The 107795-nt window shown below is 37.0% G+C and overlaps 1 protein-coding gene across 3 annotated transcripts; it reads right to left on the minus strand.

Annotated features, from left to right (window-relative positions):
* Positions 1-3214: 3214 nt before the first annotated feature.
* On the minus strand, positions 3215-88852 carry LOC140153594 (serine/threonine-protein phosphatase 2A 56 kDa regulatory subunit gamma isoform-like). 3 transcript variants are annotated; one of them, XM_072176375.1, is made up of 17 exons: positions 88725-88852; positions 88428-88508; positions 83139-83301; positions 68621-68820; positions 61806-61916; positions 54509-54601; positions 32130-32260; positions 29478-29537; positions 20403-20511; positions 19698-19751; positions 17779-17829; positions 15284-15403; positions 14060-14187; positions 12662-12763; positions 9966-10038; positions 7929-8039; positions 3215-4345 (listed from the first exon to the last, which is right to left on the minus strand). In XM_072176375.1, the coding sequence occupies exons 1-17, from the start codon at positions 88749-88751 to the stop codon at positions 4199-4201; spliced, it is 1761 nt and encodes a 586-aa protein (XP_072032476.1). In that variant the 5' UTR covers positions 88752-88852; the 3' UTR covers positions 3215-4198. The 3 variants fall into 3 exon arrangements, with proteins under 3 accessions (XP_072032476.1, XP_072032477.1, XP_072032478.1); XM_072176376.1 differs by lacking the exon at positions 7929-8039; XM_072176377.1 differs by lacking the exons at positions 83139-83301; positions 88428-88508; positions 88725-88852 and adding an exon at positions 72309-72416.
* Positions 88853-107795: the final 18943 nt, after the last annotated feature.

The following is a 107795-nucleotide window of genomic DNA, read 5'->3' on the forward strand; positions in this document are numbered from 1 at the left end:
AACAGCATTTGAGTGATAGTTTCATTTAAAGCAAAAATTGGTCTTAACACAACTAAATAGTATACCTGTTGTGTAATATAGGTCTCATCACAGCAGCTAAAGGGAATATCCCATCATGCATCTGCTTGCTCCATAGCAAATGTATACAAAATATAAACAAGAGCCGCTTAGATATTTAGAGCTATGGATAGTTTCACAATACTTTAGAGATCATACTTTTTAAAACAAAAGTCTAAGCTTCCCTGAAATAAGTGAGTAATTGAAAATTGAAGTGAGAGATTTTGTATATACTTTCTATGGCATGTGCAGTTCTACTATGGTACAGCAGAGCATGATGGGATACACCTATCAGCTGCTGTGAGGTCTCATTATGTAAATTAAAAAAACTAATGAGGTAAAGATGAAAACCTGAAATACAATGATGATTTGTACATTGGGATATACCATCCAAAATCCACACTGCCCCTGCGGAAGACTTTGAAAATGTCTTTCACAGAGGGAGTACAATGGAATGAACACATTAGGCAGCTTCATTAGAATTTCATACACCCTCTGAGAAAGATTCAACATGAATCTTCCACACACAGAGGAAGCACTACAAATGGAGCTGCCAATGTGCTCATTCCATTTGAAATTCATACTCCCCCTGTGGCAGATACTTCCAAAATCTTCCACAGGGGTAGTGTGGATTTTAAATGGAATAGTCCATTCAATGATAACTGACAGAATCTGACAAGAATTACACTGTGTGCTTGTGGAATCAATTTAAAATGATTACGACCCTGTTGGAAGCGATACAGAGGGAACTGTTGCAGAGATACAAATAATATATAAATTAAGTTGTATATTCTAGTTCTAAATATTCATTTTTGTCAACCTTGCCAGCAGTCCTACATAACCAGAGGAGTCCAATTCTTCACAGACACGCATCAAATTCAAGCTGCTTAAAGGCATTACTCAAAATTTCCCATTTCCCGTGGAAATGTAACGTAACATGACTGGTTGTCAAGTTTCACCTTCGATCACATTCAATGTTAGAACTACTGGCAAAAAAAGGTCAACGATGATTTAATATCAAAACCATTTTAAAATCCTTATTCTGCAAAATTGATACATTATTAAATGAAAAGAGCTACTGCATTGCATGAAGTTCACCCAATACAGTTGCATCCAACTTATTTCACCAATACCAAATGTAAACATACAATGCACTACACTGGTTATTAACGAAATCATCCCTGTATTAGGTACAATACAATATGCTAGGAATCCATTCCTTATGTATATATAACAAACTATGTACCCTGAGGTACACGGCACTTATGAAGTCATAGTTAAGTACAGAAGCAATACACTGAATAATAGTACACAGGTAACTTGAGCAAAATGGGGGAAAACCATATCTATTCAAGACACAACCTTAATCTTCAACGCAAAGGGTGTAGATTTTAAATAGTCACCCATTCAGGTAACTTCATTTGAAATTCACACTCCCTGTGTGGAAGATTAAAGTCATAGTTTCCATAGGGGTGGATGGATTTAAACCGGAACAGCCCATTCATCAGAATTGTTGGACATCCCTTTGAAAGTTGCCTTACACTATGGACCACAAGAGCCTCATCCCAATGTCATAGTCCAATAACCTCAATTACATAATCATAGTGCAAAATTTGACCTCAAGTTGAAGAGTATGAGTTTTTGTACCCAAATCTTCAAAGGTCATTCAATGAATGTACAAATGTATTGGGGTTTAAGAACTGTTACCCTGATAGATGAACATGTTGTGGATCCTAGTGTTAATAACCAGGATTGCCAAAAAATTCGGAAATATAGACATTGTAAACATGTTTTTTTCATGTTTGGTTTGTGGTATTAATTGCAAGAGCTTTAAAATTAATAACACTGTCCTAATTATAATGAATTAAATTGCAATTAATATGCATACACCTGTAAATTAGTGTTTGGAATGGCTAGCTAGAATGAATGCCAATCAGCTCTATATAATGAATTCAATCATGAATATAAATGCATCCAAGCATAAGACAAGTCCTTTGCGACTCGCTATCATTTTATCATTTATCGTCTTTTACCCTGAAACTCATCAAAATGGAGTTGCAATTCCTGAGATAGGAGTATTTCCTCCTCTTTTCAAACCTTCTGTCAGTCAGTATTCATTTTTGTCTTCTTTTTCTGGAAGAAGCAAAATGACCCTCAAAATCGCCAAAATTTTGAATAAATTTTGGGGAAAAAATGCAATTTGTTTATCAAGTCAATCACCTTCAGCACGAAACAGCCGTTTTTAATTCCATACAGCTAAAAATAAATCTTCTAACGCAAAAATATTTGGGTGGTGGAACCCATACAACAAGGTTTTTTTTTCATCATTTAAGTAACAAAAGACTAGTCTTGTCTAATAGCATCATAAATGTTGCAGACAATAAGACATCTGTAATTAAATTAGTTTGATACACTTTTTTATTAAATCAATTTATCTAGTCTATTGGTTTTGAAAATCAGCTGACATACTTAAGTTTATATTCTGAGGAAGAATGTGTCAGCATTTGATGTAGTCATTTGTGCCAGTATTTACAACTGAATGTTTGCATAACATAAATTTGATCTATGTTCTTTTGCACCAGCATACATAATATAACTTCAGCATTTATTGGTCTATTTTTAATTACAACAAACATTCTTAAAGGGGCGTGACCAGATTGATGGCCTCATCCCCACACTGAATCCAATCAAAATGGAGATTTTGTGGAATGAAGAGAAAACTCATACTTTCTCATAATCTCAGTGACATTTTAGGCCTGAAATATGTTCTGTTTACATGTTATTAATAAAAAAGAGATAGCCTCATCCCGAATGGTGCGATACCACCCTACTGTTCTTTGGGCCGTTGTGAAACATGTTTTTACTTCTAATATCAAAACCACTAGTGCAATTTAACTCAAAACTTGGGAATCGGATTATCGTGGTGCAGGCCTCAATACGACGTACAAAACACAATGTGATTTTATTGTAATATTTGACATACATGATTCATCATAACTGATTTGGGCAGTAAAATAAAAATGTCAAAGACTGAAGCTTACATACACCACATTGCCCACTTGTGAATGATTACAGAACATGAATGATGCGACACATTTGATATATTGGCATGTTCCTTCACAACCCCTCTGTGGAAGATTTTGGCATTCTAACCACATTAAGCAGCTCCATTTGAAACTCACCCTCCCTCGGTGGAAGATTCAGGTTGAATCTTTCTCAGAGGGTATATGGAATTCAAATAGGATCTGCTTAATGTGTTCATTCCATTTGAAATTCATACTCCCCATATGGCAGATATTTCCAAAATCTTCCACAGGGGTAGTGTGGATTTTAAATGGAATAGCCCAATGTTACACTTCATCAAATCTTGACTAAATCCGACTCAAATAATGCCTATATATTAGACAAACAAAAAAGTTGGCTATACATCTCCACCGCACTGAAATATCATGCTCAATCATTGCGCTATTCCAGTTGAAATCCATTCATTCCCTATGGAAGACATGACCTTTAATCTCCCACACAGGGAGTGTGAATTTCAAATGGAGTCATCCATTCAGGTAACCCCATTTGAAATTCACAAACCCTAATATGATGAATGTCTTCCATAGGAGTGTATAGATTTTAACATGAATAGCCCATTACTGGAATGACAAGTTTCAATCGATTTCATTTCCCCCCATAGAAAAGATAAATAGGCCACCACGGACCATGTCCACAGTGTTTCTATTACAAATACTCTTGCACATTTGTACACAAATATCATCAATATTCATTCAAACATTCTACAAAATTCATTCATACATTCATTCAATCAATCAATCATTTAGTTCACAACCCCTGTCATACAATTACAATTTACGAGTGGATATTCATACGTAGTGTTAAAGAGTTACACTTCAACACTACACTATTTTTCTCACATTTGCTGAAGACGATAGTCGATCTAGCGAAAACGATCCGTGTGAGCGAAAAAATGGCGTAGTGTTGAGGTCAAACTTGACTCAAATTACAATTTTTGTTTTGCTGTTGTTGTACACTTTGGGAAGGAAGTAGGGTCGAGGGAAGGAGTATACTCTTGGACTTAACTGCCAGAGAAAAAGAAGTAATGTGAGAGAGGGTGGACAAGATGACACCGACCTCAACTATTCATCTCGTTTGATGAAGTTAAATAATCGTCTGCTCGCTTGTATGCGTCGTCAATGTCTTGATGGTCGCCTGCGTCGTGGGGAAGCTCAGATTTTCGCCTAATCAGGGGCTTGGCTGGCTTGCCAACTCCAGCAACCGCCTAGACAAGGGAGAAAAATAAAACCAAAAACATGCAATTAGGTGTTAATGGAGTATTCTTCAATTCCAATTTAAATCCACACTCCCCCTGTGGAAGATATTGGCAATATCTTTTACAGAGGGAGTATGAATTTCAAATGAAATAAACACATTAGGCAGTTCCGTTTGAATTCCATACACCCTCTGAGAAAGATTCAACCTAAATCTTCCATAGAGAGAGGGTGAGTTTCAAATGGAACTGCCTAATGTGTTCATTCCATTTGAAATTCATACTCCCCCTGTGTAAGATATTGCTAAAATCGTCCACAGGGGTAGTGTGGATTTTAAGTGGAATAGCCCAATATGCGACACAATCAAACAAATAATTTCAAACAAAATCATATTTTTCATATTAAATTCTTGGCCCATTTAAAAGCTGAAAATCCCGTTGAAATAGTCTTGTACTCCCAAGATGTGATCATTTTCATGTTATTGAAAACAACCAATTACAGAAGAAATTGAACACTGGATTTGATCTTAAATTTGGTTTGTTTTGTTTGGGTTTCACAACTATGGTTAACCCAAGATTAAAGTTTATTTTCTGTGGCAGGGATGGGAAAAGCCGGAGGTTAACACCCTACTCTTCTCAAAACTGACTACGAGCAACATGCAACAAGTATGGCTCTTCTGTACACTGGCTTAATGTCCCCTCCTGAGGACAGAATTCTCTCATGGATCATATACCCAACTTCTTCCACCATGGGAAGAGTTTAAGTCTGAATTTAAACTACAATATTTCCAATTAATTTCAGACTTCATTTATCCAGGCCAACGCCCCAGTAAGTTATCCCCCTGTCGGGAATCAAACCAGGAACCTCATGCATCAGAAGTGAGAATTCTAACCCCTTGAGCCAAGCTCTCCCAGCTCGATGGATGTATCCGCCATGCCCATCTTTCAAATGTGATGGTCAATAGAATATAAAGACTACACAACAAATTGACTGATAACAATGGGTTTCTTTAAGCACATTTTGATGCGCCATTCATCCAATGTTGTTCAATATTAGCAACACATTAGCGTTTTTCAAGAAAAATACTCAAATTATTGGGCTATTGGGCTATTCCATTTAAAATCCACACTACCCCCGTGGAAGATTTTGGAAATATCTTCCACAGGGGGAATATGAATTTCAAATGGAATGAGCACATTAGCAGCTCCATTTGAAACTCACCCTCCCTCAGTGGAAGATTCAGGTTGAATCTTTCTCAGAGGGTGTATGAAATTCAAATGGACCTGTGTAATGTGCTCATTCCATTTGAAATTCATACTCCCCATGTGGCAGATATTTCCAAAATCTTCCACAGGGGTAGTGTGGATTTTAAATGGAATAGCCCAATGTTTGCTTACAGCCATTAATCGCTGAAAAAGGCAACGTTCAAATGAGGTGTAAAAACAGTACTGTGTTGCCAATATTGTTGTGCAATGTAGCGTAGATAAAGCATCATTCTCTCTTTGTTAAATTATTGTGAATATGATTAATACTTTTGAAGCTTAAGGCGAGAGTAATGGAAGACACAGCTTTTACAAGCGTGAAAGACTTACCGTTTTAAAATATAAGGACGTTTTGTGCATAATTTTGAAATTTTTTTACTAAAACGTCGATTTCTCAGAGTTCACTTTTGACAATATTGCATGATTTTTGTGACAAGATAACTTGAAAAATATGCAAGCAAAAGCTAAACTTTTTGCACTATCGTTTAAAGTACATCAACGTCTAGGGAAGGTTTTCTCATTTTTTCAAAATATTTGTTTTAAATTAAAAAATATAAAAAAACCTTCCCTAAGTCATGTCTCTTCTTCATGAAAAGCTTACTGATTTTTTTTACTCCGCTATAGCTCCCTTATTCAGAAATGATAAAAAAATACAGCAAAAACTTAACCAGCTATGGCTCCCTTATTCAGAAATGATAAAAAAATACAGCAAAAACTTAAACCAGCTATGGCTCCCTTATTCAGAAATGATAAAAAAATAAATAGTACAAAACCAGCAAAGTGGGAGAAACAATAAAACAGGTAAAAGTGAAAAGAAAAAATTAAGGTTGATTGGTTACATGAAAAACAAAAACAAACAGACAAGACCAAACATTTAGACTACAGAACAAACATAGTCGTCTGCTTCACATAATGTTGTAACTCAAAAGGCTGCCTTGTGTGACTTTTTTTGTCATGTAATTGTGATGAGATAGAGTAAGATTAACATTGTATATCAATTTTGAGGTATTATCATAATATGACAGAAGCATGCTGAAATATAAAATATGAAATATAACGTTACTCTGATAATAAAAATCACACAAGGCAGCCTTTTTGAGATAGCGCAGTACGTGAGGAAGACGATGATATATGCAGTAAACCCAGAAACCAATGACTATAAATGATAATACACATTTGAATGTCAATGCAACAGTGTGATTTTGTTTGCCATTAGTCTAGTGTAGAATGTTTGAAAAATTAAGTCATTATGATCATGATGTAACTAACAGCCCTCGAATTAAGGATCTGAAGGGGCACTGCAACTTTTTTAGGGCAAGTTGACAATTGCCTTGGATTTTCACTGAAAAGGCAAGGCAGCACAGCAGTTTGTAATATTTCAAGAGGGCATCATGGCAACTGTTGAAAATTTGAGAAGGGCACCAAGGCAATTTCTCAAAAGTGAAGAAAACACACCCAAACATAGATAGATGATTTTATAATGAAGGGGCAGGGCTGGGGCACCGACGGCAACTTCATTAGAGGGCACGGCAAGTGACTGCCTTGGGTAAAGGACATATTTTGAGGGCATTACAGCAGTGGGGATGGGCACTGGGGTGGGTTAATTCGAGGGCTGGTAACTAAACAGTGAGACAGTGTTTTTGTGAGGCATAGAGACTGATCAAAGACAGAATGACACAGTTTTTTTTGTTTGTTTGTGATTAGTCCAGTGCAGGGTGTTTGAAAAATGAAGTCATGATCATTATGATTAGCCAAACATTTAGACGGTGTTTACGAGGTACAGAGCCTGATCCACAGATAGAATGACACAAGTTTGTGATTAGTCCTGTGCAGAGTGTTTGAAAATTAAGTCATTATGCTGCAACTTAACAGTGAGACAGTGTTTTTGTGAGGCATAGAGACTGATCCAAAGACAGAATGACACAGGTTTATTTGTTTGTTTGTGATTAGTCCAGTGCAGGGTGTTTGAAAAATGAAGTCATTATGATTAGCCAAACAGTGAGACAGTGTTTACGAGGTACAGAGCCTGATCCACAGATAGAATGACACAAGTTTGTGATTAGTCCTGTGCAGAGTGTTTGAAAATTAAGCCATTATGCTGCAACTTAACAGTGAGACAGTGTTTTTGTGAGGCATAGAGACTGATCCAAAGACAGAATGACACAGGTTTTTTTGTTTGTTTGTGATTAGTCCAGTGCAGGGTGTTTGAAAATTCAATCATTACGATTTTGACTGAACAGTGAGACAGTGTTTTTGTGAGGCACAGAGACTGATCCAAAGATAGAATGACTGACACGGGAATACCACATTGATCAGTGTATAGTCAACTTACTTCTGTGTTTACTTCTTTAGTTAATTCACTGCTGTCACGCATCTCTTCACCATCCTCTAAATCCATTGCGACACTGCTATCATTAAAGGACACTCGCTTCACCTCATTGAACTGGCAAGAATGACAAAAAAGTGAACCAAAATTAATTAAAATTTGATTTTCTTCACTCTCTCAGGCCAAAAAAAAAAAAAAAAAATTTGTTTGCCTGCCCTCCACCGACCAATCCAAACTTTGCCAAAATCAGGGTTGGCCCTTTAAAAAAAATTTTTTAATAGTTTTTACATAATTTCAATGGTTTTTTTATTACTTTTTCTGTGTCTAAATTTCATTTCAAAGCCTAATTTGGCCAACAACATTTTTCTTAAGAAAATCATGACTGTAAACTCCTTATAACATTTAAAATTCCTAAGCTTTCCTACATCAATATTTCCAATAAACTTGGCATCTTAAACTTGGTGCCTGTAAGTATGCAGTCGTTCTAATTGAATCCATTGCTATGGTGTATCTTGCGTATTGAAGATCTGAAGTGAAGTATTATTGATGCATCTTCTTTCCACATGACCAATGTTCATTGCCTACATTCATATACAGTATTGAGTCATTTCAAAAAACAAACAAAAAATGTAACCGAAAATCCCACTGGAGGAGGGCAAGCAAACAAAAAAATTTTGGCCTAATATTGCACCCCTTGTAAAAATATTTTGTTATCGAGAAGTTAACTATAAGTCACATCCTAAATTATCAATAAAATAGCTATCTGGCTTTTTGGAAGGTCCAGTTGGGGTCAATTAAAGGTCAAACCACCTCTACAAACACACAGGACGCATATCAAACTATCAGCTCCACGATTTACTTTATGCTGTTGTCCTTTCTATGAGGATAAAATGGCCCTTTTATCACCTTTGAAGCCCACTGACATCTTCTGCGGCAAACTGGTCAAGGTCAAGCCCTGAAGGATGACCACTGTCACATTGTTTATATCTCTTTGTGTGAACGAAGGCTGTTAAAGAGGAAGCCCCACCAGAGCAGTTCTTCTGAGGTGAACCAAACCTGTCTGGTTTTCAAATTAATCAGTGACAAGGTTATCTCTGAATTTGACAGGTGCTAATGCAATAACATTAAAACATCAATTAGCATTTACCTGTCAAATTCAGAGATAACCTTGTCACTGATCAATTTGATAACAAGGCAGGTTTGGTTCATCCCAGAACTGCTCTGGTGGGGCTTCCTCTTTAAGACTCTTACTGGGAGAGAAAACTCCCTCAAGAGTTGGGATAATCAACACCACAGACCTAGCCAGCCCAGAATTTGGCTGTTTTACCTACATTCAAACCAACAGCGATACATTCAACAAAGAAAACGACACTATCCAGGGCAAGGGGAAGCATTGGTTTGATAGGGGGCCTTGTGGGAGGGAGTGTGCAAAGCTATTTGGGAGAGAGTCATTCCTGAACAAAGACGATAAATTATGTTTCCAACAATCCAATGCATGGCCAATCAATGCCAAAGCCAAACTTTTTTGTCTAAGCTTTCTGTGCGCATAGGTTTTAAAAATTTTGCATTTTAGCACATTTCTTTTTTTTGTCCATGTTTTTGAGTTATTTTTATCGGGAAATATGTGCAAATTGCCTGCAGTGGCCAAAACAAAGTGAGTCAAAAATACAGTAAAAAAATAAATCTGTGTCCGCATAGCCTTTTTAGACTAAAGAAACAAACAAAATACAAAACAAAACCACATAGTACTTTTTGGTTTTGAGACAAATGAAGCCGAGACAAACTTTTTGTTTGGCCTTTTAAAGTTGATCAAATGAATGATGATGATGTTCCATGGTACTACTGGATGCAATGTTGTGTTACCAAATGTTTTTGACTTGCTTTCAACTCTGAATTTAAAAAAAGTTTTACCTGCACACCGAAATCCAAGTTGCATTTTACTGGTCACAGACTTATTAGTCATTAACGAAAGGGCATGCTACATAGAGTTGTTGAAGCCATAATTACAACCATGCTATGCTTCTCCCAGATACAACAACTTACCATAGGATTCTGTTTGGCTTTGCCTTCCACTCTTTCCCAGGCATCTTCTCGGCTTTTCACCTTCTCTTTCTCCCTGGGGTTAAATAAGAAATGTATAACAATCAATTATTCAATTCATAGAGGCCGTCAGCTTTTTCCAGGGGATCCGCCATCTTGTGGGTACTGCCGTTCTACATGTCATGCGTTAGACATTACGCCCCAGATTACGAGGAAGTCGCAGTGCGTGAGGCACCTCTTTAGTCAAGCATCAACAAGGTGATCTTTGCACCAAGGCATTCCATACCCACAAGATGGCGGCGTTGACGTCACAGTGACAACCTCTATTGTCTTGTATGATACACACATGTCATACACAGGGATGTAATTAGGCCTGAAGAGAAAAAACCCTAAAAATCTGGAAAAAAAACCGCATGAATTTGAGCTAAAAAGCCCCCAAACGGACTGAAAATAAATGGAAGTGCAGAAATTTGAACACAAAAAAAATCTGGAATTCCAGATGAATCCTGAAAACTTGCATCCCTGAATACAGACAATAGTTTCTTGTGTAATACAAAGAACACTGTATTGTTCCTAATGAAAGCCTCCACCTAATAAATGCCCCCTTGTAATTTTTTCAATGAAAAATTAATCGCAATGCAGAATTTCCACGCCATATCATGTCAGTAGGCTTAAAACTAGCATATGCTGGCCATCACAATCACTAAATTGCATGGACAAAAACTATAGACCTTTCCAAATCAAGATCGGAAAAGATCAGAAAACTGCAGTATTTATTCAGTAAGCTAGAGGGTTTAATTGGTGCAAAGTGGAATCACATACCCTTTTGAGTGAAAATACAACGTATTTAGCCAAAATCAACATGAGTCATCACAGAGAAATATTTTCTAAAGGTATTGAACTAACACATCCACTATTTGCCACTTCATAATGTGACAGTAAAAGAAAGTACATATGCAAATGTTTGTCATCTGCTGCACATTTGATTTGGTCTTTGTGTGGTCTTCGCAATATAAATATCGATCTCTTGCACAAGCCATACCCAACGCTTGACCGTGTCTTTCACACACAGATTTGTGTTCAGACGTAATAGTTGCGTTTGCATTAGCATTGATAACCCGGAATTGTAAACAGGGTCATCTATAACAAACTTCAATTTGAAAAGGTCTATTATCACTTCCATCCAGTTCATTGCTAAATGAACTTACAGATTTAATTTTGTGGTCCATCCAGTTCATTGCTAATTTCTTGCCAAAAATATGCACTTACAGATTTAATTTTGTGGTGTATTTACTGATAATATGCTTTTTGTGTGGGCACTGTGATCTTGAATTTTAACAAGGAAATGAACCAGACTTTGTGATTTCCGCCCTGATTTGCAACGTGTTTTTTTTTTCATTCAAAATGAACAATCTCGTTTTGAAAAATTCCAATCAATGGGTTATAAAATGTCTACATGCAGTACTTTAATAGGTCTGGCTTGCTATAAAATGTCAAGAAATGCATGTATAAATGAAGGCCGAATTAAAAAGACTAGTTTGTGTATGACATCCTGCCAACCAAACCAACAATGCCGTACTGCGCAGGTCATCAACCAATATCGCTGCGCTTTTGCCCTGATGTCAGATGCAAACTAGTCTTTTTTAATTTGGTCTAAATTTTATTCTAGCTTGATACAGGCCTACATGTTCAAGAAAATTGTGCCAATAGAGAAAGGGTTCATTAAAGATGTCAACTTCCCTATCAGTGATCTCTCGTTTCATTTTCGTAACCATGGACAAACATATTTCTTCTGTCCAAAGTGTTACACTGAACAGTGATGTTGTGGTGCATGTGAAATGGGCTATTCCATCTAAAATCCACACACCCCCTGTGAAAGATTTTGGAAATATCTTCTACAGGGGAGTATGAATTTCAAATGGAATGAACACATTAGCAGCTCCATTTCAATTTGAATTTCATACACCCCTGAGAAAGATTCAACCTGAATCTTCTATAGAGGGAAGGTGTGCTTCAAATAGAAAAAAAAATTGGTTAAAGTGAAATTCATACTCCCCCAGTGAAAAATCTTCCACAGGGGTAGTGTGGATTTTAATAGAATAGCCCAATGTATTCCGATTCTCTACCATGCAAGGTGGGCAAGCTTGAAACACAATTTTGTCATGAGTACGGCAGAGGACTTCATCGGTTTGAAGCATCAGATCAGGAATCATTGTAACCCTATCGGCCGATTATATAAACCATATCTCTCTGTGCACTCCGAGCCCTCCCCCCCGGTAGCCGATTACTGGATGCCTATGAACTATATCACTTTCAGTGCATAACATTCAGCTTTCATAGTGTACTTATTTGATTTAACTACATGAAGAAACAATATTTAATTAGATAGGACAGTCTTCAGTGAACGGCTCTTTTCAGAGCCACCAAAACCTTTTATATTAGCAGATAGGCGAGATCTGCTTGTTCTATGTAGACAAGGGACAGTCTCTGTAAACAAGGGGCAGTCTTCAGTGAACTGCTCTTTTCAGAGCCATCAGTAGGCAAGGGGCGGTCTACATGTCTCACTCTTAGGTACTTTTTGTCCTGAAGAAGTCAGAGCTACTCCTGACGAAAGCTTGACAGTTCTAAACTTGTCCGACGGTGAACCCGCTAAAAACCCACTAATAGATTAGGATAGTACAGTTACCACACATACTTACTTTTGTCTTTCTTCCTTGTACTGTTTAGAGCATTCATCAAATAGTTTTTGGTTCATTTCCATAAACAACTTGAGGGCATTGTATATGAGGCCATGTATAGTCCTGCATAAAATCAAACAAGCAGTTGAAGTTAAGTTAAAGACTACTATAGTTTTCAGCAAAGCACTTCGGCGGTCTACCAATTTGGTGCAGTTTATGGCGTACATGTATACAGAAGTGGCCAGGTTCTGATTGGCTAATTGAATCACGTCATCATCACATCGGCATCTCATTTGCTGGTCAAGCTAAGTAGCAATGTGTGACCTAGTTCTTTTTATGCGATAATCAGACAGAGCGCACAGACATCGCTTAAGTAATTTGCTGAATAGTATAAAGATGTTAAAACTATTACTCCACATATGTGCTGGTCAATTCATATCCATTGGCCTCATCCTACAGAACATAGTTTTTACAATAAATAGCCTCTCTTGTAGAGCTTTGAGATAAACTGGCTATTCCAGTTGAAATCCATCAATCCCCTATGGAAGACATGACCTTAATCTTCCACACAGGAGGTGTAGATTGAAATGGGGTTACCTGAATGGGTGACTACACCCCCGTGCTAGAGATTAAGGCCATGTCGTACCATAGGGGGCATATGGATTTCAACTGGAATTTCCCAATGCCATATAATAAATGGTTCACATTACAACTTCCCTGTATCTAATTTAGCATCAGGCAATCAATTCATCATCAAAATACTCAACATACTCTTCCCAATTAAAAAAATAAAACACAATTATTGTGAAGGAAAAACAATTGGATTGGATGAGTAATTCGCCTTTTAATGTATTTGGCTTAGTTACAATTATCAAAATGTTCTTAGATTTGATACTACATATAATTGTGGCATTACATATCGTCACTGGGCGGGGAAAACCTCATATGTACTTTTGGCCCTTGAACATGGATAAAGCCTTGTTGGTGTAGACTTTATATTGAATGGTTTGCTTCATCCATGTTCAAGGGCAAAAAGTACATATGAGTTTTTTTCCCGCCCAGTGACAATATTCATTGTTCCTCTATACATATTTACAGGGATGTAAGTAGCTGTTGAAAAAACAAACAAACCCTGAAACGGTACGAATAGCTAGCAAGCCGAACGCTTGATTAGAGCACTGTCTTTTTCGTAAATGCTAAGGATCAGGAATAGGTTATGAGGGTATCACAACCCTAAAAAAAATTTTGCTCTTTTTATGATGAAATATCATCATCAAATCTGGAAATGTTAAAAAAAATAAAATTATTAAAAAAACCACACACACAAAAACACGCAAATCGGTATAAAAACGGAAAACTTACATCCCTGTATTTAGCAAGATTGATCAGTGCTTTGTAGATGTGCATGCTAGTACTTACTTGTTCCAGTGAGCTTTGGAGTTCTTGTATAGAGCAGGGAACATAATAGGCAATATTGTGGCAGCATTGTCACTTATTAGACTCATGATGTATTCATTGTTCCAATAGTACAGGGCTCTTTCTGCCACCTAGATGGGGGGTAAATAGAAAAAAAGTGATTAATATCAACAAGTTAAAAAAGCCTGTAACTCAACTTAAAAACAAAAAATAAATGTAGTTATTTATATAGCGCTTTATGCCGTAAACAGCCTCAAAGCACTTTACATTTATTCCGCCATCATTAGAATATGTCGAAACCACGTTTGCAGCCTACAAGTGGCGCAGGGTTCATCAGTACAACGACTGGGACTACCCGTAACAGCTTCCCATTGCACCTGGGTGGGGTGAGGCAAGCGAGACAAAGCGCCTTGCCCAAGGGCGCAACACGGTGGTGGGACGGGGAATCGCACATCGAGCAAGCTCTCAAGTTACGAGTCCAAGGCCATTACCACTGAGCCACCGTGCCTTCACATGCAGACAGCATGAGCCAATCACTGTCTTTCCGTTGATCAACGATCAACACTCCCAAACCTGGACCAGACGTATAGGGTTATGTACACATCTGTAGGAAAATTGCTGAAAAATGGCTTGTGCCCCCCCAGCTACACCACTGGTGCACATGTGATTTGTTGCTTAGTCTTGACGAAGGTGTTGCAGCACTGCTGCTTTGAATCTACAACCTTGGCGGAAATTCGTTGCCACACCTGCACGTTCTGGTGTTAAAAGCACGCAATCGGAGCCAAATATGTGATAGTTCCGTATTATTTTGTATAATAGTTGCAAATGTACATTAAGCTTACACTCGCCCCTTCCCCACCCCCCATTTTTCAATGTTAGGAGACTGTAATGTAGAAATGATGACGATTTTGTCCAAATCAACATTGCAATAGGGGAGCGGGGCAGGATGTTGGCCAATTAACGCTCAGGTGTGGCAACATTTTTCGCCAAGGTTGTAGCTGGATCTTTGATTTGGATGATTGAATATTGTTTGGCACATAAAGGAAACAAATTCCTAATTGCCTTGTTCAATAGCTACTATTTTTGAGTTTGAAGATGCAATTTTCATTATTTAAAGCAGTGATCAGAATGGCCCAGTGCCTGCTTTCTCCTTTTATTTGGTAAACTTACATGTTTTGCAAATAACTTTGCCTCCCACTTCACCTTATGAATGATATTGCAACTTACCTGAAAGTGTGGACTTGAGACACATTTGGCCAGCTGTTGGAATAAGGGCACCATAACTTTTTGGAATTCACCAGGTTCAATCACATCAAGGATTTCTTCCAATTCATTCAAAAACATAACCTGGAAGAGAAAGGATAGAACTTGAAACCGAAATCATGAAAATACCCTTCAAAAGCATTCCAGCACTCCCACATAATATATTTCTCCTCTTATCGCTGCACATTTTCTTCCACACAAACAACCCTACTTCACCATCCAAACACTGATAGCATCCCACATGCTTTCCCTACATACACCTCCTACTACCCCCACACACCTCTGAGTGTTTGCCGCCAACCGAGGACAGTGTGCATTGCTATCTAACCGAGGATGTGTGTATCATGTTTACATCGCCTAACTGTGGACTGAAATGGCAGATTTTTTTGTGTATGATACGAAACAGAATTTTGTCCATCAACTGCTGACTGTCATTTTTACATGTATGGTCCGCGGTTTGGAGCAAATATCACTATAATGTATTTAGCATGCATTTGAGGTCTTTTGCAGCAGTTTGAGACTGAGGACTGTCCTCAGTTAGAGGTAGTCCACAGTTTAGGGTGAAAAATCTTGTGTGTGACCTTGTTTGCCGGCAAACACGTACGCACCCCACAAGAGGTCAAGGATTCTTCAAAATTAGCCTAGACATTTTGGACAACCAAATCTTTTTTCCTTAACAAACATGGGCAAAATTGTCACTTCCACACTTTGATTTCTAGATCAGGATTAGTCAGTTAATGGCTATATCTGTGACAACTGGACATGCAGGCTTACACAAGACATGATGACACATTGATAGCCCATGATGGAAAGCCTTTTTAGAATAAATCAATTCAATTGTTCAAGTTTTGAATTCTGTTATCTAACATAGCATTAACATGTGCGTGATAAGGTTATACCAATATTTACATCTGTCATGCTATATGCACTATCAGTGCTCGCATATCATTGAATAAACACTTCTACAGCACATGTCAGAACAGGGTTTCCTAGTTCAATTAAGAATAAACTACATTTGCATTCTCTGAGTTTCCACAAAACAAACAAAACTAGAGCGGTTCTCGGCTTTCGCGGTTCTCAGCATTCGCGGTTCTCGGTGGGTGTTTTCGACGCAAGGCGTCGAATGGGATGCCTCCACCATGGGGCGATTTAAGTGGTAAACAATGGGCAAAAATAAGAGTCACATAGTGTATACAGAATTATACGACAGTCTTTCCTAATTTGACTTCAGATGACCACTAGGTGACCCCAGCTGACCCAAAATGACCTTCCAAAAATTCAGCCCTCAATGTTGATGGTACCCACCAAGTTTCATGCCCATATGGCAGTTTTTACTAATTTGACCTCAGATGACCCCTGGGTGACCCCAGATGACCCTAAAATAACCTTCCAAAAATTTGGCTCCAAATGTTGAATATACCCACCAAGTGTCATGCCCATACGACAGTTTTTACTCATTTGACCTCAGATGACCCCTGGGTGACCCCAGATGACCCCAAAATAACCTTCCAAAAAATTGGCTCCAAATGTTGACTATACCCACCAAGTGTCATGCCCATACGACAGTGTTTACTAATTTGACCTTAGATGACCCCTGGGTGACCCCAGATGACCCCAAAATAACCTTCCAAAAATTTGGCTCCAAATGTTGACTATACCCACCAAGTGTCATGCCCATAGGATTTGAACTGTTCATATGAGACCAAATTTACAAGTTGACCTCAAATGACCTTTGACCTCAGTATATGACATTCAACCCCACCCAAAAAAAGTATCCAGGGTTTTTGACCATGACCCTCCTATCCTGTAAATGTGAAGTCAATCCGCCCATCCATGCCCGAGATACAGCATCCGGACGGACGGAAGGACGGAAGCACGGAAGCACGGAAGGACGGACAGTGCAAAAACAGTATGCCTCGCGGTGGAGGCATAAAAACACACATCTCATCAATGTCCTCGAAAAGATATGTAGAACACCCTGCCAAAGTCTTAAATATTTAGCAATGGATGAGCACAAGTCAGAAAAAACAATTTGTACATCTTCAACATGCAATGTCTCTATCATTTGTGCTGATGAAGGCAAATTGGCTTTGCAGACTGAATTTGTTTCGATATTTCCCATATCATGCTGCCGATGCAATTAAATTATCATTGTGTAAGTAGCTACGTCATGAAGTACTGCAGTTCACTTTTCAGTATCCTACAGTCAGGGTTGTAGCTAGCCTGATTTTAGTGGTGGGCTCTAAATTGCTAAAGTCCATGAATTGCTCGGGACACAATCATTTAAGTGCACGCGACTGATCGGGGAATAAGCTCCAAAAATTTTTTTTTAATGCTTTTTGTAATATATTTATTTTTTTGTGCCGGGCGGCCAGTGTCAGTGCGGCACCGCCCACCGTAGCTACAACCCTGCCTACAGGCCATCTACTTTTAATACTTGATATCCGACTAGTTCTTACCTCCTTAGGACTGTGTACTTTTGGCCAAAACTTGAGTAATAGTCTAAGAACCTGCAAGTAAACAAAATAACACACAACTGTAGATGAAGGATGTCCTTTACCACTTTCAACACATCTTGTGATCTTTTTACACTTTTCAATGGTGTACTTGAGCTGGTACACAGTTAACTCTCTTCGCGCTTGAGTCGACTGCAGACGACAAGTTTCATTTTTTTTTTAATTCAAAAATTTCAGAAATGTAAATTTTCATGACCATATTTGGAATCAGCATGAAAAACGCATTAAAATGAGTACTAACAAGCCTAGTATTGATTCAGTATTTTTTAAGATCGCTCTTGATATTTTGAGAAAATGTTTCAAAACTGCAACTTTTTCCGTTGAAGAGCATGGCTAGCACGCAGAGCATTAACGTTAGTAATCAGTGCCATGATCATAACACCATCATATCAGCACAAAGAAAGTAACAGGTGCCGGTGACAATGAACTTTTCAAGTTCAGCTTCAATCTGAACCTCATTGAAGAATACGTACTGAACCTGTAGTATCAGCATAACATACTGCTGGCATTCACTAGGATCCACAACATGCTCATCTATCAAGGCACAGTTCTTTAACCCCAATACATTTGCACATTCATTGAATGACCTTAGAAAATTTGTTACACAAACTCATACTCTGCAACTTGAGGTCAAATTTTGCACTATGAATGTTTAATTGAGGTTATTGAACTATGCCATTGTGACGAGGCCATTGTGGTCCATAGTGATTGTTATAACCTGTCAAATTACATACAGGTGATAACACACTCCATCATGATTATCTATTCTTACATTGCTATTTATTGCAATGCTATTTATTGCAATACTTATATTTACATTGACATTTCAACATTAATATCTTCCTGACATCATTGTGTTCATTTGATTTTTTCACCATCTTGTGTGCTTTTTGAAAAAAAACTATTGAGCTCTGAAACTTTACTAAACAAAAATTAAGCATCTGGTAAAAAATGTGACTATATATGCAACCAGATCTAAACCAATCAGGCTAAAGTCGGCAATAATGAAACTGAGATATATATGCAAAAAATGAGGAGAAAAAACAATAAAAAAAAAACATAAGAAACTGAACTTTGCAACCAAGTATTCAAGAGAAATTGTGATTCAACATCAGTAAAGTGTAGGTACTGAGCAAGTTAGTAATGGTAGTAACTCATTTTTCAACATTTCCAACTTTGGCCCGAGTGGATCTGATCGGGTCACATGTTCATTTAACAACACAAAGGGATCTTACAGTATTATGACATGTGTTCTTGACCCCTGTTTGAAACAACTTCCTGTTTCCTACATTATTGTACACAACTCATTTTAAGGTAGGAAAATCAGATAATAGGCCCATGCAGAAAAAATAGCCATTATATCAAATTAGAATTAGGTATCCATATCAAATATTTAATTAATTTAAGATAAGTTTTTACTCCACTTATCTTTAGAGTTTTGGGAAAATTGAATCATTTCTTATATTTTTCGAAAATTCCATAATTTTTTCTGCAAATAATTTTTGCTAGCCTCGAGGGAATGTGATATGGTTTCCATAGTTTGAGGGGTGGTTAATAAGCCTAATATCTAAATTTTCTCACCAGTGTTTATTTTTTGAGCAAAATAATTTATAATAAAAATGTTGGCAGTCAAAAACGCTTTTTTGGCAAAAATTAAAATTGGCAGGCAAGTTTTTCTCACCCATTTACACATCCTGTATCATTTAAACCAAATCTTTGCATGAAACTGTAGCCGATGTTTCTACCTTAACACTATTCTGTAACATCAAATAACCTTTTGTCTATATCATGTTATCTACACAGTAAATACTTTGATAACAAAAAAACAGGTTGAACACCTGTAGTAGCTAGCATTGGCTTACCTTTTCTGTTAATGAGGGATCTTTTTCTAGAAACTGTACTACACAATATGCTAACTGTAAAATGAAAAATACACAAAACAGAGTTTCATTAAAATTTGATTTTACAACATGTAACTCATCAGGTAGACACATTTATACCATATCAAAAGCTTGATCATAAAAAAAGTTTTAAAATCTAGAAACACCAAGAGCATTTCTATACTGTGTCTCATCTCAAGTTGAGAGTAACACCATGTGTGTATTTTGCAGTGACACTTTCGGATCATGCATGCTAACCTAATCGTACATGGCGTATACATACACAGAGTGGCAATTTGTCCACATGCTAGTGACGCAACCATGTACACCCACTGACAGTACTGTCAAATTGAGACAAGACGCCATATTACAATCTACTATGGCATATATCTAAGAGCAGGAGGTTATATAGGTCCAATTTCTCAAACCTTGGTTAGTGGTCAGGCTTCCTAAGCCAGCAAACTAGTCCTACCAATATGGATCCATTTTATTGATTTATCTGGCTAGGTGATGAAGGACCTATGATGTGAAATTGTAAGCACTGGTATACACACAACTAATTAAGTTTAAGCCTGATGGCTTACGATGCCTGACCACTAGTCATGCTTCAAGAAACTGGCCCATAGAGTCTAACTCTCCTGACCCAGCACCAACATTTGTATAGAAAATAATCAATTGAAGACTGACCTGGGGATGATATACACTAAGTGACTTGGCCTTGTGTAACGGCATCAACACTCGCAGTAAGAAATTCTTGTGTTCCTCCTTCAACGGTAATGCAAAACCATTGATGATACTGTCAAAAAGTAACAAAATATTACACAAACAAATCATATTAAAACAGCATGTTACTAGAATCAAACCCTTTCGTCCTACTAGTAGGGATGCCCACTCTCAATACAGTTTCCACTAGAACGATTTTTCATTTACTGTGTGCGTGCACTCACACACGTATTGTCTATGGAGAAACTGATCGATACAAGAAATCCCAGGCATGTTAAATGGCGTACATACTTGTTTTGATCCAAATGTAGGCCTATATCAGGGTGTTTCAAGAAATTCCTGATTCCACCAGAAAACATTCACCAAACTTTTTCCTGTTTGGTCAGTAAATAGAGAGGACCTTCCTGCATGAAGAGATCAACTTTTTTTAATGAAAAATTTAATGAGATGAGAACTACAACAGGTTGAAGTGACACCATTCCCTGCATCAGGTGTTCAAACGCAATTATCTCCGAATTTGGAGTGAATCAGACAAGCAAACTTACATACTCATAAAATTTAACTATTTATGAAGACAAAATGTGCAGGATGTTAAGAAACTTAAGAATGTTTAAGCCGCCCGCGGCTCATCTCAAGTCATGCACTTCCCCGTGCACTTCCCACTACCATGTCCATTTCATAGGGAGTATAAAAACCGGGGACCATCATGGCTTCCATGCACACAGTGTATTGCTCAATGTAGTAAAGATAACCTTTGAGTTGGAGCAAATTTCTCAAAATTGGTAGTGATTAATGTTACCAAACTTATGCCATGATGAAATATAATAATTTTTGAAGATAAAATGTGCTGACCTTAAAAGATTGAACAATGTTTAAGGTTTTACCGTCACACCGATTCGACTTGACTATTGCGCCTGTTTTCAACGCGTATATGCATCCGCGTCGTGTTCGGCGTTGCGTTGCAGACATCGCAGAGAACGATGCGTGTTGTGCGTGTCAAATCTATTTTTGCGCACATGCGATAACTAGGGCCACAAAATAAAGAAAACAATGTTTACTGAGCGCAAAAAAGTGGCCGCTTCTAATAATACGGAAATATTAATACAACATATACAAACCAAATCTCATTGCCAGCGTGCTTCCACTGATAACGGACCTGGACCCCTCCCCAAAGTAGGCCTACGACAGTAGGGTCCAATAGATGGTATGAAGTTATAGGCCTACCCAACAAACACAGAATCATGTTTTTTTACACATTAGGCCTAAACGAGTGTTGGTTAAATTGGTTAATTCTTTTAAATAATATTTTGGCCTAAATTAACCACTATATTATATGCCGTTAAAGGTTATGTTTGTAGAACGTTTCATAATGAAACGCACTACAATAACATTAAAAATATGTTGTGAAAATGTTATTGTAGACATATATTATTTTGGCAACATTGTTCCAACTTAGAATATGTTTTTGATTGTTCATGTTTTTGATTGTTATTTTGAATTTTTTTTAAAAGTTTATAATCCAACATTTAAATGTTTAAAGCATTTTGTGTTATTGGGTAAAGACCTAGGCTACTACGTGCACTGAATTCATAATGCATGCGATACAGACAACACCATCAAAACTATTTAGTTTAAAAAATGTGTCATACATTTACAAAAAAAATGATATCATCATTGGCTAAACGTTTTTCTACAGCTAGGAAACCCAATGTTTAACTTTGCTTTAATTGAACTGCAACAATTGATGATATGAATCCACCTCGAGATAATTACGTATAGGTTGTGTGGCCAAAAAAGTTTTCCTCTCGATAAACGGCACTAGGCATGCTAAGTAGAACTGCTTATAATAATCGTGAGGCCTATAGTCAAACACTTTCGCCAATGGTGTCAAACGCTTCGTTTTAACCATGCTTTAACATGTTTAAAGAGGAAGCCCCGCTTGGCCAGTTCTCCACAGAAGAACTGACTTACACCTGTTACTTTGATGACAGACAGAACAGAATTCACATGGACAAATTTTAACCTTGACTAATTCCCTAAGGAACTTGAACCAAAAGTGGGACTTCCACTTTAATAAATCCTCTTTTAGGTCATTCGAGTCAGGTGAACATAGTGAAAGCTGAAAAATTCCTCACTTTATGTAACTTGATAACTCTTTGGCCCAATATCTTTGCAGAATGGGAGTCTTTCTTACACCGTTTATGACCAAAATACACCAAATTAGAATTAGGCTAAGAATTGTAAGGCTTCATTAAGTCTTTTATAGTCGACATCATTATAATTGGACACTTCTTAGGTAACTTTTTTTTTCAGTGAAAACTTTCCTGCGTAAACAGATAATTCCTTTTTTGTGGCCATATGCGTACCTAACGCTGATCCGACATTAGATCGCTTTGTATGCCAGCGCCTTTGGTACGCACCAAAATATCCATGTACGCAATTGACTACGCATGGTGTCGCAGAAAAATGCATTTTGACCAATTTTGGTCAATTTCCGAAAACGAGGTCCGGGACCCCAATTTTTTTTTATGCGCGATTTTACAGAGCTTTTTCTTTTCATAACATATATAAAATTTAAAAATTTCGTCTCGACAATTTTTTTATACAACGCAAAAAAGGTGGTATATTTTGGGCAAATTGCTGATTTTGCCATTGAAGTGTACAGAGATTTTGGAAATGTACACCTCTTTTAAAACGGCTGTAGCTCAAAAGTGAGGTCCGGCACCCCTGTTTTTTTTCCTGATTTATTATCTACACATATTAACGTACAAAATATATCAATTTAAAAAAATTTGGTCGATAGGTTTAGTAACGACGGTAAAACCTTAAGACTACCGCTTTTCATTTGAAATAATGCACTTAATGAACATCTCCTCTATGGAGATATTTTCCATATGCGCCATCTATGATCATGCTCGAGGTTTCAACAAACAAACCATGGGTTTTGAGGTCTTATAGTTTTTGTTGTATGTCAACAAAATCGATTAAATTTTCAGGATGATCTTATTTTCATGTTGTTATAAGCAAATATAATGTTCCAGATAAGATAGTTAATAAATACATTAAGAAAAAGTACCTTAAAGTTGCACTTTCTGTTAGTATTCCTTTTGGACTTTAACTTTTTAACATGTTCTAGCAGCCCTATATAAAACCGTGACACTCGAAAGGCCATATCTCTGGAATGAAACGTCCGATTAAGATTATTTAAACGCCAAAATGTTTCTTTCATCAATTTCCATCCAATAAGTTAGGTCTGAATCAATTTAAAAGTACTTCAATTTTTAGTGGACATGCCTACTACTAGATAAGGAAAAAACATTTTGTGTGTGTCAAATGTTGTGATGCCACATTTCAAACACTTTAAGATGTTTGCCATAATTCTTTTTACATTCACCATGCATGCAACTTTTTGGTTTGGAGCAAGCACCAAAATATTGCAGTACAAAACTGAAATATTCAAGTGCATGCACAACACATAATATAGATGCATTTTAACTAGATTAGCAAAATCGGTGATAAGATATTCTTAATCCCTGAAAAAAAGTCATTCTGACCTTTTATGACCCCATTTATAGCACCAAGGTTAATGGTGAAAAAGTCACCCCTAATGGGCACCACTTCACCCAAAAAACTAAACTAAGATGATTACTAAAGCTCTCGTCACACGGTCAATCTTTGCCAACATACTTCCATAGGGAATGGCAATGATGAATTGTCTGCACCTGGTTCATAGCAGTTTGAAGACAAATTTGACCGTGTGACTGCCACTGTTTGGTCAATCTTTACACAATTTGGGGTTACAGGAATGTCAAAATAGTTTGCAAGAAAATACAACATGTTCTATTTTTCCTTCAAATTTTACATTACCTAGGGAATCATGAGCCAATTATAGAACAAGAATGTGGGTAGATTGAGGGATTTTCACAGAAAATTTTGACATAGTCAATATAATATCAGTATCACTTTATCAGTACAGAATTTTGTTTTGCTGCATGGTATGTTGCTCGATGTTTGTGCATAGAAACTAGCATCATCATATCTAGAGGTAAAACATTAAACACTACCTGTAACCTACTTGAGAGGTGGAGGTTCTTTGGAACATCAAAGTGAGGATTATATTAAGATAAAGATAGGCCTGCTTTCTATATAGCCAATCATTAGATGAGGCTTGCCTACCAGAACAATAAAATAAAAAGGCCTCCGCCTTAAACTCAGGCTATATGTCTATATGTTCAATTCATAGGCCTATATCACCTATAGGCCTATGGGTATTTACACTTATCTTTTGATAAAAAATAAAAAGATTCTCCTCAGGATCCACACATTGTTATTTTTAAAGTGTAGGCCTAATTTAATGATATAGCATTGTGCTAAGGGCTATGCGTAAACATCTGTATGAAAAACAATGTAAAGCCTAAAACTAATACATTGTATAGGCCCTTCTACTTTAATAGTTAGATTTTTAACAGAAAGGAAACTGTGTATTTTAATAGCATACAGTTTCAAAGCTCGTTAAATGTTTTATTTTAACATGTTTATTTTTTAATCTAATAGGCCTATAATATTAATTTAATTGTACAGAACAAGACATAAAGGCAAAATCAACTGTATGAGTATATAAAGATATAATACAACATGTGGACTATTAAGATTGTCCCTTTCTCTTAATACAGCAGCCCTGCTAATACCACAATATTTCAAAAACATTTGATGCAAATATTTGATAGTGTGACTGGGTTTGGTTAGGATCATCAAATATCTGTCAAAACGAAATTTGAAGCCAAGTTTGATGTAAAGATTGACCGTGTGACGAGAGCTTAAGAAGAAAACTAAGAAAAGGATTAAGCTTTAAATTGCCAAGAGATCTAAAAGATTTCTTCTGATTGGTTACTCAGATGGTTATGTCATGTAATTAACCAATCAAGGACAATGTAAGAAATGTGGTAGTGTCCATGGGACACAATTTTCAGCAGGTAGGTCTGGTGACATTGCACCTGTTTCACCTGGACAGCATATTCCATCCATGACACTTGATACATAGATTCATTTACTGTGACTTAACTTCTCATTGATTTAGCACTTAAGAAGCTATCAAGCTGACAGCATCTATTAAATTTGATTGGATAACAAATTTAGAAATCAATTGGTAACAGCTACGTAATTAAGTATTGAGTCTGTGAGCACCACCGTGCATAGATTATATACATTGGAAGAAGCAATGCAGCTATTATGTCTTTGGTTACTAAAATACAGCAAAAATTCACATACCGTATTTTTCCTAATAAGTGCCCATGGGCTGTAAGATTTCATGATGGGTGGGCGTTTATTAGGGATCAATATTTTGTGTACATTTTTACATTAAATGACCAAAATAACACCACCCATTCCAGTTTTAGATGCATCTGTTTGCAGGAGGAATAGCTTATCATCATGAGAAATGAATTTTCTATAATATCCAGTGAGACCTAGGAATGATCTAACGTTCTTTTCACATATATTTGCACTTAATAATGGTAAATTTATTTGCTTTTTCAATTTTCATTTTGTAAAATTTTGGGGGTGGGCGTTTAATAGAGACTGGGCGCTTATTAGGAACAACATAGTAGTTCATATTCTTAATAATATGACAGATTGAATGATTTTTTGTAGTTGTGAGTTTTCCTAGAAAGTTGCACATTTACAAAATTTGGTTTTAGGATTACGGTTCAGGCTAGACTGCGGAACTCGGTCTTCAATGATAGTCAAGTCATTTATCTATTGGTTGTTATATATGACCATCATTTGAAGAGCTCTTATGATACATCCTCCCTGGAGAAGTTTCAGGCACCTGCTTGGGATTATTAGGGCAGAGGTTATCTTTTGAATTAATTAAGCATAGTCAAAGACATTTGCATCATAAACACAAATGTTGTGTATTTCCGCTCCCCATAATATTGGTGTTACAGACAATGGCTGGTTCAGGCCAAGGTTAGCTCTAATGGAACATATACTTGTGACTTCCATTAAAACTACATGTAAAAAAAATCACTCACACAGAACAGACACATGTGAATTGGCATTCACGATGGTTCAGCCATGTGACCTAAATATTAAAATCCGCATCACTGCACAAACACCTGACTATTGAAACTACTATAGACCACAATGGCCTCATCCCAATGACATAGTTCAATAAGGGACGCACCATTAGATATTATCGGGGGGGCTAGGGAGTTTTTTGAAAAAAAGTTTTGCCTCACTGATGAGTAAAAAAAAAAAATTTTGCCTCACTGATGAGTAAAAAAAAAAAATTTTGCCTCATTGATGAGCAAAAAAAAAAATTTTCCCTACCCAGCTCTGTATAAAGGTATACATTAAAATTGAAAAATACAACTTTCGCCGCCAAAGGCGGCGAAAAAAAATTTTGCCTCCAAAGGCAGCGAAAAAAAAAAAAAAAAATTCGCCGCCTTTGGCGCCAAAAAAAAAAAATTCTGCCTGACCCAAACTCCCTAGCCCCCCCCGATAATATCTAATGGTGCGTCCCTAACCTCAATTAAACACTCATAGTGCAAAATTTGACCTCAAGTTGCAGGGTATGACTTTTTGTACCCAAATTTTCTAAGCTCATTCAATGAATGTACAAATGTATTGGGGTAAAAGAACTGTGCCCTGATAGATGAAGATGTTGTGGACCCTAGTGAACCTTCCGTCATAAATACTTTTTTTACAACCCAATCAATTTATAATCCTTCTTCAGGCAGTCAAAATCATTGGCATATTTTCAATAACATAGTTGGAAGTCATTTTTAAATCATGACTACATTCAAAGAGCAACATGGATTTAAAATTTATCAAATAACACTTTTTTGTCAAAAGTAAAGCCATATATGAAATGAGTAATTTTTACTTGTTAATAGAAATTATGTTGGGTTCATAGTCTGCAATAAAATTCTGTTTTACAACTTATTGTTGACACCTGACTGTCTACATTATGCATCGTATTATATTACAGCAAGGGACTTTTGCAGTTGAAATCCATACACCCCCATGGCAGACATGACCTATATCTCCCAGGGGGTGTAGATTTCAAATGGATCACCCATTTAGGTAACCCCATTTGAAATTCACACTCCCTATAAGGAAAATTAAGGTCATGTCGTCCATAGGGGGTTATAGATTTCAAGTGGAATAGCCCGAATAGCCCAATGAGGTCGTCAGCCTTTCTGCGGGATCCGCCATCTTGTGGGTATTGCCGTTCTGCATGTCATGCGTTAGACATTACGCCCCTGATTACGAAGTCGCAGCGCATGATGCACCTCTTCAGTCAAGCGTCAACGCGGTGATCTTAGCAACAAGTCACAATGACTACCTCTACACTTAAAAAATCAAACAAGAACTTAATCAATAGGCTACATTTTCACTTTTCCAGTTTAAGAAGAATTTCTACTAAAATCAATCGCATTAGACCTTGTTATATCTGACAGAGACGCGAGTCGCAAGCCATCAAAAATTTGTCACTAATTAGAATAACAGTATTTCTGAAGTTTTCTTACAGTGTTATTTTCTGAAACAAGAATCCATTTCCTGAAATTGGTGAATTTCCTGCCGATATCAGCTCATTATAAAGAATCCCAACAATTTCATTGCCACAACAACCTCAGCCAAAACATGACTTACTTTGACCTTTAATATTATGAAATGTATACATTAGCTCACACATTACTTTATAAAAGGCGTGTTCACATTGTCTGACGTACGCCAGGCGGAACTTGATCGGCGTAAGTTGCTAGGAGCAGTGGTAGGCGCTGCCAGGAGAAGGTGCAGTGTGAACGATGGTCAGCGTAAGTTCCGCCAGGCGTACGTCCGACGATTTACTCCTGACAAAAGTCAGGAGTAGCAAGCTGGGTGTAACCTCCGCCAGGCGTAAGTTGCAATGTGAACGCTGTTACTCCTGGCACCCGGTGTAAGTATGACCTTTTGTTAGTCGGAACTAAGAAATTACATATCGCACGGTTGATAAAGGTCACAGAAACACCGGAAGTGGTAGCCAATGTTTACGCCGACCAGAAGTGAATGCTTGGTGGAACTAATTGGTGTAGTGCTAGGAGTAGGCCAGGTGTAGACACGTGGTAGGAGTAGGGAAAATATTTGTGGAATTTTGATCAATGTTAGCGTAAGTTTACGCCGGGTGTAACTCAAAATGTGAACACAACTATACACACATACACTCTCCTGCCAGGGTCATTTCAAATATTCTTGTAAACCTAAAACCACTTTGAGGTTGTTTCAATTCATGCAATAAACAAGTAAAATGTCTTTTCATTATCCAGAGATGTAAATGCCGAAGGATGATGGTGGTGATGATGATCTATTTGGAATTCATACTCCCCTTGTGGAAGATATTTCTAACATCTACCACAGGGGTAGTGTGGATTTTAAATGGAATAGCCCAATGGGCAGAAAATAAATGAAAATGTGGATATATTGAGTATCAAAATGCCTGGAATCAGGCAAATGTTGAAAACTTACATCCCTGATCATTAAATGATCAACACTATGTTAACAGCTATTTAGCACCCATATCCTTACTGAGCTATAGACCTCTTGACATCGTTGTTTATCAATAAAGGCGAGGGATTGGTCTGTCGATATGCTCGAACAAACCGCTTCACTGGTCAATAGCTTTCTTGTACTATATGAAATGTGGTGGGAGATTTAAAATGCACGTGCCCTGAGCAAACTACGATGCGTACGCACACTGCAGGGCAAAGAACAATGGAAAGTGCCATAATTCACGCGCATACTGCCGGGCAATGACGTCACATGTCAAGTGGTCTATATGACATTTAGCTACCAACCAACAAACCTTCCCGGCTATAGCATTTACAACCTTGGCATGTCAAGCCCACTTGCCGTTGCTAGTGGTTTCGTCCACATACCTTCCAAGGATTTCTAGTAATTCTGCTATCCCATGATGGTGTTCAGTCTCATAAACAAACCTGAAAGAATTAAAATGAAATGAGATGTATGAAAGCAATTTGCCTCATTTGGTCTACATACCTGCCCAGAATTTCTAGTAATTCAGCGATTCCGTTGTGGTTTTCTTTCTCGTAAACAAATCTGAAAGAACAAAAGTCACTAACAATGTTAGTCACAATTTATCATACAATACAAATATTAATTTTAATTTTAGATTCAAGGAAACTTAATATGTTTAAGATGAAACAATAACTGCTCTCTTTTGATTTTTCTGTTCAAAATGAATAAAAGTACAAGCCCCGGCTGTGCCCAAGAACTGCATGTGTACTTGGTTTATTTCCTTCACCTAATGAAATTTGGGGAGCTGCACAGATAATTGGTGGATGTTACAATCTAAGTGCGGATTGGTTTGCGCCGGGTTCAGCTGCAAAACCTAGTTGATGCGAAGTGATTCTGCTGATTCACCAGCAGCGAAAAAATTACATCGCAATGAAACCTCTGGAAAAATGCCCTATATAAATCACAAAATTTATTTATTATTTATTTATTTATTTAAATGGAAGATCTTTAAAGATGATGGCAAATGATTCAAACAAGTACATGTAGTAACTCAAGTTGTCCCAAAAATTCCAGTCCAACCACACATTTTTTTTAAAATAAACATCATTTTTCACCAGGTCACTACTTTTTAACCTTTATCTGGTATGGCTTGTTTTTATAAATAGTTTATCAACATTTGGGCATCTTGCCAATTTCTTCTGGACGCATACTCCTCTGTATCACTCAGTTTCACTTCATGATATGATACATATGCGACTATCGGATTGACAATTTATTCTCACTTATCACAGTATTCTGGTTTAAGTGCTTCTATTTTGATCATGAATTGCTAATGACTGACCTATATGCTGTGTCTCGTCTCAAGTTGAGAGCTGTTGCGGGTGGCTCCGTGTGCCACCAGTGCATGATTGCGTCACTAGAGTATGGACAAATCGCCCGTCTACGCATGTGCATACGCTCCACAGGATAAGGTTAGAGCGTGCGATTCAAAATTACCACTGTAAAATCCAACATGGCGTTATTATCAACTTGAGACAAGACACACTATAGCTACTGTGTGTGAGACACCAACCATAGAGAATACTCATTAGGTTCCACTGCTCATCATAACCTCAATTAGTTTCTCTTCTCTGTTTCAATTTCGCCAAAACATTCATTATTTTTAATACAAATTAAGAGTTTTCGAAACAAAATGAAGAAACATATGCATCCAAAAATATGATTTCAACTGTGAATTTTGTTTGTTATGAAAAATTCCAACTAAAAACAAAGGTGATTTACTCTAAGTTTTAGTGGTGTTTCAACACTTCACTAGTGGTTTCAGACTGGTCCACTAGTCAGGGAGAACACTGATGCTTTATTAATTAATATATTTCTTGCATAAAACAATCAAATTGTTTTAAGATCTGTTCTTAGCTTAACCCCATTTCTAGATTACACAATGCTAGAGGATAGTGCAACAATGTAATTTCATATTATAATGAAGTTGCCTCATCCCTCACAAAACCTCACTGAATTAGCTTGGCCAAACGAGGCATCATTCATTCAGAATGTACATTAACACAGGTGTTCTACATGAGTCCTAAGCTACTCAATAGACAATTTCATATTATAATGAAGTTGCCTCATTCCTCACAAAACCTCACTGAATTAGCTTGGCCAAACGAGGCATCATTCATTCAGAATGTACATTAACACAGGTGTTCTACATGAGTCCTAAGCTACTCAATAGACATTATAACCCGATTGCTACAAGACCTTTGCCTTGTTTGTTTTGGAATCTTGGATCTGTTATGGGTTATCAGTAACAGACATAACATCACAGACAGACAAGTTCTAATTCTGTAAGGCATATGAGGTTATTGTATATGTTACAGCATCAAACTTTACAGGGAGTTAAAATATGCTCACTGTTGTGTGTTTAAAAGGGATCGGATAGCAACGTTTGCACGGTATCTTTGAGGGACACCGGAGTACATCAGACATAGCAAATTGCATTCTGAATACGAGGAATGTCCTTTTGATATCAAATAATTTTTATTTTTGAAATTTGTGACATAATTTTATGGCAAATTGATATTTTGGAAATGTAACAGTCCTCAAAGTAATCTTTATAAATCTAATGATATGTATTTAAAGTGTATGTAGCTAGGAGGAAAAGCCATCCATCATTTCGTATTGAAAATTACAATTTTTCCCCCAAAAAGACCTCAGACCTCCAGGTCACAGGTTGATGATTATAGATATTTTAATACCAAATAAGAATTTTATGCAGTGGTTTCAATCTTATGTTAAGATAAAATTGGCTAATAAAATGTAACATATAAAATCAATTTTGAGGGACAAATCTTGGAGGTGAGGTTAAGCTCTGGTCCAAAAATCAAGATTAGTGCAAAGTAGGAGGAGACTAACCAAATTTCAGCTGGATAAGAGGACCTAAGGCCTAGGCCCCAGTAGTGGCGCTACGGGGGGCAAGGGGCATTTTGCCCCCCCACTTTTGAGGCAAAACCCCCAAAATCACGTAAATTGCCACTTTTTATGCAATTTCCCCCCCTGAAATTCACTTTGCCACCCCCAAAAAAAAATCCTGGCGCCGCCACTGCTAGGCCCCCTTCTCCTGGATAGAACCCTGGATGACAGTAGGTGGAGATTTTGCGGTATGAAACATCTTACCTATAGAATATGTTATTAATCTGTTTGCGAATGTAGGCTCTGAGACCCAGGAATTTGCCATAGATTCTATGCAGTGTGGTCTTTAAGAAGTCCCTCTCTCTTGGATCTTCACTATCAAACAGGTCCAGTAACTAGAGAAAGAAAACAGAAAAATGAAAACAAAATTATACCTTACAGCTACAGTAACTTCAACATAAGCATAATAAACACACAATTATTTAAAACATCCATCCCATTATGTAACATTTGGGATTTGCTTCCTCACTCTGCCCTCCTCCCCCCTCCAAACCCACCAAAATTTCAGACAGCATTCATATACACAACAGAAGTGGTTCACTTTTGGCCATGTACATAATACTCTATTATCATCCCCAAGGTTAACCAATGACTGTTTTATGTTGAATTTAATTTAAAACAGCAAAATCAACATCAATCCATTATCATCACCACTGATTGAAACAAAATTGGCTTACAAGTCAAATATTTCATCATTATTTACAATTCGACTTTCTGATGAATTATTGCGTCTATCGTTAAGCAGCTGCTCAAATCGATTTTCTCCACCATCTCTGGATGTCTACGATGTGGGCTGCAATTTCCACAGGGGTAGTGTGGATTTTAACTGAAATAGTCCATTTTCAGCCATAATGAGTAGAAAAGATTTGGAAGATTTTGGAATTCTAAACAAAACTGTTAAATTTTAGGCATTATTTCACGTAAAATTAGCTAAAATTACCAGCTGGATTGAGCATACTGTGCAACTGGAATTGAGATGGCAGTAAAATCTGCCACAGGGAGTGTGGATTCTAAATGGAATTACCCAATAAATGCAAGTTGGTCAATGATCTCTTACAGGGTCTATGTAATAACTGAATGGTCCATCATGAAAAATACATTGTATCAAGAGATATATCTGGAGTGGAGCAACCTAAATCACTGGCGTGTCCAGGATCTTTTCCTGCGGGGGGCTCAAAGGGGCTTTCATTACTTATGCGGGGTGCTCAATGGCTAAAATCGCCAAAAAAACCTGATTTTACATGTTTTTAACAAAGTGCAGGGGGCTTCAGCACCCAAAGCCCTCCCCCTGGACACACCACTGTAAATGCACCAATAATAGCAAGCATTTTGAATGGCCCTAACTGAACTTGATGTATGAATTCCTCAGTATTTCATCAGCTACAATTGGGTATCATCTCAATGCATGTTGCCAGATATGCAATGAAATTCTGAATGACAATGCAGAGTCGCGTTGAAATTCTCTTCATGCAAAATGTACATGTCTACATAGTAAAAACACACGTAAGGGCATTCTCTTCTGATCAATTTTGAGATTCAATTTAAAAAGTCTAGTTTTCATGTCTCAAGTTCATCGCTACTTTTTCTATATCGTATACCACCAGCAAAATTTATCACGATAATCGATAATGGCGATAAAGAGGGAAGCTTAAAAACATTTTTATTTTACCGAGTTTCAGTTTCGAAAAAAGTATGGTTCATAGTGCAAGGCATGGCTTTCTGGTCTCAGTAGAAACAAACTTGTCAATGGATTCAATGGATGGACTAACTGGACTACCCGTCCAAAAAATAGTAGGTAAAAATATATTACTGTGCGCTCCGTTTCAACATGCTGATAGTTATTTAAATCTGTCCGCTATACTAATGAATGATTTCCATCTTCCACACAAAATGTACACATTAATATGATAATCCAGTCAATATTGTGATATTATAATCACGCAGTTGGCCCTCGCTAGTTATCTCATCAGGATCTTAACCAATTAAGTTTATTTATAGCCTTTTATTTGTTCTTGGTGACATTTTCTTAACAGTGAGCTGTCTTAAAATTTGTAATTTAACTCAGTGGTTTAATCCGCAGTATGTATAAATTGTGGCTAAAACCATGATGAAGGTGAAAACATAAATTGCTGACAAGATAAAGGAGAAGGACACCTCATACTATTCATTCTGCCTTTTGAGAAGAGTGAGAGCAATTACTCCTCTACAGCTCTTCTTAAGTAGCATTTGCAAGAGCGATATATAGCTCCTCTAGATGACTCGTTTAAATTCTTTATGCTTTAATGGCCTCAGGTGTAAACAGCTCTTCTAAAAGCTCTTCTTGAAGCATAAAGGCGCTGGAACTGACAATAGCGATATTAACACAGAATAGCAACACTGACTGCTAATATGCAATTATCAATGTGAGGCTTTGAAATTAGCGCAATTATGATAAGAATTTGTTGAAATTAGCGCAATTATCAACCATCTTTTGAAATTAGCGCAATTATGAATTAAACGTTGCAATTATGAAACTTTCAAAATGCTCCATGAAAATAGCGCAATTATGATAATAACTTTTCCAAATTAGCGCAATTATCAACCCCATTTTGAAATTAGCGCAATTTTGAACTAAACATTGCAATTATGAATCTTTCACAATGCTCAATGAAAATAGCGCAATTATGACAATAACTTGTGCGCAATTTTAAGCTAAATTGCGCAATTTTCAGATTTTCACTTTACCTCTTCATTGAAGTGATAATTGCGCTATTCCGCTATTTTCAAAAAATTGCGCAATTTTGCGCTAAATTGCGCAATTTTCAAATTTCAACATTTTCACTTTACCTCTTCATTCAAGTGATAATTGCGCTATTCCGCTATTTTCAAAAAATTGCGCAATTTTGCGCTAAACTGCGCAATTAAATTGCGCAATTTTCAGATTTTCACTTTACCTCTTCATTGAAGTGATAATTGCGCTATTCCGCTATTTTCAACAAAATTGCGCAATTTTGCGCTAAATGACACAATTTTCAAATTTTCACTTTACCTCTTCATTCAAGTGATAATTGCGCTATTCCGCAATATTCAAAAAAATTGCGCAATTTTGCGCTAAATTATAAATTAAATTGCGCAATTTTCAGATTTTCACTTTACCTCTTCATTGAAGTGATAATTGCGCTATTCCGCTATTTTCAACAAAATTGCGCAATTTTGCTAAATTGCTAATTTTCAAATTTCCAGATTTTCACTTTACCTCTTCATTCAAGTGATAATTGCGCTATTCCGCTATTTTCAAAAATTATGCAATTTTATGCTAAATTGCTAATTTTCAAATTTTCACTTTACCTCTTTATTGAAGTGATAATTGCGCTATTCCGCTATTTTCAAAAAAATTGCGCAATTTTGCGCTAAATGACACAATTTTCAGATTTTCACTTTACCTCCTCATTCAAGTGATAATTGCGCTATTCCGCTATTTCCACAAAATGGCGCAATTTTGCCCTACATTTTGCAATTTCCAGATTCTAATTTCCTTAATAACATACACCCAGCAGCCCAAACGTTTAGGGAACATGCTCCAAGTGGGACCAGAACGGAAGGGCCCCAGAGAGCAAGAAATAAACTGTGAACTGCTAATTTTTTCATAACATACACGCAGCAGCGCAAACGTTTCGAGAACGTGCTCCAAGTGGGACCAGAACGGAAGAGCCCCGCAGGGCAAGAAAGAAACTGTGAACTGCTAATTTTTTTAATAACATGCACGCAGCAGCCCAAACGTTTCGAGAACGTGCTCCAAGTGGGACCACAACGGAAGAGCCCCGCAGGGCAAGTAAGGAAGTGTGAACTGTTAGGTCTGATGTGTTAGGTCTTTCTTAAGAAATTGATGTTTATCCTTTCACATGCAGCTCCACGATGAGTAAACAAACAAAAACATACAAGAATGTAACGGAAGCCTAATGTATTCAAAGCAGGTAACTTCGTTTGTTTTCATTGACATTGCAGTTAATAACACACATTCCTTACTGTTACCCTTACAAGTGTCTATCACGCTAATCAAATTATATTATAATGCACTTTCAGTTTCCCACACGCTCGAATGGGAATTGCATTGCGAACTTTCCCAATGTTTGGTAACCGTATTTCCTGCAATAATGTGACAACTTAACGTGGAAAGTTCTATTCTATATTGTTTGGCAATATTGTATTTTGTCAATACAATAGTATGTTTAAACTTGTAACTTTGTGTTTTTGATCGGAAAGATCGGATATTTTATTGCCGATTCAAATTCTGGACCATCGCAAGGGTGCAGAACTGTTACGTCTAATGTTTACGCATTTCGATTCCGCTATGTGTTAGGTCAGACAGATACGCATTTTCGACTTTTGAAAATAGCGGAATAGTGCTATTATCACTTGAGTGGTGGGGTAAAGTGAAAATTGCATAATTGCGCAATTTTGTCTAAAGGCCATTTTTGAAAATAGCGAAAATAGCGCTATTATCACTTGAGTGGTGGGGTAAAGTGAAAATTGCATAATTGCGCAATTTTGTTTAAAGGCCATTTTGAAAATAGCGAAATAGCTATTATCACTTGAGTGGTGGGGTAAAGTGAAAATTGCAAAATTGCGCAATTTTGTGTAAAGGCCATTTTTGAAAATAGCGAAATAGCGCTATTATCACTTGAGTGGTGGGGTAAAGTGAAAATTGCATAATTGCGCAATTTTGTCTAAAGGCCATTTTTGAAAATAGCGAAATAGCTATTATCACTTGAGTGGTGGGTAAAGTGAAAATTGCATAATTGCGCAATTTTGTCTAAAGGCCATTTTTGAAAATAGCGAAATAGCGCTATTATCACTTGAGTGGTGGGGTAAAGTGAAAATTGCAAAATTGCGCAATTTTGTCTAAAGGCCATTTTTGAAAATAGCGAAATAGCTATTATCACTTGAGTGGTGGGGTAAAGTGAAAATTGCAAAATTGCGCAACGTTGTCTAAAGGCCATTTTTGAAAATAGCTTAAATAGCGCTATTATCACTTGAGTGGTGGGGTAAAGTGAAAATTGCAAAATTAAGCTAATTTTGTCTAAAGGCCATTTTTGAAAATAGCGGAGTGGTGGGGTAAAGTGAAAATTGCAAAATTGCAATTTTGTCTAAAGGCCATTTTTGAAAATATCTAAATAGCGCTATTATCACTTGATTGGTGGGGTAAAGTGAAAATTGCAAAATTGCGCAATTTTGTCTAAAGGCCATTTTTGAAAATAGCTAAATAGCGCTATTATCACTTGAGTGGTGGGTAAAGTGAAAATTGCATAATTGCTAATTTTGTCTAAAGGCCATTTTGAAAATAGCGAAATAGCGCTATTATCACTTGAGTGGTGGGGTAAAGTGAAAATTGCAAAATTGCGCAATTTTGTCTAAAGGCCATTTTTGAAAATAGCGAAATAGCGCTATTATCACTTGAGTGGTGGGTAAAGTGAAAATTGCATAATTGCTAATTTTGTCTAAAGGCCATTTTTGAAAATAGCGAAATAGCGCTATTATCACTTGAGTGGTGGGGTAAAGTGAAAATTGCAAAATTGCGCGATTTTGTCTAAAGGCCATTTTTGAAAATAGCGAAATAGCGCTATTATCACTTGAGTGGTGGGGTAAAGTGAAAATTGCATAATTGCGCAATTTTGTCTAAGAGCCATTTTCACCAAACTGATTTTCTTCTAAGTCTAAAAATACACTGATAATAGCTTAAATTAGCACTTTTTGATAATAGCAGTGCTATTATCGCAATTATGTGTAGAAACGAATGACAAAATAGCGCAATTGCGTCTAGTATAAAAAAGAGCGCTAATATCGCTATTATCAGTTATAGCGCCTTTCTCTCTTGAAGAGACCAGAATATCCGTCAGAAGAGCCTTCTATAGCTCTTTTCTCATTTTCAAAAGGCAGTCCTTCCATTAAGGAAGCCAGCTTATCAATATTACAGGGGTGTGATTCAAAGCTTGTGAAATATCCAGAAAGTAGTATAAAAATCCAGAAAAACAGTGTGATATTGGGCAAAAATACCCTAAAACGGGCTGAAAATCAATCAAATTGCGTAAATTTTGACCACAAAAAGTCCAGAAAATCTGGAAAAATCCAGACACATCTCATCCCTGTTATTCTTCCCATATACTCTACACAAAATAATTTATTTAGTATGATGAAATATGCATAATTATTTAATATACTAATTAAACAATTTGTGGAATAGGCTAATTTGCTCTGAACAACCATGATGAGTAATTAGCCTCTTAACTATGGAGTAGAAATTATGCGGCCTTAACCATTTTTCCCATCTCTGACTTGCCTCTTGGTTACTAACTGGTTATCTTATTCCTTTGGTTCACTGCACTGGGTAGCAGCCAAACTAGATTACTTATTAACCGACTGATCATTCCTTGAAATACATGTATTTCATGTATTTCATTACAATTATATGTGTACCCTCAACTGGTTATTGCAGACATTAGCAGGATTTATGAGTCCAATGCTATTATAGTCCAATGCTATTAATATAGTGATGTTTCCCAAGCCTTTACCAATCGCTCCCACTGGCAATGTAACACCTTGATAATCTTATAAATGTGACACATCTCCATGTCTAACCATCACCGTACCTGTACAGTAGGCAATGACTACATGTAGACGTGCAAAACTACACACACTGTTTTTGTTTAGGCAACAACTCATCCGAGTAGTTCCTCATATAAGGGATAGAATTAATTCTCTAGGTAATTTTGCACAGTGAGCCTGTCTTCCTTCCATCTCCTAATAGTTGTGTTCGCATTTTGAGTTACACTCGGAGTAAACTTACGCTAACATTGATATGTCCACATCCTGCATGTCCACACCTAGCCTACTCCTAGCACTACGCCGACCAGTTCCACCAAGCATTCACTTCTGGTCGGCATTAACTTTACCTACCACTTCCGGTGTTTCCATGACCTTTTTCCTAAATGGCATAACCACCATTACCCCTAAAATGGCAAAATTACTTTTTTTTTACATCATGTTGATAAAAAAGAATCTTTGTAATAAGTAGACCTCTCGGGCTCAGAGCTTGTGACGATTTTAAAATTATTGTTACTAATTTGAAGTGTACTTTCAGTTTCATACAATAGTAACCACAAAATTTAACCCTAAATGGCAATTTATGAGGTTCAAAAGGAGACCCCAATATAGCTGAAAATGGACCCTAACCGGCCATGTAGCGACACCTAAACATTGATACGCTGCATGCTCAAAACCAACCCTTTTACGCCATTTATGCTAACAAGTATATGCTCACTTTTATATTTGAGTGACCGCCCTAGGTTCATACTTTGTTACACCACACAGGGTTGTGATCAGGATTGGTGAGCTTGTTCTTCAAAACCTTGGGTGAATGAGAGAGAGTCCAGGATGGCGCTGAACTTTGGTTTACCAGCAGTTTGGTAGTAATGTATCTTGTGCATATTTCACCGGTCGCAGTATCAAATCACGCACTGAGTTAATCATACTGAATCATGTACAGTACACGTGCATGTCAAAGGCAGTTTGCCTGCACACTTGCAGGAGCTGTACGTCACTACCGGATTTGAAGTGAATCCGGCCAAATATGGGCTGATATTGCAGAAAACCCACAGACGTGTGCCCTGCAAGCTATCCTTGGGCACACAACTGTTACCATGGTTACTGTTCCGAGACATTCAAGCAAAACACCGTCATCTACCTTACTCAATGGTTACATTCACTTTAAGCACAGCGCTTTTAATATAGTCCTTCCAAAGACTTAAAATTGCAGCTTTTCTCAAAGATAAACAGAAAGGGAATGTGTACAACTTCCTCTCAATTCAAATTTAAAACACAAACTTCCTATTAATATTTGCAGTCAAGGTTGCTTGACAAGTAGTCTTTGATTTTTGGTAGAGTTAACATCTTTTAAATTGAAATGAAACCAAATTAGATTACAAAGTTTCAAATATATTCTGATGAATGTTATCCACACGTCTATAGGATTAGGAAGCATTTACATTGAACCATAAATAAACTTGAGTATACATACTCAAAATACTGTGCTTCCAAGTGAAGGAAAGAAAAGGGTCTCACTAAAAATATGGCATGATTGCACGTAAGCAAACACTTTATGGTCAAAATAGCTCCCATCATCAAAAATAAAAATTCCTTTAAAAAAGGAATGGGGCGCCCAATGTGAGCTTGGACGTGGTATGGTGAATTCCATGGCATGGTGTTTAGATTTGATATTATAATGATCTACTCAGGGAAGAGTAGAAGATGATCAAATGCAAATGTGTTTGATTGGGGAAGGTGTATCACAGGACCATTTTGGATGAAATAAATTGAATTGGAATGAAGCTGTCGTGTCAATTTGCGATTATGTGGGGTGGGGCCGCTCTGTTTTTTGGGGCATATTGTAGTAATGATATTGCTTCTACTTGCTAATACACTGAAAATCTAATAGAGATGAAGGATAAAAAACAATTGCAGAACATTTATTCTTCATAAAAGTAGCTAGATGGGTATACAATGTTTACAAGATAAGAATGTTGAAGTTTTGTACATGAACGTAATGTCTTTGATACATAGTTGTTAACACACTGAAAATCTGACTAGAGATTTACAATTTGATGATATCCAAAAGAATACTTAGCATTGAAGAATTTTTAAAAAATTACAGAACTTTCATTTTTAAAAGTATTTTGAGCCCTGATGCAAAGTGTTCAAAAGCAGGTGTAATCTACAGTGATCTATGATCTAACATAGATTTATTGTGTCAACAATGGCAAACTTAACCTTATATAACAAATTGTGTGTCAACTGTCAAGGTCACCGTTATCTGTAAAATAATTATTAGCTCTGTCATCGAGGTTAGCATATTTCACTAAAATCTGCCATTGATGATGATGATCATCATCATTATTATTTTAACTAATATTATTCAGCTCAATTCCACCCCAAACCAAACATGATTACTAGTAGCAATAACAATAGCTTGTATAATCAATTTCCTGATTTCCAATTGCTTTATATGGTAAGTGTCACAGCAGCTGATAGGTGTATCCCATCATGCTCTGCAGTACCATAGTAGAAATGTACATGCCATAGAAAGTGTACACAAAATCCCTCACTTCAACATTCAATTACTCGATTATATCAGAGAAGCTTAGACTTTTGTTTGAAAAAATATGATCTCTAAAGTATAGTGAAACTATCCATAACACTGGACCCTGCTTTTTGGGATCGGAAGTCAAAGAAGATCCGAAAAAGTCAAGGAGAAGAAGAATTTTTGACTTGGCACCCCCGGGATTCGAACCTTTGACCCCTCGCATGCCAAGCACACGATCACGGACCGGTAGCTACACGGGTTATTGCTGCCCGGCCATCAATTCCGCGCGCATATAACACTTAGGGTGATTGCGCCATCGCAGACCCTGGGACTCATGCATGCGCAGATTTTTTCATCGTAAGATTTTGTAAGATTTTTGGGTGTTAGGGTTAAGCAGCTCTTACTTATGTTTTGTATGCATTTGCTATGGAGCAAGCAGATAGACTGCAATGCATGATGGGATACTCCCTCCAGCTGCTGTGGGTAAGTGTATATACATGTAGTAGGCTGTGCGTTAATACAATGTAATTAATTATTGCATTTAGTCAGTCTTTATTATCTCCGTGGACATCCTTTGATTAATGAAGCCACAGTGTACTGATGCACAAATTACTACCGTCAAACAAGAGTGTAATCAGCCCAATCTTCATGACTAATTAATCAACTGCTTGTTACCACCATTCTTTTCTCTTTCGCAGGTTTATCTATGGCAATTATAGTCCACCTATGTCCGCAGTTCATTACTATCTACTGACAATGCAGAGTGGGTGATGTAATCGGATTGCTGCCATGAATACATATATTTCTTTGATTGGATGGATGGCAGCTTTAATTTAGGGAGAAGAAGTTAGTGACTCTTTACTATCAACAATAATACTGATTTCAAACAATAAAAAATACACTCTTGGACTTCTATAGTCTTTATCACTACCTCCAGTCAGCAGCACGAACTTTGAAGTTCAGCATGTGCTACGTTGGTTTAGCGTTGTTTCTTGCGTGTATATGCGCCACTTTGGTGCGTGTAAAATTATGAACATGCACCAAGTAATGCTAAGCTAACATAAAACACACCAAACTTCAAAGGTAGTGCTGCTGCCTGAAGGTAGTGAAATAGACTATTCCAAAGAAGATACCTTACACATCCCACAATGCATTTCTTCCATTTCAATTTTCTGTATTGATTTGCTATCTAGTGCAACATGGGTCAATAGGGACAATAAAAGTACCTTAAAATGAACAGAACACATCTAGATCGTGCAAAATATGTTTACTTCTTGACTACTGACCCATGTTTAGCCAGTCCCAACATGTAAACAAAAGGAACCTGTACGTGTACAATAGTAATTGGGAGTATCATTTGATGTAATGAGGAGATGCATCATGTTGCAAAGGAGTCTGGGAAGGGTAATATATCCTCTTTGGAGTTCTACACTCTGACAGTCTACATTATTTGTGGATGTGGATTGAAATCTTGGCAAGAAGACAGGTCTTCATCAGGAATCGTCAGATCGGGATATGACTCTTAATGAACAAATCATTTGAAAATTACAATTTTTCATAAATGCCACATTTAAATCGAAGCATGACAATTTCACTTCTCCAACAAGTTGAAACTTAATTACTTTGAATTCAGTTCTTATTTTTCAATACAGAAATTCTTGTTCACGCTCTGGGTTCATATATATCAGAATTCATAACGCAGCGCAGTCAACATAAATATATATGGATTATATTTCAGTACTGGTTTATATTATGATAAGAAACTTAAACCTCTCAATATCAAAATATGCAAATTATACAAGTATTGACTGTCAAGTAAACTACACTACACAGTCACCCAATTAATGCATCAATAGATATTTTTGCTACTGAAATTTTTCAGGATGTTTTACTTGCATGGCTTGAATACTGGCATGAACACTTTTAAAATCTCCTAATGCACGATTAAGACCCTACACTGGACCTAATCTCCCTTAAACCTTAACTTTAATCACAATTGGACTCTTCAGAAGAGTCAAATCCAAGCGTGAAAAATAATCTGTACTAAATTACGCAAGACCCGAGTGTATTATAGTGGCTGGCATTACAGTTGCTGGTCACGCTTCTAGTGGGTCATTATCGGAGCGCCAGTGAGCTGGCCTGAGTGCGATGCAAGATGATCATCCATCTGTTGGGACACGGTCAACAACTAGGATCAACACTTCGGACTCTTCATTTTCCTGGCACAGTTGGTCAGCTGCCTGCCGCCAACCACTTAGTACGTAATGTCAATGATTGTTGCCACTATTATGATGCCATAACAATTGGTTGTCAAAATTGACCAAAATCATTTTAAAATATCAATAACAAAAACATACAAATAAATAAATCACAAAAACAAAATGAAAAACAAACTTTGTTGTGATATTTCATCCCACATTCTTCTCTATTTTACATTTTTTTTCACTAAAACATCACTTCTGTGTATGGCAGACTTTTGTGTGGATTTTCTAATGCTCCAAAATAGAAAATTAGCATTATTTGGATGACGATTATATCTGACGTAAGACAGTTTGGATCAGATTAGATTACACATATTCCAGATACATGAGCTACATCTTGTCAAATCAGCATCACTGTAAATGTGTACATTTGTATATCATTTGAATGCATGTCCCTATCAGCACAATCTGACAGTACTGAAATAAGACAAATTATCAATGCCCAAACTTATGTAATTTGTAACAAATTATAAATTAATTATATCCTGAACTCATAATATTGTATTAAAATGAGTATAATATCATACATGATAAGTACTGGATTTATCAGAGTCCAGTGTTGTAGTCCTCGAGTACTGTCCTTGGCCTCGAGGACTCCTCGAGGACAGGTTTTGAAGTCCTTGGTCCTCGGACATGTAGTCCTTGGCCTCGGAAGTGTAGTCCTTGGCCTTGGCCTTGGCCTTGGACCTCAAAGTCCTTGGTCCTCGACAACAAGGACCCAACAAGGACAGGCAAAATCATCAAAAATGCCGGCAAATGTTTAAAGAGTGATACTGAGTTACACAATCTGCTGCTATCAATTAGAACTTTTTAGAGAAACATGACCAGGATAGCTTTTTATTGTACCTGATTGAAATACAAAAAACTGTGTCAATATTTTGGTGCACTCTTAACTACCATCTTTGCTTTTTGCAAAACATGCACATGGGGGCCAAATATGCGGTTTTATATTCAAATTCCACTCAGCCAATATGATTCCTAAAATAGGAATACCGAATAGAAAAAAAGGTTCTTTAAATATTTTAAGAAACTCACTTTGATCTTAAGATAGATGCCCATTTTAGGCTATTTTGTCGCACATGTTATACCACATAACTGTCTAGCATTTTGACGTCAAAATGGTATATGCGGATCAAAGACATAAGCGTGATATATTGTAATCTTCACTACCGTACTTAAATGGATCAGTGTTGTAGTCAAGACCTGTAGGTTCTAGACCGAGACCAAGACCTTCCCATCCAAGATTGAGACCGAGACCCAACCTTCCGAGACCAAGATCACCCCCCTTCCGAGACCGAGACCTCTAAGTTCAGAGACCATGATCGAGACCTCGGTTTAATTGGGAGGACACATCACTTCTATTTTATTTTTATTTAGCAATGTTTAGTGGGTATGCTCCCTAATTTGGGTATGATGGGTCTTTTCGGTTAAGTTAAATTCAGGGGTCTTTCGAGCTACACGCATCGATTCAAAAACAGGGTCTTTCCGGGAGCATACCAGTATTAAAAATGAATTTTGTGTTAAGTGCCCCAGGGAGTTTAATCATAACTGAAACTGGAAGCTCATATCTGAACATGTAGTTTGAAAATACAACATTGGGTTTTGAGGGTTGAAACTAGAATAAAGAGCCCATTTTAGGCATGTTTATTTTATAAAGTTATATAGGCTTACCGTGCAGCATTATTTAATGTGCATATAAAATTGCCTTATGTTGACGACAATATGACTTCCCCCCCCCCCACACCGTCATCTTCCCTATATCTTCGAGTCAAAAATTGCTGTGATAGTACGATGAATCCTCACGTTTTTCAACAGCTACGCATGGTGATTTTTTTCGAGATAGGCCGAGCGACTCAGGCTAAGCATACAATTTGAGATTTTGAGAGCCTGCCACACTGTTTCTATTCTATGTTTTTACGATTTTCGCATGATCAGTATATGGCTGGTCAGTAACCGCCATAACGATGGAGCTGCTACGCGTAGCTTACTTTTAACCGGCGGAGCTAAATTGACCAATCATGTTAGATCTTTTCATTACGCTGAGCCAGTGGATGCATCCTCGTTCCAGAGAGAAAAACTCTTGCCAAAATTAATGTTTACTATGGGAATTTTAAATGAATCGATTGTAAATAAACCACGACCAGTTGTACGGGATCAATACCATTGTTTGATTAGTGTATATAGTCAATGTTACCTTGCATGCATGTGTCATGTGTGTGGCGTGTTTGTTTGTTTGTTTGTTTGTTTGTCTACTGTGTCAGGCCAGGATCACTGACACCCACAGTACTGATATACTGTCATACTATCACGGTGATCATATTGTTGAATGTTGTTGACTTTAAAATAATCATGATGCAGTCATGTCTACAGTAGAATTCACCACGACCTTTGAAGGACTTAAACCCCATTAAAAGCTATTAAACCAAGATAACACTCAATGAAAACAGCTCAACTATGTTACATCAGATCTTCTCTGGTTAAATACACACTGCACTTGTGTCTGTTTTACCTGTGCAATGAGCAATGAGCTGGTATCATAGTTTCAGTTGGGTGAACGATTATAAAGCTTAGCATAAAGAGTAACAATACTGTGGGCTTTTCGCTTACTGAAATGAGACAATAGTCTGCTTATTGTTAACCAGCGTTCTTGAAAATGAGAAGCTTAATGACTTAACACGGTTTAGAAATAATTTCTTCATATTTTTTGGTGTTATCTGTCGTTTACATATCCTTCCTAAAACACAAAAGTACCAATATTTCCAAACACCCAAATTAGCTAAAAATTTAGGACATGCAAAACTATATTTTCTAGAATTTCAGAGAATACTTTAAATATTGGCCGGTTATTTTTTACACAGTGACGTCAACTAGGCAATGGCCTATACTTCTAACATACACCATCTGTAGAGGTCACGCGTCAATGGTGAGCGCACTGAGTATTGTGTATAGGAAACGGACAGTAAACTACTGTATGTATGGCCTACTACTAGTATATAAAGTAAACCCGAACTGGTTTGCTGAAGGTCGAATTCCCCAGGCCACACCGCGCAGGTTATACAAATTAGATCCCGGCGATACACTGCAGATCGCAGAACTGTGTGCATGGTTTACCACCACTCTGCCTATAGCTATATAGTTATGTACAATACTGTATGAGTTTCTTATGAGTGCATGTCCATCTTAATAATAAGTCGGTTCGTACTTTTCATAAACTACTTTTGAATCACAACTTTCGTGACCGAGGATATCTTGCAACTACGTGACGCTTCGTCTGGCAAATTCTTAATGAATAAATTCGCTTCACGTAATGAGTAAGTCGTACTTGATTGGTCAGTTTTACCTCCGAGTAATGAAAAACTCTAACATGATCATGATTGGTCAATTTGGCTCCACGGAGCAAAAAGTCAGCTACGCGTAGCAGCTCCACGTTGTGGCGGTTGCGGCCTACCATATCAGTATCCCATATGATATTTATATTGCAAGAAAATTTTATCATAAATCACATGTTTTATCTTAAATACACTAACTGGAAATTAAATACACTAATTAGTGAGGACCGGTATTTTGCTGTGGATATGTTTAACTGCAATTTCGCGGTAAAAATTTGAAATCCTGGGTAAAAATTTTGATCATATTCAACTCTTTGAGAAAATATTTATATAAAGGAATGCATGTAAAATCCAGCTGCAATACAATGTACATTATTGACACACTATCACTCTCTTTATCTACGTCAATAATAGAATATCGATTTCAATCGAATTGAATACATTGCTCAGTTTTGAGTTTGTAGTTGACTACTAAGCGACCTAAGCGATCGATTGCTAGCCAATCAGATAGAACTCCTTTTCTTGCGCTCGTGAAATACCACTACGCCCGTCGCGCACCAACGGAGTATTAAATTTATATTTATCGTATAGGAGGTCGACACTGTGCCCCCCTCGGTCGGGCGTGGTTTAGTATGGTTCATTATTATGAAAGTCCTTGGTCCTTGGCCTTGGCCTCGGAGACAAAAGTCCTTGGCCTCGGAGGGTTGTCCTTGGCCTCGGACACCATGTCCTTGGCCTTGGCCTTGGCCTCGGATACCAAGTCCTTGGCCTTGGCCTCGGACATGAGGTCCTCGACTACAACACTGTCAGAGTCATTTCTTAATTACTGTTGGTCACGAATCACAATAGTTTGAAATTCATCTTAACAGCTCAGCCTCAAGCTGATGTGAAAACCTTAGTTAATATTCTCATCATGAATGCATTCTTATTCTTATCCTGTTCCTGTGTAACAAAATGATTGGTACCCATCAGTTTCCAATGAAATAACATCATTGAGGTATTTAATTGTATCCAAAAGTTGATCAAATAAGCATAAGGAATGAAGTAATTAATAGAGTCAATTTAATTAAGAAAGAAATTACCTTACATTTATCAAGAAATAAAATTCTATAAAAAATGAAAACCTTGATTTAAATAAGTGATCTAAAACAGAAATCATTTGAATTAAATTGTGATAATAAATCTTAATATTGTGCCAACTCTGTATTAAAACACAGAACAACTAAAGTTGTTTACTTCCTATTACATTTCTATTCTTTCCTTTAAATTTCAGTTTAGAATTATACTTTATTATTAACCTTTTTAACAAAATAATACTTCATGCATGACTTATGGGTAATAATCAAATAATGAACGCAATCTTGTTACGTGTTTTCGAGTGTTATTTGGATTATTGTTACATGACAATGCACTTGTGACCTCCAGTGTTTCATACATGTACATACAACTGATTGCGATGAGCTAACATACAATTCTAGGAAATGACATGAAATAATCATCTCAGTAATTAATAATTAAAAATCTTTGAAATAGGCAATTATGCATGATTGATCTAACGAACTATTTCTGCACTATTACTTGAATTAAATCATATCTCAAGGCTTAATTAGACATTTAAATAACATGTTTTGTTATTTGTCCTGTTTATCTGGTTTGTAATCCTCCCTTGCGGTTCTTGACCAGATCAACAGCCTCATCCTTGGCTTACCTCATCGTTGATGAGAATTTTTGCATCATATAATATTATCCCATATTTCTCATTATCATCCTCAAATTTGACGTTCCAAAACAATAATATATTTCCAAAGAATGTGAAGTAAAAAAGAAGAATTTGTGGTAATCACCTTATCAATGTATTACTATGCACAATGCATTGCGGGAGGGTCAAGCAAATTTTACTTCAATGAAAATGTTGGCATTATTGGTGCATACTTTCAATAACATCTATGTGAACTACAGACCTGTCAACCTACCAAAGTCAGAATGAGGGACATTGAGACCAAAACCTTGTACATGTACACAAACCAGGAACCGACGAATTCAAAGACTTGCGGCGTGCAATACTTTCATAAATCAGATTTTGCAGGTCTGAATTTATCACAATAGACTATAGAGAATGCTATAGCAATTTCTTTTTTTTTTTTTTTTTTTTTTAAGGTGACATTTTCATCATTTTCTGCTGTTCTTTCATTTAAATTTCCCATCACCGAATTTTTTCAGAAAACAGGACTGTCCCTCATTTTCACTTTGGTAAACCCCAAATGAGGGACAGTCCCTCAAAATGAGGGACAGTTGGCAGGTCTGTGAACTATATATTGACATAAAATCACTATTTCTCCTATCAAACATACAATAAAATGCAGATTTTGTATATGTCATACCTTCACTTGTTTTGATTGGGACCACAATATAGCTCACAAGTACCAACAAATTAGCTTGCTATTTGTGCTTATTTAAACGCTGAAAATGTTCTGGGTTTTTTTCATGAATGCATAAAGGGGACAATATTGATAAAATAATTGAAAAACCTTCATATAAAATATCAGTCCAGATTTTTTTTTCTTCAAATCAATATGAGGCACTCCTTGGGAAATACCCACTAGACTCAGTCCCATAATGCACATTGCACCATTCTTGTTACTTTTATAAAACTAAGATACAACTTTTGTAAATTTAAACTGGTCACACAACAAAAAGGAGCATTTGTGTCCTCCATGCGACAGGACAGTTTGTACTATCACAACCCTTGGTTAAATCAAGCAAGATCTGATTCTTGTTAAATGATAACTGCATTTTATTTCATCTGTACTATGTAGGCCTACATAGTTTTGGAAAGGGCTGCATCCTGGTTCCACTTTCTTTGGCATCCCAGTGCCACTTTCTTTTCTTTGGGCAGTTTGGGGAAGTGCCCAATACTCTTCAATTAACCGTAACACTACTAGACCACATACAAAACCATACAGCACAAAGTGATGCTATTGTGCAATCATCCTAGCCTTGATATACACATGAAAATGCTAGATGGGCCAGGGTCACACCCGTGGCTTGCACTCCCCGGTCTTGTCCTCCTCCACACCTGAGGGGTCAGTGGATGTTAACCTGACTGACGCAAACACTTTTCTCTTCATCTTGTTTCTTTATTTTCCTTCCCTTTGCTAAAAAGCAATAAGGTGCCCCCACCATTGGGGGTGCCCCAAAAAGGGAGTTAGGGTTAAAGCCAAGCGTATCATCATGGAAAATATCAGACTTTTTAATTTACCATGTGAAAGCAGTGCATGAAAGAACATCCTCATTAAGAATGACTTAAACAAATTAGGAATTTCATCAGAAAATATTTCAAGGCCACATTACAAATATCTTTCGTTAGTTTTAAAATGTGCATGTTTAAACATGTTTTTCTTCAGATGTTCAGTCCCAATGTGACACATGCCTCCAACACAATCTTTGAATAGTTGCAATGCATGATGGGAAATCTTAGTTGTTTCACTCCACCAGGTGAAATGATCAAAGAGCAACTTCATCTAGTGATACTTCAGGCAGAAGAAAATCAAGGAAAAATAATCATTAGGCCTATATAACCGCTATTTACAGCACTATGTGATTTGGCCATGTATCATTTTAGTGACTTTCCACTCTCAATATTATGATTGTGGCATTTTGACCAAAGATTAGGGTATAAATAATATAGGCCTAACTGATATCACAAATCAAACTGCTCCATGTGTCTAATGTCAATTGTGGCTATATTAGATAAAATTATGCTACATGATTCAATGTTAGATTATGTGCAAAATCTAAATTCAAAACATTTAGGTACTATAGTATTAACAGTGAATGATATCAGAATTACAGTAGTTCAGAGATTTATGGCAGCACTTTGGAATGATATTCCACATTCATCCGCAATTAATCATCATTGACTGTTTACATCCAATTCAATTAGACAGTTACCAATCTCTTAATTGTAATTTATCGCATACCATTTGTACAAAGATGCTCAATTATCTCACTCTTGTCTGAAACAAAAACAGATTTTTATGCAAATTTTGATGGTGTGGGGTTGGGTAGTGTGTGTTACTAACTTTGCACTAAAAAAAAAAGGAATTACCGTATTGTTTGTAATAAACGCCCCAGGGGCGTTGCATTTTTCCAAAAGGGGGGCGTTTATTGGAAGTGAATTGTCATTGAAAAAAGCTTGAAAATGGGGTTCAATTTCCCGATGGTGCTCCTATTAAAAGGAGGGATTTACGACTATACATGATGGCGGCGGCGCCCACTGAAAATGATATTTTCGTGGGAATTCAACACAATTACACCTGTAAGTGCATGGAATTAGTGAAATTCTACCATAATTAGGCAATGAAATGGATGGGAGTTGAGTCATCACAGGTTTTGTCCATTCAATTTAGCGATCGTGACTGACATGACTGATGCAAGTTTTAAGCTTACCTAGCAAGCTATGAGATGGATGGCATGGAAATGTTTGCATTTTTGTCAATTTTTCACAGAAAAATTGGAGGGGGGCGTTTATTAGAGGGGGAGCGTTTATTACAAACAATACGGTATTTATTTTCACTATGTGCAAATTGTTCCATGCACTGAAGAAAAAGAAAGACAGAGGGACAAAACATTGACATGTGTGAAATTTCACTTGAAATAAAGATTTGTTCATTAGTTCAACACACTTTATGACCATGTACGAAGAGTACATCCTCCTCCAAGGAATATATTTATAAATAATTTTCTATCAATATGAAAGATATACAAAAGCTAAGCATCAGAAGTGACAAAAACAAATATACAAACCAAATTAACATTGCATATTGTCCCCTACACTGCACACACACACAATACTCATTCCTGCCTGTATGGAATTTTATAGGGGGCTGACAACCTTGAAACCAACATGCCTGAAATAATCATTTTGAGCTATTCCATTTAAAATCCACACTCCCCTGTGGAAGATTTAGCTGAAGTCTTCCACAGAGGGAGTATGAGTTTTGATTAGAATAGACAGTTGGGTAACCATGGTAACTTCCAATCAAAATACTCACTCCAGTTGTGGAAGATATTGGTAAAGCCATAATACAGAGGGAGCATGGGTTTCAAAATGGTTAACACTGACCAGTTACATTTGAAAAACATACTCCCCCTGTGAAAGATATTTCCAAAATCTTCCACAGGGGTAGTATGCATTTTAATTGGAATGGCCAAAACCGAGGATGTCTGCATGACAAATGGATTTATCTATCATTCAAGTGTGTGCATAGATGTATGGAGGTTAGAGTCATATCGTGTTCTTCATTAGCACTTAAGCTGCCAAATGACGATGCCAAATGACACTCGTTAGGTTTAAGGACATGTGAAGGGTGATTACCCTTCAAAAGCAAAATGCCACTGCCAAATGACACTCAGGTTTAAGGACATGTGGTTACCTTACACAATACATTGATACAAGCAAAATTCATCAATGTTCTTATCTATTTTCTTCAGGGTCAAGAAAAATATTTCACATTGGAAGAGTTGAAAACATGGGTAGTTTTCAATTCAGGAGTCCAATTTCAGGGGGGGCAAGAGTTCTGACTGGGGGCAAGAGTTTTGACTGGAGGAATTCACCACAATCCCCCTCCCCATGGCACCTCCACTGATAAGACCTCCCACTTGAATTGAAAATGGTTAATTTTCTTAGAATGCACAAAAATGTCAATTTAAAGCAATTTTGTACTGTGTTCGTTATCGGTGCAGTTGACGGATAAGCCAAAGGATATGATGCCATTATTAGAATTCTGCGTTTTTCATTCAAACGGTTACAAACGAATAATTAAGTCGCATTGAGATAAGATCAAGATATCAAAATGTGCAGCACAAATTTATCCATCTGTGTAACTTTCATATCATATCTTGATAAAGAAATTGCCTCTTTAAAAGTGAATCAATGCAAAGCGCAATTCGCATATAGGTGCTGCGCCTAGCTGTGCGTACGCCATTCTATATCAATCCACGATATTATGAGTCCCGCCTATTATGAGCTAATCAGAGTATAGCCGCGCAGAGTCAATATTGTAAACTATCCCCAATCCCCCATATCATATCTTCAACCAGATGCTCTCCCCAGAGTCACACCTGACATCAAGAATGTGTAAGTGTACAACGCAGAATAAAGCGTTAACTTTTTTCCTAGGGTATTATATAAAGATAAAAAGTACCACTTCTATCAATGTTTGGAGCAAATTTGAAATTGAGATAATGACAAAAATATGGAGTAAAAAACAATAAAATACATAAGAAAATACACATCACAAAACCTCATAACTTCAGAACCAAGTATGCTAGAACTTTGGTGTTTTCAACATATGATAGCCTATTAAATGTTTCTACAAGGTCATAATTATAGCAACTCAATTTTCAAAAATGCCTCCTTTGGCCCACATGGAGCAGATCATGTCACATATTGAATGTTGTATGTACACAAAGCTGAATTTACAGTATAATTAAAGTGACGTGCACTTGGTTTTATTGACAATAAATTGAATTACACTTTTATAGCCAAGGAAGCACAGCTGCTGAAGGGAGTATCCCATTATGCTTTGCGGTACCATAATAGAACTGAATTTGCCATAGAAAATGTACACAAAATCCGTCACTTTCAATAACTCGCTTAAATCAGGGAAGCTTAGACTTTTGTTTGAAAAAATACCACCCATAGAGTATTGTGAATCTATCAATAGCTCTCAATATCTAAGCGGCTCTTGTTTATATCTTGTATACATTTGCTATGGAGCAAGCAGATATACTGCAATGCATGATGGGATACTCCTTTCAGCTGCTGTGCCGAGGAAGTAATGATTCACACATCAAAGGTCAGTGAATTTACTGCTAGGGGAGGGCTTGAATATTAACTCCAAGGGCATTATCTGCATCAAACAACTATTCTGATTGGTTACAAAGAGAGCTGTATCGCATATTGAGTCAATCACAGACATGGTGAGAATAGTCAGTATGGCTGAAGGGGGTTTAAGCTTCAAAGTCTTAAGAGATCTAAAAGCTCTATTTTGATTGGTTACTCAGATGATTGTATCTTGTAAATAACCAATCAGGGACTCCGTAAAAAGGCAGCAGTGCCCATAGGGTAAAAATGTAAAGAGTCAAAGCTCAAAATGTAAATTACACCATGTGCTGTCTTGTGCTATTTTTAATTTTTTTACTGAACATATTTCTTGTTTGAATGGCTATCAGCTTTTAATACTGCATTTGTGTTCAACATATAAGTATTTTTTAATCTCTGTCTTGAAATGGAAAAAAATTACCCTTTTTCGCTGCAAATTGGAATGGGAATTTACAGTGGATTTCTCCGACACAAAAAATCATATTTCTTCATATTCAAGAATATTTATATTGTTTATTTGTTGTGTAATGCGCACATAAGCCATCAAAAACTAAATGCGCGCGCTACAGGAAACAAACTTGTTTTTTTTTTGGCCCAATCTGCCATTGGATATATTGGATTTTGTATCTGAACTCTTCAGTTCACAAACAATAAGCCAAATTGGCACTGAAAGTTTGCAATGCATTGTGGGACAGTTTTTGTAGTTTTGGGACACTTTGCCCTCTGACCTATCGGGGAAATTCAGAAAAATTGGGTTTTTGTGTGCGTACAAAATATAATTTAATATGTTTTACTAGAATAAAAACAAACCCAGAAACTTGGTTATTGTATAAATTAATTATTCTAGTATTTGTAATGATAACATCATTACAATAAGAAATTAATTATTAATAATTACAGCAATTTCCCTGATAAGTCAGACGTCAAAGTGTCCCAAAACTGCTCTCAAAAACCTGTTACAATGGTGATTGGGCTTATTGCAATCAACTTACCTGCATGACATATTTCTGGTCTATGTGCTTCTTAGCTGTGTTGGGTTGGAAATCAGGGGACTCCAGAAATCGTAAAAAATATTCATACACTAGCTGTTGGGTCAAACAGAGATATATAACATAAAATTATTAACATGATAATAAGCCACACAAACTGGTAATAATAATAATAATGGGGTAATAATAATATTATGGAAATTTATAACACGCAAGAGCCAGAGCCGTTCACTGCGTATCAACAGGAATATGAACACAAAGGAAAACATGATGAACAGAGCATAATACAAAAAATATACAAAATACCATATCGTCACTGGGCGGGAAAAACCTCATATGTACTTCTTGCCCATGAACATGGATGAAAAGCAAACCATTCAATATAAAGTCTACACCTACAAGGTTTTATCCATGTTCAAGGGCCAAAAGTACATATGAGGTTTTTCCTGCCCAGTGACGATATTAAGAAAAACATTCTACACAACAAGTCATCAGCAAAAGCGATATTAAACAGATCTGTTTTTAACAAAGATTTATAAGAGTCCAAAGTAGTACAGTTTTTAATGTTTTTAACAAAGATTTATAGGAGTCCAAAGTAGTACAGTTTTTAATATGAGTTGGTTGATTGTTCCAAATTTAAGGAGCACAAATGCTAGAGCTACAATCAAGTGCAAATTTGCTGGGACACTTTCATAGTTCAATGACTCTCCCCGCACCCCTTATTCAATGCTGTATACCAAACGCCTCATTTTTTAAACGGCCTATATTTTTGCTCCAACATTGGTTGGTGGGGGAGGGAGGGGATTCGAAATAGGTTGGAAACTATACAAATAAAATATCATATGGTGAACTTCATATGACCGGTTTTATTGAACAGAGGGCGCGAAATATGAACAAGTGTCCCAGGGAAATTTGCACTTGATTGTAGGTTCCTAGGATGATGACGATTGGCTGAACAGGATGGCAGCAAATACTTTTGCAGAAAATATTTTTGATGCTGCACTTCGATGAATTTCCAATCAAATATAACAGAACTCACAGATTTCAAGGAGTCATATACATTAGCAATATACATTTCACAGAATTTTGAAATTATCAGATTTTCATACACATGTGTTTTAATTAGGGGAGAATCAAACAAAGACAACAGAGATAGCGCTGGAACTTTCTTCTTCTAATTCTTAAGTTCATTCAAACAAGACTTGGAAGTTAACATTTTCAGCGATAGCTGAAACCCACAGCAGCTGAAGGGAGTATCCCATCATGCATTGCAGTATATCTGCATGCTCCATAGCAAATACATACAAAATATAAACAAGAGCCGCTTAGATATTGAGAGCTATGGATAGGTTCACAATACTTTAGAAATCATATTTTTTCAAACAAAAGTCTAAGCTCCTCTGATATAAGCGAGTAATTGAAAGTTGAAGTGAGGAATTTTGTGCACACTTTCTATGGCATGTGTAGTTCTACTTTGGTACCGCAGAGCATCATGGGATACACCTATCAGCTGCTGTGGGTGAAACCTGTAATCTTTTGATTTCTCTTCAAACTATGAGTTTTACTGGACAATCTTCACAAAGCCCCAACTTGACCTATCTATCTTGTACTACTAGGACCACTTCCTAGCTTCAGACTGGAAGATAGGGAAGTATAATAGGTCATGTTACGTGATCTGAATTAACCCAGTATCTATACACTATGGACCACAATGACCTCATCCCCAAATGACATAGTTCTCTAACCTCAATTACACAATCATAGTGCAAAATTTGACCTCAAATTGCAGAGTGTGAGTTTTTGTACATGCTGCACTTCGATGAATTTCCAATCAAATATAACAGAACTCACAGATTTCAAGGAGTCATATACATTAGCAATATACATTTCACAGAATTTTGAAATTATCAGATTTTCATACACATGTGTTTTAATTAGGGGGAGAATCAAACAAAGACAACAGAGATAGCGCTGGAACTTTCTTCTTCTAATTCTTAAGTTCATTCAAACAAGACTTGGAAGTTAACATTCTCAGCGATAGGTGAAACCCACAGCAGCTGAAGGGAGTATCCCATCATGCATTGCAGTCTATCTGCATGCTCCATAGCAAATACATACAAAATATAAACAAGAGCCGCTTAGATATTGAGAGCTATGGATAGGTTCACAATACTTTAGAAATCATATTTTTTCAAACAAAAGTCTAAGCTCCTCTGATATAAGCGAGTAATTGAAAGTTGAAGTGAGGAATTTTGTGCACACTTTCTATGGCATGTGTAGTTCTACTTTGGTACCGCAGAGCATCATGGGATACACCTATCAGCTGCTGTGGGTGAAACCTGTAATCTTTTGATTTCTCTTCAAACTATGAGTTTTACTGGACAATCTTCACAAAGCCCCAACTTGACCTATCTATCTTGTACTACTAGGACCACTTCCTAGCTTCAGACTGGAAGATAGGGAAGTATAATAGGTCATGTTACGTGATCTGAATTAACCCAGTATCTATACACTATGGACCACAATGACCTCATCCCCAAATGACATAGTTCTCTAACCTCAATTACACAATCATAGTGCAAAATTTGACCTCAAATTGCAGAGTGTGAGTTTTTGTACCCACATTTTTAACGGTCATTCAATGAATGTACAAATGTATTGGGGTTAAAGAACTGCGCCCCTGATATATGAGCATGTTGTGGATCCTAGTGACACTTCACCAGGCAGACAGGGCAGGCAGGGCAAGCAACATCCTGTGTGCTTAGTAATAATTGGTTCAGAGTAACATTGCTGACTTGCCAAGAGAACGCAAGTGAATGAGCTACAAAGAAGATAACTAAATAGCTGCTATATGCATTTTTTTTTTCAGGTAAAGGCATTAAAGGGATCTCCAGCAATCATAACATTATGCTTAGATGTTAGAAAAATAATTATCTAACACGAATCACATGGTTTTATTTAAAACAAACTCATAGTGACCATAAAAACGAATAAAACATCCATCTCTCAGCACGCTATATATTCAAAATTCCCAAGCCCTGAAATTGTCGAAAGTGCAATGACGTCTCAGTAATACAATGAAGGCTGACAACAACGGAGCACAAATAACCATTACCTCATTGCATTTAAGACAATTTCGGCGCTGGAATTTTGAATATCGCGTGTTGAGAGCCGACTGTTTTTATTCATTTTTATGGTCAATATGAGTTTGTTTTAAAAATAAAACCATGTGATTCATGCTTGATGTTGGATAATTATTTTACTAACATATAAGGTATAACGTTATGATTGCCGGAAACCCCCTTTAAGCTTCCATGTTAATATCCAACCACAAAAACAATCTAAAAATAGCCTTTAGTGCCCTGTATTGCTATAGTTAGAACAACTGGTCTTACCCTAAAGGTCTGGGGTTCAAGTTCCCCCACAAACAGAGAAGTCTTGAGGTGTCAGGGAGGGTCTGCCATGTTGCCACTGAACCAGTGCTATACAATGGGGGTTCTAATCCTAATTATTCATGATGCACATCAATAATAGATTTTCTGTGATCCATCCATGTATTTGTGGTGTAATGATATTGCTTCTTGCTAAAGGCAGCTATTTTTTCACTACATATACTCTGCTTTTTTGCACCGGCTAGTGAACAGGTCCACTCAATATTACAACCCAGATCCAGACAGGTATTCAATCAAATACATAAAGACATTGTGAATCAGGTCATTTTAAATGCTGACGTATGAACAAACAATATTGCTAAAAAAATCATCAGATCAGATTAAAATCAACTAGGTCAACTAGCTTTGATCATTACACATTGAGAATACTAATTTCTGCAAAACCTGTGACTTTGGCTTGTTAATTGGAAAAATGTAAGGGAAGACTTAGGAAAAAAATGAACAGATTGAGGTCAAGTCTGCATAACCAGCCACTCATTTATTCACTGGATTGAATGCCCATAAACCAGTTAAGGGATGGGGTATGAGCGTTTGGACAGTATTTATTGTGGGACATTAGAGCACATCAGACATATCAATTGCATTCTGAATACTGAAGAATGTCATTCTGATATCAAATAATTTTAGATTTTTTGAAATTAGCAATGTAATACACATTTTATGGCAAATGATTAAAATTTATATTTTTGATATTTAACAGTACTCAAGTAAACTAATCTGATGATTTATACTTAAAGTGTATGTTGGTGGGATGAAAAGCCGACGATCAATTGAAAATTTTGACCTTTCGTATATTGAAGATATGGATTTTTTCCCAAAACACCCAAAAAAATTGGGGTTTTTTTGGGAAAAAATCCATATCTTCAATATGAAAGGTCAAAATTTTCAATTGATCGTCGGCTTTTCCTCCTAGCTACATACACTTTAAGAATATATTATTAGATTTAGAAAATTTACTTCGAGGACTGCTATATATCAAAAATGTGAAAAATATCAAATTTTAATAATTTGTCATAAAATTTGTATTATATCGTGAATTTCAAAAATGAAAATTATTTGATATCAGAAGGACATTCTTCGTATTCAGAATACAATTCGATACGTTTGATGTGCTCTAATATCCCACAATAAATACTGTCCAAGCGTTCATACCCCATCCCTTAAGGTCAGCAAATGTGCAAATATTAAATGTAAGAAATATTCATGAGTATGATAAGAGAGTGTGGCTGGTGGTGTGTGAAATACAATATATGATTTAGGCTTATTTAATTGTTGTCCATCTTGGATGTTAGTGTAACCCTGTAACAGGTAACCACTTTTCGGTCAATTTTGATGAATTTACTTTGGAAATTAAATTTCACCATGCTTTTATAGGATTAATTAATGAAATATCATAATTTTTCAAATTAAAACAAAAATTAACCGCAGCTGCACATTCTTCTGAATAGTTTACGGGTTTGGGAGAATCAAAATTAATACCGGTCATTTTATTTAACACATATTAAATCGAAGTGTGAGTCCAATGCTTGCATTCATATTTGCACTGCCATGTCTTTTATTGAGGCACAGGAATGACACTTCTCTCTCATTTATTTTGCAGCTCAATGTAAGACAATGCAGTGATATATTACAACATTTCACAAAAAGGAAGTTCACATTCTTTTATGTGATCATTAGGGATGTACATGTAGCTACGGCGGGTGGCAGAGCCTGACACTCAGATTTAGAGCTCACCACAATTTTAGCTCTAGCAACCAACACTACTCAAGTGTCTAAAATTGTAAAATCACATAGAATTGGGATAAATTTAGGCAAATTTCAATCAAATTGTCAATTTCACGAAAAAATTCCCTCAAATACCACCCAGCACTAAAAATTTTATAGCTACAACCCGGGTGATGATAGTCAAGATTGATTAAAAACATTAACATTGAAATAAATGTGCAGAGAATTTGAACGTCCTTGCTTAAAGGCCCATTCAGTGATCCCAGCATTAAATGTAAAAAAAAAATTAAATTAAGTGAAGGATAAGCCATTCAAATTGTCATTTGGTATTTTTCAAAAAAACAAATTGGCAAAAAAACAAAAACAAAGCAAAACAGTAGTATTGACAAAGTTGAAGCTCTATTCAAATACATGTAGCAAATTTGTCTATGTAAGTAGAGATATTTATATAAAATGTCTTCTATAGAGGCCGTCAGCCTTTCGCCATCTTGTGGGTACAAATGATACGCGTGTTCATGCGCCAGGCACTGCGCGCAGGGCGCAGCTTGCCACGCAGCTCTTTTCACGCATCGGCGCAGTGATTTTGCTGTTCACGCATGGAGATCGAACGATCATCGCAGCGTGTACCCACAAGATGGCGGCATATGACGTCACGCTGACGGCCTCTATTGTCTTTAATTTACAAAGCTTTCAGCTCAATCACTAGCATGCTATGTTAGCACATCTATGAAACTAACAAAGGTGCAATAACCTGAATTTCGACAATTTTTAGTATGATCCTCCCGATGAGTAAACCACTGAATGCTGGGCCTTTAAAACATATGAAGTTGTGTGCCATTTTTATTGTAAAATTACCGGATACACACACAAATTTGGATCTTTATACATTTTCTTGCAATAAAATCGGGAACAAAAAATACAAAAATAAACTGAATTTGCAAATTGACTACAATGACTCCTGCCTCAAGAGTAAAATGAGCTAATGTGACACATGTATCAAGTCAGGCTTGTATTCAAAGGGAGGCTCCGAGATAAACATGTTAATTACGGTCTGTTAAATCCCCAAACATCATTATATCATAACGCATGCTTCATCTACCTAGAAATACTCTTGTTTTCATTGTGGCAAATTATTAATTTGTATGCATTCCCCAGGTACAGACAGAGCATTAGATTCCTAAGTGAAGTCAGTTTTTCTTTTAATATCATTATTTCTATTCTAGTGATGTTACTTATCTCAAAGTGTATTATTTCCTGTTTGGGCAAAATAAAGAATCTTAAAAATGTATTATACACAGCATAAAAAGAAAGTCAATACTTGTTTGAAATTGGGCTATTCCATTTGAAATCCACACTACCCCTGTGGAAGATTTTGGAAATATGTTCCAGCAGGGGGGGTATGTTTTTCAAATGTAATTGGTCAGGGTTAATCATTTTGAAACTCATACTCCCCCTGCATTATGGTTTTATCTTTATCTTCCACAAATGGAATGAGTATTTCAAATGGAAGCTACCCAATTGTCTATTCTATTCATAACTCTTACTCCCTCTGTGGAAGACTTTTGCTAAATCTTCCTCAGGGGTAGTGTGGACTTTAAATGGAATAGCGCAATGGTCATAATTAATTTTGATTGATTGAAGAACATTTGAAATTGATGTGAATGAGCTAATAATTTGGTTAGGTTCAGTTTGATATCTCACTTGGGCACAAAAGAGTTCAAATTGTCCACATTTTAAACATTTTGTGAACATCGGAACTATTTGAAAAGTTTTAATTCAGATCACACAAAAAATTGCTCAGATTTATGTAAGGTATAATGACCACTCAAACAAATGCAGACTTTCTTTTTGTGAGGTATTTACATATAGTATAGTGGTACATGTTATTTCAGTTGAAATCCATACACTTTGGAAGACATGATTTAATCTTCCACCCAGGAAGTGTGAATTTCAAACAGGATTACTGGAATGGATGACTCCATTTGAATTCTACTCTCCCTGTGTCATGTCTTTCATGAGGGGTGTGGAATTCACCTGGAACAGCTCAATGTGTTGAGGGAGGATAAGATGGAGAGGAGGAGAAAGGATGAAGAAAGAGCAGGAGAAGAGCCAGAGGAACTTACCTGTAAATGTGGCCAAGCTGCTTCTAATGTGGGTTCATCTTCTTCCGGGTCAAATTCTGCGCCACTTGGATTTGACGGTGGTGGAAGTGTTCTGAACATATTAATCGCAAACTGAAAAAACAAAAAGAAAATATAAATTAGTGTAATAGTTATATTCCATGAATGACAAAAGCAGCATTTTGATCTTAAAATCTTTTCATCTCAAAATGAAACAAGCACCTCATTCGCCGATCGATCTGTGTAGCATCACATGACCCTGGCATGACATAGTTCTTTATGACAGTGTTCAAGCTTTGACTTACGTTTGGCGGACAGAATGGAGGAAACTTGAAGTGAAAGATATCCTACTTATAGGAACTTTTTCTAGGGTGAAATTTTGTGGAGAAACTGAATCTGACATAAAAAATGCATAATTATCAACTTGAAAATTTTCCCCATAGCACTGTACAAGCATATTTCTGCCCAAAATCGTCAAATTTGTTTGCTAAAAAAATAAGTCCTTCAAAATGGAGATACTTAGGGCTAAACAAAAAACATGTTGCTCTAAAGAAAGGTATTGGTTAGAGCAACATGTTCTTTGTTTAGCCTTACACCTCCCAGTTTTGAAGGACTTATTTTTTTAACAAAATCCATTACTTTTTTCACGCCCTCAAAATTCTTAGGGGTGGGGGTAGCATATTGCAAGCTATTTTCTTTTCTGTAAATCTAGCTTACTTATTTTTTATATCACCATTTAGCTATTGAAATACTGAGCAAAATGACACTTAAAACATCCCTATAGCTCATACCATTGTGGAGATATGGCATTTTCAAATCGAAAATGAGGTAAATATTATACTTTTTTCCAAATCAATTGTCACCCGAACCTTTGAGTTTCTACCCCTGCTACGAAAATAAAGAAATATATGGATCCCATTCAATGCTTTTAATATCACAATTGTACCCTTGTTACACAATTAGCATAGAAAATTAGGCATTATTTGACAGTTTTCATGTTCATACACTCACAGGAAATTAGCAAGTCAAAATTTTTGTCACCCCAAAACGGCCATTTTCGGCCAAAATTGAACCAAAAATGAATTTTTCTCAAAATCAGTGAAAAATAAGGGGTTTTAAGTGCCAAAATCTGAAAATATGTCACATTTTACCCCTAATAACATTTAAGTAATTAAGAATTTTGACTGTTTTCACCCTAAATACTTTTTTCACGGTTTGTCCGCCAAACGTAAGTCAAAGCTTGAACGCTGTCTTATGCAATAATCAGGAAGAGCAGTCATAAGATCAGACACCGCTGATGGACCTTGCATCTCAAAATGAAACAGGCACCTCATTTGCCGAACAATTTGTGTAGCATCACATGACCCTGGCATGACCTAATTCTTTTATGCGATAATCAGGAAGAGCAGTCGGACACCGCTGATGGACCTTGCTGAATACTATAAAGTACACCCAATTTTCTTTGAATCACTATAAATGTACAGTCATTTTAAGGACATACAATTTATAACAGTTCTTTTAAAACACATCAATATGCATAAATATAGCACTTGTATTTCGTGGATACATCTAAGACCATTTTAATCGGTAATTTTCACCAATAAACAAGAAATATTTTTTCATTTAAATAAAGCAGTCTTGTTTGTTGGCATCATCTTTCTCCTCCAGGACCTTTTGAAACATTATCAGTCAATTAGAAATTTAAAACCTCGCCTACATTGAACCAACGAAACTTTGCATTTTTTATTGTTTTTAACACTTTCCCGTTTATGATGCTTAAAATGGAACACCTTTAGAGTCAAATCATTATTAAAATCCCACACAATTTATAACTGATAAGGTAAGTGCTTAAAATAAAGAACCAGTTCAAAAAAAAGAAAAAAAGAAAAAAGAAAACCTCCATGGGAGATTAGATGCATACACAGATATGCTATTACTTGATCAATATAATCACAAAAATCCAAATGGGTTATATAATGTTTAAAATTAGCCTTCAGAATAAGAATTCTCAGTCCTGTTTTCATTCAAAATACATGTAGCAAAAGTGAAAAAAGAAGAAGATAATAAAACACCTTTATGGAATAAACACCACCGCCATGATGTCCAATTCAGTACTACTTTTGAGAAAAATGAAAAAAGAAATAGCTTTGCCGAAGTCACATGCATTCTTTAGATTTGGCTAGTAATTGAATGAGTGTGTGAATTATGTGTTTTTGCAGGCGTCTCTCATGATGACGAGCTGATTTAATGCAAAAATCTCAAATTGGTAAATTACTAGTTTTGGAGAAACAGAAAAATGTGGTCATTTGTTGTCATTTTTTTGACATGTGTAATTATTCTTTTCATTTGACTTGTATGTACTGTATTTACTCTATTTAAAATTAAACGCTCCGGGAGTGTGTCATTCTTTTAAAATTGGGGGCGTTTATTAGGTCTTTTGTATTTTAACAATAATTTTTGAAAAAAATTGTTAGGTAAGCTTGAATCATGCTGATTTGACAATGTCATTATGAACTTGGGATCAATGACTTCTGGTTCACGCAATGTCATTTACTGCATAATGCGACAATTACTGCTCGTGTGTGGATCATGGTAAGCTTACTTGCACAAGATAGCGTGGAAATTTCAGCATTGTATGGCTAAAATTGGATCGTTTTTTTGCTGGAAAATAGATGGGGGATTTTAACAGCCTTTCATAGAGTAGTATACGGTATATATATTATCAGGCTTTGTTATTGCAGGCATCTCTCATCGATGAATGATGAGCTGATGATTTAGACAAAAACCTCAAATTAGTCGAAATATAATTTGAGCAATTATTTCATCAAGGAAATATTTGTGAAATATATATATATCCAATTTGATTTCTTGGTGTTAATACATAAATTTGAAGAAACAGAGCCATTCTTCCCAAAGTCCCTACTAAAACATGCCATGTTATCATCTTTCTCACTACGACAGGTGCAGTAATTATCTCATGCAATACTTGATCTATACTTCGTTTCGGCTCATCTTTGGCAGTAACATAGAGCTCTGTGTATTTCCCTGGTCACAGTATCAAATTGTGCACACTAACCTAATCCCAGAGAGCGTATATATAACTGGTGGTGTGTCACTGCATCGGATGCACTTGAGGAGCACTTGCGTCACTACCAAACTGGAGGTGTTAAGAGGCCTGTCTATTTGGAATCGATCAAATATTTATGTCGATTCATGCAATAAGCAACACTACCATGCTATGGTCATTTACCATCATTTTTCTTTGATCAAACTATAGCAGGCAGGCAGACGTTACTTTCCAATGGAAATGTCAAATCATTCCCCTCAAATGTGAAGGTAAAGGGAGAAACGTTTGCATCTTTTGTCAAACTGCAATTTACAAGTCACTTTATTATTTCAAATGTACACTAATAATTTTGATTAAAAATAGCAACAATAATATCAAAGTACGGTGTGCGTGTGCTCTGTCCTTTTCAATATGTAAGGGCAATAATTACATAATATTGAATGGCTTTGAGTGTGATACAAGAATATCTTTCTATCGAGTTTAGGTCTATTTGTAGATGTGGATTATATTTCCTAGGTTATTCATCATCCAGAATTGCCGCAAATTAAGTTTGTGGTATTACTTTACTCTCCTGTGAGCCGGTAGCCTGGTACGGTGGCCGTGTTGTTATATTGTGATGCGTGTTGGTGCTGTCAGGTGCCGTGACCACGGTGACGCGCGATGGCGTACGCGATACACGTACAATATCAAAAACAATAGTGTACTGCATCCGGGTATTTTGCAAAAACTATACAACACACAGTTTTATTGTATCGCTCAAAATCCTGATATAAATAATCTTACTATAGTACATCTGTTTGTTTGTCTGTTTGTACATCTGTTTGTCTGTCTGTCCGCCTCTTTTCTCGGAGACTAGGGGTCGCACGTTCCTCAAACTTGATGGGTGGGTGCAGCTTGGTATGAGGAAGAACGAGTTTATATTGGTTAGTGGGTCAAGGTCACCCAAGGTCATCCAGGGGTCAAATTGGTCAAATTAGTAAAAACTGTTTTTCTCGGAAACTGGGGGTCGCACGTTCCTCTAACTTGACGGGTGGGTGCGTCTTGACCCGGGACAGGGAACAAGTTTGTATTGGTTAGTGGGTCAAGGTCACCAGAGGGCATCTAGGGGTCAAATTAGTAAAAACTGTCATATGGGCATGAAACTTGGTGGGTAGGTGCATCTTGACCTAGGACAGAACAAGTTTGTATTGATTAGTGGGTCAAGGTCACCCAGGGGTCATCTGAGGTCAAATTAGTAAACACTGTTTTCCGCCTATTTTCTCGGAGACTAGGGTCGCACGTTCCTCAAACTTGGTGGATGGGTGCATCTGGACCTCAGACAGAACAAGTTTGTTTCAGTTAGTGGGCCAAGATCACCCGAGGTCATCCAGGGGTCATCTGAGGTCAAATTAATAAAAACTATTGTATGGGCATGAAACTTGGTGGGTACAGTCAACTTTTATAGTCAAATTTTTGGAAGGTCATTTTGGGGTCACCCAGGGGTTATCTGAGGTCACATTAGTAAAAAATGTCGTATGCGCATGAAACTTTGTGAGTACAGTCACCTTTTTGGAAGGTCATTTTGGGGTCATCCAAGGTCAAATTACTAAAAACTGTCATATGGGCATGAAACGTGGTGGGTACAGTCAACATTTAGAGTCAAATTTTGGAAGGTCATTTGGAGGTCACAAGGGGTAATCTGAGGTCAAATTAGTAAAGACTGTTCTATGGGCATAAAACTTGGTGAGTACAGCCACCATCAGCCAGGTAATCGTGACAGCCGAGAACCGCTAAATACGGGTAACCGCCTAGTCTATATAATAATACTGGTAGTCTGTGCCTCTGTCTGTCCGTGACTCTGTCTGTGACTCTGTCTGTCCGCCTATTTTCTCGGAGACTAGGGGTCGCACGTTCCTCAAACTTGGTGGGTGGGTGCAGCTTGACCCCACACAGAACAAGTTTGTATTGGTTAGTGGGTCAAGGTCAACCGAGGTCATCCAGGGGTCAAATTAGTAAAAACTGTTTTTTCTCGGAGACTGGGGGTCGCACGTTCCTCAAACTTGACGGGTGGGTGCGTCTTGACCCGGGACAGAACAAGTTTGTATTGGTTAGTGGGTCAAGGTCACCAGAGGTCATCTAGGGGTCAAATTAGTAAAAACTGTCATATGGGCATGCAACTTGGTGGGTAGGTGCATCTTGACCTAAGACGGAACAAATTTGTATTGGTTAGTGGGTCAAGGTCACCCAGGGTCATCTGAGGTCAAATTAGTAAAAACTGTTTTCCGCCTATTTTCTCGGAGACTAGGGGTCGCACGTTCCTCAAACTTGGTGGGTGGATGCATCTGGATCTCGGACAGAACAAGTTTGTTTCGGTAAGTGGGCCAAGATCACCCGAGGTCATCCAGGGGTCATCTGAGGTCAAATTAGTAAAAACTGTCGTATGGGCATGAAACTTGGTGGGTACAGTCAACTTTTAGAATCAAATTTTTGGACGGTCATTTTGGGGTCATCCGAGGTCACCCAGGGGTCATCTGAGGTCAAAATATTAAAAAATGTCGTATGGCCATGAATCTTGGTGGGTACAGTCAACTTTTAGAGTCAAATTTTTTGATGGTAATTTTGGGGTCATCCAAGGTCAAATTACTAAAAACTGTTGTATGGGCATGAAACGTGGTGGGTACAGTCATCATCAGCCAGGTAATCGCGACAGCCGAGAACCGCCAAATACGGGTAACCGCCTAGTAATATATAATGTTGACTGGCAAGTCTGCTTGAATGTACAGTAAATTGTGTACATACATTGTATGTATACTGTCTGTTTCTCTCTCTCTCTCTCCCTTTCTATGTGGGGATGAGTGTACATGCTCAATGAATGTGTGGTTGCATTGTAAACATGAGCATGTCATGTAAGTTAGTGAAAGGGGAAAGCAACCTGGTATAATTATTGCTTTTGCAGAAAAAGCAGGCATGAGAATGACTTTTTGAAAACTGCCTGAAAAAACATGTGAATTAGGCCCCAAAAGGCCCAAAACAGGCTGAAAATTAAAAAAAATGTGTAAAATTTGAACAACAAAACTACCTGAATTCAGGCAAAAGCCTGAAAATTCTCATGCCTGAAAAAGACACTACCCACACTTACATGCCGCCATTCTGGAAAATCTTTGCAAATTTTGCTAAAAAACAATGAAGATCTGCAATGTTTCAGATTTTCTACAAACAATTTGATAAAAAAACATCTCATATCTAATTCTAAAGCAGTTTTCTGAAATTTGCGATCCAAGGTTATACCAAAAAGCTTGAAAATGCACACCATACATGTATGTACCGCACATCCCTGTGCCCACTTTTCTACTAAGAAACCCTCCCCCCAAAAAACACCAGTTTAAAGGGGTGCAGATGAAGTTACAAGGTAATTAATCAGGCACAATCAGGCAAAATCAGGCTCTTGGACTCATATGGTACCATGCATTCATAGATAGCACATCCACTGGTGCCACCGCCTCTTGAGCGTTTCAGGACAATGAAGATGGGCAAGTATGATTTTATGCCATTCATGTCATCAGTGGCGGCGCTAGGGGGTATTTCCCCCTCCCCCAATATTTTCTTGCCCCCTCAGTTCCCCACCCCCACTTTTGAGGAAAAAAAACCCAAATCACACAAATTTTGGGCAAAATTGGTTGATTTGGACCCCCCAAAAAACCTTCCCCTGCTCCCCCAAAAAAAAATCCTGGTGCTGCCACTGCATGTCATTCACTTCACTCCGCTTACTCACCATATGTACTGATTCAGGATATATAGCTTCTGTTAAAACGCCACGCTGATGCGTCACATATTCTACCAACTCGTTGAGTGCCGCCCTCTTGACCTCCTTCCATTTGAGGTCACTCAGAGGGTCTGTGACAAAGTCAAAGACTACACAACATTGCTGTAACTTCTTCACCATTAGCTCTTCTCTCTCAGCAGGAGTAGCATCTGTCAAAATAGAATGCAAGAAAACAAAGATTATAAATGGCTACTCAAATTTCCCCATTTACCAAGCTTGACAGTATACATGTATGCAGGCATGAGAATGATCATCCATGAAAAAACCTGAAAAGTTTGAAAAAGCCTGAAAAAGCGTGTGAAATGAGCCTAAAAAGGCAAAAAAAAAAAGCGGGCTGAAATTAAAAGAAAGTCGGAAATTTGGACCACAAAAAAGCAGGAAATCCTGCAAAAGCAGGAAAATTCTCATGCCTGCGTACATATGTATGTACATTTGTACCTTCTAAAATCATCTAATGCACCCGTGTAAATTAATTTTTACATAATGGGATAGATGAGATATGGAAGTCCAATTGTAATTGTATATTAGCAATGTTAAAAATTAACACCAAAACCTTTACCTTCATTGTGGTCCACAGAAAAAGCAATTTTTTAACATGATATACCAAATTAATGCTGAACTTGAATAAAGTTTGCAATTGTCCCTAGTAATTGTCTGTAGTTAATAGTTATACCAAGTTTTATGATTTGAAGCTGCGACATATTTAACGAAGTAAATTTTGTACTTGAAACAAGGCGGTTTCACAAACCACTGGATCCCCGGCCCGTCGAGGTAGAGAGGTGCATATGAACTTAATATTAAGATCACACGGAGGGTTGTGAGGGAAACAAATGCTATTTTTTGCATTGAAATAATATGACTATCTACTATAGATAGCATTATACTGTTACTCGCATTTGGCGGGATAACAGGGGTGTGCAGTGCACTTGCGCTTATGTATTTTTGTTTTTTATGTGTCCGTCTTATCAAGGTGCCAAACATTAACTGTAACAGCCAGGTAAACCTATGAGTTGTTGTTTAATGTGGCCTCACCTTACCTTTTTGTTTATAAAGGTTAAATCACAGTCCTAATGTTTGGAATTCATTATTCAGACGGGCAGACAGTTATCATAACAAAGGCCCAATGCAGATGTGCTATTTATATTATTGATAGTAATTCAATCTAATTTGTCTTGATCAGCTGAATTCAAAGTAGGCATTGTTTGAGTCGGAAAGTATTGACAACGACGATTTTGACAGAACAATACAACTAACTCATATTTGTTGCATTTCTATAATGGAATATCTTTGAATGTTATTGTGTAACAAATGATGTGCTGTATGAGAGCGATAGAGGAAGGCAATTACGTAGCTGGAAAAACACCTGTTCACTGACTGTCTTATGGTTTATTATGTGCGGTCATTAAACATTGACAAGTTATTGCAATTGCTATCTAGGTACACATTAATTGAAGATAAGCACCGAGGGGAAAAAACTGCAAAAAAAAACTGGATGGTAGTCTGAGTTTGAATATGTTTTGTCCATGTAGTTTTAATAGCGATTGTGATGGACAATACTGCCAGTTTTAATTTAAGCTTACTCACATAAGGCATGGACATTTTTGCAGCCCTCGAATTAACCCATGGCACCCACAGCATAATGCCGTGGGTGCCCATCCCCACTGCCGTAATGCCCTCAAAATGTCCTTTACTGACGGCAGTCACTTGCCGTGCCCTCTAATAAAGTTGCCGTCTGTGCCCCAGCCCTGCCCCTTCATTATAAAATCATCTATCAGACTGTTTGTGTGTGTTGAGAAATTGCCTTGGTGCCCTTCTCAAATTTTCAACAGTTGCCATGATGCCCTCTTGAAATATTACAAACTGATGTGCTGCCTTGCCTTTTCAGTGAAAATCCAAGGCAATTATCAACTTGCCCTAAAAAGTTGCCGTGCCCCTTCAGATCCTTAATTCGAGGGCTGCATTTTTGCATAATTTGCAACATTTTCATTGAAAGAAAAAAATTATGGGGGGTGTTAGAGGGGAGCATCTTTTAAGTATTATAGACAATAAGGGATTGTGAAAAATTCTGAAAAGATATGTATGCATGTCCTCTTTCCGTTAAAATTGAGTGGAAGAAACACTGTATGCATCAAATATCAATTTTCTCATTCATATGAATTGACACTCAATCACAATTGAAAGTCCTTCGTACATGTAATTGTATTCTTGATGTTTACTGAAACAGAATTTCATTATGTTCCACTATCAATTCAAATTGTGCATACAGTTTTTCATCATGATCTATTTGTATTATGGACCTGCTCATCTGGTCACAAAAATAAATATGTTATATAAAGGAACAAAAATCAATTAGTCAATAAAGCAAGCAATAAAGAAATTGTTGTCCTTTCCCTGTGGTACCAATAGTAATACGTTTATAAGCCTGCCGGTGGTTTCCCAATCTACTTAAGGGGGTACTACACCCCTGTTGTAAATTTGTGACTATTTTTGCATTGTTCTCAAAAAATAGTAACACACTGGTAACAAAAGTTATGTATATTATTGGGGCAAGGAATCCAATTACTACACTGAAATTTCAGTGACTCAAGACAAGCGGTTCAGTATATATGATAGGAAATGAGGTACATCCTAGCGGTACCTTATTTCTTATCATAAATAACAAACCGCTTGTCTTGGGTCACTAAAATTCCAGTGTTATAATTGGATTCCTTGCCCCTATAATATACATAACTTTTGTTACCAGTGTGTTATTAGTTTTTGAGAAAAATGCAAAAATAGACACAAATTTATCAAGGGTAGTACCCCCTTAAAATGCACATATGTACATATTAAAGGTCTTGCATTATTTTTGCTTACTTTTTATTTCAAAAGATCAGTGTTTACACTTAACAGCATACATTTTTTGTATAGTTATAAAGTATGGAGGGGATTTTCGGAAGTAAAATTGGATATTAAGAAAATAGCTATTAATCATAGTAGTGTTATAACCTTTTTGTGTTTTTTTTATTATAGAAAAGTTAGGTTTCTGTGTGTGGGTAAGGGGTGGGGTGCATTTGTAATTAACTGCAAACGAGGACCTACATATGGATACACACATCACAAACAAGGACACACCTCCAACCGTGGACATCCTCGGTTGCACGGATATAACCAGAACATCACAAATAACGTAAACATGCATTTAAAACTTGTCACATTTAATGGGTTCAGGATGGCCCATGGTTGGATAGGAAGTTGTCTGGTGTGTGTGTGGGGTAGGTCCACGGTGAAGCCATCAGTCCAGTGTACAGAAGAGCCATGTGGATGTACCTGTACATGTACTTCGCAGTCAGTTTTGAGAAGTGTAATGTGTTAACCCCTGACTGCCCCTACTCCCCAGCCCATCAAAAGGACCCCAACTGAAAAAAGCTTCACAAGAGGCTTTCCTGATTTATCCAGGGCTGTCAAACCTAAACAAATCAAATTTTATAAGTATGGTACACTTCCTGGTGCATCTGCGATTGGATCCAGGCAAGTTTAGTTTCATTTCAATTTTCATGTCTTTTTTGAGGGGCAATTACCCACTCGCAAAATAACAACACCAGCACCCCTCTTTCTCTGCCAAACATAAAGCATAACATAACAAACGATAACTTACCAATCAGGATGGGATATTTTTTCATCATTTCCTACTTTTATACTGTTTACACAATTGCCAGTAGATATGTGCATGTTACCAAGGTGCACCTTGCTCATTTGCAGTTACCATAACATGCATCACTGATTACTTGTGGGAAAAGTTTTGCCAATTCTTTCATTACTTTTGTTTCTTCAGCAAACTGTTGAACTACCTATTCACTTCAATAATGCTGTCAACCGACTTGGGTGAAGTGTGCTGCACAGAGCGTATGCCCTTGAAAATGAGAGCGCATGTACACACCATTGTGACATTGGCTTTTCTCTACAGTACTACATTGTATGCAGTACAACCTGATCTTTGCGCAACCCTTAAGAAAGGCAACTGTTGCTTTCACCTATTTAACATGTTTAGTGCATGTTGGAAACGGAAGTTTTTTACAATTAACCATAGTCCATTTAGCCTTCAGGCCATTCCAGAACCGGATTCCCAAAATAGTGGTATTTTTCACTCAACTTTCTTACTGCCAGACACAAGCATAACATTTTGACCACAAAATGATAGCAAGCCAAATGTGACTTACTGCATTGCATAATGCATGTTTCTTATCTCACCTGCTTCTTTTATCCATGCTGCCTCCTTTATATTTTACAATTCACAATTGGGGGATATCAAAAAGTTAAAAGAGTATTCTTATAGAGGAAGCCTGGTCCGAGTAATTCTTCTGGGGTGAATCAAACCTCCAGGGAGTGAAATGTCCTTGATGAAAATGTTGCCAAACAAATGATCCTAGTATGGTATAAACATAGGTATTGGCTAAGTTACTTGTAAATTATCACTGATTAATTTGATAACCAGGCAGATTTGGTTTACCCCCAAAGAACTGCTCTGGCGGGGGCTTCCTCTTTAAGAACAGAATGCCTGATTAAAATACAATTGTCAGCTTTGTAAACACTGGAAGAGCTTTGAAATTTTAAATAGAAAACCTAAATTTGCCTTGTAGCCAGCAAGGCAACCTTAATATTAACTAAGCTCCTGCTTTAAAAAAAAGACAAAAAAAATTATAATAATAAAATTAAATTATATTTATAAAAAGAAGGAAAAAAAAGACTGACAATGTAATCATTGACCTGTGATCTGAGCCAGATACATCACTACAATGAGCTTCCATGGCATGGCTGATGTCACTGTCACCGTCAAGGTCAATAAATACATTATTGCATCTACATACATGTGGGTCCCTGGTAATCACTGATTTCATTGCAAGTTAAACCAAATTTTAGAACAACATTTCCATATATCCATACCGGTAGCCTTGTGTAGAAGGGAAATGTCTTATTTTAGTTCATAGCCTTAATGTACATGTTTATTGTGTAAAAATCCCAGTGTTTCTCTGTGTGGGTCTTCATGCAAGTCAAGATATTTTAGAAAATGTGATTTTTCAATATCAACTTAATTAAGGTGGATCAAAGGGATACTGTTAGGTTTCGCTGCGAGTGCAAATATCACTTATTTAATAACGCTTCACCATTTTCTCTTTTTAAAAATATTTTATGTATTTACATTTGTAATACAGCCCAAATTTTTTTAATCTTCTAAATTTTTATCGCAAACTTATGCTTTTTTACAAACCACAAAAGCTGGTTCGAGCCCCTGGGTCCAGCTTTGTGGTTCGAGAAGCGCCCTCACATAGTAGCAAGCTTTCGCAACAAGCTTTTGACGACATGTACTGTACAATGGGACAAAAAAGACATCTTTTCATATGGTCAAGATAAACCGCTAAACTTATGTATCTATCATCTATTTTAAGTTCCATTACTTTGCATTGAATCTCATTGATTCTTGCACCAATTCACCTGTGTTGCAGTAATGGGTCCAAGGTATAAATAATTTGAACGGTTGACATGGAATCACCAGCCAGGCAACATGACAAAACCAACAAAATGCCTCCTATGTTTACACTACGCATGTTTGGTTAACCGACAATGGTTTTAAATGCATCGCTATAACGTAAGCCATCATAGAGCAGGAGATAACTCACGCAGAGATAAGAATGTCTTCACTTTCACTTGGAGCAAACCTAGCCATGTTCAATTACATGTACAATACACACTATACATGTACTTATTAATGTTTTTGACTGAGTGACAGACAGTTGATGAGAGAGATGGAATAATGCGGCTTTCGCCCTTTGAGATTCGGGTTAAGGCTCAGGATTTGCCAGCAACTGCCAAGTTTATTAAAACACATTCCTCGCAAGTTTACCTTAATCCTAAGACCACATTATAATGCTACATTCGCTATACATGCATGCATCTATTTCATTTACCAAGGTTTGGAATTTTTGGTCACTCGCACTGTTGCTAGCACAATTACAAGTCACAGTTTGCAATGTACAAGTAGCTTGCAACTTCTTGACATACATGTAGGCCTATATGCAGAAACAAAATGTATCTGGCATCAAATGTACCGTGTACTACAAAAGAGATATGGTACATGCTTGCACCTGCTTCCAAATGACAAATTTTACAGCAAATGTTAACTCATCTTAGATGTAGGGATGCAGTAACAGCGTAAAAACTAATGACCAACTAAAATTTTCAGGAAAAGCCCATTAATCCGAAGGGTCGAGTCTGAAAAGGGCTAAAATTAGAGTTAAGGGCATTTTAGGGTTAGGCCTATATTTAGCGTTAAAAGGTTAAGGACTTGTGGGGTTTCAGACTCATGACTCTTCAGTCTTTCGACCTGTAACCATATTTTTATGGGGGTTTATGTTAACTGTTTTAACCACAACATGACAACAAAACAGTGAACTGATCACATAACTATACCGTGTGTCACTTCATAAAATGCATGATTGCATTTCACACATTTTCTGATTTTGATTTTCCATATTCCTCATTTTATTAAAATGACAAGTCATTTTGGGTGGGTGCTTATTTATTTTATTTTATTTTTGTTTTGTTTTTACAATCATAAATCCCAAACTACACATATGGGCTGCCAGTTATGGCACCATTTGAAAAGTACAATTAGATGACAGCAGTTCCCTTTTTGTATTATCAATATGGTATAAAGAAATTTCCCCATAGTCATGTTTAAAACAAAACTGCTAACAGGTTACATACGAGGTTTTGCTTTAAACATGTTCAGGGGCCAACAACACATAGGAGGTTTTTCCTGCCCAACAATGATTGAGTTCAAAATTTTGCATTTAGACATGAAAATTTGGGAATATCTTTTTACCGTAACCACTCGGGTATAAGCCCACCCCCCTAGATGGCAGATTTCACTTCAAAAATGGGGGTGGGCTTATAACCGGGGAAGGGGTAGTGCTTGAATTTACAAATAAGAACAATCACCCACATTTGTATATTATGCCCAATGTACCAGTAATTTCTATCTTTTATGTCAATTTCTTAAAATTATAAGTGTGGAATATTAGTTATCAACTGATATTTTTTATATTTGTTCTTAAATATGAGAGCAAAGCATTGATTTGATTTAAGAACTTAGCCAAAATTTAGTACTGGGCTTATACCTGAGTGCACCCTTGTTCCCAGAATGTTTTGAAAAATAGGGGGTGGGCTTATAGCTGAAGGTGGGCTTATACCCGGGTGGTTACGGTAATAGCTAATACATTGGCAAAAAAATGTTGCCATAAATTTCTTCTGGCTAACTGATAAATTTTACTCAGAAGCTAAGCTTTTAATACTGGAATTAATTGGGTGGACAATAATTACAAGAGCGAGCATGTTTATAATGTAATGAATATTGTTCTATAAAAGCACACAATGTATTCACTAATACAAAATTGATACATAGTAAATGTCTTGAAGACTTTGATCCCTACTCAAGAAATGAGACCGGACAGTCCATTGGGCCGGTCAGCAGTAAACATTCAGTAAGCCAATGACAGCTGACAGCCAGGCTGCATATACCTCGGGTAATCAATCAAGTCTTCTTTTTTTTAGGCAGCTCCGTTCAAATTTCATACACCCACTGAGAAATATTCAACCTGAATCTTCCAGAGGGAGAACAAGTTTCAAATAGAGTTGGTTAATGTGCTAATATTCCATTTGAAATTCATACTCTCCCTGTGGAAGATATTTCCAAAATCTTCCATAGGGGTGAGTGTGGATGTATGGAATAGCCCAACAGGTTAAAAAAAATGCCTTAAGACATTATCTGAGCCAGTCTATCCTGTGAGCAAACATCACAATCAAATACACATGTCATAAAACAAGCTGCTTTTTTTTATCCTCGTTATGGATCGAGGCATTTACTGTCCCTGTGTAATTAGTATTCATTCATAGTGACATGTTGGTAGTTGTGTCCTGTGCACTTCTGACCATTCATTGCACCTGTACACTGAACCTAAACCATGTCAGGTGAAATAACTTCACTGCCATATTAATTTCACAAACCTGGGAGATGTGAAACTCATCACCTAATGAATTACTATGGTATTCTTTTTCATAATTGTTTTCTATTTCTCATTTAAGTACATATGTGCATTTTCTGATGAAAAAGTCACGAAAGTTGTCACAATGAGTTTCAAATAGAGTTGGTTAATGTGCTAACATTCCATTTGAAATTCATACTCTCCTTGTGGAAGATATTTACAAAATCTTCCATAGGGGTGAGTGTGGATGCATGGAATAGCCCAACAGGTTAAAAAATGCCTTAAGACATTATCTGTGCTTGTCTGTCCTGTGAGCAAACATCACAATCAAATACACATGTCATAAAACAAGCTGCTTTTTTATCCCTCGTTATGGATGGAGGCATTTACTGTCCCTGTGTAATTAGTATTCATTCATAGTGACATGTTGATAGTTGAGTCCTGTGCACTTCTGACCATTCATTGCACCTGTACACTGAACCTAAACTGTGTCGGGTGAAATAACTTCACTGCCATATTAATTTCACAAACCTGGGAGATACATGTGAAACTCATCACCTAATGAATTTACTACGGTATTCTTTTATCATAATAGTTTTCTATTTCTTATTTAAGGGGGTACTACACCCATGTGGTAAATTTGTGACTATTTTTGCATTTTTCTCAAAAAATAATTACACACTGGTAACAAAAGTTATGTATATTATTGGGGCAAGGACTCCAATTACTACACTGAAATTTCAGTGACTCAATACAAGCGGTTCAGTATATATGATAGGAAACGAGGTACATCCTAGCGGTACCTTATTTCTGATCATAAAGAACAAACCGCTTGTCTTGGGTCACTGAAATTGAGTGTAGTAATTGGATTCCTTGCCCCTATAATATACATAACTTTGTTACTACTGTGTTATTAGTTTTTGAGAAAATGCAAAAATAAACACAAATTTATAGAGGGGTGTAGTACCCCCTTAAGTATGCATTTTGTAGCGTCAAAGTCACGCTAGTTGTCACTATTTCTGTACAGCAGTAGTATCCTTGGTTGCTGTAAAAGTAAGGAGCTTAGACTGACAAGACATAATCCATCTTCTTAGGATGACATAAATGACCAGACTAGCAGCTGTCCTTCACATTTAAAGCCAAACAGGTTCTACCATCAGTCTACATTGTACATAGCCCAGGTAAACAAGGACCACTGGTCTATCCTTCAATTTACCCTGGGGTAATTTCCCCCAACCTCAGTATATAACCTCTAACCTATAACAGGAAGGGTTATATATATATGTAATTGTAGGTACATACATGTAGTAATCTATTTAGCATGGAGACATTTAACTTCATACATAGTTGTAAAGACCATATGGTCCAGATTTAATAGGCTTACACCAACCATGAACATCTCTATGATCTTTGTTGTTACACAACAAAAGTAAATCCTATAGGTTTAATTTCAACTTAACCAACTTCCTATCACTTGTTATCTTCAAAAATGTAATAATGGATTTCAAAGAAAAATCAAATCACTAATGGACTGGAAACAAACACATTCCATTTTTCCTTACTGTTTAAAAATAAATAGCCACCTTGGTCAATCATAGCAAAAACTGAATACTTCGGCTCTTTTAGCGCACAATTTTATTATTACTTCTAAATTTATTATTATTATTATTATTATTATCATTATTTAAAAAACCAATCATTACAACTGAATAAAAAAAATGTATAAAATATTATAATTACAATGTATTCCTTTTATCCTATTACTGGAGGAAAACTTTCAAATTCTGTTTTAGTCAGTGCATTTCTAACGCATCAAGTTCAGCATGTGTGGTGGATTTCAAAATATAAAGAAACATGCACGGACAAGTCTAAGGAGAGTTACCATGCAGGTGAATTGCAGGATGCTTCTCCTCGTCCTGCTCAACATGTACATTATATTCATTAAATGTACAACATGTACACCCACTACCATAATATCATCACACTGTTTACATTCATTTGTATGAATATGTCCAATGTAACCAATTCAATGTTAACCAGTCAATCACAGATCAGATGAAACCAACCTGTTGATTTAAACTGAATTCAACTCTGCTATCTTTTCTAAATACACAACAAAAGTATTTGTATTGTCAGAAGTTACCTTTTTGTGACGCAAATGTCTATTTTGGTAGAAAAATTATTTGGTCAGACTTTATTCAGACTTTGGCCATGTTGTACATAGCAAGGGGAAATTGCCAATTGTGGCACAGTGGCATTAACAGTGTTATTTTCCCATGATGGGCAGACCTGTTTCACAAAAAATGTATTATGTTTGATTTATCACAGACCTGTAAATAATTTGGATAAAATTGCATAAAAATTGGAGTTATCATTTTCTAAATACGGCTGTTTTACGTCCAAATAAGGATGTGAGGGCGCTTTGCATAAAACAAGCACACACTCTTTTCGCATGACATTTTAATGATGTCAGTTTGAAGATAATCACATGTGGCATATCCTCAAGTAATTTAAGCATTATATTTCTTTTCGTTTGACCATGGCATCATTTTTCGTATTCTCAGGAAGCCTTCCATTGAAATATACATGTTTTAAAGTGTATTGACCCCTGTACAGTTAAATGGAAGCGTTCTATGAAATATTCAAATGGCTGCCAAAATCAAACCATACTATTAAACCGCTCAAATTTCTTGAGCAGGTACTAGCTATGATAATCATCATACATGTCACCATTGAAATTTCCTTTTGAAAGATCGTTTGCAGGCGGCATAGGAAGCGCAACACGTGACATACGAGGCTGGCGAAGATACAGGGCTGACAGCCCCATTCAAAATACACGGTTAGCAATTACAAATGGAAAATTAACATACTTGCAGTGGGGTACTTTGTCGAACCCCGACGGTTTTAGAGTAAGATAATTTTGCTTTGACACCACATAACAAATTTAGAATTGTTTGTGAAGATTTCATGATTATGTGTTAATCCAATGGCGACCTCAAAATTAGCGATATCGCTTCCATCACCGGCTGATCGTTTGCATGTTTAATGCAAAGCGCCCTCACATCCTTATTTGGACATAAAAAGGCCGTTTTAAGAAAACGACAAATCCAATTTTTATGCAACTTTCAAAAATGGAAATCTAGACATCAATTACATACAAATCAATATCAACTAAAACAGAATCAGGCATATAAATAATGACTGTTGATCAAAATCTTGCTGTAAATGGTGTTAAAATGCTCAGAAGATCATGCTGCATCAAATAAGCTGGTTCCCTAAGAAATTTGAAACATCATGATTCCTTAACCCACCACTAATGACAGCAGAAACACACTAGGTGCTTTCTAAAAAATACACAAAATGTGATAAGTTTAAAAATAGGCCAAAAACATAATATTTATGTCACTTCAGTATCATTTACAAAGTGTGACAAACTTCCGGTTGTATTTCCAGCTTGAAACGGCCGCACAAATTACACAGTATTTTGTCATGATTTATAAGTAAATATGGGGCAAAATTGCATAGATACAATAAACCATCTAAAATGCGAAAAGATGCAATCGTATGAAAACAGGTATGTTTAAAAATAAACATGCATGGGTGCTGGTATGTATGTAGGAGGTTTTACATGTTTACACCTGTGTAGTGTGCAAGTAACATCCACAAAGTCGCCAAAACCCACATCCAAAAAGATCACCTATAACTAGAAATACTGTAAAATTGCATAAGTAGCAGTCCTACAAGTTTTAAAATGTCCACAGTACATGTATGTATGTCGTTAGTACAAGTGTACACCTATCACAAAAATATAGTCAAGTGAAACTTTGAAATTAACTTTAAAAATAAAAACAAAACCAAGACAGATAGAATCTGGAAAGTATAATGTTCCCCTCCCCTTGACAATAAGGTCGAGAAAAATTAAGCGACCAATATTATTGTTCAAATCAAACTGTTCAAAAAGTCAATTTAGGGAGTTACGTCAATTTTTTGGATGTAGGCCTAAGCAATTTTTATTAAAGAATAAATCCACCACCACCTCGCAACAGATAATGCTGGTCATTGCCTGTTAGTAAAAGCTTCTCTTTTGAAATCTATAGTTAGGCCCCGGCAAAAAACGCAATTTTTTGAAGTAAAAAACGAGATCCAAAATTATGAAAAGCGAGATTTTCCCCGAAAAATGGCACAAGAAGCTTTAAAAACGCCGAAAATGCAAAAAAAAAAAAAAAAAACTAAAATGTTGCCTGCCCTCTGTTGTTCAGATTAGGTCAGTTTAGATTGTCATGAAAGTAAACAAGACTCACTGAACTGCCGGCGTGAGTCGAAGAAAAAGTGACAAAAATTTGACCTTGAATTATGTTTTATAGCCAAAATATTCCAGTAATTCGATAAATATAATGATATTTGGCCTAAACTTGAACTCATTTGAAATGAAATGTCAGTTTTTATTGAGTAAAGCCCCGGGAGTAAAGCATGACTTTTCCACTCGTCCATGTGCTTTGCAATGCTGCTGAATTCTGCACTTTGGCGAAGTTGGACGAACTTTTATTGCATAAAGCAACATTTTTACAGTAAGTGCACTGCTTGGAAACTTTCTTAAAAAGCGAGATAGTTGGTTAATAGCGAGAATCGCGGCGTGAAAAGCGAGATCACGTTTTTTGCCGGGGCCTTATCTATAGTCAAAATAAACATGTTCTTGCAACTTTCCAATGTTATTTCACAAGGTTAAATTCAGGTCATTCTAAAAACAAAACTTAGGTCAATCATCCCCCAAAAATCAGTGAATGTCGCTATTTCCAAACAAATCTTATGTTGTGCTGCAAAACATATACGGTATATGAAATGTCACATTAGAACACTTTTATCACCTGCTTGAGATTCCATGAAGTATCAATCTGCGTGTTTACACTGAGCACTCTGTATTTTTACCCGGTATTACCTGGTAACCCACAATCCGATTCAGGCAACAACCAGCATGTTTCTACTGATGCTTAAAATAAGGGTTGTGGTGTGTACCGGAAGTACTGAAAATATTTTCCTGACCCCTAAGCTGCTTTTAAGGTCACGATGTGATACATAAAATGTACATAAAAGAAGTTCAACACCCAGCAACCGTTAACCGTTGTGTTTCCACTGACAGAAGTACCGGGTGTCACACCACATGGTCTACCTCATGAGGTGGATCACGGTTGCCGGGTGTCCACACCACATCACTCTGAACCGATCTGTTTCCACTGAGCACATTAACCGGTAACACTCTAAACTAAACCACATTACCCGCCAACCCAGAGGATGATTTAAGGAAGCATCATGCACTGCAAACGTGTTATCACTAGAGTTTCAACTGCCACTTTACTTTTCAAATCCCATTGAATTCTGTGCAAAAGATGTTGTTTAAGAATTGTGCGTGTGTCATTATTACTTGGTCGATTTCAGAACAAAAGTGATGTATGCATAAAGGATAATTCACACCTTCTGTAGGTAACATAAAATGTGAAATCGACTAGCATTTGGAATGCGTTTTTATTGTAAATATATCAGTCCAAATTCAAATTTAACCATGTCCGTCAATGCAATGTGCGAGCAGTGGTGTCATGTTCACTCACACAGCTGTGCTAACCGCAAGTCAACACAGTGGCGTGGTGGGAAGTGCTTAAATCATCCTCTGCCGCCAACCGTTCCCCAGTAGAAACACGCAGATTGACAAATGGTATGTCCTTTAAACTGGTTCCTTATTGTTGGTGTGCATCAATGATGATTTTACAGAGATCAAGCCAGAAAGGCAAAAGTGATATCCTCAACATAACATCTAGCACTACTTTTGGGCTCTGCTGCTATTACCGTACTGACGCGAGTATAGTCCCACCCCGTTTTTGGGTGAACATTTTTCAAAATTGGGGGTGGGACTATACTCGAATTTTTTTTTTTTTCGGTTTTGTAGTGTCCCTGGACCTAGACCTAAATGCTAGGTTCATTCATGGTTGACCTAAATAAAAATAAAACTTTCAAGATGTTTTGTATTTTTAATATGAAACATTGAATTTGAATGCATTTTGAAATCATTAATAGAGTATGACATGAATACAAATTATCAATTTTCATATTAAAATACAAATCTTAAATTTTTTTTTTTTTTTTTTAGGTCAACCATGAATGATCCTAGCATTTAGGTCTAGGTCCTGGGACACTCCAAAGCCGAAAAAAATAAATAACTTAAAAAAAAAAAAAAAAAAAAAAAAAATTTTGTTTTAAATTTCTGAAATTTTTCGAAAATTTGGGGGTGGGACTTTACTCGAAGGTGGGACTATACTCGCGTCAGTACGGTAGTATACTATCCAGAGAGGTTGAATGCTCAGTTCTGCTCGCCAAGTCTGTGAGAGCCACAAACTGCAACTACATAATGTCATGATGGAACAAGAAACACTACAATTCTAACAAACATAGCTCACCTTTTAGTAATGGTAATTTCTGTAATTCCCTATTTTTACTAATGTTGAACCTTGACGATCCTTGTCTCTTGTCTTTCTTTACTAGGGGCACCGTGCCCCTGACCTTTGTCAACTGTGCTGGAGGTGGATGACCACTGGCATTAGCTGCTCTGTGTTTTGCTGCCTGAAAAGTAACAAAATAACACATTTCTTGAATTAATTTTTGACTTCTGAACGTTGAAAGAAATGGTTAACATGTGTGTAACTCGTACACAAACACACCCACTATGTGACTCGTCTCAAGTTGAGAGTAATGTTGGATTTGGCAACGGCAGATTCGAATTGGTGCGTTTACGCGGTTGCGTCTTCACTCTTCAGCGTATGGAAAAATCGCCCTTCTACATGTACATGTGTGTACATACGAACTGCAAGATTAGGTTAGCGCACACAATTCAAATAAAGTTGTCACTGCAAAATCCAACATAGCGTTACCCTCAACTTGAGAAGAGACAACTCAGACAAGACTATACATGTATAGGCCTACTATACACTCCCCCCCCCCCCCACACACACCACCCATACACTGCAATCCAACCAACTGTTGATAAAACAGTTAACATAGAACTACCCATGCATTTCCCATCAAGATGTCAATATCAGAGGCAAATATGAATTTGAATTCTGTGCTGTTGTAATGCTCCCTTCACAACATCTGAATCCCTAATGTTAAAATGAAACAATGTACAATTACCAGTAGCACTGCCAGAGAATCCATTGTGATGGAAGGATATCTGCTGAATAGTACAGTGTACTGTGGCCTATGATCCACCTTCAGGACAAACATTGCTAGGCCCACTTACCCTGTAACTCATTAAACAAATACACTTGTTGTCCGAGCTCATTCAATACTTGACTTGTAGCAGTTGAAATCAAGACTTACAGTATGGACAAATACACTTGAGTTGAATTATCTCCAAGTTTGCAATCGGCATGCACGCTTTGCTCTGGCAGTACTACTAGATGTAAAATTGAGTAGCCTATACAAGTAACAAGCACTGGTATTGGCATGAAATACCAGTACAGAGATACCGAGCTGGATTGGCTGAATTATAGATTTGTCATTAACCCTAACACGGCTAGAAGCCACAAAATACCACGATGATAACCATGGCGCATGCATGAATCCCAGGGGATGTGATGATGCAATCACCCTGCTACTTTATATGCTCAGCGAGCCCCTGTGGCTACTGGCCTGGGATCATGTGCTTGGCATGCGAGGGTCTAAGGTTCGCATCCCGGGGATACCAAGTGACTTCTTTGTTCATCTTCTCTCCTTTTTCGTATTTTCAACAACTCTTCCTATACCTTTGTACAGGAGCCAACCGTTGTTAAACCGTGATGAACCCACACTTTTACAGTAGCGTATACGCGAACGCGAGCGAGACTACACGTTACGCGAGAGCGCGTAAAATTCGTCATGCCTGGAACCTTTGTGCGTATGCCAGCTTACAAGTTGAATTCAGTATTTTTCAGGTAGCGGCTAAACATTGCCGTTTTATTTTGTAGTTTTATTGCTGATATCAAAAGAGAAATCATCGAAGTTTTTGTAAGGCTGAGAGGCAATGATTAACTGACATTCCTCGTAAAATAATCGTGAATTATACGATATTTAGCTTCTTTTCGTTGTTGAAAGGGATTCAATCATGTTTCACCGTTGTTCATCACCGTTTAACAACTTCGCGTCCGGCGGCGTCTGCGTGGTTTACTTCGCTCGGGCAGCTTTCGCAAACCACGCAGACGACGCGGCCGCATAAAGCAGTGGTTATGGCTGTACCGACATTTGTTTTGTCCACCGATCCGATATTGTTTTTATAGTATCGGCCGATATCTTATCCGATATTTTATTGCATCTTGCATTTTGTGACGCAGCACATTGAGCACAAACATGCGCATTAAGGCAAACACACAATCAAATCAAAATGTTGCTATGTCGTATCGTCAACAAACGTGACGAAAATAAATGTTTTTCATTACTTGGGATGGTATTCAATAAGCCTAAAAAAATTGCTTGACCAGACCTTTCGCCGGCAAGTGTGATGATCGGGCCACGACGGCTTGTATATTCCCGGATAACATCCACCAATAAAAATTGACTGTTAGACATCATTCCCCGCTATTCACCCGGTGAACAATTTCACTGGAAAAATGCCGGATACATAAGAGCAACAGTAACACGCTATTTTAGGAAATTGCAAATTGAAAGTAACTACAAATAGCACTAGTACAGGCCACAGAAATAATTGGTGAGCTTTTCTGGGAATGAACGAGCCAATTTGAGTAAATATCAGGCATTTTGTGTGAGTTAAAACAGTTATTTACTGTAACAGGGTACATTAACCCTGATAAATTTTGTGACTAATCTTGCATTTTTTTTTTTTTTAACTACACACTGGTAACAAAAGTAAGAGGTTGTGCGTGAAATTATTGATTGGCTCCAAACAAAGGATTTGAACCGGTATCCTTCACAGTAATCATGGAGCAGTGCAGACCATCCAATTAAATGTTGTCATCAACCTATTTGATCGTAGTGCAGTTGTTATGTGTGTGAAACGAACTGTCGTGATACATGTAGATTGTAATCATGCTTTTGTTGAATGCATTTGAGTGGTCCGCCATAATTACGGTATAATACGTCATATGCACAACCTCTATATTATAGGGACAAGGAATCCAATTACTTCACTGAAATTTCAGTGATTCAAGACAAGTGGTTCATTATTACATACATGTTAAGAAATGAGGTAGCATTCTGCCAGAATACTACTGCATGCTTGGTTACTTTTTTACTAGAAAGAGATCTCACATCACATTGGCTGCTGGTTGGTTATTAAAGAATTGTGTACAAACTGATAACAAAGTGGGTATTGATGAATCCTTGTATGCTCCGTTCCAACGACCAATCACTTCTCTGCAAACCTCGTTCAAAACATTCTTGGGGGACAGGGTTAATTTTTCAATGTTTCACCGCGTATTTGGAATACCATACCAAACTGCTGCTTATATATAGTTATTTTAAAGCCACTAAATGATCTGGCGCCATAATGTACATCAAATGTCTTCTCCAACCACATAACCCTCATTGTATGCTCCGTTCCAACGACCAATCACTTCTCTGCAAACCTTGTTCAAAACATTCTTGGGGGACAGGGCGTTTTCAATTGCTAAGTTCACCACGTATTTGGAATACCATACCAACTCAAGTTAAATCAAGTACATCTGTACCACAGTTTAAAAGTTCTATCAAATTCATTTTTATGAAAGAAGCATTTTCATGATACACTGCGCACCCTCTACTTAACCTCCCACGACCTGATCTATGCACAAAACGACGTTTGGGACCACAAGAAACCCCCTGTACCACAGAAAAAGGTTTTGGTACCCCCGGAAGAATGGGGATGACAACGCCCAGGTGTTGGTATCGCCCAACACTAATGAGATATCGCCCTCACCAATTTGTTTCTTGCGACCAACAAGGACGTGTTTCGAAAAGGCTCCAATTTTTGTTGAGAAATTTCGTAAAGCAGCGCGAGGCTCATCCCGAGTAACGGTTACGCAAGTATCAGTAATCACTTCGGTGATATTTTCTGTAACTTTAACAAGATTTTTTTCCATTTGTGATGTTTTTTCTTGCTAGTTTCTCGTAGTCTCTGGCCGACGTGAGACTGCCCAAGTAAAATAATCATAGGTTTTCACTCGGCTCCCCCCTGGTAATTTCACTTCTGAGAGGGGAATATGCATCACCATATTTTTGTTCTCCTATTGGTTGTTGTTTATATGTATAGACTACATTATGTTGTACTGTAAGTTTATTTTATTTTTTAGTGAAAGGAAATTTTTGTATCGCGCTCGCGCCTTGAGCACCATTAATTTGGTGGAGATGTTGTGCATTATAAATTCACATTATTATTATTAATATTATTATTAGTTGGCTGTTAAGACATAAGGAGAGTGTATGCAATCATGACTACAGTTTGCCACTTTGAAGTACGAAGGTACGCGCATTTTGCGTAAGCGTACCATGCGTCACATATTAACCCTAACAGGACTGTGTAATAATACATGTACAAAATACTACTTGATATATGCGCTGTTCGTGTCGTGCATCCCACGTGGTGTGATGACGCAATCGGCAATCGCCCTAAGTGATATAATAGGCACGGTTTCACTGGCCAGTGGCCAGCGAAGCCCGACACCCGTGGCTTAGGGTCGCCGTTAAAAAACCCAGGCTTAATCATGTTAATCCACCAGTCCTGCAACTACTACTATGGTCATTTTGTTCCACCATGTTAATTTTTTCGAGATCGGGCCCGAGAGACTTAGGCTATTCCAGCCGTTCAAATTATGAAGCAGGTGACGTATGGTACCTTGCAAGCTTGAAGCTCCATGAAGCGGGTGAGTAAAAAGTCCTGGGGGACCGGCGAACCAGTCAGTCATCAAAACAAGATCGTAGAATTACAGGACCTATTTCCGTTTTTTAAATGGTCAGAATTTGTACTTCGGCACATGTGTTTCCGGTTTAAAGTAAGCAAATTATCTTGAGAAGATACATAAATGTTAGCCAAACTATAAAATTGTAGCCAAATTTGACAATTTAAAAAATTGTTTTAGAGCGTCAAAAAACAGTCGACGGATCTCTGACTTGGGCATGTGTGGTTCCCCAGTCTACCTTATGATCCACACAGTAACTACCTTGTGGATAGGAAGGTAGATTTGTCGATCAACCGCCCCCCCTCAAGTGCAGTACATGGATCGAATCGGGGCCGATGACACACATTCGATGGGTGTACAAGTGCAGGGAAATTTGGTGGATTGGGCCCCGCCCTGGCTTGCCCCGGAAAGAATCCCAGGCCCAGCTACGCCGCTGGATTCATGAGATTGATCATTCATGTCATGACTTCCTGACGAGTTGTACAAGACTAGAGTAACAAGTATGAAGTATGCACCGTACGTTGTTGTTGTAGTCTACTGCATGCATTTAAAAACATACTGCAGTAATTAATTTGCAATTTTGCAAATGCAATTGTTCCTAACACATGTTTAATCTTATATAATATGTTACATTAGTACTATTACATTTACATAGAGAAGTCATCCTCCCCCCATTAACAACAGGAACCAGCCGCCATTTTGGCCGACCGACCGGTAGTGCACACACGATACACACATGCCGCCAGTGTAGCCATTCATGAAAATCATGACAGCCCACGCACGGTATTTCTAGGTTAGCTGGAAATGTCCGGCAGTTCTTACCTCGTCGTTCGCATCTGCTGCATCTTTATTTGCTGATTTATTGCTACTTCCACCCCCTGTCACACCCGGCTTTGCTGAGCCCTGTCAAACAAGTAAAAACCACAAAAATATCAAGAATTACTCGACTACTTTATCCACATCTGAATCAGGAACCGTACGGCATGTACGGCACCATACACAAACTGTATGGTCACCATTCCCATTTAGGCCCATCTTTGGACACGATTTATGCGTAATGCATGCAATGCAAATATCTGATCGTCAGCCAGTAAATCAGAAAGTATATAATTTACTTACCTTTTCTTTTTTGGTCTTATTTGGCATTGCTCAGGTGCAAATTTGTGGTCTATTTCCTACTTATTCATTCCTCATTCAAGCTGCATTGATGAAATCGGCATTACAGTACTGCAAACAACAAGGTCTGTGATTGGTTGGATTATGCCATGTGACATGCTAATAATCCTGGTGAAGGTCTTTCAACCCTTGTCAATGTCAGCAGTAACAAGGGTTGGTAAATGAAAACAAACAAATCAACCAAAACAATACTTTCAAGGGATGGTAATGGTATTTGACTACGTGATATTTGACGTTAAAAGTTATGTAACTGTTGTACAACGTTTTAATAATGAAGATTTCCTGTTTCAAGGGGTTTCAACAATCAAAAAAGCAGGCAAAAAAAAAAAGTAAATTGATAGTCTTGGCCTAATTGATAGGCCTAGGAGCTAATAGGCCTACACAGTTGCTCAAAATTAAAACTCATCATAGGGCCCCTATGGGGGGGGGGGGACATATTACATTTTGGAAAGAAAAATAGGGGGTCATAAAATTTTTGATGACCAAAATGTAGGGAGTAGACAGACAGTGTGTTTATTTTATTGTATCGGTGGTGGGGTCCGGGGTGGGGTCATAAATTTGTCTTGCCGAAAATAGGGGGGGTCGCAAATTTGGTACCACCCCCCTTCCGAAGAAAATGATAGCCCCCTTAGGGGTGGTGCAATAATTATGTGTACCCCAGGGTGGTGAATTCTCAAAATGGTCTACCAAAAATCGCTTGCCCCCCCCCCCTTTAAGTTACAGTTTTGGGGAACCCAAATTTAAACCCTTTTAAAGGAGTATTTCGTGATCCTAGCATCCTCTTTTTATGACATTTTTCAGTACATATCCACGAAAAAATTATATTCCCAAAATTTCAGTTGATTCCGATATAGGCCTATTTGCGTTTGCGAGTTATGCATGATTATGTGTATTACACTGCTCCATAGCAGAGGATGATTTAAGCACTTCCCAGCAAGTCTTGCGGTTAGCACAGCTGTGTGAGTGAACATGACACCACTGCCCGCCCACTGCATACACACGTGCATGGTGAAATTTGAATTTGGACAGATATATTTACAATAAATACACCTTCAAAAGGTTGGTCGATTTCACATTTTATGTTATCTACAGGAGGTGTGAATTATCCTTCATGCATACATCACTTCAGATCTGAAATCGACCAAGTAATAATGACACACGGGCAATTCTAAAACAACATCTTTTGCACAGAGTTCAATGGGATTTGAAAAGTAAAGTGGCAGTTGATACTCTAGTGATAACACTTTTACAATGCATGATGGGGCTTCCTTAAATCATCCTCTGGCTCCATAGACAATACGTTGTAATTTCGTTCTGGTGCACCAGAACGAAATTCAAATTTCGCGATATCTTTGCTAAACGAATTAATCTGCAAGAAATATTTTGTACATAAACATTATGTAGCCAGAGGTTTCCAGTGATATAAAAATCTCAACTTTTTGGAGAAAAGTGGGGGATGAGGCTGTGGATCACGAAATGCCCCTTTAAGGGATGGGGTATGAACGTTTGGACAGTATTTATTGTGGGAGCACATCAGACATATCGAATTGCATTCAGAATACGAAGAATGTCCTTCTGATATCAAATAATTTTGATTTTATGAAATTCGCAATGTAGGTCTAGGCCTATAATACACATTTTATGGCAAATGATTAAAAATTGATATTTTTGATATTTAACAGTACTCGAAGTAAACTTTATAAATCTGATGATTTATACTTTTAAAGTGTATGTAGGTGATGAAAAGCCGACGATCAATTGAAAATTTAGACCATTCGTATTATGAAGATATGGATTTTTCCCCAAACAAAAAAAAAAAAAAAAATTTGGTCTTTTTGGGAAAAAAATCCATATCTTCAATATGATGAAAGGTCAAAATTTTCAATTGATCGTCGGCTTTTCCTCCCAGCTACATACAATTTAAGAATACCCGGTATATCATTAGTTTTATCCAAAAAAAATTGAGGACTGTTATATATCAAAAATGTGAAAAATATCATATTTTAATAATTTGTCATAAAATTTGTATTATATCGTGAATTTCAACAAATGAAAATTATTTGATACCAGAAAGGCATTCTTCGTATTCAGAATGCAATAATTCGATATGTCTGATGTGCTTTCATGTCCCACAAAAAATACTGTTGAAACGCTCAAAACGCTCATTCCAGGGATCTACCACCATAGGGCCTGCACTTTGGCTCGACATTTGAAAGGGGCGTGAATTCATTTTTGGATACGCCCCTATTATAATTAGGTAATACTCGACTCACACACATTCCCTATATTAATATGTATATACATGTACCACATGTAGTCAATCTGTCTGCTTTATCTGTATTGTGCCCCTTCTTAAGCAAATACGGTAGTTAAACACGATTTCATCAAACATTATAACAATAGCTCTTTTACAGTGTGCAATCATCCCGGGCATTAATTGGGCAATAATAGAGGATGTGCGTGAAATTATTGATTGGCTCCATACAAAGGAATTGAACCGGTGTCCTTCACCGTAATCATGGCACAATGCAGTGCATTCAATCAAACGTTGTCGTCAACCTATTTGATCGTATTTGTGCATTTGTTATGTGTGTGAGACGAGCTGTCGCGGTAGATTGCAATAGCTTGTAATCATGCTTTTGTTGAATGAATTTGAGTACTCCGCCATATTTACGGTATGATACGTCATAATCTTGGTGATTATTTGCATTGGATATCTTGAATACGCTGGTGAGGTTGTGTAATAATCGGATTAATGCCATAACAGTAGGTGAATACAAGTTTTGAATATATCGCGTTGCAAAGCCCCATTCAGTGATCCCAGCGAAAGTGAAAAAAAAAATCAAATTGTTACTTTTATAAAAAATTTTAATGAAAAAATTGGCACAAAACCCAAGAAAACGGCAGTATTGACGAAGTTGAAGCCCCATTCAAATACATGTAGCTAATTTATATATACTGTCAGTATATAAATTACAGATTCACGTAAATGCATTATTTTTGTCTTAAATAGGCCTACACGGCTTAGGGCTGAACCACTAGCAGAAGACACCAAGTTGATGTTTTATGACCTTTGACATTCTTTTGTGGCGAGTGACATGGTCAGTTCAATTCACGCCGAGTGTCCTTGACAGGTTTAACTCTGCTTCGGTGGTCATGAAAGAATTCAAAAGATAACCTCTGCCCCAACAATCCCAAGCAATTGTCTGAAACTGCTCTTCGGATGATGTATCATAAGAACTCAGTCGTCAAATGATGATAGTCATATAATGACCAAAAGATTATTACTGACTATATCATTGAAGACTGAGTTCCGTTTGATGAATTTTGATGATTTTTACGATCGTCCGGATGAAAAAAAAAATCACTGAATGGGCCGTTAGTTCCCTCCTCTCCTTACACTGGCAATATGGATCAAAGAAAAATAAAGAAAAAAATAAAGAAAACAAGAAGAAAAAAAAGACAAAGAAAAGAAACAATAAAAGAAAAACAAATATGAAAAGTTCGAACAATATTTGGTTTATAAAATTAATGTGACCGTGATGAGGCTCGAACTCACCACCTTCCGATTTAAAGTTCGAAGCGCTAGTGAACCAAATTCTGATGCCTTACCAAGTGAGCTGTGCTCCTGAGATACGAAATAAAAATAAAATAATACACTGTATACCTGCTTGTGTCGGTAATTGATTTGCTCAAATTCCATAATGGTACAGTGCAACAGAGCAAAAATGCCCAAAATTTAAAAGCTATATAATTTATGACCACTATACACTACACATAAAAATACTAATACAAGGGAATTTCAACGTAAGAATCCAAACAATTAAGTACCAACATGCACAGCTTTGTCCTTATATGTGACCGTACAGCACGAATGAGCCGTAAATGTCCTCAATTGTATTCTGAGTTACAGTGTAAAATGGGCATGAAGGTCGTATTCATAGGTACCTCAATTTGGTGCTACGTGTACCTCATTTAATGAGATACACGTAGCACCAAATTGAAATACCTATGAATATGACCTTCATGCCCATTTTACACTGTAACTCAGAATACAATTGAGGACATTTACGGCTCATTCGTGCTGTACGGTCACATATCACATTTGGGTTTTTAACAAAATGTTATCAAACCTCTACTGTGATTGGCAGCTGCACAAGGCATCTCTTTGATAGCTGATCATGGCCATCTATTCAGCAAGTGGCTACTAACTGACCTTGACAGGCTTGAATGAGCACTGTCATCTGCTACAAAACCATCACACTCTAGGACCTGGTCACTCCATAATGCTACAGCTACAGGGAGCACAGTACTTTGACAATGGAGTGAAAGACTATTATTATTGATTAGGCGCGGATTTTAAAAGTACAGCTCCTATGCGTGTATAGCAAAAAATTGGAATAGAATGTTTGGAATCATGTAAACTAAAGTACTAAATGCATTCTGCAAAATGCGCTCTGACCAATTTATAAAGCATTTCATTAGCTTTAATTTGACATATTGTTTGACATATTTGGAATTATGGTAAATCGTTAAATAAAATATTTATTAATTAATCAATTATGTCAATTAATAAAAAATTTAATGCAAATATGCATATTTTCTCTGACAGAATTGTAGGATTTGACAAGAGCCATTTTTCTTGTAAGTTTGATTCTTATAACATACCGGTATCGTATTGCGTCCCGTTATAGTTGCAGAAAAAAAAATACGCGTGCAGGACACACATACGCACCCACACACACCCCCACCCAGAGGATCGTACCGTTTTACAATCTTATAACATTCATTGGCGCTAGTAGTAGTAAATTTCAATTTTCTTTGCTTTACCTCACTTGTTCTGCTCAAAATTAAAAGGGGACATATCTAGCCGACAGTAAAAGCTTACATTTTATGGAAATTATGTTTAACTATTTGCTTAAACAGCACAAAACAGATAAAGCAGACAAATTTACTATACATAGGCCTATACATGTATGGTATCATGCCAGGGACTGTTTAAGAATATAACATTAGATTTATGATATTTACTTCGAGGACTGTTATTTATCAAAAATGTGAAAAATATCAAATTTTAATAATTTGTCATAAAATTTGTATTATATCGTGAATTTCAAACAATGAAATTTATTTGATATCAGAAAGACATTCTTCGTATTCAGAATGCAATTCGATATGTCTGATGTGCTCTCATGACCCAAAAAAATACTATCGAAACACTCAAAACGCTCATTCCAGATCCCTTAATTTGGTTAATTTTCTTTTCTTGTTTTCTTTCTTTATTTTTCTTTGATTTATATTGCCAGGGTAAGGAGAGGGAACTAAAGGCCCATTCAGTGATTTTTGATTTTTTTCATCCCGACGATCGTAAAAATCATCAAAATTCAGATTTTGGATACTAGATGCGGAACTCAGTCTTCAATGATAGTCAGTAATTTTATATTTTGGACATTATTATGACTATCATTTGAGGACTGAGTTCTTATGATCCGAGGAGCAGTTTCAGACAATTGCTTGGGATTATTGGGGCAGAGGTTATCTTTTGAATTCTTTCATGACCACTGAAGCATAGTCAAACCTGTCAAGGACACTCGGCGTGAATTGAAAGACCATGTCACTCGCCACAAAAGAATGTCAAAGGTCATAAAACACCACTTTTGTGTCTTCTGCTATCTAAAGGCCTATGGCTGATTTTGTACCTTTCGTCATTGTCATAGATGTGCTAACATAGCTTGCTAGTGCAGTGGTTCAGCCGAAAACCGTGTGTCTAAGACAAAAATAATGCATTTACGTGAGTCTGTAATTTATATACCGGTACTGACAGTATATAAATTAGCTACATGTATTTGAATGGGGCTTCAACTTCGTCAATACTGTCGTTTTCCTGTTTTGTTTTTTTGCCATTTGTTTTTCATCAAAATTTTTTTATAAACGTAACAATTTGATTTTTTTCTCACTTTCGCTGGGATCACTGAATGGGACTTTGAGCGCGGATTATTCAAAACTTGTTTTTACCTACTGCTATATAGTATTAATCCGATTATTACATAACTTTGCCAGCGTATTCAAGACATAGGTTATGTAGGGATAAACTGTACATTGGTATAGAAGCCCTGCATGCTTTTATCGATTGGCTCCAAACAAAGGATTTGAACCGGTGTCCTTCACCGTAATCACGGCGCAGTAGCCTACAGTCCATTCAATCAAATGTTGTCAGTGTGCGAGACGAACGATGTATAAATCTGGAGGTCACATCATCACTTATCATGCTTATTGTAAAAAGTTTGTCCAATGCATATACTGTGTGTATTGTTCCCGGGTATTGTCAATACAGTCAAGCAAACAGGTATTATATTTTGAAAAGGCCGCTATAGTATATTCACAGGGGTGTCTTGAATGGCCAATCATATGGGACATAATCAAATTGCAGTGACTGCTTCCTTTGTTACCACATGTCAGTCATCTTGTGATTATTGGACCATGTAAACCTGCAAAAAACGAGCCAAAGTGCAGGCCCTATGACCCCCAATTCTTGCATAGACTTTTTTTCTGGGAATTTTGCACAATTTTTATTAAAATGAAGTTCAGTGAATTTTGGCCATAAATTGATCTTAGAAGTGAGTTCTTATGCTGAAATGCGAAAATTTTGACTTTCATCGCTCGGAGGGGCGAAGAATCCAGGGCGTAGCCAGATTTTTGGGGGGGGCAAAATAAAATTTAGAGGGCACAGACGAAAACAAATTACAGTTGCATCGTACAATACATAGAGACAAAAGGCTTTAGTGGGACGATGTGCGGGCGTAGCGCCAAAAAATTTGGTACTTTACACCATTTTGCCCATTATCAGGATGGAAAGACCCTTGCTCGCGTAGCGCGCAAAATTTTTGTATTTTCGGGCTGAATTTCGGTAGAAAAGGGCTCCTTGCCCCTTTTCTTTTCCTTTGACCTCCTGATTTTCTCTTTTATTTTTTGTCAGAGGGCACTTTTTTCTTTCACCCCCTGGCTGGCTACGCTACTGGAAGAATCGATGCTGAATTGGTCAATTCGGCGCTCACTGTGGCGCCCTGCAGAGCACTGCCCCCCCTTCCGGTACGAAGGAGCATTGCGATTTCAATGCGTGCCCCTCCCCCTTGCCCCTCTCCCTCACCACTTATTAATACTAAGTCCTTTTCACCCCGATCATGGGCCAACTAAAATACAAAATTGTCCCAATAAAGCCTGTATTGGAAGCTAGAGATTAGATGTAGGCCTCAAAACCATATATAGGCCTGTATCATGTCCTATCCCATCGATAATACCGGGTTAAAATGATGCAACCGGGAATTTTTTATCTTTGCCCCCGACATTTTTACCCCCCCCCCGCTCCTGGTTTTTAGAGCGTGTCATTCAAAAGTTCTACCTCCTAACTTTGGTTCTGTAAAATAGCTTAAAATGTCAGCTTTAAACAGCATTTTAAGCATGCTTATAGCTTACTCTCTTAAATTGCCCGATTGAATATTCAATTCTGATTGAACTTTCAATCTCGCCGTCCCGAATTAGGGAAAAATCGTTTTCGAGTTATTTGAATTTTTCAAACTTTTTTTTTCAATCAAAAGGAGTGATTCTCAATCTTTTAGCGATTGAAGTTAGGGGCAAATCTTTTTCGATTGAATTTTCAGTAGAAAGGTTCATTGTTTTTCAATCTTTTGCCGTCTCAAATTAGGGACAAATCCTTTCCAGTTGAAAAAAAAAGATTGAACATGTTCACTCGAAAACAGTTGAGACTTATAGTCAACAGTATGGATGATATCTGGGATAGGTAACACACGTCATTTGTCACTTGCTCAAACATTGAATTGCGTTATCTGTTGACCAAATGACAAAAAGTGTTTTTAGGGGGAAGTGCTAGCTTTCGTTCGATATGAAAAAACATTCTGATTGGATGTAGACCCTCCCTCGGGTCCGTGGAGAACGACTGGTAATGTAGATTACATAGCATTAAAAATCGGAATCAGCGCTCAATGGACTTTCGCGTTCACTTATAGCTACTTATAATACGAGTATATTTCTATATTGCTGCATGGTTGACTGTGGTGGGTGTAATTAGTGGCGTCGATTTGTGGATGAAGAGGAATGGGTTTTGGCATTGAAGAAAATAAGGGGGGGAGTTGGCATTTTTTTTTCATAGGGCATTACGTAATTATTTATTGTTACATTATCCAGAGATGGAACCGAACCGAGACTGGGGGCCAGTCTAATTGGATGAAGGGAACACTTGTGGAAACTGTGCATAGGGCCTTGATGGTTTATAAGAGAATCAGTTTTGTAGCCAAACCTTTCCATATGCTTTTGGTTCGCCAATTCTTGCCCCCCCCCCATTTTACCCTCCCACCCAGGGCTCATAATTGTTACTATTGCACAGCCCCTAAACACATCAGGTGTATGAATTATTGAATCAGTGACGTATAAACTGTGTGTATGTCGCTATTCGTCTTACGTCTTGGCGTATGGGGTTGTTACTATTATGACATTTCAAATATCAAAATTGTGCATGGTATCATTTACGCGAGCATTCTTATAATAATCACCCTTATAATCATAAAAAAAATGTGAAACTTAGAACCTTTTTTGTCCCGTATATATCACCCTATTCAAGGACTCATCACAAAGATAAGAAAGGTGAAAAGCAGTGTGAACCGTTTTTGGTTCTACAAAACCATTTTCTTGGCTGAAGAATCTATTTTCTATTCTACACGGAACCCTTTAAGGGTTCTTTTTAAGGGTTCCGAGTCAAGGTTCTTCTACAAAGAACCATTTTCTTGGCTAAAGAACCGTTTCTGGCTCCCCATGGAGTTCTTTGTAGAAACTTCGGTTCTTTGGCCTAGAAAATGGTTCTTTGTAGAACCTTAAGCTTGAGGAACCTTTAAGAAACCATTAATAAAGAACCCTTCAAGGGTTCTCAGTATAGGGCATATTTTCTGGCTCTCCATGGCGTTCTTTGCAAAACCAAAAAACTTCGGTTCTTTGGTCAAGAAAATGATTCTTTAAGCTTGAAGAACCTTTAAGGAACCATTAATAAAGAACACTTCAAGGGCTCTCAGTATAGGGTATATTTTCAAACAATTAGTCAACCTTCTGAGGAAATGATTGTCGTTTTCATTTCATTGTTAATATTGAAATGATTTGATAAAAAAAATCATATTAGACATTTTATGTTGTGAATTTTATCACAGTATGGGTCCACTCCAAGTTCTTGGCACAATTTCTGCATCTCAGATTCTGTAGTGCCAAAGTGATTTGGAGCTTCACCCCCCCTCGGATCCTCACCCGCAAGCGGGCCCCTTGGGCCCCACGCGCCAACTTGGGCGCTTCAACTTCAAGTGTACCCCACTCACTTTCTTTTTACACTCTTAGAAAAAAGGTGCAACTTCGAACCTTTTTTGGCCCGTATACAGCCTCATATATGTTTAAGTTCTATAAAGAACCTTAAAGTAGAACTAGGAAAAAAAATCATTTTCTTGGCTACAAGAACCTCTTTTCTGTTCTACTTAGAATTTTGCAAGGGTTCTTTCTTAATGGTTCCTTAAAGGTTCATTTTCTTGGCTAAAGAACTTGGTTGGTTCTGTTGAACCCCATAGGTTTTCCAAGAACCCTTAAAGTGACGGGGATGTGCGGACACTAAAACTAGGGGTCTTTCGATGACAGATTTGACACCAAAAACAGGGAGCCATTGGGTGAGAAGGGCCCACAAGGGTGTCTTTATGTAAAGGTTTACCAAAAAATTAGGTCTTTCCGTGAGACTGGGAACAATTTGGGTCAAAATATATATTTGACACATTTTTTAGTACAAAATTTTAAAAACGGTAATCAAAATTTGAGATTTTATGAAAAATTTGAAGAGAAAAAAGCGGGGTTTGTTGTACATTATCAGAAATTTCATATCCCCGTCACCCATTTTAGTGAGTGCCCCTGCAACAGTGGCGTAAATTTCTTTATGACATTGGGGAAGGAGTGGATGTAGTGGATAGCAGCAAAAGCAGCGTTTTTCACTTCCAAAATAACTTTCTTGGAACACTGAGTTCGCGTAAAGTGCACAAAAAATTGCCGTTTTCGTGGATTTCAGGCTAAAAATCCAACGGATCAAAATTGCAATTTTGTGATAAAATGGTCAAATATCAGCCTAAATTTTTGAAGAACAAGCAAATCACTTCCCCTAGCACTGAAATGCCAAATTCCGCACGCTTTGCGCGCATTTACCCGGGCATTTACCCCGTTAAAGCCAATCTGAGATATGCATGTATTGTATAACAGACAGCCTGCATTATCAAGTTAAACGAGAATTCATTCGTTTCATCTCGAAATTTAGCAAAAATAATCCATCAAGGAAATATAAATATGAGTGTGGACGTTGCTCCTGGACCCCACCAGAGTCGTTCCAACCAGGTGCAGGAGGGAGGGCCCGGGGGAGCAAGGTTGTTTCCTGGTTCGAAGTAATGAAATGGACCAAAAGTTGTAATATTCATCTTCCAGTGGTCCATTTTAGCATTGAATTAAAATGACAAATTTTCGCGCTTTTGTCCCGATGAAGTTATATTTGCACAAGAAGCAGATCAGTGGGACGATTTGGAAATTTTGCCCTCCCTGGCTTGGTATGCCTCTGGACCATATCCTCTGGCCCTGGACCATATCCGTTTGAGCTCACGCTTCGCGCTTGACTTTTTTTTTTTTTAAATACCAGCAAAATAATTTCTCCAACCTCCTGACACGCCTGAGGAAATAGTCTAGCGACGGCCTTGTTGTTTATGTTAGGTGCCCTTAGACGTTTTTTACAATTAGTGTATACGGATGTCCACCCCCCCCCCCGAGAAGTTGGCACATTTCAATTGGAGGCCCAATTGAAACCATTTCGTGGACTCAGTACACTATTATATATTGCTTTGATAAAAAAAAGTGTATGGGTGTCTTAACCAGACGATAAATCTGCCACTTTTTTATCCATACATATGGTGTCTGAGGAGGGGTCTGAAAAGTTCGATTTTTCCCAAAAAGAAGGCCAAATTGAAGCTTTTTGGTCAACCAATTTTGCACTACTATTGTGTCAAACTCTAGTTGGAAAGAAAATTTTAATTGAAGCTCTGCAACCGACTGATGATGATGATGATGATGAATTGAAGCCATTTCTTTGACCATTTTTACACTATTACCGCTTTAACCGCAAGGGGGTCTGAAAGGAGATGTTCCCTCTGAAAGTTTTATGACCTTCAATGGAAAACGACAAACGAACCTTCGGAATAAAAACCATTCACACACAAGACATCCAACTATTTTGGCCGTAACTAATGGATTATCTACCACCATGCGCCCTATACCTTATTCACTTGCACAAATTATAGAAAACCTGCTGGATATAGATGAGGACATTAGTCATTATAGTGTTTCATGTTCTTCAGCTTTATTAAATAATTTATAAAGTATATGTCTACATATATTTTAATACAACAATACATGGGTGTATATTTCATAAGAAGTTGTGATACATTCTGACAAAATTTCGGTTACAGAAGTTCCACCTGCTCTTCTTAAATTATTAATTTTGTTCTGTAGATAATCCTGTAATTGAAAATATAATTGAGGAATACCAAGATTCCAACCAACCGAACTGAGGACACCAGCTCTGTAAGCTTCTGTACCATCAGTTTGAAGCAGGTAGATCCTCTATAACAATGGGCTATTCCAGATGAAATCCATATGCCCCTATGGAACACATGACCTTAATCTCCCACGCAGGGGGTGTGGAATCAACTGGAATAGCCCAAGCAGTATCTTAGGTGCTCAGTTCCCTCAGATTCTCCCCTGGAATCTTGCATCTTTTGGTTCCAACTGTTGCAAAGTATATTGATTAAGTTAGTGCCTAAACAAGGCAAACAATATTGTTATTTTGGAGCAACCCTACCGGTGTAATTGTTCACTATTTAAGGTCGGGAAAGCACCCAAATGTCAATTTTGGGTATATTTTGAAAAAGTATGGGAAAATGCACCAAAAAAGACAATGGTGATTTTTTGTGTGTAACAAAATACTCTCGACCAATCTCCCCAATTGTGATGTCTATTACACCAAACTAACAATATTTCAATATTTCTTTGCATTTGTAAGTTTAATCAAGAACCAATACACCAAGCTCCAAAAATGTTTGTAGCAGCCCTTCAAAATGAGCTTTTTCATTTAATATCCTCACTACCTCTGTGGAAGAATATAGCTAAAATCTTCTACAGAGTACGAGTTTTGAACAGAATAGACAATTGGGTAACTTTTTGAAATACTCACTCCAGTTGTGGAAGATATAGGTAAAGCCATAATACAGGGGGAGTATAGGTTTCAAAATGATTGACCCTGACTAATTATATTCGAAAAACATACTCCTCCTGTAGAAGAGATTTCCAAAGTCTTCCACATGGGTAGTGTTGATTTCAACTTGGATAGCCCTATAAGGCTCTCAGACCCACCAGCAAATTCTGGTCTACCCAATAGTTAATTGGCTAGGGACTTGAGGGGAGGGGTAAATTGTCCACTTTGCAGGACAAAATCAACCAAAAATTGCAGAGTGCATATTCTTGCAAAATAAAAATTCACATAGACTATGCGCTAAAATTGTGCAAAACATTTATCTTGTAAAGTCATTTTGGGAGTTTCATAGTATAGTATGTTAACTTGTACGTGCCCCTTAATGTAGAGCACCGGCAAACTCTGGTTATTCTACTTTTGCTAGAATTTACTGATTATTTTTAGAGCTTGTCATTGCTGAAATTATACAAATTTTGTATAAAAAATACATTTTTAAATATCTGTACACAAAATGCAACCAGCATGCTTAGCTTAACTGGTTGCTTTTATTCAAAAACATATCCTGCTAACAATATAGAATAGAAATTACAAAAACAAAATCTGCAAGTGATTTATTTGATGCTAAAATGGTTTATAGAGGTATAATGTAGCTTCCCCCCATTATCATGATTATAATAGATAATTTATCAATTTTACATATGCCAGATAGAGATGTGTATCATGTGTTCACTTAGAATTACAATGACCTTTATCAAAAATTAAATTTTTGGGTATTAAACTCTACCTACCGTATTTCGTCGAATAAACACCCCCGGGGGCGTTACATTTTCCCAAAGGGGGGCGTTTATTCAAGGTCAATTTCAGAACGATATTTCACGTTCAAATCATTAGGTAAACTTAAAACTCATGCTAAAATGACGAACTATGAACTAGAAACACTAACTTCTGGTTCACTTCCAAGTTTCCAATCCAGATTTTCGCCAAAAAGTGACACTATTATCAACCATGTGGGCAACTTGGTAAGCTTACTACATAAGATAGCATGGAAATATCAGCATTTTGAAACATCTTGGTTGAAAAAAGTGGTGGGGAAGCGTTTATTTGGGGGGGCGACTATTTGACTAAATACGGTACTTCTGCTCAAAAAGTCAATTGTTTTTGTCTGTCTGTTTGGTTTATTTGTCTGTTCCCATGCATACTATCTGTGTTTCCCAACATCAACTTATACATATCTTGCTCTTTAACTTTGAATGCATCAAAATCTCACTTTTATTCAAATTTAAGGGGCCCATAACCCATAGCCTCATCCCCCACTTTTCTCAAAAAGATATTTATACCACCGGAAACCTCTGGCTACATAATTTTTGTGTGCAAAACATTGCAGATTCAATCGCTTAGCAAAAATATCATAAAGTTTGTATTTATGTTCTGTTAAGGGCTCGGATAGCAATGCTTGCACAGTATTTTTTCTGGGACATGAGAGCACATCAGACATATTGAATTGCATTCTAAATACAGGGGATTTCCTTCTGGCATCAAATAATTTTGATTTTTGAAATTCATGACATGATACAAATTTTATGGCAAATTATTAAAAATTGATATTTTTGATACTTAACAGTCGTCAAAGTAAACTTCATAAACCTAATGATATGTACTTAAAATGTATGTAGCTGGGAGGAATTTAAAAATGACGATGATTTAAAAATTTTGACCTTTTGTATTGAAGATACACATTTTTTTCCCCCAAAAGGCCTAAAATTTTTAGGTCTTGAACAATATATTATTAGATTTCTAACATACAACTCATTTATAGCATTTTACACCCAAACATGACACGGTAATGCTCAGTACTCACAAAATCAAATCTCTCCACTTATCCAGCTTAATAAGAAATAAATTACAACGAGTATATATGGCAAGGCAATTAAATAATAAAATAACAACGCTTAAAGTGTAATCATTTTCTTTATATTATATAAGTAGCTACACCTAGTCAACACCCTGGTATCAATGCAGAGGTCAATGTGAACAATGAAGAGAATAGAGGCCTTGCATGTGACGTATCATCCCGTAAATATGGCGGACTACTCAAATGCATTCAACAAAAGCCCGGGACAAAAGCATGATTGCAATATACCGTGACAGTTCGTCTCACACACATAACCCTGCACTACGATCAAATAGGTTGATGACAACATTTGATTGAATGGACTGCACTCCGCCATAACTACGGTGAAGGACACGGTTCAAATCCTTTGTTTGGAGCCAATCGATAAAAGAATGCAGGGCCTCTATTAGATCACTGAAGTCAAACTACACCATGTATGATCACCCCAATACTTGGGTTTTCAATGCGCATGTATGTAATCTGTGTGTGATGCCATGTAACAATTCAGCATCGAAATGGTTACATAATTCTCTTGGTTACCAGATCACCCTATTTTGGTATGCCTTCAAGTGCCATATACTTTGTGTGGTGATTGTTTCGATCGTGCTTCATTTACTCAAGCATGTGATCCCATTGATATAGTAACATTATGTAACTTCGATACTGAATAGTGCAGGTTAAGCATTAAATGTGCAAACTGTTGCTACACTCACAACTTCTTATTGTTAGATTACAAACTTAAAAAAAAAAACACCACCACTGGTGGAACATTTCCTATGGGGCAGATATCATATGGGGCTCAATGGAGTTCCACTTTTTCAGCCTGCGATACCAGATCACTTTTGCTGTGGATACATGTATGGGCTCTATCTGGATTAAACAAATTAAATAAAACATTTGAGCAAAAAGTTATATCTCTTTAAATCACACTATTTTGTGGTAACTGAAAGGGTGTTGCAGTATTTACATCCAAATAATGTGTCCTCTGAAGGAGTAAAAACAAACTTGAAGTAAGTACCTCGAATGCATTATTTGGATGTACAGTCTATCCAATTAGTACGCAGTAAATTACACAGTTTCGGCACGCTGTAATGTCAAAAAGAATTAACACAATGCTAGCCGCACACAAATGCATGAGCGTCTTCAAATGCAATGCACAATACGCTTACACAAAATGTGCGTACCTTACTTCGTACTTTAAAGTGGACAAACTGTAGAAGATAACTGCATCACCAGTTAAATTTCCAGTGAAATGTCCGAGATGTTGTCATAGAGTACAGAATCACAGATACATCACAATGACACTAAATGGATAAGAGATGGCACATTGACAACATGTCGTCCTCCACTCCAATCTTTGAACAAGTTCATTTGGAATGTTGGATTGAACACTGTAAACATGGTTCGTTTTGAACAATTCCAGTGCAAAATGATGTTGATCTACTCACATTTTCAGTGACGTTTCACCACTACACTAGTGGTTTCTTCAGACTGCAACTCATCACATCTTGACTGCTTCCTTTTATAGTCAACAGGAGCCGTAAAGGGCGTGATGAGTTGGTCAAAGATGTTGTTGAGTGACGTAGACGTAGCTTCTTCTAATCATTCCATCAATTGGGAGGAAAAGACACTCTAAACAAGGACGAGGGGGCCTATTCACTCAACAACATCTTTGACCAACTCATCACGCCATCTACGGCTCCTGTTGACTATAAAAGGAAGCAGTCAAGATGTGATGAGTTGCAGTCTGAAGAAACCACTAGTATAGTGGTGAAACGTCACTGAAAATGTGAGTAGATCAACATCATTTTGCACTGGAATTGTTCAAAACGAACCATGTTTACAGTCCTTCACTCCAGTTTCACTCCCCCAACATTGATTGAAAAAGGAAGAGTTATAGAAAGGCAGCAGTGATGTCAGGTATGTCAACTTTTATTTCATGAATTAAAGTCTACTTGGAGTTTAATGGCTCACAAACCTCAACTAGCATAATTTTCACTTCTTAAATCACAATTGAATTTCAAGGCAGTTACTGCAGATATTGGGCTATTCCATTTAAAATCCACACTACCCCTGTGACAGATTTAGCCAAAGTCTTCCACCGAGGGAGTATGAGTTTTGAATAGAATAGACAGTTAGGTAACTTCCATTTGAAATACTCACTCCAGTTGTGGAAGATATAGCTAAATCCATAATACAGAGGGAGTATGGGTTTCAGGGGTAGTGTGGATTTTAAATGGAATAGCCCATTTGCACACTGAACTACCATGTGTAATCTTGTGTCTTATACTATTGCAACTGGAATATAATAATAATTATAATAATAATAATTAATAATAACAATATAAAAATAATTCATTAATTTCTTTCAATAAATATACAGATTTACAATCAAATAGATCAACAATTGTTTTCAATTGTCTGAAATTGACATTATAGCGAGAAAAAAAAAAGAACTGACATTAACATGTACTTGCAGCCTATACTGTGATTGGTTAATATTTGCATATCCACTGGTTCAGTGTCATATATTAACCAATCACGGTAAACATCTTTAACTTGGCCCAATGTATTCACCCTATCACAGCCTAACCAAGTCAGTCTGGGCCAGTTTTATGAAGCATGGCTAGTGGTCAGGCTTCCTAAGCCACCAAGCTTAAGCCTAATTAGTCCTAAAATACCATTACTTATTATTTCACATTGTACATCACCTAAAAAGATAAAGCCTGACCACTAGCCAAGCTTTGTGAAATTGGACCTGTGTGTCTTAGCCAGTGTGTCTTGTACATGGAACTCAGTCTCTGCTATACTCAAACAGATCCATAGCCAGGGGGTGCGGTGGGGCAACCCATAAATCTGCAAAATGTATGCTTTGTCTGTAAACAATAAAAAAATTTAGCCAAAAATTTCAAAATCATGAAGTTTCTGTGAAATTTGTTTAAAAAAAAATAGGATCCAAAAATCCATCGCAGAGGGGATAAAGTCTGCTTTTGGCTAGGATAAAAATTTTCTTGAAAAGGTCTGCATTTTGATTAAATTCTGGCTACGGGCCTGGAACCAAAAAGTACCCACTGTGTGTGAATGCTATGGTAAATGGGCCATTTTGGTTTGTCGCTCATGGAGGCCAAATAGCGCACCTCTGGCATTTATTGGCTAAACCCCAAAATGGAATGATACTTAGCGTATTTCAGTTTGAGCATTACAAAGATTTGTGCATGCTGCATTTTGCATGCATTTTTGGCACCATACAAACCACCGCCCATTTCAATTCATAGTTTGCCAGGTGCATGGTGAAATAATCATGAGGCACACTACATGGTTTTGCAGGAAAAAACGCCTATGTGTTTGTGGCCCCTGAACATGTTTAAAACAAAACTGCCAACCAGTTACATAAGGGGTTTTGCTTTAAACATGTTCAGGGGCCCACAAACACATAGGAGGTTTTTTCCTGCCCAACAACGAAGTCTTTTAGCCCAAACACAAACATGACAGAGACGTTACTATTTGGTTATACCTTACTGACTTATGCTATATCTTTCTTAAATCAAACATTTTTGGTTAAAAACATATTTCACTGGATTTATATTTTATCGCCAACTCAACTAAATACATGAAAATGGAAATAAAATAATAAACAAAGTTATACATTTTAGTTTTCAGCGCCATTGATACTTTTCGTAATTGCAAAAAAAGTTATAATAAATTTGCATTCTATAAAGTACTTAAAGAAAATTTGAAGCAGCAAACAAGTTAGTGTACTGCCTAATTTCTTATACACATATCAAAACATTTGTAATTGTTGGGAATAACATTTGAATTTATGCTGTATTTCAAAGACTAACAAATCCCCCCAAAACAATGAGTTGTAATTTCTGCCATTTTCAGCTCCAGATCTCAAATAAAACAAAACAAAATTCTACACACCCTATACAAAATACTATATTTCCCACCATGGGTTTATCAGGCTAATAGAGTGGCACCTCATTAACAAAAAATTGCCAGGGCCTTTGATTTTAGTTCATGTTAAGGGATTGAATAGCAACGTTTGCACAGTATTTTTTGTGGGACCTGAGAGCACATCAGACACACCCAATTGCATTCTGAATACGAAAAATGTCAAATATCAAATAAATTTGATTTTTTAAAAAATCTGTGATATAATAATACAAATTTTATGGCAAATTATCAAAAATTGATATTTTGATATTTAACAGTCCTTGAAGTAAACTTTATAAATCTAATGATATGTAAAAGGGATCTGAAATGAGCGTTTAGAGCGTTTCGACAGTATTTTTTATGGGACATGAGAACACCACAGACGTATCGAATTGCATTCTGAATACGAATAATGTCTTTCTGATATCAAATAATTTTCATTTTTGAAAATCACGATATAATACAAATTTTATGACAAATTACAAAATTTGATATTTTTCAAAATTTTGATATATAACAGTCCTCGGTAAATTTGATAAATCTAATGATATATTCTTAAAGAGTATGTAGCAGGGAGGAAAAGCAGACGGTCAATTGAAAATTTTGACCTTTCATATTGAAGATATGGATTTTTTAACCAAAAAGACCTAATTTTTTTTGGTGATTTGGGAAAAAAATCCATATCTTCAATACGAAAGGTCAAAATTTTCAATTGATCGTCGCATTTCATCCCACCTACATACACGTTAAGTATAAATCATCAGATTTATAAAGTTTACTTCGAGTACTGTTAAATATCAAAAATATCTATTTTTAATGATTTGCCATAAAATGTGTATTACATTACGAATTTCAAAAAATCAAA

This window comes from Amphiura filiformis, chromosome 5 (genome assembly GCF_039555335.1).
Source record: "Amphiura filiformis chromosome 5, Afil_fr2py, whole genome shotgun sequence".
Classification (NCBI taxonomy): Eukaryota; Metazoa; Echinodermata; class Ophiuroidea; order Amphilepidida; family Amphiuridae; genus Amphiura; species Amphiura filiformis.

What these genes read in the sequence shown, in the direction of transcription:
- LOC140153594 (XM_072176375.1), bottom strand. Translation starts at nt 88,751, where the DNA reads ATGCCAAATAAGACCAAAAAAGAAAAG. An exon ending in ATTAATAACATATTCTATAG is followed by an intron (nt 29,538 to 32,129) that starts GTAAGATGTTTC and finishes TTGTTCTTTCAG; the next exon opens with ATTTGTTTACGAGAAAGAAA. An exon ending in AAGTACACAGTCCTAAGGAG is followed by an intron (nt 15,404 to 17,778) that starts GTAAGAACTAGT and finishes TTTCTCTTCCAG; the next exon opens with GTTATGTTTTTGAATGAATT.